At 52.2% G+C, this 121,896-nt stretch overlaps 3 protein-coding genes and 1 pseudogene across 15 annotated transcripts; 3 read left to right on the forward strand and 1 right to left on the reverse strand.

Annotated features, from left to right (window-relative positions):
• The first annotated feature begins 56,068 nt into the window (after positions 1-56,068).
• On the forward strand, positions 56,069-91,295 carry TCF3 (transcription factor 3). Of its 9 annotated transcripts, none has more exons than XM_081093408.1 (19): positions 56,069-56,375; positions 58,407-58,541; positions 61,815-61,887; positions 73,459-73,532; positions 73,777-73,855; positions 76,582-76,649; positions 77,786-77,918; positions 79,402-79,451; positions 80,719-80,821; positions 80,905-81,074; positions 81,164-81,293; positions 81,820-81,878; positions 82,005-82,083; positions 82,915-82,988; positions 83,386-83,547; positions 83,629-83,752; positions 87,338-87,473; positions 87,637-87,872; positions 90,436-91,295. In XM_081093408.1, the coding sequence occupies exons 2-19, from the start codon at positions 58,470-58,472 to the stop codon at positions 90,576-90,578; spliced, it is 1,965 nt and encodes a 654-aa protein (XP_080949534.1). In that variant the 5' UTR covers positions 56,069-56,375; positions 58,407-58,469; the 3' UTR covers positions 90,579-91,295. The 9 variants fall into 9 exon arrangements, with proteins under 9 accessions (XP_080949534.1, XP_080949539.1, XP_080949536.1 ...); XM_081093413.1 differs by lacking the exon at positions 87,637-87,872 and adding an exon at positions 89,874-90,097 and having other exon boundaries at positions 56,087-56,375; positions 58,410-58,541; positions 83,389-83,547; XM_081093410.1 differs by lacking the exon at positions 87,637-87,872 and adding an exon at positions 89,871-90,097 and having other exon boundaries at positions 56,091-56,375; positions 58,410-58,541.
• Positions 91,296-98,702: 7,407 nt separating this feature from the next.
• UQCR11 (ubiquinol-cytochrome c reductase, complex III subunit XI) lies at positions 98,703-101,357 on the forward strand. The gene is made up of 3 exons (XM_081093425.1): positions 98,703-98,879; positions 100,428-100,575; positions 101,194-101,357. Exons 1-2 carry the CDS (start codon positions 98,830-98,832, stop codon positions 100,546-100,548), a joined length of 171 nt encoding a protein of 56 aa, XP_080949551.1. The 5' UTR covers positions 98,703-98,829; the 3' UTR covers positions 100,549-100,575; positions 101,194-101,357.
• A 7,565-nt stretch (positions 101,358-108,922) lies between these two features.
• Positions 108,923-121,103, forward strand: MBD3 (methyl-CpG binding domain protein 3). 4 transcript variants are annotated; one of them, XM_081093421.1, is made up of 7 exons: positions 109,999-111,050; positions 112,626-112,894; positions 114,183-114,342; positions 114,925-115,062; positions 117,519-117,609; positions 118,016-118,193; positions 120,254-121,103. In XM_081093421.1, exons 3-7 carry the CDS (start codon positions 114,241-114,243, stop codon positions 120,447-120,449), a joined length of 705 nt encoding a protein of 234 aa, XP_080949547.1. In that variant the 5' UTR covers positions 109,999-111,050; positions 112,626-112,894; positions 114,183-114,240; the 3' UTR covers positions 120,450-121,103. The 4 variants fall into 4 exon arrangements, with proteins under 4 accessions (XP_080949546.1, XP_080949545.1, XP_080949547.1 ...); XM_081093420.1 differs by lacking the exons at positions 109,999-111,050; positions 112,626-112,894 and adding an exon at positions 108,923-109,057; XM_081093419.1 differs by lacking the exons at positions 109,999-111,050; positions 112,626-112,894 and adding an exon at positions 108,935-109,153.
• On the reverse strand, positions 115,852-116,669 carry LOC308519225 (small ribosomal subunit protein uS5-like; annotated as a pseudogene). Its single transcript has one exon. The product of its transcript is annotated as a small ribosomal subunit protein uS5-like (transcript).
• Positions 121,104-121,896: the final 793 nt, after the last annotated feature.

Here is a 121,896-nt window from a genome sequence, read left to right on the forward strand (position 1 = left end):
TCTCCATTTATTAAGGGGGCATCCACCTTGGCAATGGTACCTTGTGCCAGGCACGATTCAGACCAGTTGTCTTGAGGCTCACCTATGATTGTCATTCTCTCATCCATCCATCCTGTTCTGGCTCTGGGGACCAAGCAATGCTCAAGACCACAGGCCCCTGCTCTCAGAGGGTGCCCAAGGATGGCCAACTTTTATGAAATGAATGCTTACTTAGAATCGCCAGTGTTCTCCCAAGTGGGGCACCTGGGCCTGCCAGACCCAGGGTGGCTCCTGAGAAGGTGGCACTTGAAGGGGACCTGAGATGAGCAGAGCCAGCAGGGGAGAGAGATACATATGTTCCCGTGGCAGGAACAGCAGGAGGCCAGGCAGGGACAGAGTGGCTGCAGAAAATGGGAGCTCGGACGAGAAAGAAAGGCGGTAGGGGTGGAAAAGCAGAAACACTGTATACACCTTCATACACCCACACACGTGCAAAAACACACTCAAAACCCCCATACATGTGCACAAACACAGGTACATGCACATATACTCATATGTGACCAGTAACCACTGACATACTTCACATGCTCATGCATGTGTACAAATATACAAGTGTACAAACGCACACACAAATATGTGCCCATATGTATTCACATATACTCACACACTCATGGACAAACACCCTCGTATCTACCCTACATTTTCATGCACATATATGCACATACTCACACACATGGCACATGCACTCTTACAGACACATGCACATGCATGCTAAAAAGACACAGTCACATACACTGACCAGCCTCAGCCTCCCTCCCTCTCCTCACGTTCACACATACTCATACCTATGTACATGTCACACATGTGCACACAAATGTACAGTCACTCACATGCTCCCACTCAAGCGCATACTCACAGACATGTACACATCCACACACACTCGTACATTTATTCACACACTAAAATGCACAGTTGAATGCTCACTCACACTCATAGGACCATTCGTACATTACAAACCTAACCAGCCATGTTAAAAATAGCTTATCTTTTGATAAAATCCAGCTTTTTAATCTTGCAAACAAATCGGCCCACCTCCGCCTCCTCCCCCCTCCCCACTCAATAATGAGGTTAAAATGAAAATTGAATTCTAGCATCTGCTTTCAAAAATATCCCCACTCTCACTCCACCCCCCACCCCCCAGTCAGTGCGGCCTTCCTCAGCTGTTAAGAATTGGAAATGCAAAATCAGTGGAGAGAGACTGGAGGCTCATCAGGGGCAGCATTATGTGGAAAATAAAATAAATGCAAACATTTGGGGAGGGTGACAGGAAGGCTGCAGCTCTGTAAAGCATGTCTGTGACACAGAGGCCAGGGACCCTGAACAAAATGACCACAGCTGATTTTAGCCGGGGGAGGCTGCAGCCGAGGGATTGTCCTTTTCTGTTTCATTGGAATTAGGTTACAGGATTGCATTGAGACTCTCCTCCTCTGTAAAACCATGCTGATGTTTCGGGGGGTGTGGAGGGGGTTAACTGAGATCATTTAAATAAATGTCCTAGCACTGGACTTGGCACAGAACGCATATTAAAACTGTCATGGACACTACATTTTTAAAACACTCATCCATTTGCATCAAATGACTCAATCCTGTTTTTCACCCCCGAAGGAGGAAATATTTTTGGCCCCACAGAGGGAACCCTACCATTTTATTATCAACAGCATTTTAATTGTTACAATAAACCTTCCTTTGACAAAACCCATTTTTTTCCCTTTTAATACAGTCAAGTGGTTGCTGGGGCCTTTGGAATTTTGTGTTTTTGCTACGCTGGAAAGTTTAGGACACCACAAACCATCCCTTCCAAATAAACTCTTTTTTGAAAGTCTGACACTTTGGGCCAGGACCTGCCCCTTCCTGGACGTCTGTGAGAGGAGGAGCTGTGTAGGCAAGAAGATCCCACAGCTTCCCAAGCCCTTTCATGTCCACCTGACATTTTAGTTCCAATCATTGTCTTTCCTGCTCTGGCCGGTGGTGATCAGTGGTTAGAGCATCCGTCCCTGCACCAAAGGGTCCAGGGTTCTATTCCCAGGGAAAGGCAGGTACCTGGGTTGCAGGTTCCATCCCATGCCTCAGGTCCGGGCAGGTGCGGGAGGTGGCTAATCCATGAAGACACATCAATGTTTCTCTCTCCCTCCCCCCTCCCTTCCACTCTCTAAAAATCAATGGGGAAAAAATATCCTATGAGGATTAACGACCACCACAATCATTGTCCTTCCTTACTGAGTTGTGGGCCATAGGCGGCGAGAGTGTGGGTCTCAGTGAGCACTGGATACATGTTTTGTCCTCTTTTTTTTCGGGGGGGGGGGTCCCTAGTGTCAGCCTGGTGTGGCAGAGAGAATCTGAAGGCCCTGGGCCACACCTTGTGGTTAGCAGGCCCCCCTCCGCCCTGTACGGATCCTGTGACTCCATAAGCCCAGGAAGCGGTGCCCTTCTGGTTCTAATCCAGGGCCCGCAGATGCAGCCCGTGGGTGCAGGGGACCAGGGCAAGCGGGGCAGGGGTCCGCGCCGCCTCCCCACTCCCCACCCCGCCGCCGTTCAGGCGCCCCCACCGCAGGAAGCCTTGTGACCCGGAGATAAGAAATGGGTCAATAAACTTTCTTCCAAGACCTACTGAGTTGCTTCATTCTCCCGGGCCTCCTTCCCGCCTGCAGCTCCCTCCCCTCGCCGGGAAAGGTCAGATGGGAGGTGGCATCGACCCGCGCCCGGAGCCAGGCCCCTGGCCACGCTGCGGCCGCGCTGACCAACTGACCACGCGCTGCCCGGGAGCCTGGCTTGCCGCGGGCCAATGGGAGTGCGCCGAGCCGTGGTTGCCGGGCAACGCGGACCGGGAAGGAGGGGCGGGGCCCGCGCGGTGATGGAGCAGAGATTGCGGCGATCAATCCGGCTCCTGTGCGCATGCGTGGTCCAAGGCCGGGAGGGATGCTGCAGCCGGCGCCCAGTGGCCATCGATCGCCTCGGCCAGAGGCGCTTAATAAGCTCGGAGAAGGGTTTAAGGGAGGGGCTGGGGCGCCCCGCCACCCACCACCTCCTCCCCTGCTGCTCCCTTCCATAAGAATAATAACAATGACAGCAGCTCACCTTCACGCAGCGCTTCCTGCCTGCTGGACAATTGCACTTAAAATCTCCCAACATCCAGCCAAGGTAGTCAGTGAGGGTCCGGCTTCATCCCAGAGGTGGACTCAGGGGTCAGATTCCCCAGGTTAGCATCCTGGCCCCCCCAGCCCCCAGCTTAGTGGTCTTGGGCACCTGACTAGACTCTCTGAGCCTCAGGATTCTTGCCTGTAAAGTGGGAGAAAGCCGGCACCTGTCCGAAGGTCTCTGTGAGGGGTCCCGTAAAGTGCTTTGTTTCTCAGTGGGCATCAGCCATATTTTGTTCTCAGGTGGGGACGCTGAGGCCCAGAGGGGAAGTCACCCGGCTCAAAGACTGCAGCTGTTACAGAACCAGGCGACCCCCACTCATCCTGTTACCCCTCGCTGTGCTCGGCCTCGACTTACCTTCATAATATTCATGGGGCATTTACAGTGAGCCAGGCACTGAGCTAGGTGCGTTGCACATATTTAACCCATTGGTTCTTCAAAACTTCAGTGGAGGTAAGTTACCTCCGCTTCACAGACGAGGAAGCAGGAAAAGCCGTTTCCCAGCACCTTCCCTTCTCCTTCACCTTCTTCTTTGTTTCCTTCTCCTCCCCACACTTTCTCCTACTTTGCCCCTCCTCCCTCAATCTCCCCTCTCTCCTCCTCATTCCTTTCATTTGTTAGGGTTTAAAGCCCAGAGTTTTTCCATAGCACTTCCTCCTGTACTTTCCTTCGCTTCTCTTCATTTTTCCAAGATTGGGGGTGTACGTAGTATTTTCCTGGGGTTGCTGTGACAAAGTACCACACACCGGGAGGCTTAAACAACGGATTTATTCTCGCACAGTTCTGGAGGCCAGGAGTCTGAGATCAAGGTGTTGACAGGGCGGTCATCCTTCCTGCCCGGCCCAGCCTCTGGTGGCGTTCCTTGGCTTGTGGCTGCATCCCTTCATCCTCTACTTCTGTAAACCCATGGCCTTCTTCTCTCTGTGTCTGTGTGTCTCTATTCTTCTTAGAAGGACACCTGTCACCCTGATTCAGTACAACCCTATCTTAACTAATGACATCTGCAAAGACTGTATTTCCAAATATGTCTACATTCTGAGGTTCTGGGTGGACCGAGTTTTGGAGGGCACCATTTGACTTGCTATAGGTGGACATAGAGGGAGGGGGATGTAGGGTGGTCTTCTACAGGGTCCCAGGAATTTCTGGGTGTGACTGGCTCTGGCTAGGACCCCTGGAAAATGCTGACAGAGCCCAGGGCTTTACCCAAGTGGGCTCATGTAATCTCTGGCTGTCATGTGGCCTGTGTCTTTGATTTTATCACACAGGCATCCTTCCATGTCACTACAATTTCTCTGCCTCCATCACCTTTAATAGCCACCCAGCATTCCCCACCACGGAAAAGACATTGACTATTTATTAATCCCCTTGCTGGGGCAGCAAGGCTAGTCCCAGCCCACTTTGTTCTGGCAAATGGCAAAATAGCGTAGGGTAAGCATGACAGGCCTAAATCCATTGGGGATGAGAACACAGATGACATGGACCCCACCCTGCACCTCTGCACTGTGTCAGAAGCATTAAAGTGGGTTACCCACCCACAGGGAGCCAGAATCAGCAAAACACAGCGACGGGATGATCTGCTTCGCTCTCATTGTACATCTTTCTTTTTTATTGAGGTAAAATTCACATAACATAAAACTCACCACTTTAGAGTGTACAATTCAGTTGTGTTGAGTCCATTCACAATGTTGTACAATCAGTGCTATTATCTAGTTTCTAAACGTTTTCATCACCCCCAAAACAAAGCCCCATCTCCATTAGCAGTCACCTCCACCTCCCTCCTCCAGTCCCTGGCAACCCTGAATCCATTTGGTATCTCTGTGGATCTGCCTGTTCTGGGCATCCTATACAATAAAAGGCTAATATGCAAATTGACCAAACGGCGGAATGACCGGTCGCTATGACACGCACTAACCATCAGGGGGCAGATGCTCAATGTAGGAGTTGACCCCTGGTGGTCAGTGTGCTCCCTCAGGGGGCATGCTGCTCAGCCACAAGCCTGGCTGATGGCTGGCAAGCGCAATGGCGGTGGCGGAGCCTCTCCCGCCTCCGCAGCAGTGCTAAGGATGTCTGACTGTGGCTTAGGCCTGCTCCCTGTGGGACAGCCCCTGAGGGCTCCCAGACTGCTAAAGGGTGCAGGCTGGGCTGAGGGATACCCCCCCACCACCACCACCACCAGTGCACGAATGTCATGCACTGGGCCTCTAGTTTCACATAAATGGAATCGCACACTGTGTGGTCTTTGGTGTCTGGCTTCTCTCACTGAGCATCATGTTTTTAAGCCTCATCCATGTTGTAGCGAGTGTCAGCGCTTCACTCCTTTTTTAAATTGTTTTTTACATTGTGGTAAAATATACATAACATAATATTGACCATCATAACCATTTCTAAGTGTACAGTTCTGTGGCATTAAGTACATTCACACCGTTGTGTGCTCACTCCTACCACCCGTCTCCAGAACTTTCTCATCTTCTCCAACTGACATTCTGTCCCTGTTAAACACTAGCTCTCCGGTCCCTGGCACCTCCCATCTGCTTCTGTCTCTGTGAACCTGACTCCTCTAGTGACCTCCTGTGAGCGGACTCACACAGTGTTTGTCCTCTGGTGTCTGGCTTCTCTCGCTGAGCAGCGTGTGTTCAGGGTCCATCCACAGTGTAGTGAGTGTCAGTGCTGCACTCCTTTTCGTGGCTGAGTCATATTCCAGTGTGTGGATGGACCATCGTGTTGATCCATTCATCCTCGCATGGACACTTGGCTTGTGTCCACCCCTTGGCCATTGTGAATCACGCTGCTGTGAACATGGGCGTACCTCAGTGACTTTGACCTCATCAGTTTCCATGAAGCAGGTCTGAGGCAGTGAACAGACCCTACGTGGGATCAATCATCCCCCATCCTACCCCACGTGGGGCTGTGCCTCGAGATCCCAGACAGAAGATGTCAGAGGGGTCCTGGACAGAGTCCCACGTGCGGGCTAGGACCCCGGAGCCTGAGTCCCAGCTGTGTGAGCTTGAGCAAGTCACTTACCCTGATTTAGGCCTTCGTTTCCTCATCTGTAAGTTGGGGGCAGCAAGACCCTTTACTTCACAAGTATGGCGTCCCGTGAAGCGAGCAGGTGCCCAGTAAAGGTTCTTGCCGTTGCTGCCATTAGAGTGACTTTGAAATGGGTTTGACTATTATGATGCTGCTGGGCCCTCAGATCCACACTCCCCGCCTGGGTCTCCCTCCTCACCGCGTTCCCAGCCCCGTGGCCGCACGTGAATGCTGCAGTTCTTCCTGACTTACCCTGGGCCCCTGAAGAAATACATTTTCCTTCAATTATTAATCATTGAAGTGTGAGAGACACACAGGAATGAAATTAGCTCCCTGACCTTTGGGGAGAAGGACACGGGGGTGGGAGGGGCAGCCCTGCTGGCAGAGGTCAGGTGGGGGTTGTGGGGTTTGGACCTGCGAGGGGGAGGATTCCCTCAGAAGAGCCTGCAAAGGGGGGGGGGTCTGGTGAAAAGAATGATGGTGGGGGAGGGGAGCCACTGGTCTCATTCCCTTTTCTCTCCTTTTTTTCTTTTCTCTCTTCCTCGTGGGAACTGCTAAGGGTTGGAGAGTCATGCTGGGTGTGGGTTGGGGGCTGGGCTCAAAGGCAAGGGGGACCTGAGGGAGGCAGGACCCCCCAGCTGGGCCTCAGTCTCCCCAGCAGTTGGAGGAAGGTTCTGTGTCTGCAAAGCCTCCCCCCCCCCATCTCTGCTATAAAGGCCTCATCCTTCTACCTTTCCTGGTTTACCCTTCACAACTCAGAGCTGACACCCCCGCAAGCCCAGTGCCCAGGAGGGTGACATCAAGCCCCCCAGAAAGCCCCCCAGTTCTGGGCTGGAGGGAACAGGACCAGACACAGCCCAAGAAGCCCCAGGGCTAGGGGTGCTGGGGAGATGCTGCCAGAGGGGGTGGGGATGGGGGCTTGGAGGATGAGGAGGGGTTTAGCAGGCATATTGGGTAGAGACAGAACTTGGGCAGGAGGACAAATCCAGGGGGGGTGATAGCTGTGCTAGCGTGAGGCAGAGCAGGGAAGGCTGGTTGGTGTGTGGCTAGACTCTCAGTGGGACAGACTTCGTGGACCATCAGGCCAAGCCTTCCAGGCTGGCAGTGGGAGCTACGGGATGGCTTAGAGGAGGGGAAGGCGAGTTTAGATCTGGTCCCTGGGAGCCAGGGCTTAGCCAGGGAGGAACTCATGAGGAAGAAGGGCAGGAAGTGGTGGCCAGTGGGCCCTGGGAGGGGGGGCAGAGGAGGCACAGGCTTTGGGGGAAGGATGCTAAGCTACTCCGCCACTGCAGAGCCTCCCTGTTACCTCTGGGAATTAACACCAAGGCTGTTCCAAACACTGCACACAGATCTCCGTCCTCCCCACGCGCCCTCCTTTCAAAGACAGGTGGCAGCAACTCGTCCTTGTTCCCTCAATGCGCCCTGTGATGCCCAGCCTGCAAGCCTTAGCACATGCCGTTCCCCTCTGCCCGAAACCCTTCCCCAGCTGAGAAGGAAAGGGAGGCACCAGGAGTTGTTATAGTACCTAATTTACAGAGAAGACAGCTCAGGCCCAGAGAGCGAGAGAGCGAGAGAGAGAGAGAGAGAAGAGAGAAGAGAGAAGAGAGAAGAGAGAAGAGAGAAGAGAGAAGAGAGAAGAGAGAAGAGAGAAGAGAGAAGAGAGAGAGAGAGAAGAGAGAAGAGAGAAGAGAGAAGAGAGAAGAGAGAAGAGAGAAGAGAGAAGAGAGAAGAGAGAAGAGAGAAGAGAGAAGAGAGAGGAAAGAAAGAAAGAAAGAAAGAAAGAAAGAAAGAAAGAAAGAAAGAAAGAAAGAAAGAAAGAAAGAAAAAAGAAAGAAGAAAGAAACAAAGGAAGGGAGGGAGGGAGGGAGGGAGGGAGGGAGGGAGGGAGGGAGGGAGGGAGGGAGGGAGGGAGGAAGAAGGAAAGAAAGAGAAATGCATCCAACGTCACACAGCCCAGCAGTGGAGGAGTCTGGTTTTCTGTCTTAATTCCATTGTCACCCAAAGCAGTTGGGGAGGATTTTGAAGTCCTATGGGCTCCGAGGGGGCGCTGTTCCCAGGCCCTGGGGGCAAGGGGCTGGAGCCCGGATGGGTGGGGTGAGGCGCGCAGCCCCGGTTCTGCCTGGGGCCCTGGTGGGGGAGCCTCCTGCCCTTGTTCCCAGCCTGCTGCTGCGGAGCCGATCAGCGGAGAGCGATCGATGGCGTATTGAGCACTTTTCAAGCCTCGGTGATTTTCGTGGATTCAGTGTAAACCGCAGCCTGAGCCCCCACTCCCATCGACCTCGGGCAGGCAGAGGTACCCCTCCCCCTGATTGGCGCTGACAGCTCTTGCTGCTGGCTCTGTACCCCAGCACCCCACAGAGAGCCGCCCCCTCTCTTCCAGCAGCACTGGGAGAGGACTGGGGGGCAGGGCACAGACAGGGCAAGGGGAAGGGTAGGTTCAGAGTGAACAGACCTGTGTGTGGGAGGGGAGGAGGGGGGGAGGCAAAGGCCATTGGAGTCCTGAAAGGTGGGGGACCAGCTGAGGTGTTAGGGGTCCCTCAGGAAGGAGGCCAGGCGAGGAGAGGTCAGAGACCGGGCCTTCCGGCTTCCTACCCCCAACAAGAATCCCTCCTTGCCCAGAGTCCCGCTGTTCTGGGGCTGTGCCAGCTTCAAGTCCAGGGGCTACTTCTGCTTCTTGTGTCACTCTGGAGAGTGTCGTCCATTTACCCGCCCTTCCTCCCCGACCCTGTGTGCCATCCTCTGCAAAGAGTACTGGCTGAGGTTTTCTCCCATAGCACCTGCACAGGCACTGTACATTTTTGGAAAGGGAGTTCCAGAAAGCTGAGGGCTGTGCAGGCTAAACCCCTTGGTTCATCCACCTAGAGGCCTGCTCACCCACTCACTCACCAACACGCCCATCCATGTATTCATACAGACGTGCACCCATTGATTTGCTCAGCAGCCCACATGTCCTTATGCTTTTTCAGCAAGACACTTGTCCATTTAGCTATTCCACCATTTACCCACACAGTCAACAAGCTCTCATCCATCCATTCACCCACTCATTCATTCAATCACTCATCCAGTCATTGATTTACTCATCCATCCTCCCAGCATCCATCCATCCATCCATCCATCCATCCATTTGTCTCTCCATTCTCCCACACTTTACATACTTATTCACTTATCTACCTATTCACTCACCCATCTAGCCATTCATCCATACATGCATCCATTCACTAAATCATTCACCCATCTACCTATGTATTCACCAACTCATCCATTTATCAATGCACCCATTTATTAACCCTTTTAACAATCCATGCAGTCAACAAGCCATTCACTAAGATACTGAATGACTCATCCATCCATTCATCCATTCATCCACCCATACATCCATCTATCCATTCATTCATCCACTTACCTACCCATTTATTTATCCATCCATCACCCATTCATCTATTCATTCTCCCACACATTACACACCTATTCACTCATCTGCCCATCCATCCATCCATCCATCCATCCACCTAACCATTCACCCACCTAACCATGTATTCAATAACATCCATTCCTTCATGCATCCATTTATCTTTTTAGCCATCCACAGATTCTTTCTCCCATCCATTTACTTTTCACCCATCCACACATGTACCAACTTATCACCCATCTATTACACACCCCTTCATTTATCAACCCTTCTATTCATCTGCTTATCCAACCACTCTCCTACCCATTCACTGATTCATTCACCTACCTTCCACCCTCCATCCACCCACCCATCTATTTATCAATTTACCCATTCATTCACATTCACCACAAGCATTTTCTGGTCACTTCTTGGCCACCCTGATGCTGCACTCTGAGGATGAGGTGAGTCTGCCCCATGAGTTCCCTGACCAAGGACATGTCACCCTCATATGTACAACCAGGGCCAACCAGACAAGGGCTGACATGAGGGATCGCCTCGTCTGAACACCCTTTTACAGATGAGTCAACAGAGCCCGCACAGTTAGGGAGGGTAATGCCCGGACTGCCTGGAGCCAAAGCCAGCTGTCACTTCCGTGATGGCCTTAGCAAGACCTCTGTGGGCCAACCCACAAGAATTTACTGTGGTTAGAGCTCTTCTCCCCACAGCCCCAACTCGGGCTGCCTCTTCTCTCTGTCTCCACCTGCTCCATCACTCAGCAAATCTTTATTGAGCACGTATGCCTGGCCTTCAGAACACAGCGGGGAGAAAGCAGGCAGGTCCCACACGGAGCTTATGTGCTACTGGAGGAGACAGGAAGAGAAGAAAAAAAGGCAAAGGAGCAAAGAAATAGAATAATTAGCTGCAAGGTCGATTCTAAAACCCTGTGCTCCTGGCTGGTAGGGGCAGGTGCTTTGCCTCCTCTTCTCCCAGGGCCCGGATGTTGAGGACAGAGTACCTTGGCCCCAGACGAGGGTACCCTGGGAGGTAGCAGAGGGGGCAGGGATGAGGTGGAAGCTACCATATCACAGCGAAAGAAGGATACTGCGGCTCTGAAACCCCCTTCATAATTAATAAATGAAGAATATGGTTGTTAATCGATGGAGCTGTGAAGAGAATATTGATTCCCACCTCACGCTATATTTTTTTTGTGCCGCTTAGATTTTTACACCTCGTTTAGAACAAGGCTTCCCCGGGGAACTCTTAAAACCAAAAGATATTTGCAAGACTCCAGTGAGGAGGGCGATATCTGGGCTGCAAAAAGGTGCCGGGGCGGGGGGGCGGGGGGCAGAGAAGCTGGGGGTCCAAGCAGAGAAATATTTACCATCAAATTGCCAAGCCACTGTGTCTTTCTTTAAAGCCCCCATTTGAATATTTGATTAAGGATCAATTATTGTGGTATCGGGAAAGGTCATTGGGCAAATTCAAAGTAGGCCATGGGGGATGTTTCGGGGTGGAAAAAAAATAAATCCCGTTATTATTTTATTGCACAAATGCTGCATGTCCATGGTGGTGAAATTACAGTAAAATGAAATTCATCCACCATCACAACTAAAAATATCCACCTCACTGTTCCAGAGAGAAAGCTTGTGTGATTTCTGCACGCCCATGCGCATGCCGTGTAAAATAATTGTACCTACATATGAGAGAAGTGTACCAAAATGGCTTCATACCTTTTCTGCCACCTGCCCTAAAAAGTTGGCAGTTCTTTTTATTTTTATATATTTTTCAGGTTAGCAATTCTTTCCAGTGAAAAAAGTAATACGTCTCCAGGGTCAGAAATATTCGAAAGCCCTGGAAAGTGTAATGGGGAAAATGCAATCATTGGTCATTTCATTTCTTAGAACAGAAAGAGTAGTTCTTACTTAAAAAAATAAAAATAAACTTCTTACTTTGCAATCATTTTATTTTTATTTTTTAAAATTTATTTTTTAATCCTCACCTGAGGATATTTTTCCCTTTGACTTTTAGAGAGTGGAAGGATGGGAGGAGGGGGAGAAAGAGAGAGAGAGACTGATTGGGCGCCTCCCACATGCCCCCAGACTGGGGCCAGGGATTGAACCCCCAACCGAGGTACAGGCTCGGTTTGACTGGGAATCAAACCCGAGACCCTTCAGTGCACCAGCCAATGCTCCAGCCACCAAGCCTAACTGGCCAGGGCACTTGGCAATAATTTTAAATGTACAGACGAGGTGCAAAGAGAAGGCAGACACCCCGCTTCCCCCATAACTTGTCTTCACGGCATGTTTGTTACAACTGAGAAACTGAGGCTGGTCTGACGCCGTGTTAGACTTGAGTTGGGTTCCCCCAGGTTTTTCACATCCTCTTCCTGTTCCGGAGTCAGACCAAGGGGTTTAGACCTCTCTTATTTTGATCCATCAGAGTTCAAGCTTTTTTCACGCAGATACACCTGGGGATACAAATACGCCCTGTTTTGTAAATAGGGGAGCAAAATGCTATTTGTGAAATTGATAAGCCAGGAGCTAGCCACCTTGTTCACAATGTTTGATAGCTGATTGATACAGACATTGAGATTCTTTCCAATTAAAAAAGAGTCAAAGATTTCTGCCCTGGACATCTTGCAACAACCTCTGCAAGGTGATGAGAGATGGTGGACACTGGGCGTGGCTTTTCTTCGGTGTAAGAAAATAAGACACAACCCACTTCATTGTATTTGTATGGTATCCAACGGAAAAGATGACACCTTTATTATACTCAAAGCTAATATTACCTTGATTAGCTTTTAACGTAACAATAGTGTAACAATACATTGAAATGCAACAATACATTTAAATTCCTTGCAAAAACAAGTGTTCCCCCACCCCCCAGCATTCTGTTCTTAAAATCCTGGCACATGAACTTGAGAATAATTTTATTTAGTTCTCCTTCACCCTGTGGGGGGGAAATCAGATTGCAATATTGATTGGTATTGAAATAAAAATGTATGGATTAGTCTAGAGGACATTTATATTTTTACATTATTGGGTCTTTTCACCCAGCAATTGAAACATCTCTCCATTTATTTTATGTCATTTTTTTTTGTCCTTCAATAATTTTGTATTTTTTAAGTCCTGCATGTGTCATGCCTTTTTCCTTCTGAAGCCTCTTATTGTTATTGTGAATGAATTTTTTTTGGTTAATCCTCGTCTGAGGATATTTTTTCCATTGCTTTTTAGAGAAAGTAGAAGGGAGGGAGGGGGTCAGGGGAGAGAGAGAGAGAGAGAGAGAGAGAGAGAGAGAGAGAGACATCAATGTGAGTGACACACATGAATTGGTTGCCTCCGGCACCTGCCTTTGACCAGGAATCAAACCCTTCACCCAGAATCGAACCCTTGACCCTTTGGTGGGCAGGTTGAAGCTTTAACCACTGAGCAACACCAGTCAGGACATGAATAAAAATTTTAAAATATTTTTATTTATTTCAGAGGAAGGGAGAGGGAGAGAGAGATAGAAACATCAATGATGAGAGAGAATCATTGATCGGCTGCCTCCTGCATGCCTCCTACTGGAGATTGAGCCCACAACCTGGGCCTGTGCCCTTGACTGGAGTTGAACCTGGGACCCCTCAGTCCTCAGGCCAGTGCTCTATCCACTGAGCCAAACCAGCTAGGGCATGCATCCATTCTTTTTACCTTGAGTTTGTTTTTGTTTCAGAATCATTGACCTTCCTGCCTTTTAGGTCTTCATTTGCCTGGTGTAGCTTTATCCATTCTTTTTCTTTTTCTTTAATTGATTTTGAGAGAGAGAGAGAAACATCGATGTGAGAGCAAAACATTCATTGGCTGCCTGGAGCCAGCAACCCAGGCATGTACCCTGACGGGGACTTGAACCGTGACTTCCTGGTTCATGGGTCAATGGTCAACCACTGAGTCACATCAGCAGGACCAGAGCAGAAGTTTTTAATTAATTAATTTTTTATTTTATTATTATTATTATTTTTTGCCATCCTCACTGGATGATATTTTTCCCCTCATTGATTTTTAGAGAGAGTGGAAGGGAAGGGGAGAGACAGAGAGAGAAACATCTATGTCAGGGAGACACATTGATTGGTTGCCTCCCAGCTGGGGCCATGGATAGAGCCTGAAACCAAAACTGAGGTACGTGCCCTTGACATGCCCTTGACTGGAATCGAAACCGAGATTCTTCAGTCCGCAGGCCGACGATCTAACCACTGAGAAAAACAGGCGAGGGCAGAGGTTTTTAATTTTAATGAAGGCCACCTTGTCAGTGCTGCCTTTCATGGATTCTCCCTTTGTATCTAAAAAGTCATCACTGTCCCCAAGCTCATCTAAATTTCCCCTATGCTTTAAAATAACTTTTACATTTCGGAATAATTCTTTATTGACAGAAGAGTTGTAGAGATAATACAACTCTAGCATGTTTGGCTCAGTGGTTGGAATGTCAACCTGCAGGCTGAAGGGTCCCGGGTTCGATTCCAGTCAAGGGCACATACCTCATTTGCAGTCTTGATCCCTGGCCTGGGTCTGGGTGCATGGGGGCAGCAGCCAATCGATGTGTCTCTCTCATATCAATGTCTCTCTCTCTGCCTCTCCCCCTCCCTTCCACTCTCTAAACATCAATGGAAAAATATCTCCGAGTGAGGATTACAAACAAACAAACAAAAAGAGATAATACAGGTATTTCCCAGTGTTAACAACTTACATCACCAAGGACACATTTGTCACAACTGAGAGACCAGCATGTCCATTATTAATGAACTAAATGCCACACTTTGTCAGTTTCCCAGGTTTTCCTCCCACGTCCCATTTCTGTTCCAGAACCCCACAGGGCGTCAAAACATCTTTTCCTTTGAATTTTCCGAGTCACCTGGTTCTCTTGGGCGCACATAAAGTTAGATTTTTGACCCCCTTTAAAATTAGGAATATTTTTAAAAAATAAGTGAGTTTATCTCATTTACATTTATTTGTATGCCAGAGATTTCTAGTTTTACTCTGATAATGTGGTTTTAATTTTCCTTCTATCAATGCCTCTTGCTGATTGCTTTGTTTCTTTGATTGTGGTCAATCTTTTCGTGGATTTTTCCCCCACCCAGTAGTTGGGGAAGAATACAGCATTTTATAATTCTACCAGTAGTCACTTCTATTTTTATTTAAAAGTTTTATTTATTGATTTTAGAGAGACAGAGAGAGAGAGAGAGAAACATTGGTTTGTTCCATTTATTTATGCCTTCATTGGTTGACTCTTGTATGTGCCTGACCAGGGATTGAACCTGCAACCTTGGCATATCAGGACGATGCTCTAACCAACTGAGCAACTGAGCTACCTGACCAGGGAAGTAGTCACTTTTAGGTTAAAACAACAGTGACCTTAATTTCTCAAATAAGCAGTTTTATTAAAATAATTGTATCGCCCAGACAGCATGGCTCAGTGGTTGAGCATTGACCTATGAACCAGGAGGTGACAGTTCAATTTCCCGTCAGATCAGGGCACATGCCAGGTTGCGGTCTCCATTCCCAGTAGGGGCGTGCAGGAGGCAGCCCATCAATGATTCTCTCTCATCATTGATGTTTCCATCTTTCTCTCCCTCTCCCTTCCTCTCTGAAATAATAAAAAAGAACAGTATCTATCTTGTAAACTTGAAACTAATATAATATTGTATGTCAACAATAATTATTGGAAATTTAAAATTTTTTTTTAAAAGAATAGTATCTATGGTCTCCACTCCCATTAAAGATTTTTAGCTGAATCTTCAAACTCTCAATTTTTGGTGATACAATTGAGAATTTTTGTTCCAGTTTTTTTTTTTTTTGCTATTAAATTATTATGTTTGTAAATTATGCATCATCTCTCAAAATATATATTTACTATCTGTCTTATAATCACATTTGTAATCATCCTACATGCCCAGAGCAATATTTAATTGCTACTTCTTGGGGATTTATTTATTTTGCTTTCTTCTCCCCCAGCTTTATTGAGGTATAATTGACAAATAAAACTGCAAGATAGTTAATGTGTACATCGTGGTAACTTCATATGCATGTACATTGTGGAAAAGGATTCCCACCGTCTGGTTAGTTAACCATCCATCACCCCACGTATTTATATACACATAGGTGTCTTTTCTTTTTAAAAAATAAACCTTTATTTCTGATTATAAACATACATTCTCTGCTGAAAATGAGGAAAACCTAAGAAGACACAAATAGGAAAATTCGAATCATCACAGTCGTACTACCAAGAAACAGCTGTCATATAGACTTTCATGTCTAGCCTATCAGATTTCATGCATACTTTATGTGGGCTCAAATCATGCACCTGTCTTAAAATCTGCTTTTAAAAAAACTCAAAACTAATAATATTTGGTGAACATTGAACAATTTTTATATTTTCCTTAAATTTTATTTTTTTCATCAGCATTTATCTCCTCTATGCCGTCTTGCACCTCCACCCATCCCCCCGCCACCCCCGCAATCAACACACTGTAGTCCATGCCCATGAATTCTCTGTTTTTTTTTCTCTCTCTCAATCCCTCCACCTTCCCACTCTGCCCAGAGCTGTCTACCTGCTCTCTGTCTATGAATCTGTCTCTATTTTGCTTGGTAGTTATATATTTTTGGTGAAAATTCTTTTATTGCCTTTAAAATGTGAGGTTATAGAAGAAAGATCTGATCCCAGCCTGCCTGACTTTTTAAATTAAATTGATTGGGGTGACATTTTTCAACAGGAACATATAGGTTTCAGGTGTGGGTTTCTATGTTACAAGATCTACATACTACACCGTGTGCCTACCACCCAAAGTCAAATCTTCCCCCATCACCACATATTAGGACCCCTGATTTTTTTTTTTCTTTTGCAGGTTGTTTTAATAAGCTTGATTTTTAAAGAACAATTTCCAATTTATAGGAAAACATTTAAGACAATACAAAGAGTTTCTATAAACCACACTCAGTCTCCCCGGTTATCAGCTTCTTACATTAGTATCATACATTTGTCACACTTAATGAACCAATATTGATATGTAATTGATAACTGAAGTTCATACTACATGCCTATTTCCTTAGTTTCCCCGAAATGCCATTTTTCTGCTCCAGAATCCCACAGGACCTTCAGTCCCCCCGTCTGTTTAGGTTCCTCTTGGCTGACTGTGCTTAGATTTTGTTTGTTTTCATCTGCATTCTTCTTGTATGTTTCCCCCTTAGTCTTGAAATGCACAAATTTCCCCGGTAGAAATGTAGGTGTTGCTTGTTTTACTATCATTTTGCCTCAAAAAATGAAAGCCCTTTTTGGACTATAGATTCAGGCCCCTTTTTATCTGAGGAAAGTTTTCTTTGCTAGATTACAGAATACAACTCTGTTTGGGAGCACCGTGCTCTGTTTAGTCTGTTTTTTTCTGCCTTCCGGAACAATCTACCAAACGAGTGATCCACATGAATTTGATTTTCGGTCATATGGATTCTGATACAACATCTAACGATTTTAAAATGTTTGCTCTGTTGTTATTTATTCCTTTCTATCATTCTATAGCCCTGCCTTCTAGCTTAAGGTGCCAGCCTGTGCTCATCTTAGTCTTTTCTTAGCATTTAATCCTTCATCTTTTCTCTGTAGAATCCATGTCTTCTTTCATTCCCTTCAGAGAGCATGCAACATTTGTCATCTGTTTCCTGGAGCAGCTCTCTTAGCAACACGTGCTCCTCTCTGCAGCTCTGATCTCCTTGAAGGCTTGGGCTCTTTTCTTAGTTTTCATGAAATGTATTCTTATGTTTAGGTACCCTGAAGTAAAGGCAGAGCTGAGATGACTACGGCTTGCTAGAGAATTGTGTGACTGTTCTTTTCTCATGACTGCTGGCCAGTCCTCCTGCAATGGAGCATGGAGAACTCTTATCCACGGCCAGTGGGGGTGTAAGTTGGTTCAGCCACATTGGAAGACTGACCATTCCCACTTATTTTGAGTCCCAGCAATTCCACTCCTGAGAAAATGACCCAGAGCAATGAGGGCTTATGTGTACACACACACACACACACACACACACACACACACACACACTTATGCAAGATGGTTGATAATAGATTTACTCATGGATGCCCCCAACTAATGTCCATCCAACCCAAATACTGAAGAATGAATACATAAATGGTGGTGTATTCATACAATGAATGTTACAGGACAAGAAGAAAATATAAGCTACCAATATACCTTACCTACATGGTGCATCTCCCAGACATGATGTTAAGCAAAAGAAGCCAGATACGTGAATTTCAAGAACTCTTGGAAAATAATTCTTGGTGATGGAGGTCAGAGTAGTGGTTACCTCCAGGGGGTAGAGACTGCTGAGGCGGGTAGGAGGGAGCCTTCTGGGATGAAGGAAACATTGCAGATCTTCAGTGGGGTGGAGTTAGTAGGTGTATCTATATGTAAATATTCATCCAGCTATAAACAAAACCCTGTGATCATAAGCTGCACACTGGAGGCCATTCCATTCAGCCTTATGATGGGGAAACAGGAGTCTGGGGCAGGTGCTGGTCCCATGTTGTTTTCTGGATGTGCTGTTTAGCTCAGGTCTTTGGTTTTCTGTTCACCTGAGAGACGGATGCTGTATCCAGCTTCTGACCACAGCTGGGAGATTGCTTTCTCTCAGTGTGGGAATGCCCTTCTGTGGTCAGCAGAGTAACAGCCCCTCAAAGCGTCCCCATCCTCGTCCTGAGACCTGTGGACTTGTCACCTCGTGTAGTAAAGGGACATTGCAGATCGAATTAAGTCAAGGACCCTAAGTTGGGATGGGATGACCCTAGATTACCCCAGAGAGGCCAGTGCCATCCCAGGGTCCTCATAAGAGGGAGGCAGCAGGGGTGAGAGTCAGAGATGGAAGAGGCTGTGCTGCTGGCTGCGAGGATGGAGGAAGGGCCCTGAGCCAGGGATGCGGCGCCTCTAGGAGCTGGGAAAGGCCAGAAACGATTCTCCCTGGAGCCTTCGGAAGGACCAGCTCTGCCCACACCGGGAGGTTAGGACTTCTGACCTCCAGAACCGTCAGAGAGCAAATCTGTGTTGTCTTACACCACCGAGTTTGTAAAGATTTGTTACAGCAGAAATAGGAAACGAATACCCCCTTCGACTTAGGTAAGTCACCCATGCATGGTGGAAGGTGAGCCACTACAGGGAAAGCCTCATTAGCTGCAAGCACTTGACTCATGTTGTCCCCCACCCACACTCCCTCTCACGGGCAGCCTCCAGCGACCACGAAGGGATCTCTGCCCTGGGAGATGCTCTGCTCTCCCCACCACTGTTACAGGAACTGAGGCTGGAGGGGGAGCAGAGTCACAGCCATGCCCTCGGGGGGGGGGGCGGTGTTTGACCTTGTGGACTGGGCAGTGGTGGAGGGGCTGGCTGTCAGGACGGGGGGAGGCCGGGCCATGGGGGCTGTGAGCAGGCTGGCAGCATCCGTCTCTCAGGCTGATCAGTGCTCTCCCAGCAGATCCATGTGGGTCGATACAAAATTAATTAGAGTAATCAACTTGGCCACACCACGGGGAGCACCCACACAGGTGTAGGCCACTAATTGGTAGGAGCTGACAGTGTGTCCCCAGTGTTTTCAAGGTATTAACACTGCTTCCCTCTCCACAGATTAATTACCTTTTTGCTTCTTCCACCTCATTCCTTGCTCCTGGACTGCCCTTCCTGGGGAGGAGGAGTGCAGGGTGGTGTGGGAAGGGTAGCATAGAGGATGCTGGGCGCCTGCGTGTCCCCTCCCTCAGGGTGAGGTGGGGAGAGACAGACCCAGAGGGAAGCAGATGGCTGCATCCAGTGCGGGAAGTTCAGTACCTGTGACTCAACATGGCCTTGGAAGTGCCGGCATGCAGCCCCATTGGATGTGGGACACACACGGGGACAATTGTCCATCCACTTATCTGTCTATGCATCTGTTCATCTGTCTATGTGTATGGTCAGTTATCTGTCCAGTCATCATCCATACATGTATTCATCCTTCATTCATTCATTCCATCTACCCATCCATCCACCCATCCATTCATCATTCATCTGTCCATCATCCACCCATTATCATCTATCCATTCTTCCATCCATCTGTCCATCCATTCATCTGGCCATCTGTACATCTATTATTCACAATACAACCTTCTATCTATACATTCATTCATTTATCCGTCATCTATCTGTCCATTCATATTTCCATACACCCATCATCCATTGTCTGTCTATCCATCCATTCATACATTACCCATCATCCATCCATAGACCCATGCTTTTATCCATCGTGCATCCATTCATCTACCCACTTACCCATCTACCATGTGTCTATTCACCCATCTACCCAAACATTTGATTACATATTGATGTAGGCACCTATTTATATAACTAGTCTGCCTATGTATTCACTTGCTCATCATGGCTTCATTGATTCATTCATCCATCTTTGTACCACCTAGTCCTTCATTCATTCCACTCTCTACCCTCCACTTCTCTCTCCCTTCCCACCACAATTTAACTCTTAATTGATTGCTTACTCATGTGCAGGTCCTGCTCTAACCCTTTCATGTATTTCCTCTTGTCCACCCTCTACCCACCCATCCATTCTTTGGTCTGTTCATCCAATTGTATCCCTGAGTGTATGTCTGTCTCCCCAAGTTCCAGTCAACACTTATCCAGTCCCCTCTATGCAGGGGTGAATCATGGCTGGGAAGGGACACTCAGTCCTCTGCCAGGGGAAGGATGGGCCTCAAAGGCCTAGAGATGGGACTTGAGGGGGAGGAGTGGGGCCTCAAAGGCCTAGAGAGAGGACCTGAGAGGAGACAAGAAATTTCAACCAGAAAGGATTTTTCAACCCTGGGCTGGAGAGGGGGGCTCTGCTTTCTGGGGATAGTGGCACCAGTAGTAAATTTTAAATTACAAACATATTTATTATATGAAGTGGTAAAAAAAAATACTTTCAGCTGTACCAAATAAAACACAGCAAAAAGACCCCCATCTCTTGCCCGGCTGGTGTGGCTCAGTGGTTGAGCATTGACCTATGAACCAGGAGGTCATGGTTCAATTCCTGGTCAGGGCACACGCCTGGGTTTTGGGCTTGATCCCTAGTAGGGGGTGGGCAGGAGGCAGCCCATAGATGTTTCTCTCTTATCATTGATGTTTCTATTTCTCCCTTCTTCTCTGAATTCAATGAACTTTTAAAGACCCCTGTCTCAGTCCTTCTCCCCACTGACACGTCACCGGGGTCCTGGGTCTCCTTCCAGACATGGGCTTGCTTTGTTCAGGTGTGTGCATCTGCTCATGTGTCTCTCTTTCAGCCTCTTTGACCTCAGGATTGTCATTAGGTGACACACCTCCGAACTCAGCCCACATGAGCACTTTCAGTTCCCCACAGTGTTCCACCGGAGCCAGACCTCCTGGACCAGCCTCCTTTTGAGGGACATTGAGGCGGCTTCTGGTTCCTCATGACCGCAGACTTCGTTGCAAAAAAACACAATGAGGAAATTCCCCCAAGAGGAAGCACAGCAATAACATGACCAGTGACATGAAAAGCTAAACTTCATGAGTTAGAACCACTGCATGCCAATGGGGCAGAATTCCTTTTACATGCGCCATATTTGTTATAACTCATCAAACACTAGACCAGCCGTGGGCAAACTATGGCCTGCGGGCCGGATCCGGCCCGTTTGAAATGAATAAAACTAAAAAAAAAAAAAAAGACCGTACCCTTTTATGTAATGATGTTTACTTTGAATTTATATTAGTTCACACAAATATCCATGCTTTTGTTCCGGCCCTCCGGTCCAGTTTAAGAACCCATTGTGGCCCTCGAGTCAAAAAGTTTGCCCACCCCTGCACTAGACTCTGTATAAATTTTATCTCATCGCTTTTCCACTTGTAAAAATGTTTTTGTATCGTGTTAAAATCGACACACCATAAAATTGACCATCCTGCCGAAACCGGTTTGGCTCAGTGGATAGAGCGTCGGCCTGAGGACTGAAGGGTCCCAGGTTCGATTCCGGTCAAGGGCATGTACCTGGGTTGCGGGCACATCCCCAGTGGGAGATGTGCAGGAGGCAGCTGATTGATGTTTCTCTCTCATCGATGTTTCTAACTCTCTATCTCTCTCCCTTCCTCTCTGTAAAAAATCAATAAAATATATTAAAAAAAAAAAAAAAGAAGTGACTTTAAAAAAAAAAAAAAATTGACCATCCTAACCATTCTTGATATTCAGTATTGTATTAGTTTCAGGTTAGACAATCGTATACTTTACAAATGTGCCCCTTGGTATTTCCAGTGCCCACCTGTCGCCATACATAGTCTCACAGTATTATTGACTATATTCCCTGTGCTGTACTTTCCATCCCCAGAACCATTTTGTAACTACCAATTTGTACTTCTCAATCCCTTTGCTTTTTTTTCTCACACTCACCCCACCCCTCCCTTTTGGCATCCATCAGTCTGTTCTGTGCACTTATGAGTCTGTTTCTGTTTTGTTTATTCATTTATATTGTTCTTTAGATTCCACATATAAGTTAAGTAATATGGTATTTGTCTTTCTCTATTTCACTTAGCATAATACCCTCTAGGTCCATCCATGCTGTTGCAAATAGTAAGATTTCATGCTTTTTATAGCCAAGTAATATTCCATTGTATATATACAGTATACCACAGCTTTTTTATCCACTCACATATAGATGGGCACCTAAATTGCTTCAATATCTTGGCTATTGTAACTAATGCTATAAACAGAGGGGTGCATATATCCTTTCAAATTGGAGTTTTGGGTTTCTCCGGATATATACCTAGAAGTAGAATCACTGACTCATAAGACAGTTCCATTTTTTAATTTTTTCAGGACCCTCCATACTGTTTTCCTTTTTGTTGTTGTTAAACCTCACCCAAGGATATTTTTTTCCATTGATTTTTATCGACAGTGCAAGGGAGGGATGGAGGAAAGGTGGGAGAGAGAAAGAAAGATGTGAGAAAGACACATTGATTGGTTGCCTTGCGCAGGCACCCCAACCGGGACTGGGGATTGAACCTGCAATCCAGGTATGTGCCCTTGACCAGGAATCAAACCCAGGACCCTTCAGTGCACAAGAGCACGCTTTAACCGCTTAGCACACTGGCCAGGGCCCCTCCTGGGGAGATATTTCCAAATGGAAATCCTGGATTGTATACAGTCTTCGATTATTAATATATATATATATATATATATATATATATATATATATATATTCCAAGAGAAAAAGAGAGAGGGAGAGAGATAGGAACATCAATGATGAGAGGAATCATCTATAGGCTGCCTCCTACACACCCGCTACCTGGTGACGCACGCTGTATGGAGGCAAGTGCTCAACCCAGGAAAGAGGACAGCTGTGGGCTGTATGGGAAAGGGACTCAGCATAGGGACCCAGCGCTCTCCCTGGAGCCATACAACCCAGTCTCTCCTCACACAACTAAGTTCTCTCCCAGTCGCCCTTCCTCCACGGAAGCCCAGGGTGACTGGCTGCAAACAAGATTTTGTGCGTTAGCCCTGTGAGAGGGTGCCTGGCAGAATTCCCTCTCTCCCTGGAGGACAAACCCCAGCTGATTTTCACAGCCAGACGTTATGTGCTCCTCTTCCCAGCTCTAGTGCTCTGGGCTGGAGCCCGAGGTGGGGTTGAGACCTTGTGCTCCTCGGGGGACCTTTGCAGCTGAGACATCCCTCCAGATTCTCAACAGCTGCACGTGGTGTGGGGCCAACCCGTTTCACGTTTCTGCCTCCCTGACAGTCTCGAGTGACTTCTGTGAATCTGGTTATAAGACGTATGTGCCGCCAGTCTGCAGGTGCTTATTCAGGTTGATGTTTCCTTATTTTAGTTGTCATCCCAGTTTGGTTCTGGGAGGAGGTGAGTGTCAATTCCACGTACTCTGCCACCCTCTTGGATCCCCATCCTAACCATTTTTAAGTACACAGTTCAGTGGCATTAAGCCCATCATTGTCATGTAACTATCACCACCATCCATCTCCAGCACTATCTCATCTTTCCAAACTGAAACTCTGTCCACATTAAACACTAACTCCTCATCCCCAGCCCCTGGCCCCCACCCTCTGTGCTGCGCCAGCACGGCCAAGGGTGGACCTGAGGAGGGGCGGTGAAGGATTGAAGAAAAGACAGACAAGAGAATACAGCTGGGGCTCGGTGGATCTCCCATGCCTGGATGAGGACACAAAAGACCCAGCCTGCAAGCTGATGCTTTATTTTATAGTCTGATTAAAACAAGGGTAGATTAACATGTATACAAATGTTCTTGTTTTGGCACCTCCCACAGCCCATTCGCTACTTAGGAAAGAATTAGGGAGGGCTACAAGGTCAGGCTTAATTATCCTAGGAGAGCTCTGCCTCCAGGCTGGGACTTGTTTGTGGCCCTGCCACAGGTCACCCTGAGGCTTGACTCTAGAGCTGCTCCCTACAACCATCTGCTCTCTGTCTCTATGGGTCTGACTCCTCTAAGGGCCCTCTTATGAGTAGAATTATACAGTATTTGTCCTTCTGGGTCTGACTTATTTCAATGAACATTCTGTTTTCAAGGCCCATCCATGCTGTAGGGAGTGTCAGTTCACTACTATTCATGGCAGAGTAATATTTCAGTGTGAGGATGGACCACCTTGTGTATATCCATTCCTCCATCCGTGGATACTGGATTATGCCCACCTTTTGGCCATTGTGAATCATGCTGTGTTGCTATGAAGGTGTGTTTACATGTGTCTGTTTCAATGCCTCTTTTCAGTTCTTCTGGGGAGATATTTAGAAATGGAAATCCTGGATTGTATACCTTCTTTATTTATTCTTGTATATATGTATATATTTTATTTTGTATTTTTAAAATTGATTTCAGAGACAGAAAGTGAGAGGGAGAGAGATAGAAACATCGATAATGAGAGGGAATCATCGATTGGCTGCCTCCTGCATGTCCCCTACTGGAGATGGAGCCTGCAACTCAGGCATGTGCCCTGACTGGGAACCGAACCGTGACCTCCTGGTTCATGGGTCAGCATTCTACCCCTGAGTCACACCTTCCGAGCTATGCCTGTGTTTTATGTACAGATCTGTTATCTAGTTGGCCTGGTGGAGTCAAAGCTGACAGAGACAGCCCTGGCTGGTTAGCTCAGTTGGTTATAGCTTCATCCAGATACTCCAAGGTTGTGGGTTCGATCCCTGGTCAGGGCACATACAAGAATCAACCAATGAATGCATAAATACGTGGAACAACAAATTGATCTCTCTCTCCCCACCCTTCTTCTCTCTAAAAATCTATAAATAATAATAATAATAATAATAATAAAGGACATAGACAGAAAGACAGAAACAGACACAGAGGGAAATAGACACAGTGAGAGTAGCTGCTGTGTCGTCTCTGGGCGCCTTTCGATCCTCTAACCCTGCCCTGTGTGTGTGGATCCTCCACCGCCCCCACTCTGCGCATTTATTAAATGGCTTTGGAAGGATGGTGGCCACATGCCACCCAGAGATCTGGGTGCTTCTGCCCTGTCCTGTCCCGTGGAAAGTGGGGTGGACACTCTGGGACCACCAGCCTGGTGTCCACATGTGGGCAGTAGAGAGCCTTGGGAGACCTGGCTGCCCTGCACCCTGGACCCTTGATTCTGGTTTCCTAAGGTCCCTGCTGTCCCAGAGCCCAGTGCCAGTGGCCCTGGTGGCCTCTCCTTCACGGACTGGAGCCGGGGCCACGATCAGGCCACTTGTTACGAAAGAAAAAGTCCCCCGGCCCAGAGAGTGAACCACAGGGACATCCACCCAGGCAGTTTGGATGCTGAAAGGGAGAAAAGAGAAACAGAGAGAGGGACAGGGACAGGGAAAGACGCACAGAGAGGGACAGGGGCGTAGAGAAGCAGAGACATAGAGAAGCCAACCAGGCCAGAGAGCTGGCAACAGACCCAGATAGACAGAGACGAATAAGAAGGGAGCGACAAAGAGACACAGAAGCACAGAAAGGCACAGAGAGAAACACAGAGACATGGGGGACACAGACAGCGAGTGAGCCACCAATGGGAGAGTGGCAGAGCGAGGCCGGGGCCCTGGCCCCTGCTCGGCAGATGTGCCTGGCCAGCTGCACCTGCACATCTGGCCCGGGCCTGGCTCCCAGCACCCCAGCCAGGCCTCACCCCTAACAGCGTTCAGCATGCGCCTCCCAATTAGAGGAGAGAAATCCTCCGTTCGGCGGCCACTTCGCCGGCTATTGATCTGCCTTCGTGGCTGCAGCGGGAGCAGGCGGGGCTCCGCGCAGTGGCCTCAGTGCTGGACACGTTCATGTATTTTTTTTTATATGAGTCATAGGAAGCAATCACCACCCTGGGGGGCCAGCCCAGAGACCCCAACACCAGGGAGGGCAAGCAGGCCACTGGAGAGACACCTCTGTCCCTTAGGTAGGGGCAGTGGGAGGTCAAGATCCAAGATCCCCCTGCCCTGACCAGCTGGGCTGCCTCCGGCCTTCTCAGCCTCCCTGATCACCAGAAAGGGGTCCTTGGAGTCCCTCCTGCCAAGACTCCAGGCCTAGGCCACCACCGTCACCGCCCACCGGGCTCCCTGCAGGTGGCCTCTTTGTTTTGGAAACGGAGGGTCTTCTCCACTGGGCCTCCACCCTGGACCCCCCCCCCCCAGGCCATCTCCGGTAGCTCAGTGGTTCCAGCTCAGGCCTTGGAGCCAGACACCGCCGCGTTAGACACCCGGGCCGCCACGGAGACCAGGCAGGGAACCCACCCCTGGCCAGGGCGGAAGGCAGTGGCAGTAACAGCAGAATTCGTGCAGCTCCTAGAGCGCAAGAACCACCGTCCAGGCCAGCTCCCGTCCCCCGTCTCCACAGGAGTAGCGCTGGGTGGACTGAGGGGCCCCAGGGGCAGAAGTGAAGGAGACCGTCGACCCCTCTCCATCCGAGAGGCTCCGAGGCTGGAAGTGGGACCCCAGCCACCAGCCACCTGCTTTCAAAACGCAGTATTTTTGTTTTCAGAGAGATGCCGTGGGGGCTGGGGAGGGATAAGGAGTGGACAGACGGCTTCACAGATGAGGTGGCTGAGGCTGGGCCAGAGCCCTGACTCCACACCCTGCCTGGCTTGTGCCCAGACCCCAGGACTCTGGGCCCCAGGATCCAGGCTGCACAGACACAGTGCCATCCACTGCTTGGCTCTCCGTAACTTTTCTCCTGCTTCTCAAACTCATGACACTTGGACTAGCCAACCTCTGGGGCTCAGTGAGTAGTCGAGTCCAATCTGGGGCCTCCTTGACGTCCTGGTGGTGGGGGACAGTCCCACCGGCCCCTCCCCAGAGGCCAGGTCCAGCTGATCTCACCTCAGGCCGTGGTTTGTACCGAGACTTCCAAGTACCCCTGTGGACACTGCCTTGTCCCTGGTGGAAGGCAGGCCCTGTCTAAATTGAGTGGGAAGTTTAAACCCTTGACACTGAGGGAGGGAGGGCATCGCCACACACAGGGAACAGGCATGATCGGCCAGGAGGTTCCCACTGATCACCAAGCCTCCGTCCAGCGATGCCCTGTGTGTGTGGCCTATACCAAGAGGGTGCCCAGCCAAGCAGCCCAAAGAGAAGGGGTAGCACTGGGGGCCTCCTTGGCTGGGGCTGGAGTTCTCACCACCCAGCCGGCCCCGGGTCACATGACTCAGCTCCACGCCACCCATAAAGGGTTCTTAAACAGCCTGCCTTGGCCAACTCTCATCTCCATTAATGCGTAAAAATCATTAGGCGCTGGTCCCAGGACCCCGGTCGTAAAACAGCAGGTCCCGGGGGCCCCTGCCCTGGCAGGCGAATAGCCTCCATCAGGAGGCCCTCCCGGCCCCCCGCCCCGCCCAGCCCCTCCACTCGGAGCCTCTTCCGATCGATTTTATGAAAGCAGCTCTAGGGGTTCGCCAATGTTTCCGCTCGAGCTTTATGCCCCTGTTTTAAAATTCTTAATTAAGCAGGTTTTTTCTGTTTACACTTGAACTAATTACACTTTTAAAACCAACAATAAAACATTAGGCCCCGGCTATTAAAGGCTTCGGTGGAGGCCTGCGGCGCGGCCCATCCGAGCAATTCAGGAACTGGGTCCTTCCACGGCAGATAGGGGTGCCGGGCGGCAGGCGGGTGCCGGGCTTCGCTCAAGAGGGTCCCCTAGTCTCATCCGCCTTCCTAGAGGGTGGGATGGGGGACGGCAAGCGGCTGCCGAGGCCTGGCTTCCGTCGGCCCCGGTGACTGGCGGAGCTATTGATCGCGGGGCCCTCCCCACGGCCCATCCTTCCGGGCATCCTTGGACACCAGGTCTGTGCCAGGTGGGGCCCAGGGTGGTGGAGGGAGGCTGAAGGGACCCAGGCAGGGTGTTGGGGTGCCAGGTCAGCAGAGGCCATGGAGACAAATCCGGCAGCCCTGCCCTGGGGCATTTACAGGGCACAGGCAGGGCTGGGTGGGGCACTTCGTGCAGGCTCAAGGGACCCCATTGTGAGTGGATGAAGCCCCCGTGCCTCAGGTGGTCACCTGAAGCTCTGCCCCAACTGACCCCAGGCCCCATGCCAGCCTCACCCCACAGCACAGGCCCCTCAGCCCGGGCACTTACAGTGACCCCACATGCTCCAAATGCCCTGCAGACAATGGCTTGTGGGGTTCCTGGCACAGAACGTCCTCCAACAATGCAGGCCCTTCCTCATTCTGCAGCTCCCCTGGGTCAGCCATGCAGCCCTTCGGGAGAGTGTCAATGCCCAGTGGCTGCCTCCGGGCGATGCAGGCCTTCAGAATTCCTGGCCTGTGGGCCTTCCAGGCTGTACCGGAAAGCTGCCAGGTGAGCTCCAGCGATGCAGGGCCGTTCTGCAGACAGACAGCGGCGGGCTTGGCCCCCAGCCCGCCAGGGCCCACAGAAGAGTCCAGGTCTGTGCATCTACCTCTCGTCCAAGAGCCCCTCCCCATTGTCCCATGTCCCACACTCGGCCAGCTGAACTGGCCTCAGGGTCTTCCTGTGGCCCCATTAGTGATGGCCATGCTGTCCACCCATCTCCCAGCTAGGAGCACTGTCCTCTCCCCTTCCCCCAAGCCCACGTTCAGGCCTTCCAGCATCCTCAGCCTTGCCTCCTCAGTGCCCCTGCGACAGGCTGCCTCTGCAACTGGCCTCCTCTGCAGCGTGCCCATGGCCCTACCTCCTCCCGGGTCTCCTGCCTTCCTCTGTTCTCACTCCTCTAGACCAGGATGCAAAGGGCCAGAGCATAAATAGTTTCAGGTTCGTGAGCCAGATGGTCTCAGGACTGCCCAGCTCTGCCCTTGTAGTGAAAGCATTGTAGATGATACAGAAATGATTGTGTGCCGATAAAACTTTATTTATAAAAACAGGCCAAGGGCCACATTTGGCTTTTAGGCCATAGTTTGCTGACTATTTAAACCACCCTCAACATTGACCTCAGCAAGCTCTTTCTCACTCACAAACCTGGTACAGCCTGGCTGGTGTGGCTCAGTAGTTGAGCATCAACCTATAAACCAGGAGGTGAGGGTTCGATTCCTGGTCAGGGCATATGCCCGAGTTGCAAGCTCAATTCCCACTAGGGGCATGCAGGAGGCAGCCAATCAATGATTCTCTCTCATCATTGATGTTTCTATCTCTCTATCCTTCTCTCTGAAATCAATAAAAATATATTAAAACAACAACAACAACAAAGCTGGTTCATACTCCCCTTGCTCTAAACCTTTCTATGCCTCTTCATTGCCTGGGAACAAAGGTCCCACTCTCCTTGGCTTGGTGTGGAAGGCTCTTTAGGATTTGACCTCCATCACTACCCCCTTGACAGCCATGCCCCCTCACTGATGTTATGTCCTCTGCCCTTCAGGTTCATCACCAGGCAAACTACTACTCATCTCTCAAAGCCCCGACTCCAATGCCCCCTCCTCTGTGAATCCTCATCTGAACCAGAAGCATAACCTTTGGTTATAACTTCTCCCCACCCTTCACCCCAGCCCTGAACACCTGAGCCTGGAAATATGTGTCCAGCTCTGTCTCCTCCCAATCTGGGGAGGAACCATGTTTTGTCCATGAGAATGGGTATCTTACCCAAGCCAGCCAATCATGTAGTATCCCCTCCCCATGGCTGTGGTGATTGGTCTAGGAATGGGTGCATGACCCACACTGGCCAATCAAAGTCCTTCCCTGAGATTTTTCAGTCTCCTCTTTCACTCAAATAACTTGAAATCAGGTTACCATCACCTCCAGCACATAGCAAACATTTGCTACTATGTGACAAATAAATAACCACAACTCCCTCAGCCTTCCCAATCTCCCTACCACTAATTTTTCTCCACAGCTCACGTCTCCTTACGTGTGTAATATTCACTTATTTCTTGTCTGTCTGCCCACTAGAATGTCTGATCCGTGAAAGTAGACATTTTTGTCTGTCTGTTCACACTGTCTCCAGCACTCAGAGTACCTACAGGACCGGCTATGTACTTTGCAGGGCTCACTGCAAAATAATAATGGAGGGCCGCTTGTTCCAAATGCAGGAAACAAGGTGTCATTCAAGGTGCTAAGATGTAAAGCTTTTTTCTTCTTTCCCTGTGTCTCTCTCTCCACTTGTCATGGTTTCTCCCGTTTGCTATCCCCTGTCATTTTACATAAGGAAAAATTAGAAATGTGAACAAGCAGCAGAATGTGACAGATTCTATTTGCAATATCAGCCTTAAATGCAAATAAATGCATATAAGAGCACAGAACACACGTGGGCAGATTCACCAAAATTGAACCATTTGTGTTTCGTAGGTTGTATGTGTGTATCTTGTTCTCATCAGGCGCGCTGAAGCATGGTCCCAAACCAAGCTGGTTTTGTTTCACTTCTGGTCATTCGAATGTTCTCCTAACACCGTGGAAGCTGGTGGGTGGAGCCGCCAGGAACCGAAGGGGGCACGTGTATTGTGCCCGTGTCCTGTTCTCCATTGTCCCATCAGACTCCACTTACAAAACACAAATTCAGAGATTAAATTAGCAAGAATTTCAAGATGGCGACAGCAGAGCACTGAGCCACACATGGGTTTGTGGACAATGCTCACAAAGCCAGCCCCGCTACAGAGGTCTGGTACACAGCAAGTGCTCAATAAATGCTCATTCAGTGAGTGAGTGACTGGAGATCATCTAATCTCAGAGGCTCAGACTGTTCCCTATGAATGGTGTCCTAGCTCCAAGGTGGAGCAGGAATGAGGGAGGTTGACAATAAATGAACGGTCAGAGAATAAATGTTTGTAGTTTAAACCCTGATTTGTGGTGAGTTTTTACAGCCTCAACAGAAAACTCATATGCCCCCCAACCTGCACCCCCACTTGGAGGAGATGACCCCTGTTTCATCCACCTGAACCACTGGCCTTCTCCAAACTGATCCGTTGAAAAAAGGGTTCTGACACTACATGCAAAGATTTGGAACCCTGGTGCCCCTTTTAGCCTATTTGTCAGATGGGGAAACTGAGGCAAAGGCTGAGCAGGACTTGGTGGAGGTCTGGGTGATGGTCTGACTGAGCTGAGAGCCCCCTCATGAAGCCTCTTGGTTTCACACCCTATTTTCTCAGATGACTACTTTTCCCCAGAGGAGAAGGTGAATTCAGGGCTGTAATGAGGCAGCTGCTGTGGAAAACAGTCTGGAGTTTTCTCAAAAAGCTAAACATCGCCCCAGCTGGTGTGTCTCAGTGGATAGAGCGTTGGCCTGCGGACTGAAGGGTCCCGGGTTCGATTCTGGTCAAGGGGACATGCCCGGATTGCGGGCTCGATCCCCAGTAGGGGGCGTGCAGGAGGCAGCTGATCAATGATTCTCATCATTGATGTTTCTCTCTCCCTCTCCCCTCCTCTCTGAAATCAATAAAAGTATATATATTTTTTAAAAAGCGCTAAACACTGAATCACCCTATGACCCAGCAATTCCATTCTCAGGGGTATATCCCAAAGAACTGAAAACAGGGGCTGCAACAGGCATTTGCACACCAGTTTCCACAGTACAGGATCCACAATGGCCCAAAGGTGGAAACAGCCCATCTGTAAGTCAGATGCACAGATACACACCATGTGTCCACCCACCAGTGGAATATGACTCAGCCGTGAAAAGGAGTGAAGCGCTGACACTCGCTACAGCATGGATGGACCTTGAGCACATGATGCTCAGTGAGAGAGGCCAGACCCAACATGTGATCCCATTTATGTGAAATGCCCAGGAGGCACATTTACAGAGACAGGAAGTGGGTTCATGATGGTCAGAGGCTCTGGGAGGGGTCTCTGCTGATGGGGATGGGATTTATTTGGGGGTGATGGAATGTTCTAGAACTAGAAAGAGGTGCTGGTTGCACAGCATTGTGAATGTACTAAAAACCACTGAATTGTTCACTTTAAAATGATTAGCTTTATGTCAATTTTATCTTAATTTTTAAGAAACCCAGTGTTGCAGGGAAGGCTACGGCCACCCACTCTGCTGGGTTGTGTGGTGACTCTAGCTTCTCAAGAAAGCGCCATGCTGACCTCCGTGGTGGCTGCTCCATCTTGCATCCCACGGGCGATGAGTGAGGGTCCCAGTTTCTCCGCCTCCTCACCAACACTTGGCATTTCCTGTTTTTCAAACTGACCATTTTTTAAAGCCATTCTAATGGGTGTGAACCCTGACATTCATTGCAGAAATTGGAGGCTGGGAAGTTTCAAGTAATGACGGGCAACCCATTAGTGATTCTGAGGGAGGGCTGACATGCCTGGGAATTGGGGACATACTGCTTCTTGGGGGGAGGGGTCGGGTAGAAGGGGGGGGTGGCAGGGCAATCATGAAGCCGAGTCCCTCATGGAAGACCTCACCGGTGAGCCTCAGCGATAACCTAAACTCGGGGCACCCGGTCGCCAGGCTGTGGACCTGAGTCTAATTGAATTCCCCCCTCACTCCCCTGTACCCACCAGCTCCGGCTCCTTCCGGGGGGACCACCTGGATTTCCAGGCGGTGGGGTGGGGGTCTGCTCTGGGGGCAGCAGGGCAAGGTGATGGTCCTTCTTTTCTTTCCAGCGCTCCACCCCAATACTGAGGCAGGGGCTCCCCTGTGTCTCAACCCCCATCATTGCCCACCAGGTGTCCACAGACCTCCCTTCCTTCGGTGAGCGCCTGGGATGACCGGGGATAAGCAGGGGCTCGCCTCCTGGGGCCCTGGGTGAGCCCCAGTCGTCAGAAAGCAGCAGCTGGTTGCAGGACTGCCAGCGAAGACACCTGGGGGCCCCTCAGGCTGAGTTGTTTCCTGGGGGGGGGGGACCCAGAGACATCCCCCTTTGAAGGGACGGCTTATATCCAGCGGGACCCGTGGGCCCAAACAGCTGGAGAGCGGTCCCCAATTTTGTGCAGAGTGGGTGTGATTCATAGATTGTCAGCCCAAAGGAAGGGGGTTACAGGATGACGAGGGGCAGGGGAGGAGTAAGCCCTTACTTAGCTCAGAACCAGGAGGGACACTGGGGAGGTGGGAGTGCATCCAGGCGTTGGGGGGAGGATGGGGCCCCTGGGGTCTGGCAGGAGGTGAGAGACATGGGCCTGGCATAGAGGGGTGCCTGCGGGGGAGGGGAAACTCAGGGCAGCCTGGGGGTGGCCCCTGCTGCCGGTCCAAGCCCCCTGCCTGCAGGGCCCACATTTCTGGTGTCTTCCCGAGTCAGCGGGAAGCATTTCTGAGAAGGGAAAGGCATCCCTCAGGGTCTCGGGGTTTCTGAGAACTGCCTTCACCTCTTCTCAGAACTGCCTCCCCCAGACCCATCCGGGCCCAGCCTGACACACATCAAGTCTCACCCGCAGCAGGCGTATGGGGGGGTGAGCGCCTCACCCCTCGGGGGATGTAACCAGCATGAGCGGGGGCTGAGCTGGGAAGAAAGGCTCTCAGAGCGGGTAAGGGTCTGTTCCTGGCTCAGCAGAGGCCTCTGGTCAGCTGTGGCCATTTCAGGTGGAGGAACTGAAGTACAAGACATGGAGACCTACCGCAGGCCATGCCTGTGAATTTAGAGAGGCCCTGGCCCCCTACAGGGACGAGGCAGCCCTAGCTCCTCATCCCCCCTCCCTCCTCTCTTCCACACCCAAGCCCTGAACACGGGGGTGGGGGGGGGCAGCCTTCCTGTAGGAGGTGGGGTTCTAAGGGAGGGCCACAGGCAATAACTCACTTTACCCACAAAAACCTCATTCCTGGCACCCAGTTCGGGACTTGATGCCTTGTGTCCCCAATCACCCCCCTTTCGCAGGTAACGGAAGCCCAGGGGCTTGGCAGTGCCCACTGGTCTGTGGAGATGGACGTGGATGCGGGCGGGCGCGTTTGCAGAGGACCCTGCTCAGCTGCGCCCCGGCCATCACTATGCAAACAAAGACATTTTTCTCAAACCTCCAGCCTCCTGCCGGCCAGGCCCAAGGGAAAGGTCCGTTGGCCCAAGTAAGGGGGGTCCCTGGGAGGCCCCTCTCAGGCACCCAGGAAAGGTATTATTATCAATATTTTTGTTGTTATTGTTTGCCTGGCAGTCAAGCACACCACCCACATGAGGAAACTGAGACCCCAAGAGGGGGACCCCTAAGCTCCCCCTCAGCAGTGCCTCCCCTGCCTCCTGCCTTGGTCTCTGGGGCTGAGAGTCTCTGTGTAGTTCCCCCCCACCCCCACCCCCCGGCCTTCTAGGCGTCCCCAAAGGCAGACCCACGCCCAGCTGCCTGCAGATCTCCCATAGCAACCCTTCTTCTGTTGTGGTCTGCATGAGGCCCACTTCACAGATGGGTAAACTGAGGCCCGCTGGGGGAGCTGCTCAGCCTGGGCTGACTCTGGTGCTGGGCCAGGGCCGGTTTCTTCCACGCCTGGCTGAGCTCCCTGAAGCCCTCAGACACGGCGGGCCGAGTGCAGGGCTTGGATCCCAGCTCAGTGGCCCGGCTTGAAATAGGTTTATGGATGAGAATTCCAGGACACCTGAGCCACCATGATTGAAGGGGCCTGGCAGGCTCAGAACACACAGGGTGAGGGTGGGTGGAGGCGGGGCCAGACCACCATCTGTGCCTCCCCCACACCCAGCAGGGGGTCTCCTGGTTCTTCCAACCTCCCCTTCAAAATCATCTCTAGCCCTGGCCCATGTTTCCCAGTGGTTAGGACATCAGCCTGCACACCGAAGGGTCTCAGGTTTGATTCCTGTTCAAGGGCATGTACCTGGGTTGCAGGTTCCATCTCAGGCCCCAATCAGAGCCCATGTGGGAAGCAAGCAATATGTCTCTCTCATTCTCTCTCTCTCTCTCTCTCTCTTTCTCTTTTCCTCCCGCCCTCCCTCCCTTCCACTCTCTCTAAAAATCAATGGAGAAAGTATCCTCAGGTGAGGATTAACAAAGAAACAACACAAAATCATGTCTAATCTGTCCACTTCTCCCCACCTCTGCATTCCCACAGCCCAGGGCACCCCTGTTTTCTGCCTGGATCTTTGTCCCCCCGCCCCCTCCCTTCCTACCCTCCTGCCTCGGACTGCCTGCCCATCATGTGGTACCAGAAGGGACTTTTCCAAAGGAAAATTGCTTTGTTGCCTCCACTCATGTGCTAGAAGCCCCCATGGCTCCCTTCCTTCTCAGTAAAACCCAGACTTTTCCACCTGACCATTGAGGCTCTCCCGCCACCACTCAGCCTGAAGCTAATAAATCTCCTACGGTTCCTGCCTCAGGCCCTTTGCACATGCAGTTTCCTCTATCTTCTCTCACCCAGCAGTTCCTCCTTCCTCAAAGCCCCTCCTTGGGGAACCCCTCCCTGTCCTCCAAACAGACCCTCCATTGCCCCCACAGGCTCCTCCCCCAGTCCTGGGTTCTTCTCTCTGACTCCACCCTGAGATAGAGGTCTCATGGGTCTCAATTTTATTCAAAGATTCCTGGAGGGCAGTGGAGGGGCATTTGCGACCTGTGCCCTGGTCATCAAACAGGGGACCCCAACCTTGGCCCAACTCATCCCCTGGGGGAAAGCCAGGCCTCGTATAGACCAAGCCCCCATGGAATTTTAGTGTTGGCCACGCCCCCACAGAAGCCACACCGCTTCGTGCCCACACTGCTGCCTGGTTCTGCCCTTTACCAGAGGTTTCATCACTAACTTCCCCCACAACTCCAGAATGGTTTTAGTTTGGGGGTCTTTCTGGAACCCCTTTATTTTTTATTTATTTATTTTTTAAAATATATTTTATTGATTTTTTACAGAGAGGAAGGGAGAGAAACAGAGAGCTAGAAACATCAATGAGAGAGAAACATCGATCAGCCGCCTCCTGCACATCTCCCACTGGGGATGTGCCCACAACCCAGGCACATGCCCTTGACCGGAATCGAACCTGGGACCCTTCAGTCCGCAGGCCGACGCTCTATCCACTGAGCCAAACCGGTTTCGGCTGGAACCCCTTTATACCTTTCCCACTCTCCACCCCCTCATGGTGGCATCAATTTACCCTCATCCACCCCTCCCCTCAGCCCTTTCCCCTCCAGTTATCAGCCCAACACCCCCACCTCCAGGAAGCCCTCCCTGAACACTCCACGGTTTTCTAATTAGACATCCATTTGTCTCTACCACAGAAAAAGGCCACTTCCAGGAGGTCGTCACCCAGTCCCCAGGATCCAACCCCGGAGTTGGTACTCAGGAGGTAGTCACGGGACCGTTGTGTAGATATGTGGAATGTGGGGTACCTGGAGGCTCCTGCCTGGCCCCCTGGCCTTGGAAGAACACGTGTGGGCTTCTGCAGAGGGGTGGCCTGGAGCTGCCTGCACCCTTTGCCTCCTGGGATCCCCGACCCTGTTCAAGCCCTCTGACTCCTAAAGACCTGAGTTGCCCTCTTCCCTTTGCAGAGTTTAGGGTGCAGGGCCTTCTGGGGATTCTAAGCTCCTCCTAGCCCCTTCCTCGGTACAGCAAGGGCACAACCCAGTGACAGGTGACCATCCACAAAACGCCAGTGTTTAGAGCCAGAGACACCGAGGAACATGGTTAAACTATGTCCTGGGGCTTGATGCCCACGCTCCCTCAACCTCGTCCATCCTCAGCTGACACAGTTGGAGAAAAAATAAGGACTACGTGGATGGCTTGCAGGGCCCTGGCCAGGATTAAATGAGGTGGTACTTAGCACCAAGTTGGTCCTTCTTCCTCTCCAGGCTCATGGCCGCCTCACCTCCCCTGAGCATCCCATTTCACAGATGTGGAAACTGGGGCCGAGAGTGGGACCCTGCCTGCCCAGACCCCCTCCGGCCACCAGGGCCTGGTTGGAGAAGATAAAGCCATGAGCCTTTATCAGCCAGAGTGACATGATGGATGAGCCGGAGAATTCCTCGCAGCCGTCCAGCTGCCCATCGATCGGGCATCCCAGCCTCCGTGGCCGGCCACGATTAATTTATGTGGGACTGGAGAACACTAATTAAGTCTGTTTAAGAGGAAGTTAACTTTAATGCCCTGGCCGTCTGCCTCCCACACTGACAGAGTGGCTGGAAGGTTCCACGGGTGGCGGGGAGAACCCAGGCGTGTGGCTGCTTCCCCTGTGGGCCAGCCCGTGTCGGGTCAGGCCAGCCACGCACCACCTGACCACCAAGTCCAGCTCCTGTGAGCTTCCACAGCTTCCAGCTGTGCAGAAAGGCCCAGGAGGAGCCGAGGCTGGCCTGGGAGGCCACCCTCCTGTGTGCAGACGTGAGGCAAGTGGAAACACAGCTCCCTGCACTGAATGTAGGTTCTGGCCTCTGCCTGGTGTCACCTCTGAGAGCGAGAGCAAAGGCTGGGACGCAGTCGGTGCTCGGTTAGTGCTTGCCATGTCACAGATGCCCCATGGAGTTCTTCTAACCCGAGTGGAGTTGTAAGTCTGGGGGGGCAAATCGGGCACATCCCTCCCTTGCTTGAGACACTCTATGGCTCCCCAGTGCTCTCCCACAGGAGTGCAGAGACCTGAACAGACCCTGAGCCTCTGTCCACAGTTAGATGGAACTTCTCAGGTCGCCCTTCCACACCTCTGAGCCTTTGCATGTGCTGGTCCCTCTGCCAGGATTCCCAGGGATTCCAAGGGACTCGCTCCAGAGTGGTGCCTGCCACAGGTAAAGGACAGGCATTTGCCCATCAGGTCATGGAGGGACATTGGCCCTTCACCTTGGCGGAGGGGGCCTCCAGGAGCAGGGACTTGGAGGGAGAACCTGAGCTCCCCAAAATGGGCAGCTGAAGCTGTGCTGAAAGGAGGTGCCAATGGGCTGATACCCAGGCCGCAAAGTGTCTACTGGGGCGGGGAGGGGGGCGATTGCTCAGTGCCACCCACTCTCTGGGACAGGCAGGGTCCCTTTCCCTACCCAGGGAAGGAACTAGTGTTCTCCAGTCCCCTTACCTTGGACTGGGGAGGTTCAGGGAGGTCGGTGGAAACAGATGGATTTGGATGTTTTCTGCAGGGCACTGGTGAGCCATGAATGGCTCTTGAGCAGAGGAAGACTGTGATCTGATTTTTGTTCTTAAATGTCTCCCTGAGAGATGCACCAGTCGAGGGCACAGCACTGGAAGGAGAAAGCCAACCTTGGAGCATGTCAGCAGGAGCCCCTGGCTGGTGTTTGGTGTCCAGGAGCAGGGCAGCAGGAAGGGGTCCTGTGAGCAGTGGGGGAGTGTCCAGAGTGGTCAGTCTGAGTTCGCCCCACCCTCCTTGATTGGTATGAGGCCTTCAGGCAGGTCACCTCCTGCTCTGGCCTCCATCTCCCCATTGGCCCAGCAAGGTGTTGGCTTAACCCTAACCTGTGGGGACATTGAACCCAAACCCTGCAGACCCCCAGGCCCTGGTCTGAGCCCCCTCCCTGATTCCCGGCCCCGCCACCTGCCGGCCTCCCCTCTCAGGCAACATCTTCATTACGGAGCCGAGTTGTTTAAATAAATGAATTAATATTGACGAACCATCAGTGCCCTAATAAATGATTAGTTAAGGCGCACATACATCACGCCGCGGGGACGCCACAGCCCTTAATTACTGCTGCAGAGGGGCCAGCGGGGCCACGGCTGCTGCCCCAAACCCCTTCCTGAGCCTGGACCCCTTCCTGGCCACCCAGCTCCCCCCTGGGTCTCAGGAGGTGGGCAGGAAGGCAAATCTGGCTTTTCTCTCCCGTGTCTCCATCTCAGACCTAGTTCAATCTTGCCTGGTGTGTGTGTGCTCTCGGCTTAGCCTCATCCCAGATTCCTCACCTCCCTGCCTGGACACTCCCCCCCCCCCCAAAAAAAAAAAAAAAAAACCTACCCTCCCAGGAACCGGAGGACCAGGTTAAAATGGCTCCTTCCTCATCATTTCCTGACTCTAAAGCAGCTGTTCTCAACCTGTGGGTCGCAACCCTTTGGGGGTTGAACGACCCTTTCACAGGGGTCGCCAAGACCATCGGAAAACACATATATAATTACATATTGTTTTTGTGATTAATCACTATGCTTTAATTATGTTCAATTTGTAACAATGAAATTGGGGGTCACCACAACATGAGGAACTGTATTAAAGGGTCGCGGCATCAGGAAGGTTGAGAACCACTGCTAAGGCCTCCTGTGGCTCCCGGTGAACTCCAGAAAAAGACCTGAGTCCTCACATGGATCATGAACCACCACCCCCCACACCCCCATGAAGCCTGGCCAGCTTCAGAGCCTCCCGCTTTCCCCCCCACATCCTGATTCCTGCCTCAGGGCCTTTGCAGGTTCTGTTCCCTCTGCCAGAAATGCCTTTTCCCCTCTGGGCCCAGGTGTTCCTGCTCACCTCTCAGCCTGCAGCTGAGAAACCAGCGGAGGGGACTTGTAGGGAGAATCTGGGTGAAACCTGGGGAGAACCTAAGGGGGATGCCTGGGGAGCTTGGAGAGGAGAGGAACTATGTGGGGAAGGGGACGAGGAGGGACCTGAGGAGGAAACCTGGGGAGGACTTGGAAGGAACGACCAGGTGGGGATGGGCCCGGCCCAAGCCCCTGACCTGAGGAGTCTCCACCACCCCTGGGAGCAGCAAGGGGGACACCCAGGCCTTGAAGCTTTTGCCCTCCTCTGACACCCCTACCCTGTGTCTCAACTTCCCTAGGACTTGAGGGGAGACCCCTGAGGGCTCAAGCCCCAACTGAGGATTTGGCAGAAGGCAGGTGAGACCTAAGAGATGAGCAGCTGGTTCATTTATGCTCTTCCTTTCCCCCACCCTGGTGTCCACCCACCATGACTCACGCATCCTGCGTGCAAGTCAGGGCTGGGCCAGAGGGAGGGATAGGGCCCTGCATATCCCCTCTCAGGTGCCCAATGACTCAGCCCTTTGGGGGCCCCCTGCCCCTACCCCAGCCTGACTGTTTACAGTACGGTGACATTGTCCAGAGGGGCCCAGCCAAGCGCACACAACTTGGCCGCTGCAGACCCTGCTCTGGGAGGGGCAGGGGTGTCCATGGAGCTTCTTGCCTTTGTGGCCCTGAGCGTGACCAGCATCTGCGTTAAGGGAGGTGGTGGTGAGCCCCCCACACCCCCTGCCAGGAGGCTCTTCACAGCTGTCCAGCAGGGACACCTGGAGACACCACAGCTAATGGCTGCTGAGAGGGAGTGGGGAGGGTTCGAGCAGAGCTGAGAAGTAGGGAGAGATGTGGTAAGGACACAGGGAGAGACAGAGGAGGTGGGAGGGGGAGACAGAGATGGAGAAAAACAGAGATATAGGGATGGAGAGAGAGAGACAGAAATGGAGAGACAAAGAGACATAAAGATATTCAGAGCGGGCAGAGAGAGACAGAGGGACAGGGAGCAAGAGGAGAGGTTTGAGAGGGGCAGGCAGGTGGGGCCCTCTGGGGATGTGCAGGGGAGGCCCTGACAAGACATGGGGGGGGGGGGCCCTCCTACCCAGCCTGCCTCTGACCCTGCCCAAGGCCCAGGAGCTCTGGGCTTGGCCCCTACCATTGGGCCAGCTCCCAAGCAGTCCCTCCCCTTGTCATTGTTGAGCCCGCACTCTGCCTCTATTAAGCTCCTGCTATGATGGGTCCTTCTGTCTGGCTGGTCTAGGATCTCTGTGGGAGGCCAGGGACATGCTCCCTCCCTAGACTTCCCTCTACTGAGATCTCCCCCTAACCCTCCCTTCCTTCCCCCCCTCACCCCGCCCCCCACTATGGGCAGGCCCCTTCACCATGGGTGGCCCCTGGTGAAGCAGACAAGGTCATACTATGTGGCTGTGGCCGAAACCTGGTTAATTTCCAGCTTTTGCCTGGAACCTCCTCCTGGAAGCTCGGGGAGACCCCCAGGCCCCTCTTTGGCCCTGTGCGTCCGTTTTCTTACATTCAGGGCCTCAGAAATACATGCTCAAGGCCCTTTCCTCAAAGGCAAACCCAGGGTCAGACACAGATGAATCTGGGTTTAGAATCTCATCTTCTGGATTCTGAACACGTCCCCCATCCTCCCTGAACCTCGGTTTCCCCCCTTTGCAGACCAGGCCAGTGATGTTTCCCGCCTCACAGGGCTGTTGGGATGAAGGGGTACCTGGGACATACAGTTAGCACTCTATAAATGTTGGGGATGATTGAACAATAAAGATTTGTGGCAACAATGGACTGGGAAGGTTATCAAGAGTGGAAGTCCAGTCTGAGTGGTTACAGTTTAATTTACTACCACCACCATTATTGCTAAGTACTATTGTTTAGTCAATTGACAAACGCTAGCTGTGGGAGCATTTGGAATAGGGGCCTCTGAGGGCATATCTGGGGTGAGTGTGGGTGGCCACCCGAACCCGCTCACCACCTCCTCAGCCCACGCTGGAGACTAAATCTGCCTTCAGCCCCGCCCCCCAAGGCCAAGCACCTCCCAGAGGCCTTTGCGGTACAGAAGGGGGTAGGATGGGTGAAAGAGCTGGGCCCTCCAAAACCAGTTCCTTCCCCCCCCCCCCGCCCCCCTCCCACAAGTCCTCCTCAGGTTCCCGCTCAGGTCCCCCCTAGTTTTTCTACCAACTCCCCCAGGTCCTATCCAGGTTCCCCAGGCATCCCCCCTAGATTCTCTCCTAAGTTCTCCCCAGGTTTCACCCAGGCTCTCCCCACAAGTTCTCTGCACTGGTTTCTCAGCTGCAGGCTAAGGGATGAGCAGGAACTCCTGGGTCCAGAGGGGAAAAGGCATTTCTGGCAGAGGGAGCAGAAGCTACAAAGGCCCTGAGGCAGGAATCAGGAGGTGGGGGGGGGGGGTCTGAAGCTGGTCAGGCTTCCTGGGGAGGGTGGGTGGGGGCTTCATGAGCCATATGAGGGCTCAGGTCTTTTTCTGGAGTTCACTGGGAGCCACAGGCTTTAAGTAAGGAAGGGCTGAGGAAGGAGCCATTTTAAACCAGGCCCGCAGGCTCCTGGGAGGGTAGGGATGTTGGGGGCAAGCAGGGAGTCTGGGATGAGGCTGAGCACACACACCAGGCGGGACGGAACTGTCTGAGATGGAGACACGGGAGAGACGGGCCAGCTTTGCCTTCCTGCCCACCTCCTGAGACCCAGGGGGGAGCAGGGTAGCCAGGAAGCGATCCAGGCTCAGGAAGGGGTTTAGGGTGTTCTGGCTCAGCCCTCTGGCTGTGGGAGCTCAGGGCCTCAGTTCCCCCACCTGTATAATGGGATCACAGACTCCCCCACCCCACATGTTGCAGGGACCAGAAACAGACCCCTAAAGGACAACAGGCCCAATCATGAGCCACAATTATTATTTATAATCACAACAGCCCTAGCCAGCCTGGCTCAGTGGATAAAATGTTGGACTGCAGATTGAAAGGTCCCAGGTTTGATTCCGGTCAAGGACACATGCCCAGGTTGCGGGCTCCATCCCCAGTGTGGGGTGGGCAGGGGGCAGCCGATCAATGATTCTCTCTCATTATCGATGTTTCTATCTCTCTCTTCCTCTCTGAAATCAGTAAAAATATAAAAAAAATTAAATAATAACAATAATAATAGTGACTATTGGATTAACGTGCCCCCGCATACACCCCACATACGCCTGCCACACGAGGCACTCCACAAACGCAGCGGGATAAAGGGGTCTTCCTGGCTATGGCACCCCCCTGGGAGCCTCCATCTCCAAACCCACAGAATGGGGGCCCCAACGAGGCACCCTCCTCGTCCCGGGAGCACCAGAACAGGGGCACTCAGGGAGCCCCCAAACAAGAGGCCACCCCCTGCCCCATCCCCTCCCTCGGCCCTGTGCCCTAGGGAGCCGTTTACAAGAAGCCTTGTGCTTCTCCCACCGCCCCTGCCTGGCGGCCCTACCCAGCCGGGGTAATCTAATCGTGTTTCCAAGACTGCGATCAATAACCCCCAGGCGGCGCCAAAACGAGGCTCTTAAAGGGCCAGCAGCCCAGCCCTGGCCAGCAGGGAGAGGGAGCCCCATCGTCAGGCCTGGACCCCAGCTCAATGCTGTGGGAAGACAGGCTCCCTGCATCAGCACAGCCCATGGTAGCCCCCACCCCCAGGCTGTGTGGTTCTGAACCAGCCGCCTGGCCTCTCTGAGCTGCCTCCCCCTTAAAAGGGTCCCCAGGAGGCCCACATCTCCATCTGCTCCCATTGCCTGGATGGGGAGACGGAGACTCAGAAAGGGTTTATCCTGTGCATTCTGCTCTCCCTCAAACCACCCCCCCCCCACTATCATGCCCACTCAGCACCCCTGCCCCAAGGTCCCTCTGCCTCCACTCCCCGGGGGCCCAGGCCCAGGATCCATACAAACATGCTTACTGATCAATGTCTGTGCCGGTCCTCGCTCATCGACCTGCAGGTAGGCCCCCTGTGGCCCCACCCTTCCATGCTGCCTTCTGAGCCAACAAGGGAGAGAGCCTGTTCCCCCTGGGTGTTTGGGAACCTTCCCCGGCCCCGTCCTATAAAGGAAAATCCTGAAGGCCCCTGACTGCTTCCCTGGGGCCTGGAAGGGTGAGATGCTCAGGTTCGGATGGTGGGCTCTTCCAGAAGCAGTGGCAGCAGCCAGCTCGGGAGTTAGAGTGTGACTGCGGTGTCTGTTGTGCTGTGGATGCCGCCCTGGTTTCTAGTGCCTGCCCTGACCAGTGCCTGGCTGGGTGGCCTTGTCCTGGGCTGTAAGCTGTGACAGGACCCAGCCTTCCTCCTGGCGGGCTGAGGAACTGTGCCTCACACATAGTGAGCGCTCCAAAAACGGGCCTGGATTGGATTTGGAGTCTGGACGTGCTCTGGGAGAAACTGAGGCCCAAGACGTGCTTACCATCCCTGTGCGTCCGGGGCTCACTTGACCTCTGACCCTGCTGACACTACCCCCAGGGACCCACTCACCCTCTCTGGGTCTCACCACCTTTGCTCTGGCTGAGGGACCCACATCGAACACCCAGGCCTGACCCCACTTCCTTGTCACCTTCGGGGACCAGAGTCTGGGCTGCAGGGGTGAGAAAAGATTGATGGAGTGGCTGACCCTGTGGCCACCGTTGCCAAGGAGATGGCCCATGAGGGCTGGGCGGAGGAAGTGGCCAGGGCCAGGGGTGACAGGGGGACTGAAGAGGGAAGACAGAGAGGGAGGGGAGAGAGGGATAGAGGGAGAGCAGAGAGGGAGGGGAGATGGACAGAGGGAAGGACAGAGAAACAGCAGAAAGGAGCTACAGCAAAGGGCCACAGTCTTCACATCAGAGCTTCCTCGGGAGCTTGTCAGCTATAATAACAGCCATGGGCGGGGCCCAGGAACCAGCATTCACCCATCTCTGGAGTCTGCTTTTTTTTAAAAAAATACATTTTATTGATTTTTTACAGAGAGGAAGGGAGAGAGATAGAGAGTCAGAAACATCGATGAGAGAGAAACATCGATCAGCTGCCTCCTGCACATCTCCTACTGGGGATGTGCCCGCAACCCAGGTACATGCCCTTGACTGGAATCGAACCTGGGACCTTTCAGTCCGCAGACCGACGCTCTATCCACTGAGCCAAACTGGTTTCGGCTGGAGTCTGCCTTTGAGGAACCACTGATGACAGGCTCTTGTCTGCAGACTTGGCCTGGACCACCTGAGGTCACCCGGCAGAGCTGGGAGCCAGGGGAGCTGGCACCTGCCTGCTGTCTATGGTGGTGCTGCATCTATTCATGCCCAAGAGACTAGGAAAGGTGTCCAAGAAGAAGGGCCAATGGCGCAGGGTCCTGCAGGATGAATAGGAGTTTGTGAGTAGAGAGGGACCAGTAAGAAGGAGGGAGGCAGCTCCGCATCCAGCCCTGGGAGTTGGGGGGTTGGGGGGCGCCGGGGGGTGGATGGGATTACAGGGAGGGTCCCTGCTTTGCTAATGATCTGTAATGCTGGAACCTCTGTTTGAGGCTGGCTGGCTGTGGCTGTGTTGTTGGAGCTGGGCCTGGATCCCTATTTTCACGGAGAGTGTTGGGCTTGTCCTTCAGCCAGGTGTGCCGCCACGCACATGTCTGAGCCAGACGCACGCATTCTCAGGGGCCCAAGTGCAGCACTGGCAGGCACGTGCGCTGGACTCAGCGGGCGTCCCCGCATTTCTGGGCGCTGAGCGCCCTCTAATGGGCAGTGTCCGCGGCGTGGGCCCCACTGCATGTTCATCCCTGAGAGCGCACTGGAGGGTCCTGGCTGGGGCGGTCCCTTCTCCAACCAGGTCAGGCCGGGAATCGATGTGGGAGTCAAATGGTTACATGAGGGTGAAAAGTCAGGCAAGAGGGTTCCCAGGAATTAGAACGGGCAGCCGAGTAGGGCCCCCATTTCCTTCCTCACCATTCAGCCCCTCCGTCGCGCCCGTTGGAGCCCATGTGCCCTGGTCTGGGGAAATCTCTCTGACTTGGTATTCCCCCTACCTGGGGGCTTCCTGGGGGTCCCGGAGCGCGGGCTGGGCTCCATGGGTCGGGGGTTCCGAGGAAGACCCGCGGCCTCTCCTCAGGGCGCCACCAGGGGACAGCAGGTGCCCAGGTGCATGCCTCCGCTAAACATGGAGCACCCCACCTGCTGCGCTCGGCCTGTTTCCCAGCTTGCAATGGGGACGTGCATGGTCCAAGGTGGCAGGAAGGCCTCTGGGAAGAGGTGACCTTGTAGGGAAAAGACCTTCACACAGGCAGGGGAACAGCATGTGCGCAGGCCTAAAGGTAGCTCCCTCTGAACAGGTGGGAGCTGAAGGGCATCCTGAGGCTGAGCCAGCCAGCGGACAAATGTGGAGGCAGGAGGTTTGGAGAGAGACCACAGCTGGGGCTGTGAAGGGGCCCCCGGTTCTGGTCTGAACTCAGGGGGTTGGGGTGACAGCATCATTCAGGTTCAATGACAGAATCCAAAGGTTTGAAGATGGATTTTGATCCTAAATTCTCAACTTTCCCAATATGGGATGCTTAGAATGGAGCCACCTGTAGAAACTTCCGGAATCCTGGTCCCCCTGGTTGATGCCAAGATTGATGCCTGGGGAGGGGGGTTGAGTGGGGTCCCTGTGATCCAAGGGACAGGGGTAACACTAAAGGGCAAGGATCTTGTACCCACAGGCAGGGTGAGGAAGGCCTCATCCTCACCCCCAGGGTAGTTCCAGAGTTTCTGTGCCTTTTGTTTGTTTTCAGAGAGGAAGGAAGAAAAAGAGAGAGATAGAAACATCAATGATGAGAGAGAGTCATCTATCGGCTGCCTCCTACACGCCCCCCACCAAGGACTGAGCCAGCACCCAGGCATGTGCCCTGACCGGGAATGGAACCATGACCTCCTAGTTCTTAGGCTGATGATCAAACACTCAGCTACTCCGGCTGAGCAGAGTTTCTGTGCCTTTAAGATAATGCAGCAAAATTAGCAACTCTGCCATCATTAATATGCAGAAATGCAAATCAGGGGGTGATTAAGCCACAGCCCCCAGAGGATATTTCTGCAGTGATGGATTCTATTGTCAGTGAGGTTTGGCATATTGATGTGCTAGAGAGGGAAAGGGGCCTATAGATCTGGGGGCTGAGGGTCCTGGGGGGGGGTACCCACCCAGTGCCCTACTTGATGCTTGCAAACCCCTCTCACCCTCCTTCCCCAGGGCCTGACCTTGGGACCTGAAAGGGGGAACAGTGGGCAGGTTCTGCCAGGCCAGCTTGCCAGGTGACCTGGGGTTAGGGACTGGAACTTGGCTGAGGGTGGCCCCTGGGCCTCAGGGCCTTTGCACTGTCAGTGTTCCAACCAGGATCACTTCTGGCCTTCATAATCCCCCCCAGGGACCCCCAAGCCACCCAGCTCTGACCCCGCACCAGCTTCAGATGCCTACAGCGGCGCCGTCAGGATTGTTTCCCCTTATATGCCTCCCTTGCTCCCCCACCCAGGGCACATATCACCAGCCTGTGGTCCCACCAGGTGCCTGTGCCCAGCACTTGTGGGCCCAGAGAGGGTTCCCACAAGCACTCTACAGAGAGACAGAGGAAGAGAGACAGACGGAGACATAGACTATGATAGAGAGAGACAAAGGCAGACAGAAAGACAATAAAGGGAGAGAGAAAGAGAGAGAGAGAGACAAAGAGACAGAGAGACAGACAGAGAAAGACAGACAGAGAAAAACAGAAAAAGGCAGAGAGACAGAGAGAGAGAGAGACAGAAAGAGATACAGAGACACAGCCCTTCAACAACCCCTCCCAGCAGAGGCTCAGAGTTGGCCCAGGGCCAGCTGCCAGCTGCTGCCTCCCTTCCTCCCCCCTCTGCCCTCCCTCCTGCACTCCTGGTGGGGGCTGGGGCCCCAGAGGAGCCCCAGCTGCTGCTGCCACACACACAGGCTTGTTTGGTGGCCCTTCCAGCTGCCCTGGGACCCCACAGTCCCTGGGCTGGAGAAAATGCCCCTAAGTAGGGGCTTCTAGGCACCACTAGCTGTAGGACAGGCCTCTGAGCCTCACCTGTGCCATGAAACCACCCTTCAATTCATCCTCTCTATCCATTGGTGCCCACCGTGTGCCAGGCCTGGGTGGGGTGCTGGGGATGCAGGGGTGGCCTGGGTAGGCCCAGGGGCTGTCCTTGTGAAACTGGAGGTTTGGGGGCGGGCACTGAACAAGCCAATCAGATGGTTTGGGATATTGATAGGTATAAGGGGGAAAGGTAACAGTGAGGCCTGATAGGCTGGAGAGTAAGGAGAGAGGGTGTTCTTGGGAGAGGGCCCAGCCGTGCAAAGGTCCTGAGGTCAGAGTGAGACATCAAGTCCAAGGAGCAGCGAGGAGCAGCCAGTGTGGCTGAAGGAAGGCCAGGCCTGAGAGCACAGGGTATGTGCTTTATGGCCTCCAGTTTCCTTCTCGCCCCAGTGTCTTCCTTTTCCTCTGGTCCTGCCCAGACCCCACCCCCGGCTGGGGGTGTCTGCCCAGTTCTGGGGCCCTGCTGGACCCCTGTGTTGCTGACATAACCAAGCCACAGGTGGGGAAGGAATTAGAAACTGGGAGGTGAATGTTCTTGTTCTTCTTTGTGCCCGCTCTGCAACCCTATAAGCAAGGCACAGAGAGGTTAGAGCTGGTCTGGGATCCAGCATTCCACTGTGCTCTGCCCTGGGGCTGGCTTGGGGTAAAAGGTGACAGAGAAGCAGAGAGGGAGCCAGGTTCCCCCCTCCCCCACCAGACAGTGTGGTGATGGGGAGGCCAGGCCCAGGAAACCAGAGCTGAGGGACTCACAAGGATTGGAGGCAGGCCCTCAAGATAAATGGGGAGCTCGGTCAGTGTGGCTCAGTGGTTGAGCGTGGACCTAGGAACCAGGAGGTCACGGTTTGAGTCCTGATCAGGACACATGCTCAGGCTGTGGGCTCGATCCCCAGTGTGGGGCGTGCGGGAGGCAGCTGATCCATGATTCCCTCTCATCATGGACGTTTCTATCTCACTCTCCCTCTCCCTCTCTGAAATCAATTTAAAAAAAAAAGATAGCCCTGACCGGTTTGGCTCAGTGGATAGAGCGTCGGCCTGCGGACTGAAGGGTCCCAGGTTCGATTCTGGTCAAGGGCATGTACCTTGGTTGCGGGCACATCCCCAGTAGGGATTGGGCAGGAAGCAGCTGAATCAATGTTTTTCTCTCATCGATGTTTCTAACTCTCTATCCCTCTCCTTCTCTCTTCCTCTCTGTAAAAAAATCAATAAAATATATTTTTTAAAAAAAGATAAATGGGGAAACTGAGAGCAGCAACCTTCAGAGAGGGGGATCTATAACCCAGTTCCTCCCAGGCAGTGCTTGGGGCTGTCCCTGCCCTCCAGGAAGGAGCCCCCTCCTTGTTCTCGCAGCACCAGGAGACCCAGCCTTGACCCTCATGGGTGTTGTCACTAATCGCCTTCAATTTATGAGAACTCCAGCCCTGCGTAGGGGTTAATCATGCTGGGCTCTCTTTGCAGTGCTCCTTGTACCCTGCTCATTCCCAGGATCGCCCTGGGGGGTGGGGGGTGCTTCTCAGGCACCAGCGGTTTCCCCCAGAAGACCCCAGGGCAGCTAGAAGCCTGTCCCTTCCAGGGAATACCCAGTGAGCATTGTCACTGAAGTGGTTGGGGGGCCCTCCCTGTGGAAACCCAACCCCCCATTCTGTATCTCTGCAGGGTTACACAGCTTCACATGGAGTTGAAAAACTAAACTTTCTTTTAATTAAAAAACAACAACAACTCCCCACACACAGAGAAAATACAGCCCACCCTCCGTTAATCCCACCTCTTAAATATAAATATAAAGTAAGAACTGAAAGTCCCCCCCAACCAGAGCAACCACTGAAACCTTGGGCATTTCCTCCTGCACGTTTTTAATACATGCTTTCTTCCTTTACAAAAAAAAAAAAAAAACGCCACCCCCAAATGGTGCCGTGGTCGCAAACTTGTGTTGTATCTGTAGCGTCTGCCTCAGACATCTTCCTTGCTCAGAGCACGTGTGCACACCCCTCTGCTGGGAGGGAGACAGTGCTCTGCCCTCAGCCATGTCTTATACATCCCCTTTGCTGGGCATCGGGGTTTTTTTCCGAATATTTGCTGCCATAAACCACATTCTAATGAACATTCCTGCTGGTGCTACCACTTTTAGATTTGTGAGTGTTAGCCCTGGAATTGGGAGGGGAATTCAAAGGGATGTAGGGTTTCTTAATCCCAATGAGCACCCCACAGTGGTCCCTGCGTCCACCTTCACCATCGCAGGAAGCCGCCAATCTTGTACTGTTTTACCAACTATAAGGACCAAAGGTGGCTTCTTGTTTCTGTATCTGCATTTATTTCGTCATGAGTGACTTTCTGCTTTATTTTCTCTGTCTCTCCATTGGCCATTTGTATTTCTTGTTGTATGAACTAATTGTTCATTTCTTTGCCCAGTTTTTTGTTTGGTTGTGTTTTCGTATGTTTGTTTGTTTAGTGTTTTTATTGATTTGTAGGAAGGATACAGATCTTTCTTCTATTATGATGTTGCAAATATTTTCTTCCCAGCTGTCACACCTCATCTAACCTCATCTGCGGGTTTATTACAATTCAGCAGGGTTTTGTTTTTATGTAGTCAAATTTGAAGATTTTCCCCCTTTTATAGCTCAGGGCTTTGTGTCTTTTTCACCCCTAAGGCGGCAGGGGGGCGAAGGGGAAGGGGGACAAGGCCAGGCTTTGCGTATTCCCCTCCAATACTAGGAGTATAGGGAGCTCAGTTGAGTCCAGGCACCTCCTGCCCTCTGACCCTGCCTCATGTACACTCTCCACCGACCATTTGAAAACTGCCACCCACACAACAAGAAGCAGGGGCCAGGCCTGCACCCAGCCGCCTGGGGACCCAAATAGATCTGCCTCCTTTCTTGGGCTTCTGGATGACCTATTTGTGCAACTTATTTGTTTTCTCTGCAAACACACAGCCGGGCCATGTCAAGGCCCAGCCAGGACGGAGCTCATGGAGTTGGTTCAGCTTCTTTAGGACTCAGTTTCCCCCCGTGTGATTTGGGGCCAACCACAGCCCCCGACTCACCAGCTGGCCGGAAGATCACAGGAGATACTGGGCATAAACATTGCATCACAGGGCCAGGCACAAAGCCACCACCTAGGTGGCCCCACTGACCTGTTCCTTCTGTAAAAATGGCCTATCGCTTGTCGGCCTTTTGGCTAAGATCAAGTGTAAAACGGCCTAAACACCCACCCAGGCTCCATGCCCTCCGGTGGTCCTGGGCACAGAACCCTGCCTAGACTCACAGTTGTGTGACTTTAAGTGGGTGCATTCCATTGTGTGTCCGTTTCCCATCTACAAGACGAACGGTTACCACCGCACAGGGCCAGGGGGAGATTCAATGAGATGATACACCAAGATAAAGCACAACCTGGCCTCTCTTGGGCCCAGCCCCCTGATTTGCACAAGGGGAAACTGAAGCCCAAGAGGAGCAGCCCCTGCTTAGAGTCATACAGCCGAGACAAGGTAGAGCCAGGATTTAAACATAGATCTGTTGGTGAGCCGGGCCAGAGGCTGGGAGCAGGACTCATACTCCATTTCCTCCCTGGACACCCACCTCTCCGGCCCCAAACCTTTCCATAAAAACCAGGAGGCTTCCTGGAGAAGGCAGCACCCAATCTAAGGGCCAAAATATGAGGAGGAGATAGTTAGGTACAAGAGGAAGGGTGGCCTGGGAGGAGGACACAGCCAGGACAAAGGCCTGGAAACTCACGGGTGTTTGAAGGACGGTAAGGAGGGGAATCTGGAGGGCTGTTGAGGCTTTGAGGAGGGAGGTGGGCTGAATTGGAGCAAGAAAGGAGGCCAGGGTGGGGTTGGGGTCCAGACAGGGCGGCCGGAACTTGGGTCAGTACCACTAACTGCCGCAGGCTTTCCATGGCCCTCAGCATGCGGGGGGGATGGCTTGCCATGCCACCTCCCCGCCTGTACCCAGCTGTGCCCTCTTTCCGATCACCCTCACCAGCCCAGGGACACCTCAGCATTTCAGGCTCAGTTCCCATGCCCCCAGTGAGACCACGTCACCCTCCTGGCTTTTTCCCAGGGCCCTTGAGTAAGACCCACCCACACTCCTTAGCCTCGCAGGTGCTGGCAGTCCGGAATGCCCTTCCCCCATTTCTGGAAGGCGCCAGGGAGCTGGTGAGGAGCTTGGAGACCAGGTGAATCCAGTGTGGAAGCCTGGCCAGCCCCAGGTGGAAGGCCTACACCTCAGTTTCCCTATCTGAGCAGTAGGTGATTCCTGCTTCCTCTTTTGAGAAGGTCAGGGGATCTGGAGAAATCTCAGGAGAAGGGGGGACAGGAGCGTCTTCCATTTTACCATGAGCAGAGGTCAGCGAGGCTACTCTGTGGGTGGGTGCGTGGGCGGCAGGAATCCAGCCTGGCTCCCTGCAGCCTACCCCTCCCACCACCCCCCTACCACCTCAGGGAACTGGGCCAGACAGTGCCCATGGGGAAGGTGGGGAAGCACCCCATGTTTTCACAGGCTGCCCCGGAATGCAGTGGGACAGGCCCTGGGGCCCCTGACTCAGGAGCTATGGGCCACCTGGGGCACCAGACCAGGAGCGGGAAAGGTCTGCCCTCAGCTGGTGGCTCGGGCCCTGAGGATGGATGTTCACAGGGTAGGTGAGGGTGTCCAGGGGAAAGAAGCAGTGCCATGGTCAGGCTCTGTCTAGGTTTGGGGTTTAGTTCAGATCACTGTTCATTCATTCATTCATTCATTCATCTACCCATTCATTCACTCAATCACCACCCTCTGCCACACACCCCTCCTGACCTCCCCTTTTCATTAACTATCACTGGCCCCAAGACGTCCTTGCTAGGAGAAGGGCATCACTATTAATTCATGCAGGTCCCAGCCCCACACTCCACACTGATTGGTGGCTGTCTCCTCCTCCCCACCCCAAGGGTGACCCTTCAGTTCCCCCTCAAATCTATCCCAAATTTACCTGATTCATCTTGACCAGGGCCAGCCCTTCTCTCCCCCAATGACCATCCCGCCTCCTCCCCACACAGCCACTGGGATCAGGTCCCTTTCAGGCTCAAATCTCCCCCATGGCTCCCTAATGTCCTCACCATGAAGATCTGACCCCTCCCTGTGGTATCCGAGGCCTTGCCCTTTCACCTTGGCTCCTTTGCCTCCATTCTGGGGGCTCCCGCCTCATCGCTTCCTTAAATACACCCTGTGCAGTCCCACCTCCCTACCTTTGCCCCTGTTCTCCCCTGCCTAGAGTGCTCCTCTCTCTTTATCCATCCCCCTTCTGGTCACTCCCAGTGTCTCTGGGTCAGGGGATCCATCCCAGAGAGTCAGGGTCCTGTAGAAGACATTCAGAGAATCTTCTGGATCTTTATGACACCCGGCAATGGGAGGCAGGAGGCTGTGGCTCTGGTCACCCTCAGAGCTCCCTGCCCAGCTCTCATGGGCCACCTGCTCCCCAGTACAAGTCCAAGGTGAGGGGCAGGGTCCAACGCATTGTTGAGTCCCCCTCCCTTCCTTATATTCACACCTGGGAGTGCCAGTGAAGTCAGGCCTGGGGAGCAGCTGGTGGAACTGCTGCTTCACTATCCACTGAACACCCACTACGGCCAGCATCCCCTCCCTCATCTGGAGAGGTTAATAAGCCGCCCATCCCATCTCCAGGGTGACCCCCCAACCCCAGGCCCAACCAGCAGGCCCAGAAGGAACTCCCAGGGAGAATGAATAAATGAATGAATGAATGAATGAATGAGCCCTGATCCAGGCCTGGGTGGGGGGATCATGGTGAACATGGACTTGTCAGCACAAGCTGGGATGAGGAAGTGAGGTGTGTGTGAGGGGTCTAGCTTGAGTGATAAGTGCTTCTCCCTCCTGCCACATCTGAAATGCAGAGAGGAGCTGGGTAGGGTGGGAGAGTGAGGGTGTCCATTCACACTCCAGGAGAAGGTACCCACTTTAGAGACAAATGAAAACAGATGTCAGGAGGGTGGCCCTGAAGTCCCAAGTCCAATTACATTCTCCCCGTGAACAATCGTGGCCCAAATCCATACCGGGACTGTCTTCTAGCAGGTTCTACCACCGTGCCACATCCCCTGACATCCCCACACACACTCGTGGGAATCTGTCCTTAGCATTAATTTTTTCCCCCCTAATCCATAATATACTTTTTTCCATTGATTTTTTAGAGAGTGTGGAAGAAAGGAGGGGGAGAGAGAGAAAAACACATAGAAGTGAGAGACACATCAAATGGTTGTTTCTAGCACGAGCCCTGACCAGGGCCCAGGATCAAACCGCAACCAAGGTACATGCCCTTGACTGGGAATTTAACCCGAGACCCTTCGGTAACGCGGGTCTGTGCTCTAACCACTGGTCCACCGGCCAGGGCATGGCATTAGTTTTCCACCAGAAATGGGGTGACCTCTCTCACCACCGGGTCCCCTACTGGGGCAAGCACAGTAGGTGTAGCTGGGGTGGAAGGAGGCAGCAGGTGGGGGAGGCAGCTCTTTGGCTCCAGCCCAAGGCATCCAGATAACAAAGGCCAAAGTCAGGTGGATGGGGGTGGGCTGTGGGCCTCCCTAGAGGACCCCTGGCACCAGCCGTTGGCTGCCTGTCCCTGTGCCAGGACCCTGTAGAGTGCACCCAAGGCTTGAGGCTGGGCAGAGGTAGCAGCCTATTGGGGGCCCCCACAGGCTGCTCCACCCAGTGACTCAGCCCCACACCAGGCCTCCCCAGGGAGGACAATGGTGGCTTGTGGGTGCCAGGAAGGCCTCTTGGCAGGTGTGAGCCCTAGGGTAGACTGGCCTGGCCCCCAGGGAGGAGCTCTCTGAGCCTCAGTTTCCTCATCTGGACAATGGGTTTAATCACCCAGGTATGTATGAGGATCTGAGAGACAAATGTATAGATGGAAAGTGCTATATTTGGAACTAAAGGGGGGGCTCTGATAGCCCAGCTTGCCTTGGAGGACAGGGACTGGACAGATCAAAGGTATCACTGTGCCCTAATGTTAAACACTAAACCTGGCACATAATCGGTGCTCAGTAATTGCATGGTCCATGAATGGACCATCACCCGCTTCTGGGGGTATGTCCAGGGCCACCCCAGGAACACTGGCAAGACTCTCTAGATTAAAATCATAGCCTTTGGAGTCTGGCCTACCCTCAGCCCCAGCTTGGTCCTCTAGAAACCACTCCCAGGCTGGGGAAGCAGAACAGGCCACAGACCTGTGGGGTCAGGGTTGGGCCACCAGAAAGGGCTGGGGGTTCTGGGGCCTTCACTTACGAGTCCCAGGTCCATTAGTGTGAAGAGGCCTAGGGATGCAGGCAGGAGCTGTGGCGGCCTACCCTGTACCCATTACTGCACCCTTCTATTCTCCTGATGGAGAAACTGAGACCCAGGGTATGGCAAGAATTTGCCCAAGGTCACAGTGAGGTGGGAAGGATGAGGGATTCAAACCCAGACCCCAAGACTCCCCTTCCCAGGCCTGGGGCATGTGGGGGACTCTCTGGGCCAGAAGGAAGACAGTGTCAGGGTGAGAGTCAGCCTACTTCAGGTGTATTAGGAGTGGCTTGTGACCTTATTAGGAGCCCCTGCCTCTCCCTGGGTCTTCACCCCCTTCTTCCCCCTTTTCTTCCTTCCTTTCAGCCCAGCCCCCTGGACTTCCTGAACTAAGGTTGATTCAGGGGCTTCAGGTGGAGGTGGAAGAGCATTGCAGCCAGGGGTTTACAAGGACAAAAGCCCAGAGGTGGGAATGAGCTGGCAGGTTCCCGAACAGTGAGGCAGCCCTGTGTCCAGAGGCCAGGGCGATGGTAGCCTCTTCCCAGGCCTGGAAGCAGTGTAACTATTTCTCTGGAGGCACAGGGAGCCATGAAAGAGTGTGTTAGTTAATTTATAATAATTATTACTCCTATAGGGTCTGTGGTCTTCAAAAGCTGAGGAGCCCCTGGCTGTGGGGGGAACTCTGGACCTACAAAGAGACAGATCACTGAGCATCAGAAGGCTTGGTCTGGCCTTAGTCCTGTTCAAACTCAGGTCCAAATTCCCTATTACAGATGGGGAAACTGAGACCCAGCGGGTCAGAGGCACAGCGCAAGTCCCACGTGGGGCTCTCTGACCCTGAAACAGAGTTGGCCTTAGTTTCCCAGCCCGTGAAATGGGTCTGATTCGTTCGCCCGCTCGCAACACCCAGCACCTGGGCTAGCCCTAGGAACGCAGACTCGACGACGCCCGAGAGGCCGCGCGGGCGCCCACGCAAACCTGAGAATGAAACTGCAAAGCCCACCCCCGCCGTTTCTCGTGGCCATCTCTCTTGGAGAGTCCCGCCTCTTTCTTCGCTGTCCGCAGAGAGAGGGCGTGGCCTCTTCACGAATGGCCGGTGGCACCGCCAATCAGGCTTTTGCGCCCTCCGATTGGCCATTACCGCTCTGTCTTATTTTTCCATCTCACGGTCCTTTCCCGCTGGCGTCATGGATGCTATGCACTCCAACCCACGTGCGCCTCCGCGCTAGAAGATAGTCCCTGTCCGCTGCCCACACCGTTTGCCGACGGATCCCAGGGGAGCCCCCACTCCCAGACTCCGGGCTTCGCGACGCTGCAGCCGCCTCCTGCGAGCGCAAGGAAGGTAGAACCGGGGGAGGGGGCCCACTCGGACGGTGGTGGCGGAGGGATTCACGGCGTCCCCGGACGGGGCGGACCGTAGGCGGGCCCTGGAGTGGGCGTGGCCAGCGCGCGGGCGGGGGACGGAACATGTCTCCCGCCGCAGGAAGATGAGGCAGCGGTGGCGCCCGCGGACGTAGCGGGCCGGACAGAGCCGACCGGACGCGGCAACGGGCACCGCGTACTCTCCGTACGCCTCCTCCTCCAGTGCCCCGACCGCACACGGGCACGCGGGGAGGGTCTCAGGCCACGCGCCGCCAACGCGCGACCCTCGGGGTCGGCGGGCACCCCTTTGTCGGGGCGGGGGGGCCGTACGTGCGCCGCTTCCCGTGAGCTGCGGGCCGGTCCGCGCTGAGCAGGTAACCGCACCGGGACCCGGGGCCGCGCGGCGTCGGAAGCCCCGCATCTTTGTGCAAAGTTGTTTCGGGCCTCCCCACGACACGGGAGCCGGGAAGTTGGGGCGGGAGGGACGCTCTGGGGTGCGCCCCCCCCCCCTCCGCCCGGCCCCTGTGGGCCGGCTGCTGGGCGGCGGCCCGGAGTCATTGTTCTCTAACTTTGCGCGCCGGGAGGTTGGGGCGGACGACGTGGAGGGTCCGGCGCACGCGAGGCCCGCGCGCACCCCGTCCTCGGCCGGGCCGGCCACTTCGCGAAACTTTGCAGACCCGAGGGAGGGGGCCCGGGGGGCGCCCGAGAGGCCGCCCAACTTCGCGGCGAGGGCCCCGGCCGCGACACGAGGGCTTGGGGGCGCCCCCTCCCCTGGGAGGGGCAAGCCGGGGCGCTGAAGTTTAGAGGGAGCGGCGGGAGGGAGGGAGAGCCCTTTTGTCTGCGCGGGGAAGGTGCGGCCGCGCGAACGGAGGCTCAGGTTGAGGGCTGGGGGCCGAGGGGGGTGCGGAGGGAACATCTGCTCCGCGTTACTGCGGGGAGAGGCGGCGGCGGCGGCTCGGTGTTGCGAGCCGAGGGGCGGTGGCGCCCCAGCTTCAAAGGGCTCCTGGGCCGCGCCGCCGGCACCGGCTGTGGGGGGGTGGGCCGCTGGTTTCCCGGGCCTCCCCCTCAAAGGAAGACGTTCCGATCCCCTTCCCTCCAAGTGGTTCCAGATACTTTCCGAGTCCCCAAAAGTCCTTGTGACGCCCCCAAAGTCTTAGCTCCCTAGAAAAGCCCGTTTCGGCCCTCCCCCCACCCCCCAGTCTGCCTTAAAATCAGTTTCACCCATCCTACAAAAAAATTGCGGTTTCGTACTCAAAAAGTCAGTTTCACATGGCCTCCCCCAAAAGAAAAAAGTTAGCGGGGGAGGGGGTGCCCGGGGGCAGCCGTTTCACACCTCGTCTCTAGTTGACAAACAAAGCGGGGAGTTCTCCGCCCCTGAAGTTGGGTCTCCCTCGGGCTCAGAACCCCCTCTTCCCGCAGCTTCCGCGGTGTCTCCTCGGCCACCCCCGCCCACATCTGGGGACCCGGGGAGGACGCCAGAGGGGTGTCTTGTTCGTCTACGGGACAACGGAGACCTGCTGCGCGCCCTTCTCGTGGGGTGGAGTGGGGTGGAGGGGGGGATGGGCTCTGGCAGGTGGACTCTCCCACCCCCGGTTCTAGAAAGGAACCCCTGGGACCATGCGGAAGATCCTGGTCTAGGAACCCGCTTTCCCCAGGGGCGGGAGGCAGGAGATGTTTTCAAAGTTGCTTAAAAATAATTCCCGGATACATCAGGGTTGTTACAAGCTAGGGTTGTTTCTTGTGGGGGGAAGAGGTGGAGGGGAGCTTTGAGGATAGGTCCCCGTTCTGCTCCCCCACCCCCACCCCCATTCAGTCATGAAGAGGGCAAAGGGCCTCGCCTTGAGGATTTCTTTTTCTTTGAATTTGGGGGTGACCGAGGCTTCAACGTGCTGTGACAGCTGCTTGGGAGGGGGTCAGCAAATTTCCTCGGGGCGGGGTCTGAGTCGCCCCTCCCCCTTCCCAGAGGCGGGGCCAGGGTGAACTTGGGGGTGGTTGGAATGGGAGATGTGGCGGGAGAGGGGCCCAGTAAGTGGAGAAGGGACTACTCCCGCTCTGCTGCCAGTTTAAAATTTGCGGCTTGAGTCCCTGGTGGTCGCAGAGGGAATTAGGAAATCTACATTTGCTTACTCCCCCTCTCCCTCATTGTTCAAACTCAGAGGGCTCTGGGCAGGGGTCTCTCCAGGGGCTGGAATTCTGGCTGCCCTGTGCCACCCCCCAGGGTCAGGAAGGGACTCAGTCTAGGAGGACCCAGACCCTCAGGGGCTTAAGGGGCTTTTAAAACAGCTCCCCTATTCCCCATCTGTCTACCTAGGCCACAGTCTCAAAGTTTTTTTCCTCCTGTCCGTTTCTCCTTATGTGTCTGTCCCTGCCCCTCCCTGCTTTCACCACCACCACGGGCTACCCAGCAGGGCCATCTCTAGGACTGAGGTACCCACCTTGGCCCCTGAGCCCACCATTGCAGCTGGAGAATGAACCAGCCGCAGAGGATGCCACCGGTGGGCACCGACAAAGAGCTCAGTGACCTCCTGGACTTCAGCATGGTAAGCCAGGCCCCGCCCATCTCTCATACACCCTGTGCACCCGCAGGATTCCTGGGAAAGAAGCACCAACTGAAACAGCCCCAACAGCCAGACCTCACCCTTGTTTGGGTGGAGAGGCCCCTAGGTAGAGCTGGGGGAGTTAGGGTGTCCCTCTGGGGGCAGGCCGACACCCCATTGCAGTGTACATAATTGGGGCCCTTGTCAGCTTCTAAAGGCACCTGTCACCCAGGCGTTTGTTGGGGCATAGAGTGGGTCCAGTCTACCATGCTACAGGTGGGGAAACTGAGGCCCAGAGAGTGGGAGGGACTGCCCAGAGCCTCCATTGTCTCCAAGGGGAGGCTCAGCCCTGATCTGTAAAATGGGTGTGATCAGGGTTATTTGCTACATTATGGATTTTTTTAAAAGGCGGCGGGGGGGGGGGGGGGCAGTGTCCATGGTTTTAGCAGTCAGGTGACAGGAGGAGACCTCATGAACAGTGTGGGAATTTGTGGGCAGCACTCAGTCACCACTACTGTCACTGCCATTGTTACTGTTGGGGAGCCGCAGGCCCCATGGGGAAAGGTGAGAATCCTTATACTTTGGGCGGTTTGATCCACCCTGAACTGCCCATTTCCCTGCCATGTAGATGGAGGTTCAGAGAGGGTACTGGCTTCCATAGGTCACACAGCTCAGACAGGCCCAGTGAGACCAGAAACCAGAGCAGAGCTCCCTTGGGTGCTGGGAGCTGGAGTGTACCTTGGACCAGGGTCCTTGGCTTGCTCATCTGTGCAGTGGGCCGCCTGTGGCGGGTGTTCGGGTGATCCACACGAACCCAGGAACCCAGCATGGACAGCTCCCTAAGTCTCCCCCCTCCCCCCACCCAAGCACCATTTTTGGTTTGAAATATGTTGGGGGAGGACACTTTCGATCTGAATTTAACCCACCACTAGTATGAGGCTCAGGCCACTGAGGTCTGTCAAAAACAAGTCCCCAAACTGAAATATCAGCCATCCTGCAGAAAAACAGCCCTTGAGACAGGGGGCCTCGGCTCAGGAAGGGCCAGGCTCATATTTTTAAGCCGTTTTATTTTTGCCTCCCTGGCTGAGTAACCACGGGTACAGCTCACTTTTTTTTTTTGTTAAACTGACAAGTCACAGACTACTGGGCCAGAACAGACCCGCTTGGGGATGGGGGAGCACAGGTTTAGAGTTGACCCCTTCGCCTCCTCTGTCTGAGAACCCTGAACCACTTGTCAGCCTCCCTCTTCTGTCTAAAGGGTCTGAATGTTTCCCCTTCCCCAGATGAAAAGCAGCAACTCGTTTCACAGATGAAGAAACAGGCTGAGAGGGTGAGGTGCCTGGTGTCCTCTCAGAGAAACTCAGAGCTTGACTTTTCACTGTCCCTCGTTATAAGAGAGTGGCCTGGCCAGTGGGCACAGAGGCAGCCACCTATTTTAGCTCAGGTCCCTTCTTCTGTTCCTCCATAGCGCCCCCTCTCACCTGCCCCACAGAAACTGAGTTAATTTGTTTCTTTGAACCACTTTGTTTTTAGACTGAAACAAAGAAACTTAAAGGGAAGCAGCTCTTTTTGGGGGGGTTAGTTTCTCAAAAGTAGAAAAGGCAGCAGTCAAAATTAAATACAAAGGAACAAAGGAAACCCAATTTAAATTGTTCCTGAGTTTTCTGAGTTTTAGAAAAGGAAGGTGTTGAGGTGATGATCCCTGAGTGGGCTAGAGATGGTCCTTATGCCTGATGAGGGGCTGGGGAGACCAGGGAGTCTGGCAGCCCCTGCCCTGGACCTGACTGGGTTCCCCTCTGAGCTTGGCATGTGTACTGAGGCCCCCAAGTGCCCAAGACACCCATGTGCTTTGGGGTTTCACAACATCCCGTGTGGCCAAAGCCCCGAGCCCATTTCACAGAAGAGAATACCAAGGTTCGGGGTATGGGCCTGTCTGGGCTGATGACAAGGCCCACAGCGCCCAAAGGACACAGCTCCTTTCCCCCTGTGGCAAGTGCCACGTCAGCCCCTGATACTCTAGGGGACAAAACAAAGACAAGCCCCAGGGGCTGGCTGCTGATCTCCAGGCATCGGGCCCTGTTGGTTCTTGCCCTGGCTTAGGCCAGCCCTTCCCCCAATGTGGGCCTCAGTTTCACCAGTGGGAGAGGGTCCATCTTGGAGAATAGGGCCCTGGAGAGGCTGGCCCAGCTGAGGGAGCACAGCCACACAAACACATTTCCCAAGAGGGGTGCAGACCCCATGAGCCTATGCTCTTAGCTCCTGCCAGGGTCAGTTGAGCCTGTGGGCTTAGTTTCTCCTCCTATAGAATGGGGCATGGGAGACAGGACCCCACTCCCTGGGCCCCTCCCCAGTCTCATGGTACCCACATAAGAGTCATACCTTCAGGTGAGATGCACCCTCATATTCTGGCTGGCCCAGAAAGGTTTTGGGGGAGCCTTCAGCCACTCCCCAACGGGCCACTGGCCTCGATTCCGGCTACTTTAATCACTTGAGCCCCAAACGAAATCTGTAAAACCCAGATCTGTAGGACATGGCAAAGATTTGTTTTGGTTGTGTTTTTTTTTTGTGGTAACAGGTTTGTTGATGTTGGGTTTTCCCGTTAGTACTACTAAGTTGTTTAATCTATAGAGACTTAACACCCAGGGTTTGGGCATGGAGGATGGTGCCTAGGGAATCACTCAGCCATGGCGGGTATAGCCCTTCCTGGTCCCTTCAGCTGCCCAGGCAGCTGCTGAGCACAGAGCCCAGCACATGGGAGACACTCCATCTAGGTCACGCTGTCTGCCCCAGCAGTGGGACCTGACTGTCTTCCCTATATCGCTGCCACTCAAGTCAGGGATGTGTACATGGTGACCTGTGGGATTGGAGGGGCTAGGCAGGGTCTACCTACTAGGTGTAAATGGTTTCACTTTTTTTAAGCTGAAACTTAAAGAATACTGTGTATCACATCTAACAAAAGATAAGTTGTATCAAGTACCTAAATAATTAGTCCATCCAAAAAAATGCAAACCTGGAAAAATATAAAGCTTGTGTAAACAACAGGTTTTAACTTCCACTGGACAGTTGTTGCCAGTGATGGGCTGTGTTGTCAGAGGGGCCTTGGTTAAGGACTTCTCCAAGAGGGCCTTTCTCTGCTCAGGCAGTGTGTAGTGAGCCTGGCTGCCTTTCCCTGCCTGGGCCTTCTGATGAGATAGGATCCCTAGATAGAGCTGCATCCCTGGATGTGCGCCCCCTAACCCCCCGCCACCTCATTTACCTCTCTTTGCCTCCCCACAGATGTTTCCGCTGCCAGTGGCCAATGGGAAAGGCCGGCCCACCTCCCTGGCTGGCACCCAGTTTGGAGGCTCAGGTAGGATCCCGCCGCCTCGAGACTGCGAGTTTGCATAAAAAGATGAGCTTGTGTAGAGGATGGGCTGGAGCAGAGCAGGAACAGGGTACAGCACCGGACCTGGAATGTGGAGCGGGGCTGAGGCTGGCTGCAGCCTCGTGGACATGGTGCCAGAGGAGGAGCTGTTGGAGGTGGGGGGTAGCACTCAGGTCCAGCAACTGGAGTCGGGGCTGGAGAACAAGCTGCTGTCACGGCCTCACAACCTGTGTTGAGTAAAGCGAAGGGAGCCTGGAGGTCAGCATATCATCCTTTGTCCAGCACCTGGAACCTAGGCCCCTGGACTGGGGATGGGAAGCCTCTGTGTCACTCGCAAGGGGGTCCTGTGTGAGACAGGGGCTTGAGCCTCTGAGGTCCTCTTGGCCCCAGTGGGGTCCTGGGTCTCCATTCCATCCCCAAAGGGGAAACGGGTCTAGAAGGGGCATGATGGAGAACTTTAGCCCTTGACAAATCTTGCCCATCCTGCAAGCCCTGGGAGAGGCCCAGCTCCTGGCCCTTTCTGTATACAGGAGGATTCAGAGGGTTACTGGGACTTGGAGCATTCAAATTGGGTATATCCAGGCAAACCTGTATGAATTGGTCATTCTACCTGGCACTGAGTGCCCCTGACATGCCTGTGGGAGGATGGGCAGTATGGCCTAAAGGAACCTACAACGGGGGTCAGGAAGCAGAGAAGCAGGGAGGGAGCTTCCACAAAACCAGGCCAGTTGTGGATGATCTTCAAGGAGAAGTTTGAGCAGAGACAGGGTGAAGGAGTTCAAGGCAGGGGGCATAGCACATGCAAAGGCCCTGGGGCCTTGCTTGGCATCTACTGTGCTGGAGAAACGGGAGGAGAATTGTGTGGCTGGAGCAGAGTGAACGGGGGAGAGGGAGGAGATGAGGGAATGGAGGGGTTGGAGGCATGTCATGCAGGGACTTGTGTGCTATGGTGAGGATTTGGGCTTTCATCCCAAAGGAGATGGGAGCCTGGAGGGCTGTGAGCAGAGAGTTGCCATGTGCATGTTGGGGAGTCTACTCTGGCTTTTGGGAGGATTTGGGGGAACCTTTGGGGAGGCTGGCTGTTTCGGTTTCTAGCACCTCCGGCACTCTGTGTGGACTTTGGCATCTTTCTGGGATCCCAGGATTGGCGCCATGCCATTCTGCATCTCTGAGATCTTGGAGTCATTTCTGAATCCCAGTGGGATATCCAGTGAGGTCTGGCTGGAGGAGGGGGTGTGTTGAGGGGGTGGTTTATGTTCATGCACCACCCCAAAGGGAGAAATATTGTGTTGCCGCCCCCATTGCCTTGCACTGGCCTTCCTCTCTGCCTGAGGAAGTGGCAGCAGGGACAGCCAGAGTCCTCCTTGAGATATGGAAATCCCCACATCCCTCCCCCCTGAAATAGCCCCCAGGAGCTAGGGTGCTTCCACCTCCCTGCCTCAGGCAGAGGATCAGACCCTGGGGGGCTTCCTAGAGGAGGTGCCTTTATCTCCCCCTGGGTCTCTGCCCTGAGCTGTCTTCCCTAATTTGGTGTCCACTCACAAGGCCAGCAGCCCTTAATAGCCAAAGCCATGGCCCAGGGTATAAGGGTCCCCTCTAGGAACTCCTATAAATATTTGAAGATTGATTTTCCATGGTTTCTGCTGCCCCTGCCCTCCCTCTGGACAGGGAGGGTCTTGTTCACACACACACACATACACATACCCCTTTCATCACCCTCCTTCCAGACAGACTATGTCAGTTTAAGGGGGACACCACTATCAAGAGTTTTCACCCTAGCTGGTTTGGCTCAGTGGATAGAGTGTTGGCCTGCGGACTGAAGGGTCCCAGGTTCCATTCCGGCCAAGGGCACATGCCCGGGTTGCCGGCTCAGTCCCCAGTAGGGGGCGTGCAGGAGGCAGCCAATCAATGATTCTCTCTTATCATTGATGTTTCTATCTCTCTTCCTCTTCCTTCCTCTCTGAAATCAATAAAGAAATATATAGATAGATAGATAGATAGATAGATAGATAGACAGACATAGATTTAGATATAGATATAGATATAGATATTTTAAGAGTTTTCAAATGTGCCCAATGGTGTGGTTCAGTGGTTGAGCGTTGACCCATGAACCAGGAGGTCAGGGTACCATTCCTGGTCAAGGCACATGCTGGGGTTGCTGGCTCAAACTCCAGTAGGGGCCGTGCAGGAGGCAGCCAATCAATGATTCTCATCATTGATGTTTCTATATCTCCCTACCTCTCTCTGAAATCAATTAAAAACACATTTTTATTTATTTTTTTAAGTTTCTAAATGCTAATAGGTCCTCCAGCCACAATCTCCTCACACCTCCTTATAAGTTCCGGCCAGGCATTTTCCTGGTGTTGACTTTAACTTGCTTCTGTTAAGTTTATTTCAAAAGGTCATTTCCTATCAGAAAATCAGCAGCCTGGTCCTAAGTAGGAGGTGTCTCTGAAAGTAACTGAACTAGTAGCTAAGTGGCATGTTGAGGGTCTGTGGGCAGCCTTGCCCATGGCTGCCTGGGCCATCTCTGCTTTGAAAAAATGGTGTCAGAAAGGCACTGACGACCAATCAATGCCAGGCTGAGGCTTTCTAGTTATTGTCTGGATTGGAAGACATTTAAAACAAGAATAGTTTTTCCAGTCTTTCCCTTTTGGGAAACCCTGAGGCACAGATCTCTACGTGACAGTGCATTCTCTGCCAAAGACTACAGGGTTCAAGGCCACATGAGACATCAGGGAGTGCTCATTGTCAGACTAAAGGAAGTGTCTCTATTTTTAATTTCTCCACAGTTTTCTTGGTTTGTGTAAAGCTAACATGCTTTGGTCAACATCTAACTCTTAGGAGAGGTGGCTTTCACATTGGGTCTTTGTAAGGACCCTGCAGCATATGTGTGTGATTGTCCTCTGGGGACAATCACTAGGCTGACTCTGGCCGTGTATTCACTGTGAAATGTCCTCACCCCTTAACCAACACTGGGTCTTTTGAAATCATCGTGGATTCACGGGACATTGCAAAGAAATATACAGAAAGGCCCCGTGTTCTCCCCCGGCCTCCCAGACATATAGCATGTCTGTAACATAATACGGGATTGGGAAGATGACCTTGGTACAGTGCAATTTATTCAGGGCTCACCAGTGCATGTGTGAGCATGTGTGTGTGTATGTATAGTTCTGTGCAATTTGTCCTACATTTAGCGCCATTAAGCCACCACCACAAGCGAGACACAGAGCTGTTCCATCATCCCACTCTCCTGTTGCCCCTTCACAGTCACTTGCACCCAGCGACCACTAATTTAGTGTTCTCCATCTCTACATTTTGTCCTGCTGAGAATGTTAGATACACAGACCCATCCCACTTGTCACCTTCTAAAGTTGGCTTTGTCCACTCAGCATAACTTACTGGAGATCTATCCCAGTTGTTGGTTCCTTTTTTGCTGCGTTATAAACTTTTTAGCAAAAGGAATCATAACACTTGTTAGTAATGACTAATGTCACCATTTCTTGAGCACTGTATGCCAGGTACCCAAACTGGGTCATTGATTGTGAGTCTTCTGTCCTCATAGGTCAGCGAAATAGGTGTTATTATCATCCCCATTTTACTTATGGAAAAGCTGAAACTAATTTAGTAACGATCCCAGCTAACCACTCAATGCTACCTCCCCATAGTGTCTCGTAGCCCCACCCTATACTGATGTTTTTTATTTGCAAGAATTTTTATATAAGAAGATTGCTTATCTTTTATTTTAAAAATATTTTTATTGATTTCAGAGAGGAAGGGAGAGGGAGAAAGAGAGAGAAACATCATTGATGAGAGAGAATCATTGATTGGCTGCCTCATACATGTTCCCAACTGGGGATCGAGGCCACACCAGGAATCAGACCATGACCTGGTTCATAGTTCAGTACTCAACCACTGAACCACCTGGCTGGGCAGGATGCTTACTCATCTTTTGTGATCTATATTGCAGCTGTTTTTTCCCAACTTACAAACTATTGTTAATAATGGAGGTTTTTCATTTGTCTCAGGGGATTATTTATTTATTTATTTATTTATTTATTTATTTTTATCCTCACCTGAGGATATGTTTTTATTTATTTTGGAGAGAGGAAGGGAAAGAGAGAGAAAAACATCTATCTATTCCTCCCATATGTCCTGACCCACATCTAGGTATGTGCCCTGACTGGGAATTTAACTGCAACCTTTTTGGTGTACAGAACAAAGCTTCAACCAACTGAGCCACCCAACCAGGGCTGGTTTAATTTTTATGATGTCAAGTCTGTTTCATTTATGATGTGTTTTAGACTTGGTGCCATTTCTGAGAAATCCTTAAAAACTGGATGATAGTCCATTCGGCAGTACAGATGTGACAGCCATGAATGTGTCTGCTCCTTGTTACATCCAGTTAAGGAATATACGGGAAAGCATGCTGTCATCGTCCTTGTCAGAGCAGACATACTAGTAAAAATTTACTAGGGGACAGCAACCTTCACAGTGATTACGGCTGAACTACTAAACATCTCTGGCCAAGTGCACACATCCGGCTCACTCATGGGACTGCTCAGAACACACATCCCTATGTCCTGGACCCAGTGCCCCCAATGACACATTGTGTGGCCTCCAGCAGGGACAGCCCCCAAACCTGGAGGGCAGGAGAGGCATGTGGTCTGTGGGGTCTTCACTCCATCTCACAACTCACCGAGGATGGAAGACCTGGTGGCACCTTCTGGACTTTCTTGGGCTGCGTATCTTTTAGGAGTAAAAGAAGTGAGCCAACCCCATTCAGCCTGGCTCCTGTCCCACCCAGCCAGAGTCCTTCAAGGCCCAGGGACACGCCTATCACTGGGAGTATCAGGAGACAGCCTACCCCTGCACCTTGGAGAGGAGACCCTTGAGCTTCCCCTGGTTGTTTTTTTTGTTTGTTTTGTGTTGTTTTTGTTGATCCTCACAAGAGAATATTTTTCCATTGATTTTTAGAGAGAGTGTGAGGGAGGGGGAGAGACAGAGAAACACTGATGTGAGAGAGACACGTCGATTGGTTGCCCCCCCCGCATACACCCCAACATGGGCTAGGGATCGAACGTGCAACTGAGGTAGGTGCCCTTGACCGGAATTGAACCTGAGACCCTTCAGTCCACGGGCCAATGCTCTGACAACTGAGAAAAACTGTCTACGGCTTTTCCATCTTTTTGCCTTTTTATCTGTTACTATGTTCCACCACAGTACTACCCAGTATTAATACTGCAGCTTTAGGATGTTCTTATAGTCCTACCTCGGTTGTTCTTTTTTAGGTTATTTTCTCCCATATTTTCAGAGATGCTGATTCTTTTCCATGATCTTTATTTTTTTTACAGTTTTTATTATTTTTAATTATGATTATGATTCTTTATTGCTGAAAGTATTACATATGTCTTTTCCATGATCTTCAGAATAATTATGTCATGTCTCCTTTCCCCACTCCTCCCACCCCAAAAAAACCTGTTGTGATTTTGAAATGTTAAATACATAGATAAGTTTGGGAAGAACCATTTGTCTTCCCATTGTAAGAAACTGGTATCTTCTCCATTTATTTAAGTTTTCTTTTTTGATCCTTAGTAGTGTTAAGGTAAACTTTGAAGATTGAAGTATAAAGCACTTAGTCATTTTATATAATTTTTAAAGATCTGGTCATGTACTTTTCAAGTGAGGGTTATTGCTAGGTATTCTAATAATTTGTGCTGTGGTTTGGGATCTTTTTCATCATGTATTCCACCTGATCATCTCCTGCCACCCATTAATTATTTGCATTTGCCCCTTGGTTCGGTTTTCCAGGTCACCCATCCTAAGATACCTAGCCTCCCCGTCCCATGTCCCTTTTTGCATTGGCTGGTGTTTCTAGAACCATACAACACATGCTGTTTGCTTGTTATAAGCAGGACCAAGCCTGACACTGGCTATTGATTAGATATTGATCTTTCTGTCTGTTTATCTTGTTAAGGGCGTTTCCTTCCTGTCCAGTATGACCACGCACAAAAAATGTCTCAGAATGGCCCCCAGTTTTCCTCCTTTACTGGGTCGTGACGTCTGCTAATGAATGGTTGTAACCCCCAGACGCTCCTTGAATTTTGTGCGTGGCCTATGTTCTTTGTTATCTAGATCTATTTTACATTTTGCCTGTTTCTAAGTGGCGTTGGCCTGTATCTTTAGGCACTGCTGTGTATCTGAGCCAGTCTCCAACAAGTGGTACCTTGTTCCTCTGCACATGGGAAAATGGCCCTGCCCTGTTTAACCCCCATTGCTTATCAGCCTGTGGAGATTTTGTTCACTCCTCTTGTCCATTTTACCATTTTCTTAGGTAAAAAATAATTCATTTCAGGCACGTTTAAAAATGGTGAACGTTGCATTCTTTCATCACATATAAAGTCACCTGTCCTTGTATCAGGAGGTAGCAACTGTGTCTGTCCTAAATCTATGTGTTTTTCTGTTCTTTTGTCCTTGATTCTGCTTCCTTATCCTTTATCTGTTATTGATCTTTCTTCCAATCTGCTTCATTGCTGAATCAGTATTTATCAATTGACTTTTTTTCTCTTCCCTCTTCTTCCTTGATGCCTCCTCTTTTTAAAGTATTTATTTTTATTTTATTTTTATTTTTAAGTCAGAGACCACATTTGTTTGCTTCTGTTCTCTCTGGTTTAGTAATCAGAGCCCAGGATTATACACTTCCCTCTGAGGACCACAACAGTCGTATCCTGTTGATTTCAATAAATGGGTATTTTACTTAGGTTTTAGAGATACTTGATCATTTAAATTTTTTTTCTCTTTGAGATTTTGGAGATTTCTGATTTCCAGTTGGAAGTGGAGTATCTGTCCCTGGATTGATGAATTTCAATTATAGGTCATCAATGCAGCCTGAGCTGCTGCAATTGTCCAAACAGTATAGAGTGTTCCTGTTCTCGCTGAAATGGAGCCACTTTGTCATTCTTCACAAGTACTTGAGGGACATTTGGGTGTGGAGCCGTGAGGTCTTTGTTCCCACCTGACCACATTTAGGGTTTTAATTTGTTTGACATCAAGAGAGCAGTTCACCTCCCTTCTGTGTTTGTTGTTCTCTGAGTGTCCCCGGGCTCCTACTTACTTGTTTGTACGCTGGGTTGTCAGCACATGAAACTTGGGTCAGTGGGGCTTTGTGAGTCAAGCCCAACCCCTGCAAAAAGCCATCACCTCTATTCCAGTGAGCAGTTGCCTCTAAAAAGTCAGACTTTTAGCCTTGGCTGGCGTTTCTCAGTAGTTAGAGCACTGACCTGCACACCAAAGGGTTGTGGGTTTAATTCCTGGTCAAGGGCACATACCTACATTGCTGGTTCCATCCCTGTCCCCTGTTGGGGCGCATTCAGGAGGCAACCAATCAATGTGTCTCTCTCACATCAATGTTTCTCTCCCTCCCTCCCTCCCTCCCCTTCCTTTCCTCCCTTCCACTCTTTCTAAAAATCAATGGAAAAAAATATTCTTGGGTGATGATTTAAAAAAAAACAACAGTCAGACTTTTAGATGACTATCACAACTCCACCTTTTGGTTTCATGCTTTGGTCCATCTTTGTGCAGCTGATTCTCTCTCGTCTTTGGATCTGCTTGTTCCAGAATGTCTTCTGTAGGTGCTGTGGCTTTAGTTTTCAAGAAATTAATTGTGAGGCTTACATTTTCAGCCCTTCCTCATACTTTCAGGTTTGGTTTTCTTGTCTTTCAACCTCCCCTTGTAAGTGCATATATATGTCTGGCATGTGTTTTCTAGAATTGGTTTTGAAAGGTCTGTGCTGGTTTGCAGCTCACTGGTAGTCATTTTCATGGCTTTAAAGAACATGTTGAAACCTCCCATTTCTGGCTTTTCACCCATAGAAATTAAGTTACATGTCCCTCCTGAAGGAAAGTGGAGGAATGAGCCTCTGCATCTTCTCCCCTCACTGGTATCCCATATAGCAGCAGTTGCCAACCGGTGGTCCGCGGACCACTGGTGGTCCATGAGGTCCGAAAAGTTGGCGACCGCTGCTATGTAATAAAAGCCTAATATGCTAAGTGCCCAACCTACCGTTAGACCTGTTGCTATGACGCACACTGACCACCAGGGGGCAGACACTCCAACCAGTATGTTAGCCTCCTGCTGGGGTCCAGCTGATCAGGACTGGGCAAGATGGGCTGAACATGCCCTGGGGCCCTCCTGCAGTCCCTTCCTGGCCCCAATCATGCTGGTGGGGTCCCTTGCTCTGGCCTGTGCCCTTTCTCAATGCAGGGCCCCTCAGGGATGTCAGAGAGCCGGTTTCAGCCCGATCCCAGCAGTCTAGGCTGAGGACTCCAATGGTGCACAAATCCATGCACCGGGTCTCTAGTTTAGTATAAATAAATCAACACTTTTTAAAAAAATATATTTTATTGATTTTTTACAGAGAGGAAGGGAGAGGGATAGAGAACTAGAAACATTGATGAGAGAGAAACATCGATCGGCTGCCTCCTGCCCACTCCCTACTGGGGATGTGCCCGCAACCAAGGTACATGCCCTTGACCGGAATCAAACCTGGGATCCTTGAGTCCGCAGGCTGACGCTCTATCCACTGAGCCAAACTGGTTAGGGCAAATCAACACTTTTTAAAAATATTGTTTTCTCTTCATTAATGGGTTATATATATTTGTATCCTGCTCAGAAACACATGTCCTTGTATGGACTCTGCTGCTTATTATGCGACCTTAAGCAAATGACTAATCTTCTTTGTGCCTCAGTTTCTCATCTGTCAAATTGGGATATTAGCAGCCACTGCAAGGATCCTGTGGGATAAACCATGAGAACTGTCCAGAGCAGTGTGGCACCTGAAGGCCCCTGGTCCAGTCTTGTTGTTGATTTGATGGTGTCTTCACTTCAGGGCTAATGGGATGGGATTACCTTCCCCAACCCCACTCATCACATCCTCCTGATTCCCACATTCATGTTTGGCCCCTCCCAGTCTGGAATGTGTCTTAAGGGATGATTTCTAGCAAAGGAACATGGTGATGTTTGCCTTGCACAGGACAGTTGGGAGTAGAATTCTTCAGCCACCTGCCTTCCCACCTCCACCTCCTCCTGTATCTTTGTCTGCCCGTGACATTCAGTGAATGCACATGTTCATCTTAACCTTCTGTGCTTTTTCATTCATTTTGGGGGGTTGCCAGTGAGCCCTTGTGGTCTCCAGCTTAGAAATGCTTGGCCAACTATGTCTTTCACTCTAGTTTTGGGGTGATATGCATGTTATAGAAAGAATTTCCTGATTAGAGGAAGGGAGAAATCCAATGTCTCATGTGAACCAATCAGGTGCAAACCCCTCAGTAACACACTTGGAAGTAGTAGTATACTTCTGCAGGAATAACTCAGTTTGTGTTTTTAATATATATTTTTATTGATTTCAGAGAGGAAGGGAGAGGGAGAGGAAGACAGAAACATCAATGATGAGAGAGAATCATTGATCGGCTGCCTCCTGCACGCCCCCTACTGGGGGTCAAGCCCACAACCCAGGCATGTCCCCTGACCTGGTTCATAGGTCAGTGCTCAACCACTGAGCTACACTGGCCGGGCTAGTATGTTTTAGTGAGAATACAAATAAGGGATGGGTTATTAAAATGCATAATCGGGGGTGGGGGGCTAACAACTATTAATGGAAGTAGTGAGGGTGGGAGGGTCTGTCCCTATTTTTGTCATTTATAGAAGAGGATATGGGGACTGGGACTTTTTCCAGAAAGGGCAGAGCAGCACCCTGTTGTCTCTGCCAGGCACTTGTGGGGCCCATGTCTTCACCACTGCCAGGCCTTAAGGAGTGGGGGCTGTTCCATAGGGTGAGGGGCCAACAGGCAAGTGCACATAGAGGGAAACTGAGGCTCCAGGGTTGCTGGCACTTTACCCAAGGTCACCCCTGCCTCACTGGCTGCTCTGCTCTCCTTCCCAGAGCCCAAGTGGGAGTCTAGGACCTTTTGGTATAGATACCTCAAACCTGGCAGACCACAGAATGGATTCCTGGAGACCAGAGGAGCCCCTTACTAGTCCCCCACCTGCTGAGGCAGCCCCTTAGCCCCCAGCCCCACCCCCACTGTAATCATGTTGGAAATTTTTTATTAGGAAACAAAATTGAATTGGGGTGTATGAATATTCATTAGGATGGGAGATTAATATGCATAATCATGAAAATTAGACAGCAATTAAACACCAGTTCTCTGGGGGAAGTGATTAACACAATGCCACCGAAATAGAAGGATATAATTTGAAGGAAGCAGGGGAGGGCAGGAGGTGGGATGCAGGATTTGGAATGGAGTGCATGAGAAACTTCAACATGTGGGATTGGAGTAGATTGGGAGTGGGGTTGTGCTGGTACAGGTAGTTCCCTCCTCCCGTGTCCCCCTCCCCCCTTCCCTAATTCTGCCAAGTGGACTTATTCATTATACCATTTACAGAGGAGGGGAACTGAGGCACAGAGAGGGAGGGGCCTGGGACTGCTCCCCTTCTACTTGTCCAGGACATATGTCCTGATCCCTGAGGGATGGGGAAGGATGCAGGCCTAGGCTTCTCGCCCCGTGGGGAAGATTCTGAGTCCTGGGTGGGTGCCTAGTGCCTAGGAGAGTGTCCAGGAAGATAAGGGCCCCACCCTGCCCTGCCCCTTGAGACTAAGGTCCTCTCCCCACTCTCGTTAACCCGGGCTACACCTTGGACCTCTGGCCTCCCGGCCTGGCAGGCAAGTGGCAGGAGCCTCTGTGGTTTGGCCCTAACGGGGATTGGGTTCTACCCCAGAAGGGCTGCCAGTCTGCTTAGTGGGTAGTCAGTGACAGCTGCTGCTATTTCAACAAAGGGATGGTCCACCTCCTGAATTAGCAGGGATGGGCAAGGGGAGATTCACACTTTCCCAAGATTCAAGCTAATTACTCATGATCCATTTGCTTATGCCTTTGTGAGCCTTTCTCCTTCCTGTCCAGTATGACCACGCACAAAAAATGTCTCAGAATGGCCCCCAGTTTTCCTCCTTTACTGGTTCGTGACGTCCGCTAATGAATGGTTGTAACCCCAGACGCTCCTTGAATTTTGTGCGTGGCCTATGTTCTTTGTTATCTAGATCTATTTTACATTTTGCCTGTTTCTAAGTGGTGTTGGTCAAGAGAGACTGAGCCTGACACAGAAGCCCCAGCCAGTGCGATCAGGGCTGGGGGAAGGATACTCAGTGTGAGTGAGGGCTCTGCCCAGGGTAGGCATGGTATATAGAGTTTTGATGAATGGGTAGGAGTTTACCAGCAGTGACAGCTGGTGGAATTGTTTATTGAGCTGCAGACCTGGGAATATGCCAAGTGCCAGGGTGTCTTGGGCACTTTACCACTGACAGTGGTTTCAGTACAGGCAGAACTAGAGTTGGGTGAGGTTGGATCGGCTACAGGGCTCGTCTGGATTGGGATGGGCCCAGAAGGCATGCCAAATCGAATGAGGGCTCCTCTCCCCTGAGGTGATGAGGAAAAGAGCTAGAACTGACTTCAGAGTGGGCCAGGAGTAAGGGTGACCCTCTCTCTCTTCCTGTCCTGCAGGTCTGGAGGACCGGCCCAGCTCAGGCTCTTGGGGCACTGGCGACCAGAACAGCTCCTCCTTCGACCCCAGCCGGGTGAGGAGCTACTGCCGGGCCTGAGACCCTCAGTTTCCCTTCTCCAGGAGAGAGGGACTAAGAGGAAACTGGGGCTTAGAGCGGGAAGTTGGACACCAACCTAGTCTGCGGGGACTTTGGGCTTAGATATGTGGGTTAAAGTCATGACTCGGGTACTTAAAAGCATGCCTGCCTCCCAAGCCTGTTTCCCTAGCTGTAAAACGTTGTGCCCCAACACCCCTCATCCCCTCCTCTCTCTCTGCAGACCTACGGCGAAAGTGCCCACTTCAGTGAGTCCCATGGCAGCCTCTCTTCATCTACATTCCTGGGAGCGGGACTTGGAGGTGAGTGTCTTTGGAGCACAGCCCTTCCCCCACACCCACGTGGGGTCCCTGGGGTGTGGTCAGTGCACTCAGTAGCTACACTTCTGGGACGTTCACCTGGAGCAGAGGGTGCAGGTGGATGTGGCCTAGACATAGAGCTTTCCCCCTGAGTCAGTGGGCCTGACCAAGTCCCCACCAGGAAGTGGACTTGGGCATCCTGGTGACTCAGAAGATCAGAGCCTGCTCTTACTGACCATGAGAATTGGCTCAGCAGGCCTGTGCTCAAGTTCCACTCACTAGGCTTGGTTGAGGCTGTCTCCTCTTTAGACTCGGCTTCCCTCCCCATAGGATAGGGATGTTCACAGAACCTTCCTCGTAGTGGATTATGAGGCTTTGCCCAACATTCCAGGTCCATGGGCACACACACACACACACACACACACACACACACACCCATCTCCTTCTCTTGCAGATAAGCAAACAGGACTAGCAAGAAGGGACCTGTCCAGGGTCTGTGGCTGGTCATGGCTGGCAAGGATTCTGTCCACTGGGACTGTTGGCCTGGACTGTTGTCCTCTGTGCCATCCTTCCCACCAGGGGCCCATCCAGGTGCCTTGCTGAGCCCTGGCACCCCCTTTCCTGTTCGGAGGAAGCCTTGGGATGACTATAAAGCTGGCTTCTCTGGGAGGGTTGGGTGCTGTTGCCCTGGGTCAGCTCCCAACTCAGCCTGGGCTATAAGTGGGGTTTTGGTTCACTGCCTAAGAGATCCTAAGACAGCATCTTTCACACAAAAGTTGGGTGGGATCTGCTTATCTCGGCGCCACTGTTAGCAGTTTATAGTCTAAGGTGGCGCTGGGGGAGTAAATGTGTGGACTGTGGAACCTTTGATGTGACTGACCATTTGGTGGGGAAACTGAACCCAGAGGCACTTGTACGAACCCTGAGGGGACAGCACTTGCTAGACCCCAAAGGTCCCGTGTCCCTTACTGAGCCTGAGAGGGTGCACAGTAGGGTTGGACAGGCGAGTGTGGCCTGAGAAGAATGGTGGCAGGGGCAGCATCCTTGCACTCTCTTTGCAGCAAGAGTCTGCACCCATTTCCCAGACCAGGAAGTAAGGCCCAGCCCACGTGGCCCAGGGTAGCCTCTGCACCTGCAGCTGTTCCCCTCTGGTGTTCCTTCTGCCTCTTCCTGGCCCAGGCAGTTCCCACGCTGAGCCTGGTCAGCAGAACCCAGAGGCAGCTGTGTCCCAGATCCACCACATGTCCTGTGTTCAGTGAGTGCAGCATAAAGCTCAGGCCGAGCCCAGTGGGGAGGTGGGTGCAGCCTTGGCATCCCTGGGCCTGTTTCTCTCCCCTGGACTAGGCTTGATGGGGCTAGTGTGGCTCACAGGCCTGGTGACAGCCATTGTGGGTGGTGGGGCCCTGCTCCCGCTCCCCAAGGGGTGGGTTTAGTCTGTTCTTACATGGCCTTCAGCCCAGTCTAGCCCCTGATGAGACCGTGGTGGTTTTATTCTCTGCTGTTTGTCCTTTTCCTACCCTTATGCCCTGATATGCAGGTCCAGCACATAGATTAGGTGCCTGATGTATGCCCATGGGTCTTCTCCCAGAGCCTCAGCTTCTCCTTGCCTCTGTCACCCCACCTCTTTGGAAACCTACATTTGGCACCTGTTCTGTGCAGAGCCTAAACAGCGGCAGCCCCGACTAGCAGGGAAAGTCAAAGGTCTGGGAGGTGAAGCTGCTTCCCCAGCAGAACCCAAAACCCTGACTGGGCCTGCCAGCTTTGCTCCCACACCCACCCTGAGAGGAAGGAAGCAATAATGTGCCCCCTCACCCCTGCACTGAGGGTGGGCCTCCTCTAATCTCCAGGTCATGGTTTGCTTTTCCCAAGATGACCCAAGGTCACCTGCCCTGAAGGGTCACTGGATGTGTAGTGGGAGCATGACCTTCCCCCACCCCCACCCCCCCCCCCACCCCCCCCACAGCATCCTTTGCTCTAGTCAAAATCCTACTTTTAAAGAAAATGAGATGTATTTTTTTTTCCCTACTAGGGGAGAATAATTCAAATTAGCTAGCTGAGCATTCTAATTCCTCACTCATGCTGAGTTTGGCACCCAGGTTAAGCCAAAAACAAATTTAATGTGTCAGCTATTGATTGATTCAGATACCTGCTTCAGGCAAGGATGGATCTAAGCCTCTGTGCAGTGGCAAGAGTTTGTCCACACTGGTGGCTATCAGGCAGACAGTGTCCCCACAGCCCAAGGTGTCACTTGCCTACACAGGAGAAGGGCTCTTTCTCACCAAATTACTTCAATCAACGTTCCCAGGACATCATGAACTAACCCCTGGCAGGGCCTGGGCACTAAACCTCACAGACTCAAAGCACTACTACCACCACCCCCAACCCCAGCCTGCCCCTGGGATCCCAGCACCCTGGGGAGTTTTATTCTCAATACCTTGAACAAAGGAAATAAGATTCAGAGGTCAGGGGGTTCTGACCTCGGCACTGACCCACCTCAGAGACTTGGTGTGTGTGGTGGACTTGCATGAGCCCCTCTGGGTCATCAGGAAAGGAATGGTGTCTATCCAGATCCCTGCTTGTCTGCCAGGCCATGGGAAGACCAGAATCCCACCTTGGTTCTCTCAGTGATGTGCACGTGTGGAACCACTGCTGTGTGCAGGCATGTGCGGGTGCTGGGGATGTGACCTCCCTGGGGTTGGCTCTGAGTGACCCTTTTCCCTCCCCTCCAGGCAAGGGTGGCGAGCGGAGCACATATACTGCCTTCGGGAGAGATGCAAGTGTTGGGGGCTTGACTCAGGTGAGGTCGTGTCTGTAGGGTGGGGGCTGCTGGAGCCCATTGGCACTCAGCTGTCTGCAGAACCCAGAGAATTGGATGGGTGGGACCCCAATTTCCAGACTGAAGTGGCATCGTAGGTTGGCAGGGACTGCCAGAGAGGGAGGGAAGCTAGTGGAGGCTACAGTCACCGCTCCACCCACCCCTTTCCCACCCATCTTTTAAAATTTTAAACAGATTGGTAGCAATTTCCTCCCCTGATCTGCAGAAGGGCCCCTCCCCTGGCTGAACCAACTGCTGGTCATTTTTTCAGCAGCTAAAATAGGAGTGGGCCCTGGGGCCGGCTGAGCTGGCCAGAGTGGATGAATGGAGGGTGAGGCAGAGGAGCCCACAGCCCTATGGCTCCCCAAAGACACCAGGCCAGCCTAGCAGCCTTGGGGTATTGCCCTTTATTCCTCCCAGGGAGCCAACCCCACAAGCCCCCAGCCCTGGGCAAAACTCATGCCCACCCCAGCTGTGAGGCTGACAGCACTGGCTGGCCACAGTGGTCCCTTGTGGCTTTCTGTCCAGGTCACCCCACACACACCTGAGGGTTTCATTCCTGTCCCCTCCTGTGCCTTCTGAATCTGAGTGCAGCCATGCCTTATCCCAGGTGGCAACTCTTGTGTGCACGTCAAGCCTGTTCCAAGGTGGCAGCAACCCTGGCTTTTGAGCACCAACTGGGTACCAGGCCCTGTGCCAAGGGCAGAGCTCATAAGGCCCCCATTGATCTCCACGACTCCCCCTGAGCCAATATGCCCATTTTACGGATGGGAAATACCAGACATAGAGCAGCCACTCAGATGGAGCCCCAAGGGAAGAAAACTCATTTTAAACTAATCATGCAAAGTTAAACTGTCTACCTTTAAAAAAACAAAAACAAGACAAGCACAGACTAAATCAGCCAGATTTCACTGATGCCCAGGCGCACGTCTGCACATTCTGCATCCCAGAATGCAGTTCCTTTTCAGACTTGCTGGCAGTTGTTTTTCTTAAAAGTAATGCTGAGGTGTCAGGAGAGAAATGTCTCAAGCTGGGGTCATTGTCACCCCCTGGACAGCCAGGCTGGGTGCTGGATGCCAGCCTAGCCCCTGGTGATGACCTCCACCCCCCCTTCCCAGGCTGGCTTCCTGCCCAGTGAGCTGGCCCTCAGCAGCCCCGGGCCACTGTCCCCCTCAGGCGTCAAGAGTGGATCCCAGTATTACTCTTCCTACCCCAGCCATGCTCGGCGGAGAGCTGCGGACAGCAGCCTTGGTAAGTGGGGTGGGGGCAGGGAGGGGATCTGTCCCCACTGTGGGCCTCCCAGACCAGGAGATCAGACGGGTAGAAGGATGGATAGTGACCCAAGAAAGAAACAGTGGATTCTTGTTATTTACAGAGGTTCTGTCTTACCGAATCACCGTGAACACTGATTCCCTGTTTCTGGGAAAATGCGAGGATATGTTCCTGTCAGTCTCTGGTCAACAGATCAACACATAGCCTTGTGCCACGTGTATTTTTGGCTAAAGGCACCTTATTTCACATAAATCATTGATTCATTAACACGGAACTGGCCAGTGGTGCTGTAACTCAAGCCTGAATGTAGCTGATCTAACACATATTTTTCTTTTAAACATTTTTATTGATTTCAGAGAGGAAGGGAGAGGGAGGGAGAGATAGAAACATTACTGACAAGAGAGAATCATTGCTAGGCTACCCTCTACACGCCCCACACTGGGGATCGAGCCCACAACCCAAGTATATGCCCTGACCGGGAATCAAACCGTGGCCTCCTGGTTCATAGATCAATGCTCAACCACTGGCTGGGCTAAAACATTTTTCATGTCCCAGTTTTTGCACTCAGAGGCACTAGCCAGCACCAGGACACCACACATGCATGGGGAGTGTTTTAAGCAGCAAAACCACCCACAAAAAGCATGTAAGTCAGGGCTCTCAATAGCCTAAGAAAAGGACCCTGGTTTGTAGTCTGAGGTAGAACTGGAAGACAGAACACCACCTGGTTCCCCCTCATTGGGTACATGCCAGGTAGCCACCCATATTTCCCCACTCTGTGCATGGCTGTGAGTGATCCTAACACACTGTGTGTATGATTTGAGGAAACCAACTTCAGCAGATTTGCAATTCTTGGATCTGTGAATAAAGAGGATCGACTAGTTGGAGTGGGGGTGAAATGGGGGGCCTTGGAGCAAGGCCCTGGCTCAAGTACCCATTGACTCCCCACTTCTTAGACTCCCTGCTGCAGACCCCTCCCACCCATGATTCTTGCATATTAGTCCCTTGCATGTAGACCCAAGGCCTTATTTAAATTAAAAAGGAAGCTCAATCCCTAGCTGGTTTGACTCAGTGGTTAGAGCATTGGCATGTGGACTGAAGGGTCTCAGATTTTATTCCAGTCAAGGGCATGTACCTCGGTTGCAGGCGCACTCCTCGGCCCATGTTGGGGTGCGTGTGGGAGGCAACCAGTCAATGTGTCTCACGTCGATGTTTCTGTCTGTCTTTCCCTCTCTCTTCCACTTTCTCTAAAAGTCAATGGAAAAATATCCTCAGGTGAGGATTAACAACAAAAACAAAATAAAACATGGGAAGCTCAAGGGTCTCCTCTCCAAGGTGCAGGGGTAGGCTGTCTACTGACACTCCCAATGATAGGCGCACGTGTCCCTGGGCCTTGAAGGACTCTGGCTGGGTGGGACAGGAGCCAGGCTGAATGGGGGTGGCTCACTCCTTTTACTCCTAACAGATACGCAGCCCAAGAAAGTCCGGAAGGTGCCGCCAGGTCTTCCATCCTCGGTGAGTTGTGAGATGGAGTGAAGACCCCACAGACCACATGCCTCCTGCCCTTCAGGTTTGGGGGCTGTCCCTGCTGGAGGCCACACAATGTGTCATTGGGGGCACTGGGCTGTGCATGCTGCTGCAGCCAGGAACATGTAGACCCACATGGCCTCCTGAGTGTAGGCATGTGGGTTCTGGGGCAAAACCTCCAGCTAGACTGGTCAGTCAGCTGGGCTCTTGCCCCCACGGACTCAGCTCTGACCAGAGACTACTTCCCAGGGGTTTGGGAAGTTCTTCCTGAGGTTTAGTCTTGATCCTCTTTAAGAAATCATGTCCTGTGATGTCTTAGAAAGGGTATGGATGGGGTCCTGGGAGTGGGAGCAGGTGGGGGCACCTGACAGCCAGTTAGGAGGTCTCCTCCTCCGCCCTGTCCTCCCAGGTTTGAGCCACCCTGTATCCCCACCTCATTGCCTGGAGGTTGGCAGGGTGCCAGGCTCAACAGATGGTGCTGGGCCATTTGAGATTTAATCATGGGAAGAAAAAGCAATTTGTCTGTTTCCTCAGTTTGGCTCTGCACCAGCCTTCAGGAGCCCCTAGGCCCAGGGGTCAGGCAGAGCCCCCACAAGCTGACCTTGGCCAGAGGCTTGGGTGTTAGTTGACATTCGACAGCCAGGAGGTACAGTCAGGTTCAGTCTTAAGACTTGACTCCAGGTATCATTTATAATGTCATTGACCCCATTTTCCTCACCTAAATCCCCACTCCAATTTTCTGGAGCTGAGAGCTCCCTGGGGCCCACCTCATCCTGCCAGTACTCTGTACCCCTTTATCTAAACTCCAGTGTTGGGGCAGACATTCCCTGTTGATCCCGGCACTTTCTCCTGGGCCCTGCCTTAGTTTTAGGCAGTGCCCAGTGACCAGAGTTGGCGCTGATCCCAGAAGACCTTTGCTCTCTCTCTGCCCTGGTTACTCTGGTGGAATGTTAGTCCAGGACCCTGCCTCTCAGGCTTCTGGGGCTTGCGTGTTTAGGGCTGAGGCCAAGGGGGGATCCAGCACTGGGGGAAGAAGGAAGGGCTGGGGGCATCACAGCTGGGCTTTGGTCAAAGGAGTTTGCTGGATTAAGGAGGGGAAAGGAATTCTGTGCAGGAGGTTCAGCTCAGGGAAATGGGGTGGTGAGGTAGACTGCTGTCAAGTGGAGGACAGGACTGGAGAAGGGGTCAGCCAAGGGGTGGAGGGTAAGTTAGTCCTACCTCTTCTATCTGACCATGTCCACCTACCTTCCCACAGGTGTACCCACCCAGCTCAGGTGATGACTACGGCAGGGATACCACCCCCTACCCATCTGCCAAGACCCCCAGCAGCACCTACCCGGCACCCTTCTACATGGCAGGTATATGGGGGCTCAACCAAGATGGCTGGGACAGGACCCAGGCCCCTCTGTCAGCTCATTTTACTATCTCCCCCTTTTTGCAGATGGCAGCCTGCACCCCTCAGCCGAGCTCTGGAGCCCCCCAGGGCAGGCGGGTTTCGGTCCCATGCTGGGTGGGAGCTCATCTCCCCTGCCCCTCCCACCAGGTGGCGGCAGCTCCGTGGGCAGTGGTAGTGGCGGTGGGTTTGGCGGCCTGCACCAGCACGAGCGCATGGTAGGCTCCTGGATATGGGGCGGGGGTGTGCATTTGGATAGAACCCTATCTGACCCCATCTCATCCCCTCTGACCTCATCCCACCACAGGGCTACCAACTGCATGGTGCGGAGGTGAATGGTGGGCTCCCAGCTGTGTCCACTTTCTCAGCCCCCACAGCCACCTATGGCAGCGTTGCCAGCCACACGCCTCCTGTCAGTGGGGCCGAAAGTCTCATGGGTATGACCCCCTCACTCCACCCTGATGTGGCCCTTGTTATTAACAACGCCCTCCCTCTCCTGGGATCAGCTCTGGCTCCTCAGCCCCATGGTCCCATCTCTGATATTTGAAAATGGCTTGTTACCTTGAAACACTTCCCATTTAATTCCCCCTCCTGCCTTTTGTGCTATTGTTACTGTTTTTAATGATACTTATATTTTAAACTACACACACACACACAAAGAAAATGGATCTTTGAGGAGTGCATTCCCCCACTTTACATTTGGGAAAACTGTAGCTCAGATTACATTTGAGAAAACTCCAGGGCCCACAGTCTTCCTGTCCCCAGAGCCTCCATGGAGGCAGGTGACGAGACATCAGGCAGAAACCAGACCAAAATCAGGGGCTGCCCAGTCCTGGGCTTGGGCATCCATGCCTAGCAGCTGAGTGTAGAAGGGAACTCCCTGTCAGTTGGGGCATCCAAGCTAAGCCCAGGTACTGGGGCACCAAGTCCCTGAGGTTGGGTCTCACCTCTGTGCACCCACAGGCTCCCGAGGGACCACAGCTGGCAGTTCTGGGGACGCCCTTGGGAAGGCGCTGGCCTCGGTGAGGCTCAGGGCAGGGGGTGGGGTGGGGTGGGTGGGGGTAGCAAGGGTGGCTGGGCCGTGACTGTGAGAGGCCAGCCTCTGACTGGCTGCCTGGTGGTCCTATCTCTCTTCATCCCCATTGCAGATCTACTCTCCGGATCACTCAAGCAATAACTTCTCGTCTAGCCCTTCGACCCCCGTGGGTTCCCCACAGGGCCTGGCAGGTCTGTACAGGGGGAGGGTAAGGAAGGAGGGGGCTGTCTGCTGTCTCCAATCTGGAGCAGGTGGGAAGGGGTCGACAGGCTGCATACATGAGTTAGGGAGCTAGACACACCACCTGCCTTGAAGTGTCTGCTCCTATAGGCATCCAGGGAGGCTTCCAGGAGGAAACTTCTAAGCCAGGATTCTTAGGTCATGGCACAGGCAAAGGCCAGGAGGCAATACCCAGCGATTTGTGTTGGTGAGCGTAAGGGCACATGAGACACAGTTGGGCCAGGTCAGGGGCGCCCAGAATCAGAGCAGCCGACCTGAGACTCACCTGGGTGTTTGTCCACCCAACAGATACTAGTTGGGCACCAACTGTATGCCCCGTGCTTCCTCTGCCAAAGGGGTCAAGTCTTCTTGTTCCCCATTCCCTGCAAGGATGTACCTGATGAGCATCGGAGACGGAGGAGGGGGGCAAGGAGGAGTGAGAGCAGATTTCTGAAAGCTCTGTGTGGCGTGGCACAGGACTGGGAGGAGCTGGCCTCTAGGGCACCTACTGTGTGCCTCTGAGCCAGCATCCTTCCCTGTGGGGGAGGAGGGTTGTTGATTCTACATATGGGGAAACAGGCTGGGAGATGTGAATCTGTCTGGACCTGGCTGGACTTAAGGCCCAGAACAGCTCTGTAGAAGTGGGCGCCCCCGTGTGGCCAGCCTGAGTATCACATGTCTCAGTTTTCCCGGCCCTGCCTCCCAAATTCCCTCTTCCCTCCCTCCCTCTCTGGGTCAGGCTACACCAACATCCTGCTTCAAGTCCCCCCAACCCCCACTCATGTGTCTCCTAACCTTTCCAGGGTCGTCGCAGTGGCCCCGAGCAGGAGCCCCTGGTGCCTTATCTCCCAACTATGATGGAGGTCTCCATAGCCTGGTGAGCTTCCTGCTTGTCTGGGGGGAGGATGTGCCTTTGTGGGAACACCCTGGGGAGGGGATGGAGGTGTTTGTGGACAAACACAGGGTGCATGTGGAGAGCCTATTCCCAGAGCAGGGGAGGCAGCCCATGGGGGGCAGCTCAGAGTGTCTGCTGTGGCCATGTTTCATGTGAATTTGAAACTGAGTTCCATAAGAGCCATTGGGTCTCATGTGACCAGCAGAATTTGCATTAGGACCTAGATGTCCTTTTGACAACAATGAACTTTGTAGTTAATATCTTGGGAATAAGGTCCAGCATTATCTCCATGGCCAGCCCAGGCTCATGTTTCAGGCCAGACCACACAGGGCTGGGTGGGGGTACTGGCAGCCAGGTCACTCACCCCCCACCCTCACAGCAGAACAAGATGGAAGACCACCTGGATGAGGCCATCCACGTGCTCCGTAGCCACGCCGTGGGTACCTCGGGTGACGTGCACGGGTTACTACCCAGCCATGGAACACTGGCCTCAGGCTTTGCCGGCCCTATCATGCCACTGGGTGGGCGGCACACCAGCTTGGTAAGTGCTGGACAGGGAGGGGCGAGGTGGGCAGTTGGTGGGAGCCTGGCCAACCCTGACTCACCCACTCCTGGTCTACAGGTTGGAGGCAGCCATTCCGAGGATGGCCTCTCGGGCAGTGGCAGCCTCATGCACAACCATGTGGCCCTCCCCAACCAGCCCAGCGCCCTCCCCGACCTCTCTCGGCCACCTGACTCCTACAGTGGTAAGTCCCAGCATCGTGGCTGGGCAGGGCAGCCAGCACCTCAGAGTCATCTGTGCTCTAGCTCCTTCTGTGATGCTGTCACTGGGCATCACTTCCTCTGGAAAACGGGTGGCAGAGAGGGTTTGTGACAGACTACAACAGCCAGGCTGGGCTGAGTGTTTATTCTCTGCTGGGCTTGGGAATATTCTCTGCTCCGTCTCCATTCCCAGTTGAGGAAACTGAGGCACAGTGGGAACTGGGAAAGTTTTATGAGTGGAGGCCAGGCAGGTGTGGTTACTGTCAGGCACCTGGAGTCCTAGAAAGGGGGGCAGAGTCACCGCCCGTCTTCCAGAAGCAAGGTGGAGCCCAGTAGTCTTGGCATTGGCACAGGCGATGCTGTAGCCACCAGGGCCCCTGCCTTTTTATTGACTCACAGTGTAGTGAACTGAGCTCACCCAACAGGCACATATTCAGTGCCAAGTGTCTGGTGTTTCTCTAGGCTCTGGGGAATAAAACAGCAAATCCAACAGAGAAAGTCGCCCTCCCTCCCCCACAACCCTGGGGGAGGACACAGATGAGTATCAGAAAATGGGGAGGGGATGCAGGTGGGTTGTAGGTTTTTTAATTTTGTTTTAATATTTTTTATTGATTTTTAGAGAGGGAGAGAGAGACACATAGACATGAGAGCCAATCATTGATCGGCTGCCCCCTGCATTCCCACCACCGGGGATTGAGCCCGAAACCTGGGCATGTGCTCTTGATGTGGAATTGAACCAGCAATCTTTTGGTGCATGGGACGATGCCAAACCAACTGAGCCACACCAGTCAGGGCTGGATTGTCGTTTTAAAGATAATGGGGGTAGCAGGGTTGTGACATGTGAGCAGAATCAGGGAGGAGCAAAAGCAGGGGAGGCCTAGAGCAGAGAGGGGACGGGAAGGTCATGTGGGACCTTAGGCCACACAGAAGTGTTGGGCTTTTATTCTGAGGGAGATTGGATCCCTGGAGGGCTCTGAGCAGAGGAGGGACAGGACCAGACTGGGATACCCTTTGGTGGCTTTGGGGAGGACAGGCTGGGGAAAGGCTAAGGCAGGATCTCACTCAGGTGCTCACTGGTGCCCTTTGGTGGCTGCTGCTGGGAGGACAGACTACAGGGACAACAGTGGGAGCCAGGGACCAGGGAGGAGAGTTGTGATGGTCCAGGAGGAATAGTGGGGGCAGGTGCTGGGCTTGGCCAGGGCGAAGTGGGTGGATTTTGGGTATTCTGAAGGCAGAGTCCACAGGACTTGCTGATGTGGAGGTGATGATGAGAGTTGGGTCTGGAGTTTAGAGTGAGCCTGGGTGTCATCACATATGATGGAATTCAAAGGCAAGAGCCTAGATGGGGCGACAGGCAATGTGTAGACAAAGCAGAGCCCGGCCTGAGCGTCAGGCCAGATGGGGACAGGCAGCTGAGAGAAGTGAAGGAGGGTAGACTGTGTCGGACACCAGAGTGAGGACTCAGGCTACACTAACTAGGGGTCAGTGACCTGGACAGGGGCAGCACCAGTGGAATGCTGGGGCGTCACTGTCCAGGGACAGGAGTGGGAGGGGGCGAGGTCTAGAGGGTTTCTTTCAAGACTGAATAGGTAATGTGTTTGAAGGTACTGGGGCCAGTAAGGGGAGGCCCTTGGTAAGCAGGACAGGTGTCCATTTGGTAGGAGGTCTTCACAGAAGAGAAGGCAGGAATGTGACAGGACTCACAAGCACCCACCAGAGATCAGGGGCCTGCATCTCATTATGGCCAGTTTCAGGATCATTGATGCTGGTGCTGCTGTAGCGGGGGAGATCGAGGCCCAGTGAAGGTCCAGGGATCCCCCACCAGGCAGTGGCCAATCCCTGATTTCCACCTACCCCACCCTTACATCAGCCTAATGAAAAATATACATCATGTGACACTAATGTGATGTTGGTATGTGACAACACTGCCTAACATACCAAGCACCCTGGGAACCACCATGCAACCCAAATTATAAAAAGCAGGGTCTCTCGTGCCTGCCTGGAGACCCTCCCCATCCTGTCCCACCCCCAAAGCCAGCCTGGCTTTTAGAGAAAAAGTCAATGCTTTCATGTTTAACTTTGTCACTCCATACCCTGAGTTTCACCCAGGAGGCACCTGGCAATGTTGGAACATCTGTGGTTCTCAGGACTGGGGGGTGCTCCCTTGCATTGAGTGGATGGGGGCCAAGGATACTGCTCACTACCCCACAATGCCCAGGACTGCCCCACAGAGAATGACCCAGCCTCAGTGTCCACAGTGCTGAGGGGAAACCCTAAGCTTGTGTGCGCAGATTCTTTCCCCTTCCCCTTGGCTCATCCATTGAAGAACTCTGAGCTATTTCCTGTGGTCGGCATTTTGCCATTTGCACCTCAGTGTAGTTAAGTTCAGTGTAACTGTTTCCCCAGAAACCATATATTTTGTTTACATGGTTTTTGAACTTTCAAAAATCAGCATCCTGCCAATGTTCCTTTGCATCTGCTTGCTTGCTCATGCTGTCTGTGAAGTTGCCACCCTGCAAGTGGCTAAGGATGGGCCCAGGCCGACCTAGGACGATAGGTCACTTCCCACTCTGCTTCCATCAGGTGCTTTCTGGAACATGTCTCCTGGTGCACATGTGCAAGAACTTCTCAGGTGTGGTTCCAAGTGTGGAATTTCTGGGTATGCACATGTCTGTCCACCTATTCCAGACAATGCCCATTGTTTTCCAAAGTGGCTGTACCAGTATGCTGTCAGAAGCAGTACTTAGAATTGTCAGGTCTCTATTCTGCTTAATGTGTGTGATCTGTGTAGCTCATAGTCCTCAAAAATTTTTTTTATTATTGATGTTTTGGGGGTGGGGGGAGGAGATGGAAAAATATTGATTTGTTGTTCCACTTATAAATGCATTAATTGGTTGATTTTTGTATGTTCCCTGACAAAAGCCTTGGCATATCAGGACGACATTCTAACCAACTGAACTACCCAACCAGGGCCTCATTCGAAATTTCTTAACTTCTTGATGTGATAATGCAGGTTTCTATATAGCCACATCCGTTTCTGTGTCTGTGAAACACCTGCTCCATGCTTTGCCTGTTTCCCTGTTGAGGAATCTGTTCTTTTCCTATTGATTTGTAGGAGTCCGTTATATATTGTGGAGATCTAGCCTTTGCTGATTTATATGTGACAAGTATTTTTATCAAGATATCATAAAATATCTTATTTTCTTAGATATCCTAGTGATCTGAAATTCTCAATTATAGTACAATAGTCAAATTTATTGATTTCTTTTGGAAACAGTTCTTCAGTGCAGCTGTCGCCAACCTTTCAGACCTCATGGACCACCAGTTGGCGACTGCTGCTTTAGTGTTTACACGTTCTTTCTCTGCCCCTAGACCACATTAAAACTCCCATGCACTTCCTTCTAAAGGTTTCCTTTAATTTTGTCTGTAATTAGGTGCCTGTAGTGGCGTAAGGTAGATGGTTTGTCCCCCACTTTGCAAATGAAGGCCAGGAGAGCTCTCACCCCTCATAAGAGGACTTGCCAAGTGGCCCTGGAGGTGGCAGTACCCTAACCCTCAGCCTCTTGCAGGACTTGGTCACAGGGGCACCGCCTCAGGTACCAGTGAGATCAAGCGGGAGGAGAAGGAGGATGAGGAGAATGTGTCGGTGGCCGACAACTCAGAGGAGGAGAAGAAGGAGCTGAAGGCCCCCAGGATCCGGACCAGGTGCCAGCCCCTCCTCGGTCCCTACCCCACCTATCAGGACTCAAGCATACGCACACAGTGCTCACACCAGTGGCGTTCACACCGCGAGGCATCCGGCGGGCCCTGCGCCTGTTCCCCGTCTCACTGTCTCCCTCTGGCCCCCCGGCCTCCCCCACCCCCGTAGCCCGGAGGAGGACGAGGACGACCTTCTCCCCCCAGAGCAGAAGGCTGAGCGGGAGAAGGAGCGCCGGGTGGCCAATAACGCACGAGAGCGGCTGCGGGTCCGAGACATCAATGAGGCCTTTAAGGAGCTGGGGCGCATGTGCCAGCTGCACCTCAACAGTGAGAAGCCCCAGACCAAACTGCTCATCCTGCACCAGGCCGTGTCGGTCATCCTGAATCTGGAGCAGCAGGTGCGAGGTCAGTGGGGGCGCCGCTCCCCTCCCGTCGCCTCTGCCCGCGCTCTCTCCTTCCCCCTCCTAGAGCCCGCCTCTCCTGCAGTGACTGCCCCTGCAGTGATCATCCTCTTCCAAGTCACTGTCTCACATCCCCCGCGCCCCAGTGACCGTCCTCCCACCCTGAACCAGCTGCCTTCTGCCTGGCCTGCCCCCAGTGTCCCCTCTGGAATGGGAGGATGAGACTCTGGACCCCTAATCCTATGGACCTTGGCACTTTGGCTCTAGGGACCCCTGCCCTTCCACCTCAGGAAAGCCCCAGAGCCTGGCCAGCAATGGCCTGTGGTCCCCTTGGGCCCAGAGGCTGTCACTGTCACTCTGAGTAGACACCTCGTAGGACCCCATCAAACCCCATCTGCAGGTGGGGTTTAACCCCCTTTCCCAGGGCTGGGTGAGGATCTGGAAATCGCCCTGTCCCATCCCCCCTCCCACCCCACCCCAGGTGAATCCCTCCTCCCACCAGCTGCTTCCTTAACTCCTCCCCGTCCTGCGCACCCATTAACCCTTTTTCTCCTGCAGCACTGTCGCTTGTACTGGAGCTGGGGCTCTGGCCCACCCTGCACTGTCCCCTCAGCTCTCAGGTTTCCGCATCTGCACTTGGTGTGGGCATCATGCCGTGTGTGTCCCCTGCATCCTCTTCTCTGCTCTCTGACTTCTGCGCTCTTCCCCCACCCAGCCTGTCCGTCTCTGCTTCCACCGGCAGCCCCTCCTTACCTCGCACTTGCTGCCCAAGCACCGGATGGCTAGTAGCGACCTCAGGCCCTTTCTTCCCTCAAAGCCACCTGTGGAGACTTGAGGGATGAAAGGGGACCGAGGAGCACCAGCCTCTGGGCCTGGCTGTCAGTTTGGTCTGCGCGCTTGTCCTGGGCTCCGGGGCCAGCAGGCAGGGTGAGGGCAACAGCCCCCCAGCACAGGAGCAGGACAGGGCACCGGAGGTCCAGGTTCCTGCATCTCGGGCACACACCATGTGCCGGGCCTTCATTTGTCTTCAGCTGAGTGTGGCAGGTGTCCTGATTTCAGTTAGCCCCAGTCCTTCCCAGAAAGATACAGGCACAGAGTGAGGTCACGTAGCAAAGCCACATGGCCACCAGCTCCTCGGGCCCGGGCTGAGTGTAGACCACTGGGTGGGCAGGTGTCTGTGCTCCCATTCGAGATTCTTATGTGGGCAATGGGCTCAACTCGGTGCCTGGCACACACAGTGCTCCATAAATTGGAGCCACCACTGAGGCCCTAAGAGCGGAGGCCCCAGGCCCAGGGAGCTAACTCTCCCACCAGAGTCGGACCTATGGGCAGGGTTCATGGTGGGCACTCCAGAGCCAGCTGTCAGGGCAGCCAGAGTCTAGTGCGGAGGTCTTGGAGGGTGTGAACTGGTTGGCTCCTTGTGGGACTGAGTGTCCTGAACCATTCCCCAGCCCTAGAGGTCTCCCCAGGCCTTTGCCTACTGTAGCAGTCTCCTGATCCCCTCCCACCCGGCTTCTCAAGCCAGGCAGAACCAGCCCTCCCTCACCCAGGAGGTGACTGCTCTGAATGGGGAAGGTCGTCATCCCAGGAGGGGCACCTGGCCTATCCTGGGGTATGTGGGATGGGCAAGCGGTAGAAGGAAATCAAGGCCCACCTCCATTCCCATGGAGCCTCCTGGGGACAGCTGGGCTTTGGCCATGTCTCTTGAGCATGACCACACACACACAGCCTTGCCTGGAACTGGTCACAGGCACACTGCTTATGGTTTCCAGTCCAGGAACACACTTTCATGGACATGAGCATGCACACACCAGGCACACCCACTTACCCTATGGTGTCCACAGACCTGCCCCTGCACTGCTGTGTACACGCCCCCACACACACAAACACAGAGCCAATGGGTGCCCTCTCCACAACCTGGCCCTGCTCACCCACCTGCCCACTGTTCAGCCAACCCCTGCCCCCGCACATAACTAACAGAGGCCCTGGTGCTGTGACCCAGCAGTACGGAGGAGGTGCTGTCCCTGGAAGAGAAAGACCTGAGGGACCGGGAGAGGCGTATGGCCAATAACGCGCGGGAGCGGGTGCGTGTGCGGGACATTAACGAGGCCTTCCGGGAGCTGGGGCGCATGTGCCAGATGCACCTCAAGTCGGACAAGGCGCAGACCAAACTGCTCATCCTGCAGCAGGCCGTGCAGGTCATCCTGGGCCTGGAGCAGCAGGTGCGAGGTAGGCGCCCAGGCTAGGAGTCCCCACCCTATCCCCTTCCCACCTGCATGCCAATGGTGCTTCACTGGAGACAGGTGTGCACTAGCTCCTGGGCTCCGTCCACATCTCAGACTCTGATGTCCCCCAGAACACCCAACCTGTTCTTTATAATTTACATCGCCCCAGCCCTGTATGGCCTTCTCAGGGAATGGGAGGACAAGTCAAGAAATGGAGGCAGCCACATATGTGAGGGCCTTTGCCTCTCCCTCTGGCACTCTGCCAGGCTCCCCACACCCCTGCCACCTCATGTTCTCCCTCTCTGGGGATCATCTCCCACAGTGCTCTCCCTCTACCACCAGAACGTAACCTCAACCCCAAAGCAGCGTGCTTGAAGCGACGAGAAGAGGAGAAGGTGTCAGGCGTGGTTGGAGACCCCCAGATGGTGCTTTCAGCAGCCCACCCGGGCCTGAGTGAGGCCCACAACCCTGCTGGGCATATGTGAAAGGTACGCCTCCGTGGGATAAGTGACCTGACCTCAGTCTAACCTGGAATGGTCACACAGCGTGCCGGGTCCATCTCAACGTGGGCTGGCCAGTCCACACCTCACTTACACCTGTGGTCAGCGTTGAGCCAACACCAGCCTAAGGAGGCTTCAAGTGATGGGGGCCCTAGAGGTGACAGTGGGGTCCAGGAGCCTCCTGGGGACCCTGCTGTCCCCACCCCCAGGCCTCAGCTACCCCCACATGCTGGGACTTGCCTGATGGATCCTGAAATTGCATCTCAGCCTTGCTACACAAGCCCTGGCTGGAAGGAGCTTTCTTTTTCTTTTTTGGTAAAAACTGGAACACAAACAAGAAATATACACTTCATCAGAAAAAAAAAAAATGCCTTAAGTATAAAACATGGAAAAGTTAAAACATATCACTTGTTGGAGAGAGATGCTGTGAAAAACTGGCTTATTCTTCAGAAGCCACCAGCAAATTGTGCCTATGCCTGATTTTTTTTTTTTAAGGAAAATAAAAACGCTAGTTATGAAATTTTTTTTTTTTAATGTAGAAGAAAATTAGCAAGGAGGATGCCTTTGTTTTTTTTTGCATATGTTTTGTAAGCAACAAATGTTTTGTATAAAAGTTTCGTGTCTCTTGTATTTCTGCTGCTGTTTCTAAAACTGAGCATTACATTTCACGATCAACCAGATTAAAAGTTATATTTAAAAGACCCCCACTGTAAACCTAAGGTCCCCCTCCCCTGTCCCAGGAGCCCAGCCATGGGCCACAGGGAGAACAGGTACAGGTGGGTCTCATTTCTTTAGATGTTTGGGTTTTGCTTTCTTGCTTTGGAGTAAAGTGGGCCTTTCCCCGATGGGGGCCTCCACACCCCATCCTCTCTCCCTCCAGGAGAGAGACACTGGTCTCCCGGGAGGGGCAGAGGCACAACTGAGGTGCTACCCTCCCAGGTGAAAATGCCAAAGGTCCTCCTTCAAGTGTCACTCTGGACCCCAGGCACCTCCCACATCTTCCCTGGAGCCCACAGTCCTCCAAAGTGGGGAGTTGTGTTACCCACATTCCAGGGCAGGAGGACTGCACTGTTGGAGCACGATGCTGTGGGTCTTCCCAGGCTCCGTGTCCTTCATTCCTTTGACCTGGGGACCCAAGCCCATCTCTGCACTCTGGCAGTGGGGCAGTAGCTCGAGGCCAGCCTAGAAAACTCACACCCCCTGCCCACCCCACCAGGTGGCTGTCCTGGTGTGGAGGGGCCAAAGACAGGCATGGACAGAGCAGGGAGAAGGTACAGGGTCCTTATGCCCAGAAAAACCCCAAGGCTAGGCACCTGCCGAAATTACTGTCCAGCTGCAAAACTAGGGGGGCCCCCTCAGGCTTGTGTGCCCGGTGTCCCAGGTCTCCCCAAGTGCCCTCTGGTCTTCCATGTCACGAGGAGGACTATGTCATCCCACGCTGCCCAGGACTGTCCCATGTTTACACTGACCATCTGTATCCCTGGACCCCCTGCAGTTCCCAGGGAAACTGGAATGGTTGGTCACCCTACATGTCACCCAGCTATAGGCTCAGGCCTACTGGGGTCTTGGTTTCCTTACCTTTATCCCCCTCCTCCAAAAAAAGAAGCCTTAAGGACCCCCAGGCTGGCTGCATTCACCTCACCAATATCAGTCTCTCCCCAAGACTCCACCCCTCACTCTCCAACTTCCAGGACCACCTGACCCCCACCCCAACTATAACACCCCGAGGCTGGGAGCAGAGTGCCCTGCGGGAAGCTCCAGGGAATCCCATGGCCAGCACCAGGCAGGACATCGGGCTTGAGGCTGGGGCCACCTCCTGACCTCTGACATCACCTAGGTCCTCCCCTGGGGTCTTCCTTCCAAAGCCCATCAGGACAGCAAAGAGCCATCAGCGTGCAGGGTGGGGGTGGACTCTGCCTGGTGACTCCCCTGGTCTATTGGTTCCTGTCTCTTGGGGAACCTGCCTTGGTTTCCCTCTTATTCTGCTTTTGGTCTTGCCCCTTGATCCAGTCAGGCAGGAGCTGAGGGCCCTAGTCCCCTGGAAGTCTGCAGACTTGAGCTGCGCCTTACGTGTAGAATTTAAATTATGTAAAATGAGATGAACCCAGTAGGGGAAGAAGTAGCACTGGGGGAGGGGAAAACCACAGTTAAGGGGGATTGTGCTCTGAGTGCCTCAAAATAACTTGTTTTTGTTTAAATTTTTTTTTTTAAGAAAAATAATTTTATACAAGTGTCCACACAGCTGGCTGGATTCTTTGGAAGTTTTAAATGACCCCCTTTAAAGTCAATATGGAGACCTGTCCTGTACATAACAGCACTGTAGCAATAAATGTGACATATGACAATGCTCAGCTGTCTCCCAATTTCTCAGCAGCTGTGTGCTTAAGCAGTGAAGGGGGGGGGGGGGGCGGAGGGGGGGCGGGCAGGAAAGTGGGAACCTGCAACCAAGGTATGTGCTCTTGTCCAGGAATCTAACCCTCAACCCTTTGGTCTGCAGGCTGGCACTCTAACCACTGAGCAAACTGGCCAGGGTACTCGCTGCCTATTGATTTTTTAAATAAATAAAGCAATACACCCAAACCCATGGAATTGTGTGTATTAAATGGGTGAATGGCACGGTATGTGAATTATATTTCAACAGAGGTATTTAAAAATACTTCTTAGCCCAGCTGGTGTCGCTCAATGATTGGGTGTCAACCCATGAACCAGGAGGTCAGGGTACCATTTCTGGTCAGGGCACATGCCTTGGCTGTGGGCTCAGTCCCCAGTAGGGGGCATGCAGGAGGCAGCTGATAGATGATTCTCATTGATGTTTCTATCTCCCTCTCCCTCTCTCTGAAATCAATAAAAACATTTTTTTAAAAATACATCTTAAAGGTGCCTAAATCCTCACCAAGTGAGGCGTTCCTTCTCGGTCCCAGCAAAGGTTGGCTCCGTGGAAATTTCTGGAAGGAGAGTCTGCTTAGTTCAGAGAAATCCTGTGGGCAGGGGATGGGGTACAGGGAAACAATGATGGGTATGTCCATGTCTCGACAGTAGTGATGTCAGTGTGTGGTTCACTAGATGCCTGTTGCACACCTTCATCTGGCAGCCCTTCCAGTTCACAGGAGGCAGCCACACGGCCAGGGCCTGATGAGAACCCCTGGGGAGCGGCCCTGTCACTCTAGGGCCAGGGAGGAAAGGGATGTGCCAGACTAACCCTTTGAGTGCCAACCAATATCCTAGGAACTATGCTAAAATTGCCAAGGCATTTTTGCTGATTTTACAGCAGTTTAGGGAAAAAATTAGGAATTGCAAGTAAATGAAATTACATATTCAAAAACTTAAGGGAACCTTTTGAGCTCAGCATGTCAGCATTTTGAAAAACCCTAACTTAACTCCGGTGCCGTGTCAGATAGAAATTTTTTGATATTTGCAACCATAGTAAAACAAAGACATATTTTTGATATTTATTTTATATATTTAAATGCCATTTAACAAAAATCAACCAAAAAAATGAGTCCGCATGTTGCACGCGTGTCAGAGGTTTGCCATCACTGCTTTACTATATTGACATATTTAGCAATATCATCATCACTAGTAAAAGCAGACTTAGAACTGGACATCACTTCGAAGCTTTGATAGCGCTCCTGGCACCTTTGGCGAAAGACAGGAGGAAGCGCGATCGCGCTCCCCGGCACTTAGGGGCTGAGATAGGGAGACCCATCCCACGCGATGGTGGGTGTCCTCAGAGGTCATACTGTGCTGCAGCAGCTGAGGGTAGCACGTAAGCAGGGCCTTACAGGCAGACCTTGGAAATATGGTGGGTTCAGTTCCAGACCACCGCAAGGAAGCAAGCTATAACCATTTTGCTGGTGGAGGGTCTTGCCTTCAGTTTGTAAAAAATGCCCTGTCTGGTGGCTACATGCCCTTCTGAGGTGCAGAAGCCTCTGAAGCCCCACAGAGCCTGCCCAGAGATCAAGAAGACATGAGATGATGTGAGCACCACTGAGAAAGGAAGAGAGTCCTGTGGACACCTAATGCACGAGAACTCTGGGGTTTCAGAGGAAATGCCGGTATGCTCTGTGAATGAATGATTCCTGAAAAATGGAGATGATTTCCCAGAGGAAATGAAATTAAAACTTAGGACCCAGGAGTAAATTCAACATAAAATAAATACGAAGAAAAGAAAAAAAGAATGATTAATAATTTGGGGAATTCCCTGGTCAAACAAAATACACAACATCTGTGAAGTGCAATCAGGTGAGGACTTAGTGCATTTGAAAACAGGCTTTGCATATGTAATCAAGGAAAGGATCTGAGATGAGGTCATTTTATATTATCAGGGTGAGTCCCAAATCAATGACTATCCCTATAAGAGACAGAACAGGAGACACACAGACGCAAGAGCGAGAGCGAGAGCGAGAGAGAAGCCACAGAACCAAGGAAACAGAGACTGCAGTGATGTGGCCACAAGCCAGAGACACTGTAATCCCCAGTAGCTGGGACGGGCAGAAAGGACCCTCCTCTGGGGCCTCCAGAGGGAGCATGGCACAGCCCTGTGACACCTTGATCTCGGACTTCTGGCCCCAGAACTGGGAGAGGTTAAATCCTGTTGTTTCAAGCCAGCTGGTGAGTGGAGTGGTCAGTTGTTAAGGCAGCCATGGGAAACGAATATAGTGTGTCCTTTTTAAAATGGTAAAACAGCCTGACTGGTGTGGTTTAGCTGGTTAAGCGTCATCCCATGCACCAGGAGGTTACCCATTCAATTCCTGGTCAGTGCACGTGCCCAGGTTTTGGGCTTGATCCCCAGTAGGGGGTGTGCAGGAGGCAGCTGGTTGATGTTTCTCTCTCTGTGAAATCAATTAAAAATAATTTTTAACCCTGACCGGTTTGGCTCAGTGGATAGAGCATCGGCCTGTGGACTCAAGGGTCCCTCCCAGGTTTGATTCCGGTCAGGGGCATGTACCTTGGTTGCGGGCACATCCCCAGTGGGGAATGTGCAGGAGACAGCTGATCGATGTTTCTCTCTCATAGATGTTTCTAACTCTCTATCCCTCCCCTTCCTTTCTGTAAAAAAAATCAATAAAATATATTTATTAAAAATAATTTTTAAATAATTTTTTTAATAAAATGGTAAAACATGCAAATACCACAGGACTCTCATGTGATTGGTGGATGGCTATAGCTACTCTAGAAAACGGTGGCACACCTGAAGCTAGTATAATGTCATTTATTAATTATATATCAATTTTTTAGAGTTTGGCAGTTTCTTTAACAGTTACATATACGCTTCCCTGTGCACCAGTCCCTCCACTCCCAGGCATCCACCCAAAAGAAACCAAGACACATGTTCTACTTGGACAAGATCGTCCATTGAAGCTTCATTTGTAATAGAAAAAAACCTGGAAACAACCAGCATGTCCTTCACGAGGTGAGTGAAACAGATCTACACACAGCACAGAATACAACTCAGCAATAGAAGGAACAAACCACTGACAGATGCAAGCACTGGGTGACTCTCAGAACACTTATGTTCTGTGGGAGAGGCCAGACACCAAAGAGAACATACTATCTGACTCCCTTTATTAGAAAGTCTAGAAAATGCAGACTGACTAATAGCAGAAAGCAGACGAATAGTGGCTGGAGCTGGGAAAGGGGCAGGGAAGGTGTTCATCATATCAGCGGTGGTGATGGTTTCACGGATACATACATGTCCAAATAACCAATCTGTATGTTTTAAATATGTGCATTTTTGGATGTCAAACATATGTCAATAAAGTTGTAGAAATTTAAAAAGAATCCATCCACAGATGCATGAACAAACACAATGTGTCCATTCAGACACTAGAATATTACTCAGTCATGAAAAGGACTGAAGCACTTGTAATAACTATGAATGGTGTCAGTTGATGGGGACTAGACTTATGGGGGGGGAATCACTTCGTAAATTATATGAAAGTCTAACCCTATACTGTCCACCTGAAATATAAAATTGTATTGAATGTCAACTATAATTGTAAAAAGGAGTGAAGCACTGACACTTGCTACAACGTGAAAACATGATGTTCAGTGAGAGAAGCCAGATAAACAAAGCCATACAGTGTGATTCCATTTATGTGAAATGTCCAGAACAGGTGAATCCACAGACGAAGTGGATTCATAGTTGTCAGGAGCTGGGGAGGGATGGGGAGTGACTGCTAATGGGGATGGGGCTTCTTTTAGGAAAGATGAAAATGTTTTGGAACTAGATAGGGGTGGTAGTTGCACAACCTTGTGAATGCCCTGAATGCCACTGCGCTGTACACTTTAACGGTTAATAGTAGGTTATGTGAATTTTGCATCAGTAAACACACGAAAGGAGTTCTGTTTACCCCCTTGAGGGGCAGATAGAACCCCACAGGGAATCCAGGAGGCCTGGGCAGAGGGTCAGCAGGGTGGGAGGGAGGTCAGCAGTCCCTGCTACCCACCATCTCCTCTGGTCACAGAATCCTGGCTATTCTCTTGGGGATCCTCTTCTTCCCATTTCAGCCCATGTCCTCATATGAGAAAGGGTGGCTCTGCCCTGTTTCCATAGCAGGCTAACAAGAACCAGCTTTGGGACATTTTCTGCAATTATTGGGAAAGAGGTCCCATCTTCTTGCAAGGGCTGCTGAAATATGACCCAGAGTTTGCAGGCGATGCTGCCCAGAAAGAGTTTGCCAGAGAATGAGGGTGACACAGAGGTGAAAAGAGAGATTCATAATAATATTGCTAGACTCCCGAATCCAGCCATGTCTGAAGCTACACAACATGCCATAAAACTTTTCTCTTACACTGGTTTTTGCTTTTCTTATCACCTAAAAGGAAAGCATTCTGCCTTGTGAGCTGGAATACATTACGCAGAAGGAGCAATAGAGGTGGATCAAGACCTGTAGCCCCAGACATCCATGCCTATCTATGTATGCTAGTCTCTGCAGACAGCTTTATTCTGTCTTTCTCCTCCTCTCTCTCAATCATGACAGCCCCTATTTCCTACTTTTAAAAATATATATTTTATTGATTTTTTACAGAGAGGAAGGGAGAGGGATAGAGAGTTAGAAACATCGATGAGAGAGAAACATCGATGAGAGAGAAACATCGATCAGCTGCCTCCTGCACACCTCCCACTGAGGATGTGCCCGCAGCCAAGGCACATGCCCTTGACCGGAATCGAACCCAGGACCCTTCAGTCCGCGGGCCGACGCTCTATCCACTGAGCCAAACCGGTTAGGGCTATTTCCTACTTTTTAAGTTTCCAGCAAGGACAGAGACTTTTTCAGGTTCTCTCTCATACTAAACTCAAAACTCTCAGGCAACTGAAAAGAATGAGAAACCAGGCCATAGTCACTACATACTATTGCCGGTGCCCAGTCTCAGGCCAGGGGTCAGGGTCAGGTCAGAACCTGCAGCCCTGCGGGTGGAGAATTGAGGCCAAGGCAGGGTTTGGACACACACCCACGGCATCCGGGCCTTACCTCCAGAACTGCAGCCTCCACGCTGGGCAAGAGAGCGCCTGGGCGGCTGTCAACCATGAAGGGGAGGCCCTGGCCCGGCGGCGCCTCTATCGGGACTCGGGTATCCTGGGCGCCTGGATCTCGCTGCCCTCCGCCGCCGGGGGGTTGGGGTGTGGGTGTGGGTGTGGGTGTGTGTATTGGGGGGGCTGGGGGGGGAAGGGAGCACCGCACTCAAAAACGAAACGTGCAGGAAATTTCCAAGAGACAATCGCGAAGAGCAAACAGATTTGGGGAAGCTCTGCCTTTTGGCCAAGGCCCCATTGACAGCGGGTCAGCAACAGCCCGACTCCTCTAGAAGTGGGTTCACATCGCACCCTGACCCTTTGGGCAACTCTGGGCAAGTCCCCTCCTAGCTTGGCCTCAGTTTCGTTCATTGTAAATAAAGCCTGGCACGGAGTGAAAACACGGAGCTACCAGCCAAATGTCGCGGGGCGTCCTTGGTGGCCTCAGGCCGTGCAGCAGGGGGCCGCTGGGACAGCGGCCGGGAAGGCAGAACCGGAGCTCCTGCGTCACGTGTTCATAAGCCCGCCCACTCTCGCCCGCGTCTAAACGTCATCCGCCCCGGAAGTAACTGTTTATGTGTTCCGGGTCTGCGCGCGCAGCGGCCAGGGTTCCGGATGTCGCGTGGTCTGGTGACCCGGGGCGGGGCATCTCTGCGGGCCTAGGTCGTGCGTCCCGGCCTGGAGCACCCGAGGTCACCCTGAGCTGCGGACCTCGACGCGATGCTGAGCAAGTTCCTGGGCCCGCGCTACCTCCAACTGGCCAAGAACTGGTGAGGTCTTGACCTCTACCCTTCGTACCCCGCGCCGGTCCTTCGCGGTCCGCCCCCCGCTGTGCGGCCCCAGTCAGTGCGCGCACCGCCGCCCCCAAACCCATAATTGTGCGGGGCCCAGATGGGAAAACTGAGGTACAGAGAGGCGGAGCGGTCTGGCCCAGCCACACACTGACGTGGTGGGCTCCGGGTCCGAGGCCCAACCGCTCTGAGCCTGTTTTCCCACCTGAGAGCCACGACGTTGCCCACCCGGGAGGCGCGCCCCCTGTCCCGCCCAGCATCCTCGGCTCAGCTCTTCGGGCCTGAAAACTAATCGTGTATGTTCCCGACTTTGCTTTTGACGTTTTAAATGACCTTGTACTGGGAGCATGAAGCCCACGGCTGCATCTGCCTCTGCACCCTCGTGGGCAGTAGATGGGATTGGGGTGGCTGCCTAAGGAGCTAAGAAAGAGGGGCCTACACTTGGCAGGCGAGCCCCCGAGCTCAGGCAGGAGTGGGAGCGGCCTCTGGACAGTGGCTCTGGCAGTCCTTCAGGTGGACACTGATGTGGATGATTGACAGCCGGGTGACCCGGGCCCAGGACGGTTGAAGGGGTTGAAGGCTGTTCCTGGTGCATCTGGTGAGAAGCACCAGCGCCGATGCAGCCCCTCCGCCGCCCCTCCGCCTGTTGGCTCTGACTTCCCGAACTCAGCTCAGTCGGTTCATTCTCATCTGGACTTGGTCAGAGCGGCGACAAACTCATCCAGGCTTTCAGTTAGTAAGCACTATTGAGCACCCACTATGTGCTAGCACATAGCCCTGTGGGTGCCAGAGACACAGCAGTAAGTGGAACCTTTGTGGCTGATGTTCTCGTCAGTGGACAAGAGGAAGTAAATGAGATCTGTAAGACTGTGTCCTCAAGGGAGTAACTCACCCACTCTGTGCCTGTTCTCATCTGTAAAACAGAGACCCTGATATTCATGCCTCCTTCAGTTCTAGGCTGTTGCAGGAGATAGCCAATCACTGTAAACTGTATATATGGTGCTTGCATGCACGTATTAGCTATTGCAATGGTGGTTACAACTTTGTGTGTGTGTGTGTGTTTAAATTGATTTCAGAGTAAGGGAGATGGAGAGAGAAACATCAATGAGAGAGAATCATTGATCGACTGCCTCCTGCACACACACACGCACCCCCGGGGATGGAGCCCACAACCAGGACGTGTGCCCTGACCAGGAATCGAACCTTGACCTCCTGATTCATAAGTCAGTGCTCAACCACTGAGCCATACTGGCTGAGCAGGTTTGGGTTTTTTTTTAGTAGCAAATTCCTCAAATAAAATCTTAGGCAGGTCCCAATTTGAAAGCAGATAAGAGTGGAGTCACTTCAGAGTCCTCTGTTTGTGCCCACCCTGCAGGATCATCTCATCAGCAGTGTTCACACACTGGACAGGGGTCAGTGCATGGTAGATACTTGATATTACAGTAGCTGGGGGTCGGGGAGGGACCCACATGTGCTCCCAGGAGGATGAGACCCCAGCAAGGCCTGATCCCCACTGTCCTCTCACAGGATCCCCACGGCGGGCATGTGGGGCACCGTGGGCGCCGTGGGGCTAGTGTGGGCCACCGACTGGCGGCTGATTCTGGACTGGGTGCCCTACATCAATGGCAAGTTTAAGAAGGACGACTAATTAAACTGACCTCCTCAGACCCCTCCGGTAAGTTTAGCAGCTGTCGGCAGGTGAATCCCATGATTCCCTCATGGCAGAGGAGTGACCTTCCGCAAGGTGGGTTCCCCATTTCCAGGCCTGGGCAGCAAGGTTGGTAGGCTGGACTGTTCACCCTGGAGAATCGCGCCTAAGGGCGGAGCTCTTAGGTAGGCTCTTCAGGTACCTCCTGCCTAATGGCCCAGAGCTGCCAGCTGGCAGCCTCAGTTTATGGGACAAGGGAATGGGCACAGTTCACTGCTCGATCTGGGAGAATGACTATCACCCTACTTGCCATCTCAATCTGCCCAGCCCTGGGTAGGACAGAAGGATGCCCATTTTACAGATGGGGCAGTGGAGTTGGTGGGCCCCAGTAATGACCCTTCAGACTTGTCCATTAGTCCCCTTGTGACCATCATCACTGTGCTATGTTACTAGCTTGCTCCCCACATGAGTGTGCATGGCTTTACCCCATGTCACAGATGAGGAGCTGCAGCCCTTAGATGGCACAGCTAGATCTGGTTTTGGAACATGGCTGCAGCATCTGTGTTCCTCCTCACAGCTCAATGCCTCTTTCCCCATAAGATCTGGAGCCAGGAGACTTCTGCTCACCCTCTTGTTCCCCTCTAGGTGACTGGTGGTGCCAACAGCTTCCTTCTCAGCACCTGCTGCATCTGGAACAGCCCCAGCCTTCGGCATGGATCGAGAGGGAATCTACAGTGTGACTTAGGACTTTCTATGTTTCTGAAAATAACTTTGATGTGTGAATGCATTAAACCTTGCTCTGAAACCTGCCCTGCCTGGACATGGTGATGCTGCAGACTTGGTAACCTGGTGGCTCGGGAGACCCAGGGGTCCTTTCAGCTCCAAAATTTTGCAAATCTCTGAGTTTCCTAATGGCTAGCAGAAATTGGTTATTTAGGTATTTAATGGGTAATACCTATAAAGTGCATTTACCTATTGTTACCTTAAGAAATTACCCCATAATGCCCGTCAAGTATGGCTTAGTTCACCAGTTCTCAACCTGTGGGTCGCAACCCCTTTGGGGGTTGAACAACCCTTTCACAGAGGTTGCCTGAGACCACCGGAAAACACATATATAATTACATATTGTTTACAGTAGCAAAATTACAGTTATGAAGAAGCAACGAAAATAATTTTATGGTTGGGGGTCAGCACAACTTGAGGAACTGTATTAAAGGGTCGCAGCATTAGGAAGGTTGAGAACCACTGGCTTAGTTGCTTGAGCATCGTCCCATGCACCAAGGGATTGCTGGTTTGATTCCAGGTCAGGGAACATGTCCAGGTTGTGGGTTCGATTCCCCAGTGGGGGGCCTGCAAGAGGCGGCAGATCGATGTTTTTTTGTTTTATTATTTTAGAGAGGGAGAGAGAGAAAAAACATTGATCAGATGCCTCCCACATGCCCCCCTTCTGAATATCAAGCCTGAAACCCAGGCATGTGCCCTGACCGGGAATTGAACCAACAACCTCAACCAACTGAGCTACACTGGCTGAGCAATAAAAATATATCTTTAGAAAAAAAGAAAGAAATTACCCTATGACAAACACTCATTATTTTCAGTTTCTGTGGGCGAAGAATTTGGGAGTAACTTATCGGTTGTCCTGGCTCAGGATCTCTCATGAGGCTGCAATCAAGGGGCCACCTCATCTGAAGGCCAGACTGCGGATGGAGGAGCCAGTGTCTCCCTCATGTGGCTGTTGGCACAGCGAGGCCTCAGCTCCTCTCCAGGTGGCTTTGCCCAGAGCTGCTTGGGCATCTTCACAATGTGGCTGCTAACGCTCCCGCACCACCCCCTGCCCCCCACAGTGAGTGGTTTCACAGTGAGCAAGCAGAAGCCACATGTCTTATGAGCTACCCTCTAAAGTCTCACTCCATCCTCTATTCTATTCTCACTGCACATTCCATTCATTAGGACCCCATCCCCGCGTCCAGCCCACACACAAGGGGAGAAGAATTAGACTGTTTTCAAAGGAGGATATCAGAACTTAACAGATGTATGAAACCATCACATGAAGGATATAAAAACAGGTAGGTACATACGGATAAGGCATAGTCCGTTCCCTTTGGTGCCCCTGCCCAGTTCTAATTCTTGCAACGTTCTTGAAAATTCTAGAAAGATTCTATATAGACAGTATATTTTTTAAAATAGCTGTTATATTAGTCTGCATGGGCTATCATAACAAAATACCACAAATTGGGTGGCTTAACAGAATTTATCTTATTTTATTCTTAACAGAATTTAGATAATGAAAGTAGTTTCAATTTTCTCAGTTCTGGAGGCTGGAAGTCTAAGATCAAGGTTCCAACAGGGTTGGCTTTGTGAGGACCTGACTCCTGGCGTGCAGACAGCTGCCTTCTCACTTGATGCCTGAGTAGAGGGAGGAAGAGAGAGCAAGTGGGCTCTCTGGTGTCTCCTAGAACCCTACTGATCCCCGGGTGCCAGGACCCACCTTTCTGATCTCATTTAACCTCTTTATATCCTTGGAGGCCCCAATCCAGACAGCCGCACTGGGGCTCAGAACTTCAACATAGGAATTTGTGGGGCAGGAAGCCCTTATGCAGTCCATAACAGCTGTATATTTTTAACACAAGTAGTGGCATTTACTACACACCTTTCCACGTGTACTTTGTTCATCTAAGGCTTATTTCCTGGATGTGTGAATGCATTAAACCTTGCTCTGAAGTCTGCCCTGCCTGGATGTGGTGATGCTGAAGACTTGGTAACCTGATGGCTTGGGTGACCACTTAACCCTCTGAGTGCCAACCAATATCCTAGGAGCTATGCTAAAATTGCCAAGGCATTTTGAGTTAAGGTGTTTAATTTTTTTCCCCCACATAAAGAGTGAACTACTAGCATCTAATAGTGACACTGCAGGGGGAGCGCGATAGCACTCCCGGCACTCTAGGTGTTAAGCAGTATCCTTAGTTTTATTTTTTGGTGTGTGTGTTGTTGTTTTTTGTAGTTAGGTTGATATTTCTCAATGAAATGCTTATTACGGAAGTAATAAAGCTAGAACGTTTTTGGAAGGCATGCATTTCATTTCCAGATTAGAGAACTTTAGTCAATAAATCATGTCCAAACTACACATTAAAATGTTTATAAGCCCTAACAGGTTTGGCTCAGTGGATAGAGCGTCGGCCTGCGGACTGAAAGGTCCCAGGTTCAATTCCAGTCAAGGGCATGTACCTTGGTTGCAGGCACATCCCCAGTAGGGGGTGTGCAGGAGGCAGCTGATCAATCTTTCTCCCTCATCGATGTTTCTAACTCTCTATCCCTCTCCCTTCCTCTCTGTAAAAAATCAAAATATATTTAAAATAAAATAAAATGTTTATAAAACTCAAGCTTTAAAAAAACAAGCAAGCTTTAACATTTATATCTAGCTTTCCACATCTGTGCAGGCAAGGAATAAGATTGCACATAAGTGTAAGCAGTGCAAAAATGTGGAAGTGGAGTGATGTGCTAGAAATTGAATACAGAGTATAAGAAAGCAACGGAAAAATCAAAATAGAAAACAGGAAAACTATATGGTCAGAATTAGGAAAGGTGAAGAATAATACTCTTGTTACTATATAAGTTAAATTAATGAGCCCTAGCCGGTTTGGCTCAGTAGATGGAGCATCAGCCTGCAATAGGGTCTCAAGTTCAATTCCAGTCAAGGACACATGCCCAGGTTGCAGGCTCAATCCCCATCAGGAGGCAGACAATGATTCTCTCTCATTACTGTTTCTATTTCTCTCTCCCTCTCCCCTCCTCTCTGAAAGCAATAAAAATATATATATATATTTTTTGTATTTTTTTTAAATATATTTTATTGATTTTTTACAGAAAGGAAGGGAGAGAGATAGAGAGTCAGAAACATCAATGAGAGAGAAACATCGATCAGCTGCCTCTTGCACATCCCCCAGTGGGGATGTGCCCTCAACCCAGGTACATGCCCTTGACCGGAATCAAACCTGGGACCTTTCAGTCCGCAGGCCGATGCTCTAAGCCACTGAGCCAAACCAGTTTCGGCAATAAAAATATATTTTGAAAAAGTTAAATTAGTGACACACATAGCACTTAAGTAATTTATTTTTAATCCGAGATTTTTCATTGATTCTAGAGAAAGGAACGGAGAGAGACATTGATCAGTTGCCTCCTGTACATGCCCCGGCGGAGATCCAACCCAAAACCTGGATATGTGCCCTGACTAGGAATCAAACCCAAGACCCTTCGGTGCATGGGATGACACTCCACAAACTACTGAGCAACACTGGCCAGGGCAGCAGCCTCAGATTTTAAAACTGTCTGGTACTAACACTTATTAACTAGTCAGATAGCCAGGGATGTTTATTTCCTGTCACTTGCCATTTATAATACTTGAGATGTTCTTTCAGACATATATGAACATATCTGTCACTTAAATACATGGTGATTTGTGAGATAAATGAGTATTCATAAATTTTTGTTAACAGTATTTAACACATGCAGCGTGGACAGGCTGTGCAAAAGGAAACATGCCCAAATTCCCATATTTTTAGGCATTTTTGTAATGGTTAATAGTTTTTTAAAAAATATATTTTATTGATTTTTTACAGAGAGGAAGGGAGAGGAATAGAGAGATAGAAACATCAATGATGAGAGAGAATCATTGATCGGCTGCTTCCTGCACACCCCCTACTGGGGATCGGGCCCACAACCCAGGCATGTGCCCTTGAGTGGAATTGAACCCAGGACCCTTCAGTCCTCAGGCCGACGCTCTATCCTGAGCCAAACCGGCTAGGGCAATACTTTTTTTTTAATAACTTTAATGTTCCGGGGGAAAAACTTAATCGTTAAAAAAAACCACATAAAAAATAAGTACATAAAAAATAATTTTAAAACGACATAAAGGGCATGTCTCATTTTGTCTTGGTCTCCAAAATGGCTTGACACAGCACTGTTTGCTCAATTCTGTATTTACTTAAAATTTTAAGCCCTAACTGGTTTGGCTCAGTGGATAGAGCATCGGCATGCGGACTGAAGAGTATACCTTGGTTGCGGGCACATCCCCAGTGGGGAGGTGTGCAGGAGGCAGCTGATCGATGTTTCTCTCTCATCGATGTTTCTAACTCTCTATCCCTCTCCCTTCCTCTCTGTAAAAAATCAATAAAATATATTTTTAAAAAAATTTAACATTCTGATACACTGCATGGTAAAAGCATTCAGCAGTTTATTCCTGCTGGGTGTTCAAAGGACAGTGCGTTATAAATTCAGTATCTGGCATTGTTGGTTTTCTTGGCTTTAAGCATGTTAAACCTGGTAATTTGGCACACACACACCTTAAATTTGGGCCCCAGGAGAGTTGCCTCCCTAGCCTCATATTAGCTTGCAGGGACATTGGCACAGTGTCTGGGGACATCTGTGGTTGTCACATCTCAGGGTTCTCCTGGCATCCAGTAGGTGGAGGGCAGGGATACCGCTCAACATCTCACAATGCCCAGGAAGCACCCCTGTGCCCCTATACACAGAGAATAACTGGACTCCTGATGTAAACAGTGCTGAGGGGGAGACCCTGCCATAGAAAGTCTTTTAAAGGTTCTTCATATGGCCCCTTCTGGTTTAATTTCTGTTTTCCCTTGTGGAGGTGGACAGGGGAGGGTGTCTGCTTGGGGACTGAGCCAGCCTGCCTGGGAAAGGGGGTTTACTTCAAAGGAGCAAAGTGCAGGGAAGGCCCAGCCGAAGGGGAGAGGAGTGGGCAGCCCTGTCCCTCCCTCTTGGGGTCATGCCCGCTCTCCTAGTCAGGTACACAGCCTCTGGATCAGTTGCTTGGGGTATGATTCCAGGGGCCAAGTTTGGGCCAGATTCCCTGAGAAGCATGTGAGGAGAAAGTAGGGGGCACATAGGCTGTATATTTGACAGTGGTTCCTAAGATCAAAATTATGATCCAACACCACACATCCATCAGCATGATTACTATCAAAAACAAAACAAATGCCAGAAAATAAGTGCTGGCAAGGATCTGGAGAAACTGGAACCTGCATGCACTGTTCATGGGAATATGAAATGGGACAGCTGCTGTGGAAAATAGGATGGCAGTTCCTCAAAGAATTAAACATAGAATTACCATCTGACTCAGCAATTTCACTTCTGGAATTCCATTTCTGTGTATACCCCAAGAACTGAAAGCAGGACGGGATAATCCTCGGGACCCATGACACGGGGTGGGAGTGTTGTTAATACTTTTTCCTTTATATGTGTCCAAATGGCTTCGCTGATTACAATTAATGTGTTGTCTCTATAATTGTATTTCTTTTTTTGAAATATATTTTTTATTGATTTCAGAGAGGAAGGAGGAGGGAGAGAGAGATGGAAACATCAGTGATGAGAGAGAATCATTGATCTGCTGCCTCCTGCACACCCCCCACTGGGGACCGAGCTTGAAGAAACCTGGGCATGTGCCTGGACCTCATGGTGAATGGATCGATGCTCAACCACTGAGCCACACCATCTGGGTTGTAATTATATTTCTTTTTAAAAAATATATTTTATTGATTTTTTACAGAGAGGAAGGGAGAGGGATAGAGAGTTAGAAACATCGATGAGAGAGAAACATCAATTCAGCTGCCTCCTGCACACCTCCTATTGGTGATGTGCCCGCAACCAAAGTACATGCCCTTGACCCGAATTGAACCGGGGACCCTTCTGTCCGCAGGTGGACGCTCTATCCGCTGAGCCAAACTGGTTAGGGCTATATTTCTTATATTAAGAAATAAACTCATGCTCTGGCCAGGTGGCTCAGTTGGTTGGACCCTCAACCCATACACCAAAAAGGTTGCAGGTTCAATTCCCAGTCCTGGCACATACCTAGATTTCAGCTCCCTCCCCAGATGCAATCAATTGATGTTTCTCCCTCTCTAGCTCTAAAAAAATCAATAAAAACATATCCTCTGGTGAAGATTAAAAAATTAATTTAAAAAATAAAGTCACACCCACGGGAAAACACATCTAGCAGATTGGGACTAGTTAAGGCCAGGGTCCTGGAGCCCTGGGTTTGGGTCTGAACTCTGCAGATAGAAACCTAAGGCTTGCCGAAACCGGTTTGGCTCAGTGGATAGAGCGTCGGCCTGCGGACTGAGAGGTCCCAGGTTCGATTCCGGTCAAGGGCATGTACCTGGGTTGCGGGCATATCCCCAGTAGGGGATGTGCAGGAGGCAGCTGATCGCAATGTTTCTAACTCTCTATCTCTCTCCCTTCCTCTCTGTAAAAAATCAATAAAATATATTTAAAAAAAAAAAAAAAGAAACCTAAGGCTTCAAACCAGCTTTGGAATCTCGTCACCCCCCATTCCCATTCAGGGTGCCCACTTGGCTACTTTGCCTGCTCACCTGTCTGTGCAGCTCCCCCTTGGAGAACCCAGGAGGGGAAGGGCTATAAGGAATCTTCTGAAGTTGCACTCACCTGAAGACTTGAAACAAATGACACCTGCCTGCTGTGGGCTTGGGTTTCCCCGCCTGGGACCTGCCTCCAACCTGAGCACGGATCGCGCGGCCCAGAGTTGGGAAGACACCTGCTGGGGAGAAGCAGGTACGCGGGCTGCCCCTCTTGCACTCCCTGGGTGGTCCTGGGCCTTCTCACTCACCCTCCCGCTCACCCCAGGACTCCAGGGCGGCAGGCAGGAGGTCCAGCCGGCCCTGGCGCCCGCCACCCACCGCCGTCCACTCCTGCAGTCTCAACGCCTGCCCGGGCCTGCCAGGCTCTGCTCCGGGGAACAATGAAGCCATGAGGGGGACTGCCAGGGCAGCGCCACCTGGACCCTCTGGCTGGGGTGGGAGGAGGTTATGGGAGGGGGACAGAAGGAGGGCGAGACCCCCAACCCACAGACGGTGGCCGCACTAAGGTGGAGGCGGGGAGGAGGCGGCGCACTGCCGGATTCGGAGACGTCAGAAAAGCGCTGGTGGGACCCGGGGCATGCAGCGGGGTGGCCCACGGCCACGGCCCGGGATGTGGACCCCGGTGAAGAGGCTGGACGCCGTGAGACCGGGAGGCTTGGCTTAGAGGCCCGCCGCCGGGCTGGCATCCGGGACGCAGGCGGGGTCGTGGTGACAGGCGCAGGAGGGAGATCCCTGCGAGACGGGGGGCAGCACGAACACAGAACGCAGGCGCGGGGCGCGCGAGCCTCGTGCCGCCTCCGGTGACTCCGTCCGGGCGCGGAGTGGCTGTCGCCGCGGGGCGGGGCCTGCGCAGCGCCTGCGCAGCACGCGGCCCCGCGCGCGGGCGGGTGGGCGGAGCGGGCCCCCCGAGCGGGGGCTGGCTAGCGCGGGGAGGGGGCTGAGAGGGCGGCAAAGCCGGCGCGCGCCCGGCTGGGGGTGGAGGGTGGGGGCCTGCGGGCCGGAACAGCCACGGTAAGTGGCGGCGGCGGCGGCGGCGGAGGCAGCTGAGGCGGCGGAGACCGGGGGTCCGGGCGGCGGCGGCGGCGGGCCGAGGAGTCGGGCGCGATGGAGCGGAAGAGGTGGGAGTGCCCGGCGCTCCCGCAGGGCTGGGAAAGGGAAGAAGTGCCCAGAAGGTCGGGGCTGTCGGCCGGCCACAGGGATGTCTTTTACTATAGGTGAATGAACGTGCTAGCCGGGCAGGGCCCCAACGAGCGCCTCCCAGCGGCCTCTGCGGCGGCCTGGGCACCCTGACCGGGGCCGCGGCCTGGGCCCCCGCGCGTGCGTCGTGCGTGCGTTTCGGCGCGCGGCGGACGCCCGGCCCAGTGCGCGCGCGCGGCGGCCTCCGGGCCTCCCGGCCTCCCCGCCCCCAAATCGGCCGAGTGCGCGTGCGCCCCCAACGTGGCCGCATGGCACTTGAATCTGCAACGGGCGGTAGAGCGCCGGCCTCTCCGGCAGCCATGGGAAACCTGCCAGAGGGCCGAAGGGCGCCGGCCGGTACAGGCCAGATGTCGCTGGGAGGCAGGGGTGGGGGCTGGGCTAAGTTTTCTCTGATGGGCCCGGGAGGGCATACCTAGGAAAGCAGGTTCCTGGGTTCCCGGGAGGCGGGGGGGGGGGGGGGGGGGCGCTGGGGATGCGTGTTTTGAATGGTCACCCTTTCCGATCTTTGGGCTTGTTTGGGGAGCGGCAACCACGTTGGTCGTATATCCTTCAGTCACAGAGACGCGGGACATGAGACTTTATGAACCCCGCACAAACAGAGCCCAGCCTGTGGGTAGTGGTCCGAGGTTTTCAGAGTCCCTCTCCCCAATATTGGACCCAGGAGCTGCCCTTAGCCCGGGAGAAGAGGCCAAATGGGCCCGAACCCTCTCCGTGGAACAAAGAATTAGTGGGAGGCTTGAAGCCCATTCCCAGACAGTGGGCCATCTGCTGTGTGCCTTCTCCCTCTTTCCCCCCTGACTGCTGGAAGGAGCTTTTGTTTCTGAGCCAGCTTTGACGGTTCCCTCCCCTTTGCTTCAGGTCCCTGATGAAAGAGCCGGCAGGACACCTGCCTCCTGTTGAATGCCAGCTGGTGCTGGGGGCTATGCAGCCTGGTTGTGGGCCCAGAAACTGGCTGGGTGAGGCCAAGGAAAAGCAGAAGCAATGCTCCATCCTCCAGCACTTGGGGGGCGGGGGGAGAGGTAGGCTTTTGCTAGCCCCTTTTCGGAAGAAGGAGGGAAGTGAGCTGGGCAAGGATAGTGACTGGTCCAGGACAAGCTCAGACTCTGGTTTCCGGTTTCCAAAAAGTGCAGGGCAGCGATGGGAGCGAAACTGTGGGCTTCCAAACGTAGTTTACAGAATTGGCTGGAACTTTAACTTACCCGTTGACATAGTGGTGCTGCAAAAGTGTTTCTTAGGGACACATGTGCATTCTCCTCTGCTGTCATTTGCGGTGAGATCACTCCCTCGCAGGCCTGTTAGAAAACCTAAATCCTTTTAGTTCTGTCCTGGGTCAGTGGGGAGGCTTCAGAGTAGGACCATGTGCCTCATTTAATTCCAAGCATGCTTGTATGCTTACTTGCTTTTAGTTAATTTAACATCTCGGCAGCATCTGCTAGGTGTCTGGCACTGCTGGGTCCTGGCCATTCAGCTGGGAGTAAGACCCCGGCCCTCCCCTTCCAGGTGACAGCTGAGGCACCAGCCCTCACCCTGTTACTCCTGGGTTTTAGGTGGTGACATGCTGAGAAGTGCAGGTGGTAGGGGTGCCTGGCAGAAGCCGGGGCAGGTTGGAGGGCCTAGCTGAGGAGGTGATGTCTAGCTGAGCCCTAACAGTGAAGCTCGGAGGAAGAGCAGTCCAGGCAGTGGGAACACCAGGAGCCTGTGCCGAGGCCTGTGGTAGCAGAGAGCAGTCTGCAGCTCAGGAGCTGGACCAAGGCCAGCATGGCTAGAGCACCCTCATCCCCTCCTGCGTGGGAGCATGTCAGAACTTCAGCTGAGTGAGGCCCCGCCCCGAACATAGGGGTCTGGAGGTGGGGGAAAGCTCCAAAACGGGCTGGACGGATGCAACTTCAGGTTTCCCGTGGCTGCACTGAAGAGGTGAGGGCCTAAGATGGGAGAGGAGGGGGGCACGGAGTCCAGCTTCATTGCAGGTCTCTGGCCTGAGTGACCCGACAGTTGTCCCCCTTTCTCCCAGTGGTGGGAGATCTGGGGGGCATGTGATGGGGAACCGTGGTGTTTTCCTGGAATGTGAGTTCCCGGCCCCCTCACCACCCTCTGGAGACCCCTTCTGAACCCAGCTACTGGGGAAGAGAATGGGTAGATTTTCCTGATTGTCTTAATGCAGTGGGGGGCGGAGGAGTCAGATTAGACCTGGCCCTGAGTTCTAGCCCTGCCCCTAGGGCAGTGATGGTGAACCTATGACACACGTGTCAGAGGTGACACGCGAACTCATTTTTTTGGTTGATTTTTCTTTGTTAAATGGCATTTAAGTATGTAAAATAAATATCAAAAATATAAGTCTTTGTTTTACTCTGGTTGCAAATATCAAAAAATTTCTATATGTGACACGGCACCAGAGTTAAGTTAGGGTTTTTCAAAATGCTGACACGCCGAGCTCAAAAGGTTCGCCATCACTGCCCTAGAGGCACGCAGGCCTTGAATTCTTGTCTTCCTCCCAAGAGTGGTAGTGAGTAAATGTCTCCTTTGAAGAATTGCACTGCAGGAGAGGGAGTGACCCTATGGACCACCCCTCGGGGGCTCATCCACCCAACCCTCCGTCTTGATGATTTGTCTGAACTTCACTCCCAGAGTCTGCTGAGACCGGGGGTTATGGAGTAGAACATCTGGCTGCCCCGTGTTTTCTTTGTGAAAACAGTCCCTGCTTGACATTTTCTATCCAGGCAGGAAACTGAGGACTTGAGGGAAGTTAATTCCCTGACCTAACGAATAATTTTTTGAGAGGATTTTTCCAAAAGATCTCATTTGAAAGTAGAAGTAGACTTAGGAAAACCAGAGCAGCAGACTCATCTACTGATGAGAAGCAAAGGTATAGGGCAGGACCAGGTCTGAGGCAAGTGTCTGTCTTTTTGCATCTCTTCAGACCCCCAGGCTCCACACTGGGCACAGGCTCCCTTCCCACAACCAGCTGGGCTCCCAGGTAGGCCTACTCCAGAGAAGGGCTGAGGGCTCATTTGTTTTCTCACTAAATGTCAGGGATGTCTTAATCTGTCAGTACAGATCTGCAAAACCTGTTTTGAAAATTGAGATATAATTTCACATTCCATACAATTCACCCTTTAAAAGCTTACAATTTGGCAATTTTTAGTACATTTCACAACATTGTGCAACCGTCACCATTCTAGTTCCAGACATTCTCATCCCAAATCAAAGCCCTCTACCTATTAGCGTCGCTCCCCATTCCTTCTCTGAGCCCCTGGCACTTGTTTTAAACAGCTTTATTGAGATAGGGTATGCATACCACACAAGTCACCCATTTAAAGTGTACAATTTTGGTATATTCAAAGATACAGCCATCACCACAGTCAATTTTAGGACATTTTCATCACCCCCAAAGGAACCCCAATGCCCTATTCCCCTATCCCCAGCCCTGAGCAACTGCTAACCTGTGCATTGTGTTTTGTTTTAAAAATTTTTTTTTCTTCTTGATTTCAGAGAGGAAGGGAGAGAGAGAAAAACATCAATGATGAGAGAATCATTGATTGGCTGCCTCTTGCACGCCCCCCACTGGGGATGGAGTCTGCAACCTGGGCATGTGCCCTGACCGGGAATCAAACCGTGACCTGGTTCATAGGTGGATGCTCAGCCACAGAGCCACACCAGCTGGGCTCTGTGTTTTGATCTCCCTGTTCTCATTCATGTTTAAAGACAACAGCAACGGGTGGAAGTGACTGGAGGCAAAGAAATGTTGGCGAGTGTTTCGAGTGGGTTCCTTCCCTCTGCCTTTCCATTGCCCTGGGCACATGGGCTGGGTGTTCATATCTGCCAGCACAGAGCGTAGGATAAAAGTGGATCTTGCAGAAGAGTCCTTCGCAACCTCAGGCAGTAGGGCACTCTGCTAAAGCGCCCTGTCCTAGCTGCCGTGGCCAGGCCAAGGGAAGAAGTTCCTGCAAGAACCTTACCCAGTAGGGGGTGCCAGCAGGGCTGCCTGAGCTGAGTGTGCCATAGGTTTCCTTCTGGCTGGAATGCCCCGTCCTGCCCTCCATTGTCCCTGGTTTGCTGTGTGCCTGGACGTGTGAACAGGACTGGAGGGGGCAGGTGTGCACTTGCTCAAATTGGGGGCTTATCTCCAAGGTTCCCCATGCCCATCAGCAGTTACCCCTCCATCCTACTCTTCAACCCCGGGCACCTACAGATCTACTCATACTTGGGGATGTGCCTGTTCTGGGCATTTCACATCAATGAACTCACACTGTGGCCTTTGTGGCTGGCTCCTCTCACTGAGCAGCATGTCTTCGAAGGTTCAGCCACATTGTAGAGTGTCAGTGCTTTCCTCCCTTTCGTGGCCGAGTCGTAATAGCATGTGGATGGGGTCATGTTGTGTCTATTCATTAGCTGGCGGACATCTAGGTTGTTGCCACTTATGCCTATTGTGAATCCTGCTGCTGTGAATATTTGGGTTAAATTTTTTTCATGGATGTATGTTTTCATTTCTCAGGGAGATACCTAGGGGTGGGATTGCTGTTTGGTCCTTTGAAGAGCTGCCAGACTATTTCCAAAGTGGCTGCACAAGTCTTCGTGGCAGGACTGTCACTGCATGCTGGGTCCTGTGCTGGTCCTGTCCAGCATGGTGGTGTTGACTTTGCTGCACAGTGGCCCTGTGGGTGGGTGTTGTGTCCTCAGAGCTGAGCAGGATGCGAATCTTCACAGCCAGGTCATCACAGCTCCTGCTTTCCAGCTTTCCCAACAGGTCACGCCTGAGCAGTTGTTGGGGTCCTGGTCCCGAATCTTAACATGAGATTTTACTGGCCCCCAGGAGCCCCTAGTCCCAACGCCATAACCACTAGAAGGAGGTTGCTATCAGGGCATGTCCCTCCAATACCTGCTATCATTGGGTCTAGTCTCAAGATGCTCTGAAAATGGCAGTCAGGCTCTCAGGGCTAGGCCCCACCACTCTGTAGATCCAGGTGCTCATCTCTGCTCTGGGCCTGAAGTTGGGGGTGTGGGGTGGCCCGGCGCATCCTGCAGCCACTGACTCCTCTCTGGCCGCAGCCCGAGTGGGAAGAAGTTCCGCAGCAAGCCACAGCTGGCGCGGTACCTGGGCGGCTCCATGGACCTGGGGGCCTTTGACTTCCGGACGGGCAAGATGCTGATGAGCAAGATGAACAAGAGCCGGCAACGGGTGCGCTATGACTCCTCCAACCAGGTCAAGGTGAGCCCTGCCCTGCTCCACCCCATCACATGGGGGGCGGGGGGGGGGGGCGATTCACCATTTCAGACCCACTGTGGTGGGGGAAAGCTGATACTGAAATGGAGTTTACTTCTGTTGTTGAAGTAACTATTTGCTGAGGGAAATTTGGAGGCCACAGAAAAGGAGAAAAAAGGAATCGTGATTCTGTCCCTTGAGAGGTCTCTGGCTGCTTCTGGTGCTTGTTGCACTTTCCTTCCCTGAACAGTGTCTTCAACAGCTGACAGTCCACATGGGTGCCCGGTGACCCTGTGTGTGTCCCCAGTCTCTGACGGACACATGTTCAGTGGGACTTTGACCCTGTCCCTGCCCTGGCCGCTAGACAGCTAGCCAGGGTGCCCCCAGGCTAGTACTTCACAGAGAAGGAGGCACAGGAGGCAAGGACAGGGCCAGTGTGTGTCCTGAGCCCCACTGAGGGCAACAAATAGGCAGGGACTAGACTTGGCATCTCCTGCAGGTCTGGGTGCCACAGGGTGTGCTAGTGACGGAGAACACAGGAGTCGGGCTTCTAGAGAGTCGTGAGTGGCCTTGTTCCTGTCTCCACAGGGCAAACCTGATCTGAACACAGCCCTCCCTGTCAGGCAGACAGCATCCATCTTCAAGCAGCCAGTGACCAAGATCACCAACCATCCCAGCAACAAGGTGAAGAGTGATCCCCAGAAGGCTGTGGAGCAGCCCCGGCAGGTGAGCACATACCCTGCACACACCCTGGCCAGGTCAGGCCCAGCCCTGAATCAACTGTTCCCTCCAAGCTGGGTCCTCTCTTTTTGAAAAAAATAACAGGCTTAATTCAGTCTCTTTTTCTTTTCTTTTTTATTGATTGATTGATTTTAGAGAAACATCGATTTGTTGTTCCACTTATTTTATGCATTCATTGGTTGATTGTTTTATGTGCCCTGACCAGGGATCTAACCCACAACCTTGACTTATCAGGACAATGCTCTTATTAAAAAAAAGGACAATGCTCTAATACTCAGCCAGGGTATCAGTTTATTTTTCTTTCCTTTCTTTTGGTAATATGTTTTAATTGATTTTAATTTTAATTTTTAAAATACATTTTTATTGATATCAGAGAGGAAGGGAGAGGGAGGGAGATAGAAACATCAGTGATGAGAGAGAATCACCAATCGGGTGCCTCCTGCACACCCCTTACTAGGGATCGAGCCCACAACCCAGGCATGTGCCCTTGACCAGAATCAAACCCAGGACCCTTCAGTCCGTAGGCTGACACTCTATTCACTGAGCCAAACTGGCTAGGGCTATCTTAATTGATTTTAGAGACAGAGAAAGGAAGAGGGATAGAGAGATAGAAACATTGATCAGTGCTTCCTGCATGCCCCCTACTGGGGATTGAGCCTACAAACCAGACATGTGCCCTGACCTGGAATCGAACCAGCGACCTCTTGGTTCATGGGTCAATGCTCAGGCGTTGAGCCACACCAGCCGGGCTCAATTTATTTTTCTTGCATAAAATTATGCGGTGGCCACAGCTGGAGCTTGGGTCCTCTGCACAGAAACTCTGGTGTGGGTCTTTACAAGATGGTCAGTGACAGGGAGACTTGGTGAACACAGTCTCTTTCCAAAGGCCAGGGGTGAGATAACTGTAGGTCTTAGAGAAAGCATCAAAGGTGGCTTTGGCAAAGTTGCCCAGGGTGACAGTGCAGCCCCTGGCCAAGGTGTAGCAGTCGTCGAGACTGTGCCAGTGCCCCTGGGGACAGGACTGAGGCACACCAGCACAGAACTACAGTAGCGAGTCATCTTGCAGGGGACAGTGTGGGGCTTGCTGATCTTGTTACCCCCGTAGTCTCACCACAGGGATAATAGAGAGCTTGGCTAGAGTGATGGCCCCACAGATGGCAGTGGCTACTTCCTTTGAACACTAACACCCAGACCAACAGGTCCATTGTAGTCTCCAATGGTGACAAATGCCTTGAACTGGGTCTTCTGGCCAGCAGGTGTCTGCTTTTACGCGGGCATAATCTTCAAAACCTTGTCCTTGAAGGATACCCCCAGGAAAAATTTAATGATCTCCAATTCCTTGATGAGCAGGAGAAGAGACAGGTCTCCTACAGGGACTTGATCTTCGTGTACTTGACCAGGTTGCCCAGCTTGGTGACTGGGTCTACTCCTTGTCCTTGGCCTTGCTTTTTCAAGCTCTGCGGCCTTCACCCTGACCCTACCCCAGCCTCGACCTCAGCCCTAGATGCCACTGCCAGATCCTCCATGAAAGCCTCCCATTCTAGGCCCCCAAGACCTCCAGGCCCTCCTGCAGCACCGGCATCATCCACCATTTGGTGTTTTCCTCAGAGAAGATGCTCAGTCCACTCTTCAGAGCCTCCATTTGTTGGGTCCCTCAGCCCAAGTGCAGTCCGGAACAGTCAACCCAGAACCTAGTTCTGTGGGGAGCAAAGGCCCCACCCACCATGCAGAGGGCTGCTGGGGCACTTGGGGCTTTTTCTGGCCAATGTTTTACTTTTTTAAATATTTTTATTGATTTCAGAGAGGAAGGGAAACGGAGAGAGATAAAAACCCCAATGATGAGGAAAAATCATTGATCGGCTGCCTTCTGCACGCCCCACATTGGGGATCGAGTCCACAACCCAGGCATATGCCCTGACTGGAATTGAATTGTGACCTCCTGGTTCATAGGTTGAACCATTGAGCTATGCCAGCTGGGCTGGCCAATGTTTCTTGAATAAATGGTTAAGTTTTGTGGGGGAAGGGGGTTTAAATAAGATCATACATAATGGATGTATAACCTGCTTTTCAAAAACTGAGAATTGCCGGTGTTTTCATACATATTTACAAACATCACACACTGTATGGTAGGGTGTGTGGGACAGTCTTTTGGGAACATCGCCACACATCTAACATCCTGGGTCTTTGTCCTGCCAAAAACTGGAGTTGGCGTTTCTCTGCTCTGGGAAAATGGGCCTGGTGTGGATCCCCCTGGGGCCATGGCACCCTCATTTCTCAAGCTGGTATGTCAGCAACCCAGCCAGGGTAGGGGTTAGAAGTCATGCTGAGACCAACCACTGCACTACATGTGGATGGGCTTTAGCCATCATCGGACTGCTATAGTTCACTGTGCATGGGGGTGCTTTGCTGTCTTGGCCTCACATCTGTCTGTCCGGTGGCAGCTCTTCTGGGAGAAGAAGCTGAGTGGCCTGAACGCCTTTGATATTGCTGAAGAGCTTGTGAAGACCATGGACCTCCCTAAAGGTCTGCAAGGTAAACCCAGACCCCAGGACGGGTAAGGGGAAGCTAGGAAGGGGGCCAGGCCTGCAGGAGAAAGGAAGGGACCCTCCAACCTCCAGCTTTGGGTCAGAGGGGCAGACACCTGATATCTGGTCCTGGAGACAGCTACCCAGAGCAGAACATATCGGGGGGGGGGGGGGCCGAGGTTGGGGGGAGGCACTGGACCAGCAAGATGCATCTGTCCTGGAGGGTCCTGGGAAAATTTGGGGTGTGATTTTGCTCCTGCACCATAAACACAACCGTCCATCCCTGAGCATGTAGAGCTCCTTTCCTGATGGAGAGCAACTGCCTGCCCATAAGGGGAGTTTGGGGACAACATCCGAGGTTGAGGGACAAAGGCCAGTGCCTGGTGGTGACTCTACCTCCTGCGCCCCTGCAGGCGTGGGACCCGGCTGCACAGATGAGACCCTGCTCTCGGCCATAGCCAGCGCCTTGCACACCAGCACCATGCCCATCACTGGCCAGCTCTCAGCTGCCGTGGAGAAGAACCCTGGAGTATGGCTCAACACGGCCCAGCCCCTCTGCAAGGCTTTCATGGTGACTGATGAGGACATCAGGTAGCTGCTCTCCCACCTCACCCTCTCTGTGGCTCCTGACCAGTGTGTCTTCGAGCCTTCAGGGGTAGGAGGCCTTTGCGGGCCCTGCTGAGGGGTGGGATACTAGCTGTGGCACAGAGGAGGCTCTAGAGAGTGGCAGGAAGTGGGCACATGACAGGAACAGGAAGTACTGAGTGAGAGGTGAAGATAAACACATCCTAGGGCTTTAGTGTGGGCCTGAGTTGGTAGTGCCCAGATGCAGGTGGACTCGGAGTGAGAGGCGTCCATTTGCTGGAACCTTTTGGGAAGACCTGGTAAGGAGGTGGTTTGAACTGGCACTGGGCAGGAAACGTCAAAATGCTGAAAGGATAAATACGCATCCTTTAAAACCTTAAATGTCAGTGCAAAACTTAAAATGTTTTGTGAGGTCTGCCCTAGCTGGTTTGGCTCAGTGGGTAGAGTGTTGGCCTGTGGACCAAAGGGTCCTGGGTTCGATTCCAGTCAAAGGCACATACTTTGGCTGTAGGCTCCTCCCTGGCCTGGGCCCTGGTGGGGGCGTGTGTAGGAGTAACCAGGTGATATGTTTCTCTCACATCAGTGTTTCTCTGTCTTTCCCTCTCTCTTCCACTCTCCCTAAAAATCAATGGACAAATATCCCCAGGTGAGGATTAACAACAACAACAAAAAGTTTCATGAGGTCAAGGGAAGTTAAGAAATTTAGGGATCCCCCTCCCCCCACAAAAAAAAGGGCTGGAAACCACCAGAGCAGGCATGGCCTGATTGGTGTATGTGCTAGGTTGTGGGTTTGTGGGCTTCCTGTCTCGGGAATTGGGGGTTCAAAGCTTCGTGGATATAAGAGAAGCCCCTATAAGGTGAGGACATGGAACTAAGATACCACCCCTCCACCCCCAAGTCTCCATGCAGAGAGTCTGCCCAAGAGAAAGGGCAAGAGAGGGAATTGAAAGTATAAAAAAAGAACGTAACTCCAAAAAGACTGGAAGGATTTTTAAAGCTAAGCAGAACTACAATTAGAAGTCACTAAAATGAAAAATTTAAGTCATGGGTTAGGCAGTGGATTTGGTCCTGTCTGGAGAGGCGAGTAGCCAGCTGTGCAGAGAAGACAGTGGTAAGGAGAGAAAGGACGCCCCCCACACAGGACAGGGACAGGGCCAACATTTATTAGACCTGGCAACAGACACAAACGTTAGATTCATGTTATAGTGAAAATATAGAACTTGAGATGGATTTTAAAAGCCACAGGGATGGGAAGCAGATGGACAAGCTACCAGGCTACAGCCGCTTTCTTTGCCAAAAGACAGAAAGCCAGCCCTAGCCAGTTTGGCTCAGTGTATAGAGCGTCGGCCTGCGGACTCAAGGGTCCCGGGTTCAATTCCAGTCAAGAGCACATGCCTGGGTTGTAAGCTCTGCCCCCAGTAGGGGGCGTGCAGGAGGCAGCCAATCAATGATTCCCCCTCATCATTGATGTTTCTATCTCTCTTCCTCTCCCTTCCTCTCTGAAATCAATAAATATATATTAAAAATTTAAAAAAAAAGACGGAAAGCCATTCCCCACCTAGAATTCTCTACCTGCAAACTGTCATCCACAAGACAGATGACACTGGCTAGGCAGTGGACTGGACACTCAGTGGTCTTTTTTCCCTTTGCAAACCCCACTCAAGTGCTAGCGAAAGAGCTTACACATGTGCACTAGACCAGAATAGCCAAGCAGACAGGTGACCACCTATTCTGGGAGGAGGAGAGCCATCAGGCAGACCCGAACGACCAGAACTGATTGGGGTAGTGCCTGTCAGGAGGTGGGGAGACAGGGTGGTGGAAAGAGGGAGTGAGGCGGCCAGTGGAATAGGAATAGAGTGAGCACTCCGAGCCCCTGGGTCTGCCATCTGGAAGGCTGAGTCAGAGCTACCTGCTCAAGAAGGGAGTGTGAGCCACAGGCCGGGGCTGGAGGACCCTCGGGCCCCAAAATCAGTAGCCCATGTATGTCTGTGCATCCCATCCTCCTGGCCTCGCACCCGGTCTTCCCGGATCGGGACATTCCCTGTCAGCGCTCCATGTGTCTCCAGGAAGCAGGAGGAACTGGTACAGCAGGTTCGCAAACGGCTGGAAGAGGCGCTGATGGCTGACATGCTGGCCCATGTGGAGGAGCTGGCCCGGGACGGTGAGGCGCCGTTGGACAAGCCAGGTGCGGAAGAGGAGGTAGAAGATGAAGAGGATGAGGAGGAGGAGCCTGACCAAGACCAGGAAATGGAGCACATGTAGAGCAGGTGTAGGTGGACCCAGGCTACAGCATGTGCTTGGGTAATGACCACAGGGGAAGAGACAATCCAAGAGCTCTTGGACCTGTTCCACGCTGGGTATCGGCTGTGCTAGGAGAGCACCTGTCTCCCTGGAGGAGCCCAGGGTGGCCTGGCCCTCCCTGTCCTTCCAGAGCCAGGCCTGTGTGGGGCACTTACAGACTCAGCCCTTGCCCTAATGGGACCAGGCTTGGGGGAAGGTGGCCCTCCTCCCCAGGCACGTCCACGCCCCTGGCCACTAGGACACCTAGGGTCATGGCTGGAGGATGGTCCCCGGCCCTGCAAACCCCCACGTTTGCTCTTTGAAGGGCCAGACTTCTGGAAGTGCTGGGTGCTCCTGGGCCCTGCCTGCAGGGATGTGGCTCCTGGGTGCAACTGGGCCTCTGGACTCTGTCGCCATCCTGAGCTCAGAAAAGGGTTTTTGAAACAGGCTTACCTCCCGACCTTGAGTGTGAGGGACAATCCTCTGGGCCAGACTGTCAGCCCTCCCAGAAAGGGTTGCAGGGTGGTTCCCCGAGTGCCCATCCAGCTGAGCAAAGCCGTGACACTCAAGAGTGTGTCTGAAAGAAAGCGGCACAGCCCAGACGTTTTCCTTCAATAAATCGGTGGTACAAACGAGGCTGAACGTCCTGTAACTTCTTTACCTTTTGTGTTTACTGGACGAGGATGTGAAATCTGGACTTCATCTGAAAACCTCACTGTCTGGCCTGGTGGGTCCTGCCAAAGGGTCAGCCACCAGCATCTGAGGAGGACTGCTCATCGCCAGGAGCACAGTAGGGCTGACCCTTGTGCCTCCGTTTTTCCTTGTATGACAGGTACAGCTAATACCCAGCACTCTGGGCTGTGAGCTGTCATGTGGCCTGGCTGGAGCTGCCACTGGGGCCCAGGCTCCTGTGTGTTCCTGTCTAGAGGTGTGTTTCATGGCCAAGCATTTCTAAGTGCCACACCCAGAGTAGTGGTCTCCGAGAAGCACTGGGGCGAAGATCATCACAATCTTGTTACTTCACTCATCCCCTACAGCCCTAGTGCCTTGGGACTGATCCTTGGTTGGGGTGTGAAGGAAGGCAATATTGGTTTCTCTCTCTGCCCTAACCAACAACTTGTGACGGCAAGGATCGTAACTGCTGAGTCATTTGGCCAGACACCCGGGGCATGTAGGTCAGGGGTGCGGGGTGACATGGGACCCCTCAGAGCTGTGAGTGGTTGCTGCCCTCTTGATCTTCCAAGGATGCTGGTGCAGTCAAACTGACACATCCTTCCAAGTCAAGTTGAAAAATTCTGAGAACCAAGAAGGCTGCCCTGTACAGGTCCCAGTGCCTGTTGGGAGGGCCTGAGGTCCCTCAGGTCTGAGTAGAGGGGCTACAGGGAGGTTACTGTGGGTGACAGACAGAATAAAGCCTTCTTGGGCGAGC

Source organism: Myotis nattereri (genome assembly GCF_964212035.1).
Source record: "Myotis nattereri genome assembly, chromosome: 5".
Lineage (NCBI taxonomy): Eukaryota > Metazoa > Chordata > Mammalia > Chiroptera > Vespertilionidae > Myotis > Myotis nattereri.

Bases quoted from the DNA above. Each gene is read 5' to 3' on its own strand.
- UQCR11 (XM_081093425.1), top strand. From the start codon at position 98,830: ATGCTGAGCAAGTTCCTGGGCCCGCGCTACCTCCAACTGGCCAAGAAC. The intron at 98,880-100,427 runs GTGAGGTCTTGA...GTCCTCTCACAG, and splicing joins CTCCAACTGGCCAAGAACTG to GATCCCCACGGCGGGCATGT.
- TCF3 (XM_081093408.1), top strand. From the start codon at position 58,470: ATGAACCAGCCGCAGAGGATGCCACCGGTGGGCACCGACAAAGAGCTC. The intron at 79,452-80,718 runs GTGAGTTGTGAG...ACCTTCCCACAG, and splicing joins CGCCAGGTCTTCCATCCTCG to GTGTACCCACCCAGCTCAGG. The intron at 87,873-90,435 runs GTCAGTGGGGGC...CTCTACCACCAG, and splicing joins TCTGGAGCAGCAGGTGCGAG to AACGTAACCTCAACCCCAAA.
- MBD3 (XM_081093419.1), top strand. From the start codon at position 109,044: ATGGAGCGGAAGAGGTGGGAGTGCCCGGCGCTCCCGCAGGGCTGGGAA. The intron at 114,343-114,924 runs GTGAGCCCTGCC...CTGTCTCCACAG, and splicing joins ACTCCTCCAACCAGGTCAAG to GGCAAACCTGATCTGAACAC. The intron at 115,063-117,518 runs GTGAGCACATAC...GTCCGGTGGCAG, and splicing joins CTGTGGAGCAGCCCCGGCAG to CTCTTCTGGGAGAAGAAGCT.